The sequence below is a fragment of the Vitis vinifera genome, chromosome 5, assembly GCF_030704535.1.
Source record: "Vitis vinifera cultivar Pinot Noir 40024 chromosome 5, ASM3070453v1".
Taxonomy (NCBI): Eukaryota; Viridiplantae; Streptophyta; class Magnoliopsida; order Vitales; family Vitaceae; genus Vitis; species Vitis vinifera.
In genome coordinates, this window is record NC_081809.1 from 9,920,180 (window position 1) to 10,064,358 (window position 144,179).

Here is a 144,179-nt window from a genome sequence, read left to right on the forward strand (position 1 = left end):
TCGTGAATGTACAAGGTGGAAAAGTGAGGGTGGCAACTATAGGGTGTAAGAAATGAGTATGAAGGAGTCCTATGCCCGTGGGTATAGTGAGAGATGAACTGCAAATGATGGGCCCGATGTGGTGTGGGGTGGATTAGTGGGAAGGCAGTATGCAAAGAGAGCGTGGTATAGAGAGAGAATGCAAGATGATGAGTGCATGTGTAGTATGGGACATGGGTATGAAAGGCAGAGTAGAGAGAGAAAAGGTGGTGAAGGAATAATAAGCGAGAAATGTGGGGTTGGATACATGGTATACGGGTTGGATGGACATGAGGTGTGTCAGCCAAATAGGTTTAACATCCCCAACTCCTCATCTCTGGTTCATGTCTTTCAATTTCTTTGGGCTTAGAAACTTGAGCTTACACCAAGGGATTTCACTTCCAAACAAACTATCAATTCCGCCATTCTCAAGGAGCTATTCTGAGTGATTTTGAGATACACCAAAGAGTTCTTCATAGTTCCCTATGCTCAAGTCAACATTATTAGACGTAGAAGCCAACCACAAATTGACAGATGAATCTGTTCTTGCACTCGGAATCAGTCCATATTCTGGATTGCATTTCACAGTCCATGTCCAGTGTGTATGTCCAGGAAGCTCTTTGACTAGAACCTTTGGTATCCTAAGATCCCATATGCATATCCCAGATAAGTAATGCAGATTTCCAGCCGACTTCTTTTGATATTACCTGTGCAGCCTTCCTTGAAGAGTCTAAGCTCCACAAGAATAGATTTTCATCATCAATGCTGACCACTTATCATGCCTTCCAGATGGCCACCAGAGAATGCATTTTATCTTACAAGCGTGTGCATCAAGAACAACAATTCGCTCCAATTGAGGAGAATTTAACTGGTCATAAAGTTCAGGAAACTGCCAGACTGCTGCTATCTTGAGGGACTAGGGCTCGGCTGTGATGACTGAAGTTGGTGTGGATGATCAGAGTTTGGATGTTCAAAGCCAGAACTCTGGAAGGCCTGCTGGAGATGAGGTTAGATAGAGCCCCATTGATCCAGCTGGTTGTTGGTCATTGGGCCCTCTGAAAGCCCATGCAGATACCTGCTGTTATGCTTGCCAATATCTCTAGGAGACAAATTAAGTGCGTCTCTTAAACTGTCGGTGGCTGCACCAGTTCGTTCTGAGAAGCAAGTTCCTCAAGATTCCGGTGATGGCGGAGGCGTTTCGCCGCCGCCGGCGTCGTTCGAAGACAGCTTTGCTTGCTTTTACTTTGCCACAAACCTTACAGTCCCAAGATGTAATAATACATGCAGACATGATAAGCTTGAAAATGGTTTAGAATGAAACAACCTAGAGTTCCCAAACAACATTTTTCCTCGCCAAGGTAGAACCTCCATATGAGCCCAGTGATGCACAAGGGCTTGAGAGCCCGCATACCATCTGTGATTTTCCCTTGGGCAGCTGGCTCTTTAAACCAATCTTCCTCTTCCAAATATCTCCTCGAACCAGCATCTCTGAATGAAAACAACCTCCTCTTTCCAAAAGTGCATATTCGTATGTAGCAGCTGGAAAATGGCTTCTAAATTACTAGCCACCTTGGTTTGGAAAAACCAATCGGAGAACGCCTTCAACTGTTTCCCACATCATCCAGATTCTTCATTCATTCATCCTCTGCTTTGGCCTACGGAGCCTCACCAAATGCTCACACATGAATCTCACTCTCCTTAATGTCTCTCATGATCGTAACAGCAAAGTACTTCCCCTCCGGAGCACAAATAGTCACCGGGAACAGAGAGTAGATAGCAAGGGTGCAAGCATAAAAAAAAAACAGAGCATCAAAATAATGAGAGTCAAATGAGCCCAATATAAGCCTCATTTCATCTATCGGTCCATGAACTCAGATGTTGGGTGGATGAGATCAAATGAGCATCAAATAAGAGGTAAAACAGAGGTACAAGATGTCTCATGAGGAAATCATAACAAAGCAGACTAAACTTCAACAAAAACCCATTAGCAAAATATGAATATACTCACCCCAAGCAACAAATATCACCCAAAAATCAGCAGAAACTGAACAGAAAAGTATACCAGTAGAAGCTAATGGGAAACCACAATGAAAGTACCTGAAAATGCTTATCTTCAGCAACCAATCTCTAGAAAAATCTCTCCTCAAACGTCTCTCTGCCTCTAAAATACCTCCAGCCGAGCCTCAAAAAGCACCTCCTCTCTCAAGTATCTCTCCCTACCAAAAGCAGTCTGCCCTCGTTACTCCTGTTTGGTGTCTTCACTTAGCCAGAAAAACTTGCCCTTCAAGCTCTCTCTATCCCTCTCCCCGTCACCCTCTCTGTTCTCTCTTTTCTAAAATATCTCTAACGGCCTGCTCAGAGCTCCTGCCAGCAGCCCAGGTACCTCCACTCTCACTCTGCCAGACGACACCCCCCTACATAACAGAATACGCTCCCCATATATTTCTCTTCTAGAACCTTCCTCCACATGTCAAATTTCTATTGGTTCCTCAAATGCTCAGCTGATTCCCTAGCATCCATCCCTGAGCTGACACGTGGCCACCTAAGATGGTGACACCTGGCCAAATAATCTGCAGAAAATTCAAAGAGAAAATGTCTCCAAAATGGGGGTCAACAAATATGCCCCTCTTCGGTAGAGTTCACGAGTGTAAGGAATATGAACACTGAAGTGAATAGCAAGTGTGAATAGTGAGTGCAATGAAGTGAACTCTACCGAAGAACTAAGGAGACCCCCATGGGGACACTAGTGAGATACGAACTCACTCAGGCTAACGGATGAACAATGAGGCTCTAATCCTAAAAGGAAAGGAAGTCTAAAAAATGCCTCTGCAGCCACACTAAGGATCCAAGCTCCCTCTAAGACGTCTGCAAAAATGACTCGAAGATCGGTGTCAAAGATGAGTAACGGTCGAACCACCCTGGAGTACAAGAAGGAATGCCCAAAGGAAACTATCCTATGTGAACTACATGAGAAGACTAGGTGTAGGGTGCCCAATGACATGACAAAAATACGCGTCACGGAATCAAAGAACTAATGTCATGTGCAATGGAAGTGGAAGTCTAGAAGAGCAATGATGAATAGGCAATAAGCATCAAGTAACCAGGTGAGGAGAATGACTCTGAACGCCCGAAATGGAAATGTGACCCTGATTGTCATACTGAAGCAAAGGCCTGGACGCCGAACTGGCCTGATAGGAAGAATGAATGACCGATCTATATGGGTGCGGTCCCGACTCAAACTAAACACAAACTGATAAGGAAATGGCCGATCGATATAGGTGCGGCCCCGACTCGACTGACACGATGAATGACCGATCAATATAGGTGCGGTCCAAACTCGAACTGAACTGACAAGGAGATGACCGATCGATATAGGTGCGGTCCCAGAAACTGAACTGACATGACAGGAAGATGGCCGATCGATATAGGTGCGGCCCCGACTCAAATTGACACGATAATGACCGATCGTATAGGTGCGGTCCCATAAACTGAACTGACATGACAAAGATATGGCCGATCGTATAGGTGCGGCCTCGACTCAAACTGACACGATAATGACCGATCGTATAGGTGCGGTCCCAGAAACTGAACTGACATGACAAGAAGATGGTCGATCGTATAGGTGCGGCCCCGGACTCTAACAGACAAGACAATGACCGATCGTATAGGTGCGGTCCCAAAAACTGAACTGACATGACAGGAAGATGATCGATCGTATAGGTGCGGCCCCAACTCAAACTGATAAGATGATGACCAATCGTATAGGTGCGGTCCCGACTCAAACTGATAAGATGATGACCGATCGTATAGGTGCGGTCCTAGAAACTGAACTGACATGACAAAGAGATGGCCGATCGTATAGGTGCGGCCCCGACTCAAACTGACACGATAATGACCGATCGTATAGGTGCGGTCCCGGAAACTGAACTGTCATGACAAAGAGATGACCGATCGTATAGGTGCGGTCTCGACTCAAACTGACATAATAATGACCGATCGTATAGGTGCGGTCCCGAAAACTGAACTATCATGACAAAGAGATGGCCGATCGTATAGGTGCGGCCCCGACTCAAACTGACACGATAATGACCGATCGTATAGGTGCGGTCTCGGAAACTGATCTGACATGACAAGGAGATGGCCGATCGTATAGGTGCGGCCCCGACTCAAACTGACACGATAATGACCGATCGTATAGGTGCGGTCCTAGAAACTGAACTGTCATGACAAAGAGATGGCCGATCGTATAGGTGCGGCCCCGACTCAAACTGACACGATAATGACCGATCGTATAGGTGCGGTCCCGGAAACTGAACTGACATGACAAAGAGATGGCCGATCGTATAGGTGTGGCCCCGACTCAAACTGATACGATGATGACCGACCGTATAGGTGCGGTCCCAGAAACTGAACTGATATGACAAAGATATGGCCGATCGTATAGGTGCGGCCTCGACTCAAACTGATAAGATGATGACCGATCGTATAGGTACGGTCCCAGAAACTGAACTGTCACGATAATGACTGATCGAGTGACCCAGAACCAAAGGATGACCCAGATAATGATGCAAGTAAGCTCGGGAGGGGATATGCCCCAGTATGACAACTTATAAGGATCGACAACTAGGTCGAAAGATAATGAAGCCTGTGAAAGGTCCGATGATCTCGGAGAAGGAGGGTATGCCCCAGTATGCAACTCTCGGGGTCGACAACTAGATCAAAAGTGAATGAAACCTGTCGAAGGTCCAATGCTCTCGGAGATGGGGTATGCCCCAGTATGTAATGATGAACAGACAGAGATGCAAAATGCCTCAAAACTACTGTACTCTGAGATATGCTCATCCATCATGTAATGAAAATGTCCAACCTCAAATAAGTAATGCCAAACAGGACTATGTATCGTGATACCATGCTGACTAAACAGAAATGACTGACGAATAAAAACAATGATGACCAATGCCCGAAATGCGAAAAACAAGCAAATCAACACTCAACATGCCAACTGTCAAAATGAAAGCATCAACACTAATAAGTCAACCATCTGTTAGGCCCTGCCATCATGGAAGATGTTGAACCTAAAGTCCAAAAGATATATGAAAGCACAACCAAGGTGATCGAGGACTGATCTACATCTCCTCATAATCGAGAAAGGGGTGAGGTCATGTGTCACGGTGTGATGTGTAGGGTAAAAGAAGGTGATGGTCAGGCTCTGGTATGATAGAAGGCATGAACGTATCCATGGTGAAATGTCTGAGTACGAAATGAAAGGCATGTAAGTATCCGAGATTATCCAAGTATGCCGAGAAGACTAAACCCGAGGTGTCGATAACTCCATAACCCATCGTAAGCAGCAATCACAAACAGGAAGTCAAGCCTCAATGTCAAAACCTCCAACAAGGTGGCTATGTCCCAGTATGCAATGAGGACAACATGAAATAATCCAATGATCTCCCTATCACTCGTCAGGTGCTCCAATGTCAAGAACCAATCTGATCTCCCTCCAAAAGATGGACATGCCCCAGTGTAGAGGATCCAAATAGGGTGGCTATGCTCCAATGAAAAATGCTCTCCGTCCCGGCTATGCCCCAGTGTAAAGTAGTGTATCCGAGTCAGCAAATCAATCAACCTCTACTCCTGGTGCCAAAACGGAAACATCTCAACATAATCCATATGAATCAGAATCCCCGGGCTCCATGAATGTGAATGCGGTGGCTATGCCCCAGTATAAACCAACTGAAGTGACTATGCTCCAATGACCAATCAAAGTCCATCACCAATGAGAGGGCTACGCCTCAAATAAAATCGTCATCTCAAAAACCAACCATCGATGAGTAGAGTGTGTCCCAATGCAGAGTATCGAGTAGAGCGACTGTATCTCCAATAAAAACGCCCTTTGAAATGGCTATGCCCTAGTGTAGGGTCATCCCACAACTCCTAATCCATCGTAATCCAAGTGAAGAAGCGAACTCAGTGCAAGGCACCATCCCGAAAGAAAACGTCATCGATGAGCGAGGTATGCCCCAATGTAGATAATGTCGCCTCTGAAAATCCATCACTGATAAGAGGGGTATGACTCAGTGTAAATCATCATCTCAACTCCCCATCCATCATGCTCTGAGAAATAATCACCGACCAAGCTCGAGTATTGCCCATGTGTGAGCCGTCAAACACAATGTGAAGTAATGGCCTCAGGGTGGTCTTCAGACACGGGACGTAACGTAGGCCAAGGTAATAGGATGAAAGAAATGAAAGGAAACTAGGCTCAAAGATCCCAATGATATAATCCTCATACCTCTCGTGCATGAAATGCAATGCATAGAAAATGTCATGAGTCCCGGACCTAGAGGTCCCTACACGAAAAACGGTGATAAATGAACGGTCACATCGAATAAACAAGAATAACATGTGGATGCTGAACCCATGTCGAACATCGAGTAGGATGAGAAAATAATGAAATCCGATGAGGCAGGGTCAAACGGAGGAATAAAATAAGGATAGAAGAAGGCGCGAAGATAGGAAAATGAGTGATGGTCAACCTGCATCAAAGCATGGAAAGTAGTTACATCCGAAATAAATGGAATGATGGATAGAGCAATGATCCAGAGATACTAAAGAAAAGTCGCTCATCTCTCTCACAAAAATCGAATGGATGAATCATACTCTCACCCAAAATATACATCAAGATGAACCTCAAGAAATAGCTCCCATACGAGCTCTCTCTAACACATAAACTCAATGAAACAAACTAGCACGTCCATACACATGCCCAATGGAGAATAATAAAATGAACAATGCACTATCCTTTTCTTTTTTTTTTTTTTTTTTTTTTTTTTTTTTTTTTTTTTTTTTTTTTTTTTTTTTTGCGCATACTCTGATCAATAATGAATGAACTCCCATGAAAATACATACCCAAATGATCAAACCCTCTCCACATACGAATGTAACATGAATCCTCACTAACAAGACAACCTCTCAAAATAACATCTCTGAACCACTGCCCATGGGGTGAATGATAGGAAAGAATGTGACAATCTTCCATGCAGTGACGTGTGAAAAACCACCACTCAAGGTGAAACAAGGATAATGTCGAGTAATCAATGAGGAAAGGAAAAGATAGAGAACGAATATCACAAGTGGTGGTATGTGATATCGGAAAATAGTGATGAAATGATGTCCAAGCGGAAAATATCACAATGAAGAGTGAGAAATGATGCCTGAATATGTATGTCAGGTCCGAAACTCATGACGTATCCAAACATAGCATGCAAGCACTACAGGGTCCCCAACCCGGTGTAATAGGTAAATGAGGTGATGAAAGAAAAGGCTATGATGCTCGCGCGAGGCTCAAAGGGCTAGCAACGGGTAACTCTATATGTGAGGGTGATAAAGTAAATAGGCTCATGAAATGATGGCCACCCATCCTTTGACCACAACCTCGAACATCGTGCTTTCAAGATCTCACATGGCCAATACTAAAGACTGGCATCCATCCAACATAGTCATGTCAACTCCTCCGAAATCGCGTGAAAGCCCTCACTGATGCTCTGTGATAACCGTCAATATCCTCTGGCAATCAACTCACTCTATCATCATACGTCACTCACCAACGTCTCACAAAATCACCATGTCTAATCATCTCGGCTCCCTGAAGTCGTGTGTAATGACTCAAATCTGGATGCTCCCTGACGTCTCCTCTACCTCAACAACATCGTCAAACAATCAAGCCACTCTATCATCATGATCCATCTATCATCATGTAAAGCTCACCTCGGGTCTAACCATCTCGGACTCTACCTAGTCAGATCAAGGAAATGATGGAAAGGAAAGATAATGGTATTGTAGCATGATAAGGTGATCAAGGGTAGTAAAGTCGTGTAATGGTACCAAAGGGTGGTGTCATGTCAGGCTCAAAATGGGTAGGTCATCAAGTCTGAAAAGGCTAAGGTATGGATGTGGGTATGGTACCACTCTAATCAGAAGGTGAAATGGGTCACAGCCTCAAACGCCCTAGGTCGATCTCCTGATCCTAGGTCAATAGACTCAATATCCTCCATGATAGGTCAGGCCAAAGTGATCGTGATGTAAGTGAAAGATGTATCATATCGAAAGCATACCACGCATCAACACAAGATGTGTAAAACACACTCACGAGAAAAATGCCACAATACTCAGATAAAATATCATATCACTAAATGAACCAACGAGTACATCATGTGTGAAATGGTAAAGGACTACAAACAACTGGACTCTCAACATGAAACTAAAAACAATGACCCTAAACCGAAAACAGGATTCAACAAAACAAAAACAACTCTGATGAACTGAAAACTGGACTCAACAAAATGGAAATGAGTCTAATGATGACCATAATCAAAATGAGAAATGCCCTGAACTGAACTGCTACCAAGTGATGTATCCATGCCGACTGACCCAAGTCCTCATCCTGGACGGTCTCAGAACACCATACGCCATCAGTACCCTCAATATCCAAATCAATCTACTGAAGACCAAGAGGAGGAGGAACTGCATGTGTAGAATGTGTAGGCAAGGGATTGGTGGTCACACTTGGCCTAGCCAAGTCAACCACCCCTGAATCGATCAAATCCTGTATCGCATGATGTAGTGCTGAACAATGCTCAGTATCGTGCCCCGGAATCTGATGATACAAGCAGTGCTCATGTGAACGGAAATGAGGAGGAATAGGATGGGGCAAAGGCCTCGGTGCCAAAGGAACAATCACTCCGGCGTCTCTGAGCTTCTCAAAAGCTCTAGTCAAAGTCATGCCCAACGGAGTGAACTGTCTCGCGGGCCTCTGTGCATATGGCCTGGGTGGCTGGTGAGTAGCGGCTCTCGGATGCGAAGGTCGTGGCTGCATGCTAGTCTGAGTAATGTAAGGCTCCTGAACATAATCCGGCTGATACTGATACTGCGGATGAGGGAAATGAGCTCTGACTGTAGGAGGTCTATAAAGCGAGTGATGCGCAGGCCTCCGATGCTGATAACTAATAGCGCCAACCTCTCCAGATCTACCAAATGGCCCAATCAGCTTCTTCCCCTTACTGTCAGGGGAAGGAGTAGTATCTGTCCATAATCCTCGAGCAATAGCCTCCTCAACACTAAAAGCCGCCTGAACCAGACTCCTGAGATCCTGAAACGGGATGCCCACAAGACGTCTCGCGAATCTCGGCTGTAGGTTCCGAAGAACCATATCAATCTGATCTCGCTCCTTAGGCCGGTCTACCATACCAGCCACCTTTGCCCTCCAACGAGTGACAAATGAAGAAATAGACTCCTCTGACCTCTGTCTAGTGGCCTCCAACTCTCGTCTGGATACATCAATATCGGCACTGAAAGCGAACTGAGTCAGGAACTCACGAGCCACGTCCTCCCAGGTGCGAAGTCTCGAAGGCTCAACTGAAGCAAACCACCTCTGAGCTGCCCCACTAAGTGACATAGGAAAGAGGGTCACCAACTGCGCATCATCTATCCCATGTGCTCTCATGACCATGCTGTATAGCCTCAAGTGGATCTTGGGACAACCAATCCCACTGTAACGCTCAATGTCTGGCATGCGAAACTTGGCGGGCAAGCTAGCCGCCGGTATGCCATCTCTGTCATCCCAAGTCAAACCTCCGTCCTGCAATCTGATCTGTCTCATCATGGACTCAAGCCTCTCAACCTTGGCCTCCTGCTCGGCCAATCGAGTATCCTCAATAGTAGGAACCATGGGAGGCGGCACTGTGACAGTAGGTGGTGGAATGGTCTCATAATGATCTGTCAGATGGAATGGAGTACCAAGTGAAACCCCAGGTGGACGAGTCTGTGCTGTCTGAGATGCATGAGGAATCGTCTCGTCAGTGACCATGCCAGCCGGATGAGGATCCTGGCGAGAACTCTCTATCTGATCCAAGCGTCTACTGACTCCGGCCATGAACTCCTGAATGGAAGCAAGTGTGGAAGCTAGCTCGTCTGACATCTCAACTGAACTGTCTGAACTCGGATATGAATCTGCCCTGATCAATCGACCTCCAACTCTCCTCCAAGGATGTGACTCCAGACTCAACCGACTCCTAAACTGACTCCCTACAATGCAAACAAAATGGATGAAGGACACGAGATAAAACTCTAAAAGGTGACAATACAATCATGCAAGCACATGGTCCTGAGGTGGCAATCTGAAATCTGGATGTATGACGAAAACTCTAGAGTCATAAAGGTATCCACTGCGATATGGCTACAAATGTGACCAGAGAATCTCCATCAATAATCCGAGATAAAGAGAGGTGTGAAAAACACGCTATCACGAGATCAGTACTCCATCTATAAACATATATCCTTGAATCAACCTTCAACTCGAGCTCCATAAGAGAAAAATAATAAGGTGATCAAGGCGAATCTCTCGAAGAAAGTGTAGATGTGAAAATGCGCCTTTCACCTTTCCGTAATGAAAATATGAGCATCGGGTTGAAAATTGAATCAAGTATCTAATGAAGAAATGAGGTACTGAGCCCGTGATAGGTGTACAATGCAAAAACAAGATGATCATGATCGATGAACATATCCCGAAGCATCCAGTAAGTGACAGCAAAGTGAAAGGATGTGTCAAGCTAAGAAAGAAAGACAAAAGCCCTAGGGAGAAAACATGACAAACTCATCGAGTGAAAAGAACAAACTAAGGCGACATGAACAAGGTGATCCAACTGATACTCAAACTCGCACTGATCTCTGAGCACTCTCAACTGGAGACTAAAAAGAGGGAGTGTCAAATCCGAACTGTAACCACAGAGGCTCTGAAAGCCCTCAGATGCACCCACGTGTAGGGAGGGAGTCCTAATCGAAGGATCTACGGCTCAACCTACGAGGTCAAGGTGGCTCTAAATGGATATGGGTGGACTTTAAAAGATCCCTAGCAGAAGCGATCGTACCCTCCGGCGGTACGCAACCCTCTGCACGCCTCAGAAGAGACGGGGCGCTTCCATGCAAGGTGGACATTACATCCACACATGCACTACCTCGACATCCCAGGGGGTTTCCTATGGTAAATCCTCTCAAACTCTCAACGCTCAATAGTCAACTAGAGTGCGCAGTGAACAGTGTAGGTGCATCCGAAAACCCTAAGAAGCTAAAGCAGGAGATGAAACACTCTGGTCACACAAATATCCATGAAACCTAGCTCGGAGCTATACGGGTCTTCAATGATCGGACTCCAATTGACGTCCATGCCGCTCTCCTCCAGAATGCTCCCAAATATCGGTATAGCCCGTCACTAGACCCTACTCCTAACCTCTATCTCGGTCAGAGTACAACCACACACACAAGGCCTCACACTTGCAAAAGCGAGAACCAGAATGAAGGAAATGACCGAGACTAGAGAGTGGGAGATAAGGGGATAGATGTGCGACCCACACAGACAAGCGGCATGCAATCACGCAAAGGAGAGTAGTCATGCAACACACAATCAAACAAATCTCAGATATATCATCAATGTACACACACAAGATAAGCGAGAATACGACAATCAGATGGATAGTGATACAAAGACAACACGCTCAAGGATGATCAAAATAATATACCAACAAGTGGATCAGCATGTCAAGTCGAATGATGTACAGTAGTAAGTGTATGCATGTGAAGTGATCAGAACAATCATGACAAAATCAGGGTCAACATGCTAAGCAAAGCAATAAGATCAATCATCAATAATCCAGCATGTCAATATCTCAAAAGAATATATCAATGAAACATAGAAGAAATCATGGCATCAGAATCCTCAATCAATATAAATCAATCATCATAATCAGCATGTCAAATATCTCAAACAAATATATCAATGAAGCACAAAGAAAATCACTGTGTCAGAATCTCCAATCAAGAAATCAACCAATACAATCAATCATGTCAATGTCCCAAGTGAAAACTCGGGAACCCTCAATGTGCAATCAAGAAGTGAGTATCCATTGATCGACCTATCAATTGCCACGTTTGCTTCATTCTAAGTTCAAGCTTGACCCTCTAAAATATCCCCAGTGGAGTCGCCATTTTGTGGACCCCGCATTTCGGCTCGCTCGATGCGTTTCCCACTCGAATGGCGAGCTCGATTTTTATTTGAAAAAGTTGATTTTTATTGATTAAGAAAAATGACTTGGAGTCGCCACTTATTTTTGTTTTTTTATTTTTAAAAGGGTAAACAAAATAAGAAAGAAAAACCCTAAGTGTGACTCCTTATTTTGGAAAAGACGGTCTGCGAAAAACCGGATCGGGTTCGGGGGTCAGGTTACTTATCGGGAAGGTACGGTATGAACCGTAGCACCCCTCTAAGTCCCTAAAGTCGGGTCTCTACTAATAGACTGAAGCTGACGTGGCAATCAATGAGGAAATCAGCGGATACTCAAATCAAACTTGCACGTATGAAAATAAGAGCATGCATAGAGAATAATCAAAATGAGAATGAGTGCGTACCTGAACCTCCAGTGACAAATGCGCTATCATGAAGCAAGATCAGTGAACATTGAATATGTACATATACTTATACGTATGTCAAGGAACAGAATAAATCAAACACGCATGGAAAATAAATCAACCAAACGGTCAATCAGTCACGAGATCATATATGTGGGGCCCCCACCAAAGCCCGTTTATTTTGCATAAATTAATTCCATAAATTCCCTTGCTTGGAATTACGGAATTTTATTCTAGCTGATTTTAAAACATTTTGAAAATCTGAGTTGTGAAAATTGCTTGTCAGGGAGAAAAGTGACGGCAAATTTTTATTGAGAAAAATGATATTTAGGACCTAAGAAAAATACTAAAGATGGAGAAATTTGATGATTTGAAATTGTTTTGAAACAATCTGAAATGGAGAAATCATTTACAAAACTAGACTTAGGGACATGATTTATTTAAAAACAAAGGATGAGGGGGTAGTCAATGACACGTGGCCTCGAGAGTGATCATGCAAAATGTGTGGACTTTTATAGCTTTCGTTCCTTGGCAAATATGCCAGCCCCGTGATCCCTTGCGGCCATAATCACCTTTGCATAGCAATTAGGATCAAGATATTCGTGTTTGCCTGCACTATCCTTTAAGAATGCTCCCCAACCAGATACATCAGACCTCCCAAGCAGAAGCCTTTTGTTGCTGTTGGAGAAGAAGCTTCATATTTCTACATTCATAATTATCACCTCTTTGGCTTAGTACACCAAGAGTACCATCACCACAACTGATCCAGCAACTCCGACAAACATCTGGTTCACATTCCCTGTCTGCCGCAAAGCATGGACATTGACGACATTCGGCACTGACCTTTAGCACAATGGCAACCTCTAAATCAATTCTTGCAACCCTTAGGGCATCCACAGTATTTTCCACAGCATATCCCATTTAGAAGACAAGCACACTGTTTTCCACATGCAGATTGGCAACCACATGGGTTGTACTGCCGACAATAGCTTCCTAGATTTCAGAAACAGATGAGCCTTTCGGGAGTTTGGACATCAAATCTATGAGTTTCGGAGGATTGCCTTCTAGGCGAGGTGATCCATATGGACAGTCATCAGGTGGTCCCATTGGCTTATTGGCGAGCAGAACAGACTCCTTTAGAGTGCAGGGACAAGGTCGGAATGGAGGCTCAAATGTGTTTTCAGAAATTCAACACTGTCATGGGTGAGGTACCAGTGATAATGCATTCATGCAAAGATCTCTCTCGCGTGTCCTAGAAACATAATTCTCATGCCCGAACCACTTTGCTGTGGCTGCTAAATGAGTTCACCACTCTGGCTGCTCGACAGGGAAAGCTGCTGGCCTGAGCACTCTTCACTTTCTGTCAGATTGAAGGCTTACTTGATGAATGAGCTTCGTGAATGTACAAGGTGGAAAAGTGAGGGTGGCAACTATAGGGTGTAAGAAATGAGTATGAAGGAGTCCTATGCCCGTGGGTATAGTGAGAGATGAACTGCAAATGATGGGCCCGATGTGGTGTGGGGTGGATTAGTGGGAAGGCAGTATGCAAAGAGAGCGTGGTATAGAGAGAGAATGCAAGATGATGAGTGCATGTGTAGTATGGGACATGGGTATGAAAGGCAGAGTAGAGAGAGAAAAGGTGGTGAAGGAATAATAAGCGAGAAATGTGGGGTTGGATACATGGTATACGGGTTGGATGGACATGAGGTGTGTCAGCCAAATAGGTTTAACATCCCCAACTCCTCATCTCTGGTTCATGTCTTTCAATTTCTTTGGGCTTAGAAACTTGAGCTTACACCAAGGGATTTCACTTCCAAACAAACTATCAATTCCGCCATTCTCAAGGAGCTATTCTGAGTGATTTTGAGATACACCAAAGAGTTCTTCATAGTTCCCTATGCTCAAGTCAACATTATTAGACGTAGAAGCCAACCACAAATTGACAGATGAATCTGTTCTTGCACTCGGAATCAGTCCATATTCTGGATTGCATTTCACAGTCCATGTCCAGTGTGTATGTCCAGGAAGCTCTTTGACTAGAACCTTTGGTATCCTAAGATCCCATATGCATATCCCAGATAAGTAATGCAGATTTCCAGCCGACTTCTTTTGATATTACCTGTGCAGCCTTCCTTGAAGAGTCTAAGCTCCACAAGAATAGATTTTCATCATCAATGCTGACCACTTATCATGCCTTCCAGATGGCCACCAGAGAATGCATTTTATCTTACAAGCGTGTGCATCAAGAACAACAATTCGCTCCAATTGAGGAGAATTTAACTGGTCATAAAGTTCAGGAAACTGCCAGACTGCTGCTATCTTGAGGGACTAGGGCTCGGCTGTGATGACTGAAGTTGGTGTGGATGATCAGAGTTTGGATGTTCAAAGCCAGAACTCTGGAAGGCCTGCTGGAGATGAGGTTAGATAGAGCCCCATTGATCCAGCTGGTTGTTGGTCATTGGGCCCTCTGAAAGCCCATGCAGATACCTGCTGTTATGCTTGCCAATATCTCTAGGAGACAAATTAAGTGCGTCTCTTAAACTGTCGGTGGCTGCACCAGTTCGTTCTGAGAAGCAAGTTCCTCAAGATTCCGGTGATGGCGGAGGCGTTTCGCCGCCGCCGGCGTCGTTCGAAGACAGCTTTGCTTGCTTTTACTTTGCCACAAACCTTACAGTCCCAAGATGTAATAATACATGCAGACATGATAAGCTTGAAAATGGTTTAGAATGAAACAACCTAGAGTTCCCAAACAACATTTTTCCTCGCCAAGGTAGAACCTCCATATGAGCCCAGTGATGCACAAGGGCTTGAGAGCCCGCATACCATCTGTGATTTTCCCTTGGGCAGCTGGCTCTTTAAACCAATCTTCCTCTTCCAAATATCTCCTCGAACCAGCATCTCTGAATGAAAACAACCTCCTCTTTCCAAAAGTGCATATTCGTATGTAGCAGCTGGAAAATGGCTTCTAAATTACTAGCCACCTTGGTTTGGAAAAACCAATCGGAGAACGCCTTCAACTGTTTCCCACATCATCCAGATTCTTCATTCATTCATCCTCTGCTTTGGCCTACGGAGCCTCACCAAATGCTCACACATGAATCTCACTCTCCTTAATGTCTCTCATGATCGTAACAGCAAAGTACTTCCCCTCCGGAGCACAAATAGTCACCGGGAACAGAGAGTAGATAGCAAGGGTGCAAGCATAAAAAAAAAACAGAGCATCAAAATAATGAGAGTCAAATGAGCCCAATATAAGCCTCATTTCATCTATCGGTCCATGAACTCAGATGTTGGGTGGATGAGATCAAATGAGCATCAAATAAGAGGTAAAACAGAGGTACAAGATGTCTCATGAGGAAATCATAACAAAGCAGACTAAACTTCAACAAAAACCCATTAGCAAAATATGAATATACTCACCCCAAGCAACAAATATCACCCAAAAATCAGCAGAAACTGAACAGAAAAGTATACCAGTAGAAGCTAATGGGAAACCACAATGAAAGTACCTGAAAATGCTTATCTTCAGCAACCAATCTCTAGAAAAATCTCTCCTCAAACGTCTCTCTGCCTCTAAAATACCTCCAGCCGAGCCTCAAAAAGCACCTCCTCTCTCAAGTATCTCTCCCTACCAAAAGCAGTCTGCCCTCGTTACTCCTGTTTGGTGTCTTCACTTAGCCAGAAAAACTTGCCCTTCAAGCTCTCTCTATCCCTCTCCCCGTCACCCTCTCTGTTCTCTCTTTTCTAAAATATCTCTAACGGCCTGCTCAGAGCTCCTGCCAGCAGCCCAGGTACCTCCACTCTCACTCTGCCAGACGACACCCCCCTACATAACAGAATACGCTCCCCATATATTTCTCTTCTAGAACCTTCCTCCACATGTCAAATTTCTATTGGTTCCTCAAATGCTCAGCTGATTCCCTAGCATCCATCCCTGAGCTGACACGTGGCCACCTAAGATGGTGACACCTGGCCAAATAATCTGCAGAAAATTCAAAGAGAAAATGTCTCCAAAATGGGGGTCAACACTATGATTGCCATGTCATAAAAATTTTGCAAAAAATCCAAGAATATATTATATTATATTTAGAAATATATAAAAATAGCAATAATATTATTAAAAAAATTTAAATGTTATTTGTAAGTGGATATTAACTTGATCGCCAAAAGTTAATCTTAAAAAATTAAAATTATAATCCTATTCAAATGGAATTTCTCTTACAAAATATTTTATAAAATCTAAAATAAAAATAAAATTTTATATTTCGGAAAAAAAAAATCTTCATGAAATCTAAATAAATTGTTTATTTAAATTTAAAATCACAATGGTTATCTCCTTGTTCGTAACTTTGTATTTAAATAGATAAACCTTTCAAGGAAGCTTTAAATGTTATGATATGTTGTATTTTTATGGTTTGAAAATTTAATTTAAAAAATAAAAGGTTTGCTTGAAAATATCTTGAAAAATAATTTTTGAAAATTAGTATTTAAGCTTAATTCTTAAAAATAATTGAAATAAAATTTTGTTTAAATTTTAAATAAATAAAATTATTATTTTTTAACTTAATTATTTGAGAAGATATATAAGAATCTATTGTTACCAAAAGGATGATTAGATGGCAAACGATAACGGAAATTAAGGTGGAATTTGGTGTATGAAAAGGAAACTAAAAAAAAAAAAATCCTAAGAATTTGAAGATGAGGAAATAGAGGAATTGTTGATGATGTGAAATTCCTATTTTTATCATTTAATCCTCGTAGATCGTTTGGCTGTGGCGTTCCTCTCTCTAACACTGCATGTTAGGTGTTAGGGAAAATCACACACACCCAGAATGAAGATGAATCCAGTTTCAGTCCCTAATGACTTAGTTTTTGGTATACTCACCCACCTTCCCGTCAAATCCTTACTCCGATTCAGATGTGTTTGCAAGAGCTGGCGGTCTATGATCTCCGACCCATTGTTTGTTGAGGCCCATCAATCCCGTTCAGCCTCCGCCCTCCTCATCTCCTTCCCGGACATGCGCGACCCTGACAGGAAGCGTACTCTCTTCTGCATAAACGAGGGAGAAGCTCACCGTATCCCCGGATTCTCTCACTGGAATATTTCTCAATCGGTGAACGGTTTAATTTGTATCTATGGGCAATACTCTCCGAAACAATCCCATCGCGTGCGTGTCTGCAACCCTAGCACTCGAGAACACGTGACTCTTCCACCCCCATTCTTCTCAGATCCTGACTTATTTTTCCAGTGCAACTCTCTAGGGTTCGACCCTTCCACCAAGACCTACAAAATCCTGAGGGGATGGATGGCGGATTCCTGGGGCCCCAAGTATGAGATTTTCACTCTGGGTAGCGACGCATGGAGAATCATCAAAGATGCCCCAGAAGCTTTGTTGGACACAAGAGGGATTTGCCTCAACGGAACCATCTATTGGACTAAGGCTAGGGCTATTGAGATAGACTATTCTCGCGTGGTCATGCAAAACAGTATGATAGCATTCCACGTCGGAGAAGAGAAGTTCCGATGGGTCCCCCTCCCTCCTGCAGCCCCCGTATGGACGAGTGACACGTCGAGCATGATACAAATCGGTGGGCACATCGTCATTGTAGACTACCAAGAGGTGGCGAAAAGCATTAGTGATGTTATGATAATGTGGAAATTGGAGGATTCTTTAAATGGAGTTTGGAGCCAGAAGAGAATTATGCTGCCGGAATGTTGGATGCAAGGCTACCCAGGACTTGGTCCTTTTTGCGTTACTTCGATTGATGGTGGTGAGATTACCTTGATTCCTAACCACTTGTTTAGAGACTGGTACGTGGTTCACTGTAACTTAGAGGAAGAGAGTCCGAGGAGGGAGGTTTTATCTGGGCTGCCTCAGAATGATTGGAATGTTCCTTATCCATCTATTTATTGTAGTGAAGTCTCTGAGTACGCGGAAAGTCTTGTATCTTTGAAGGAAATTTGCAGGCATTAGTGTTTTGATTCTTGTCTTTTTGAGTTTCAGGTTTAGCAAGTAAGGATCATTGATTCACTGTTCAAAGTTTCCATCAGTTTTATTACCATAGCCACTCCTCGGTATTGGCTTGTTTTGGTGTTAATAGTTGCCAATTGCCATGCATATATATATATATATAGTGCTTTTAAGGGTTTTAGAGTCTTGTGCGAAGCCGGTTTCTTGAATTTGATAAGAATGAATTGATGTAGAGGACTGCTTCAATCTTTTTCTTAATTCTCAAGTGCATGCTTGGTGTTGGAGAAAATGAAAACTATTTTGGCGTTAATAGTTGCCAGTTGCCATGCATAATGATGTTTAAATGTTATTTGTAAATGGATACAACATGTTTTTTCACTTAATTTTAAATAAAACCTTAATACTTAATAGTATTAAATATTAGATTATTTGTTTTTATAGTATTTTATTTTTATTAAGTATTAAAAATTAAAAATTAAAATAATATATTATTTTTTTATTTTAAAAAAAACTGCATATTTTGATTCTTTTTATTTAATAAAAAATTTATAATAAGTCATGAAAAAAACAACCTAAATTCTAAAAACAAATTACTTTTAGTAAAACACCCAAAAAAACAAACATTATCTAAATTTTTGCAACCCTAACATCAACACTATATTGAGATCACCAAAAGGTAAATCAAATCCATCGACTCCTTTCCTTTTTCAAGAATCTTGCATTCATACAAGTGAAGTAAGCTCAAACCCATATGCATGCGCACCCATTTTGTGGAAAGTCAACATTGAATTAATTTGGAAGACAATTAGTCAATAGTCAATTACAAAAAAATACCCAAAATCGAAATTAGAAACTTCCTACATGATTCATGTACCGAAAAATATTGGAAATTAAATTCTAGGGTGCAAAACAATTTGAAAACACAAGTATATATCCTGCATTCATCTACCAGGATTAGGGATGATCCAAAATGGTGTGGGCTTCATCTTGCAGCACTGAGTGTCATGAAATGGCTTCACGATTCTCTCTCTCAAGTTGTAATACCCCATATCATGGCCCCCATATGAGTAATCTTCATCCACTCGTTCCCAATAAGAGTCTGTGAAGTAAATTGAATCCTTAACGCATCCTGGACAATCTCCAACCCTTAAAGACATTGAGTGGTTTCCACCCAAAAACACTACTTGATCCCCCAAGCTCTCCATCTCTTCCCATTTTTTCTGATGGCGGTCAAGCCTGTAAACATGGAACAACAACGTCTTGTAGGGACAAATCTTGGGTTGGATGTCCTCATCATCAAGGAGGTCTGCCTCTCGAACTGGTTTCCCATCCCCATCCACAAATTCTCCTATAAACCTCACCACAAACAGAAGCTCCCCGCATGATTCCACCAAATAAAAATGGCTCGAATAAAGATCTCTGAAACTTCTTCCAAAGTTCGCAGTTTTCAAGGGAAAGGAAGGCGTCATATCCATAACCTTAGTAGGAAAAGACCTACTAAAATCCCAAACTTCAACTGACCCTATATCCGATAATGCACAAACCACATTATCGTAGCATATGATATCATGGTAAGGCTGGTGAGCACCATCAAGGCCCATGAATCTGCCATCTCTATACCTACAGAAAGCTAGCTTCTTCCTGCTTCCGTATATCAGGGCAACTCCATCCTTGTCCTTGTTCTTCTTACTGTCGGACATCACAACAGCTTTAGGAACAAAGGCCCTGGGATCTTCCCTAACAGTGTATGCATCAACATCAGTAAACTCCAAACCTTCTCTCAATGAACCAACTTGAATTCGAGCACCCGAAAAGGGGTTAAAGAGACTCAGATTTGCTGTTTTGTCCAAAAGAACCAACCAGCCATGAGAGGACCCCACACAGCAACCTTCATAAACCTCCCTACACATGCAAACATCTCTGTACTCCCTTTTCTCATCCAGATTGAAGAAACAAAGACCACCTTCCCCTTCATCATCATCATCATCTTCCTTCTCTTCTGGCCCAGGAAGAAGGAGCCATGGTGTTTGGAAACAAAGACGGTAACATGAAGAAGACACATAGCTTTCTGCAACCGAAAACCACCAACTACATACCCTTTTAAAGCGAAGAATGTCGAGGAAGGACAATCTTCTCAAAATGCATTCCAATGTATCGATTTCGAGCTCCGACCAGGGTGCATCGCGCTTTCTTTTAATCCCCATTGAAGCTTTCAATTGATTTGAGAAATATGAAGATTTTATAGTTCCCTGGTCTTTCTAAAGAAGGATTTTATTTCAATGACTTTCCTTATTTCTTTTCAAAGAAGGATTCTATTTCAATGGGTTTTCTTATTTCGTTCCAATTTTTTTATTTGAATTAGTTTCCTTTGTGGTTCCAAAGTAGTATACTAGTATGACACCGTTTGATTTCTTTAATTTATTGTATTTATTTATTTATTTATTTATATTATGCCCATATTATACTAATATTTCATTTCCATTTTTTTAATTATAAAATCATAATTTCCATGTAACATGATAAATTTTGTACAAATAAATTTATTTTAATAAAAGAATATTCAACAAATTTATATTTTAAAAAAAATGTGGGTATACTTTTTTATAATAAAGAATATGTAATTCTCTTATTTTGGTGATTAAGTACAAAATTACAAAACTGCTACTCAGGCAAGTTAATCCAAATTTAATAATTTTGGTTTAGGTTGAGCTCGGGTTGGGTGCATCGAGTTGGAAGTCGAGTTGGGTCATACCTTGGGTTCATACATTCTCTTCATTACTGGTTTCTTACTCTTCCCTTTCTAACTTTCAATCTGATCTTCACTTTCTATCTATTGCTTTCAATTGTATTGGAATGTAATCAACCGATTGATTGCTTTTTCTGCTTTTATGTCAAAAAATTTACCAACGATTGGAGGTGGATCTTTGTCATGCAAAACATAAAATGGAAAACAAAATGAGTTTGGATCATCATATCGAGAAGTTGCTTGTTGGTGTACATGTGTGGATAAGACTAACAAGAGCTTGTTTTTTTTTTTTTTTTGTCTTTTTTGGCAAAAATAACTAAATTTTGCCCTAGACCTTATTGGAAAGGGTCACCATTTTAACATATACCTAACACCCACTCGAATCATAGTCATAATCATAATCAAGATAAGCAATAATATCTCATGGTAAATATAGAGTTGTGATAATTCTGTCAATATATCATATTATCCTATTTACTTGTTGACTACTGAAATCAAAAAATTAAATTGGGTTAGGTCAATAAATCCTACCATCCTCTTTAGCAATTAGATTCTTTAATAATGTTATTGGTACCAGGTTAACATCTTGCCAATTTTGAAATCCAGGTATTAAATGCAGACAAAGATAAGCTTATATCAATAGACGAGGTTAGGTCTCTTGTAAGCCTACGTGCATTAATTTTGGATGATATAACATGTATTAGTATTATCCTAGAAACTTCTTTGATTCCACACTTTATAAATTTAAATTATTATTAATTATTATTTAAATATAGAAGATCTAATTATCATTCTTATTAATTTAATTACCAACTATAAAATATCTAATTAATATCCTTCAAGATTTCTTCTAATTTGTTCCAATATTGATCGCAAAGAGCCCCACTAACGACAACTTGCTTACCTACGGCAGTAGACTTTGGAATTGTGAGTTTATATGACTTGTTGGGAATCAATACATGATACAATGTCTATTTAATCATCTAGTCCACCAAGGAGAAGATGCGACTTGATAGTCCCTGAAATATCTAGAATGTTAGTTATTCTTTGTATTACTTCTTGATAATGTAATTTAAATGTTAATTTGAATTTTATATGTTTTTGTTTTTATTTAAGTTTTTTAATTACTTATTTAAGGATTTTTGTGTGTTTTACTTCCTATAATTTTTTTAAATAAAATATAAAATATTATTATTTTTTAAATAAAATATAAAATAATTAATTTTAATTGCATGCATGGCACATCTTATTTTACTAGTAGTATAAAGAAAACTAATATTTGTCAAACAAAAATATTAATAGTTATAAAATTAATATTTCTCAAATATGTAAAATTGAAAATCTAAACTTATGAGTACATTTTTCTAATATATTCTTTATAAAAATATATATATATATATATGTTAAAAAAAAAACTCCAGTGGCTTAAGACATTGATTGGGTTAAGATAATTTCTATTTTATCAACAGAAGATGCGGCAATTGACTTTGTTGCGTAATAGCAAAAATTGTTGCATGCAAAAACCGAGCATAATTTATACTTGGAAAGAGTGATGATCTCTCTCTCTCTCTCTCTCTCTCTCTCTCTCTCTCTCTCTCTCTCTCTCTCTCTCTCTCTCTCTCTCTCTCTCTCTCTCTCTCTCTCTCTATATATATATATATATATATATATATATATATATATATATATATATATATTTTAATTTAAAACTTAGTTATTTTCTAATTTTAACATATGCCATAAAATTGGGATCTCCCTTTTTCTGTTTAGAAGATTATGATGGAAATATAATTTATTTTTATTTTAATTTGATAAGAGTTAGAAATCTTATTTGAATAGGATTATTATATTAGTTTTGTAAAAGTTTAGGAAATATTATGTTTAAGAAATCCTATTTAAATAAAATTAATATTTTTGTATTTCTTAAAATTTTAGGAAAAAAATTTATCGAAAAAAAATAATAATTACAGAATAAATATGTGTATAAGATTTTCATGCTACAATATTTTTTAAAAGATAGATGCTTAAAATTTTAAATATTTTATTTTATTTTATATTTTATTAAAATTATTTTTTTATAAATTTTATTAAATAATTAAAAAATTATATAATATTTAACTTTATTATGGGACAATTGTGTTTTGAGTCCAATTGGGTCCAAAAATTAAACTTTGATTCATATAACTTATATAATTGATGAAAACGATATAAGATATTAAGAGACCAATATACCCTTCAAATTTTCATATATTACCTTTACTTGATTTTAAGAATATAAAATAGTGATGGACTAAAATACCCATTAAATTTTTTGGATTTTTTTATTTTTTTTTATAAATAATTGAAAATCAGAATTATTTTCTATTTTAAATTATAAATAAATAAAAATTACTTTTAAAAACTATTTTAAAAAATGCTTTCTAAAAAAATGGTAATATGATTTATATTTTTTATATTTTCTTTTTGAAAAAAACATTTAATTAAAAAATTAAAACTATTTTTAAAAATAAAAATTGAAAATCTTGTTTAGTACTATTTTTTATATGAAAATAATAAAAAAATTAAATTTCATTCATTGATTATCCATTTTTATTTTTTTCCATTAGTTATTTTAATAACAAAATAAATAAATAAATAAATATATATATATATATATATATTGATATTGTATGTTTACAATTAAACAAAGGAATTGGGTCAATTATGTGTTTTTTGTGTGATTATCTTTTACATGAAAAATAATTAAATAACTAAATTATATATATTTATTAGTCTTTTTAATTTTATTTTCTTTATTTATTTTTTGTCTAATAAAAATTTTTAATATATCCATAATTAACAAAGTAATAGATTAACTGTGCACATTTTGATCTATTAAAATAAATTACTTTCTAATTTAAATAAATAAAATGAAATAAATAAATAAATTTGGGGTTATTTCTATTTTTTAACATATCTTATATTAATATTTTTTTTTACGGTTAAATAATTTTTTTATTGTTTTTTTCTTTAATTCCAAAAATAAAATGAAATAAATAAATAAATTTGGTATTTTCTAAATGAACTTATATTTATATTTCTTATGGTTAAATAAATTTTTTATTCTCTTTTCTTTCTTTCCGTCTTATTTTTAATCACATTTTGCATTGAAAATAAAATAAAAAAATGTTTTAATTATTTTAAATGTCAAACTATTGAGAACATAGTTTACACACTCATATGAACATAATTTATACATATGTATGAAATTTATATCATTATATAAGGCTATTACACTAATTGTACAAGGGGTGTTTGTGACTATACATTTTGAACAATTTTTTTTTTCTTGTCATCTATGGATTATACGCTCTCCTACCACAAATTCTTTCATTTCATGTACTTTATTTAACTCGTATATGACAATTCAAATACTTACCCTAATAATGATGTTTGAGGAAAAATTTTATTTTTACGTTTTATATCATATTCTAAATCAAACCATTGGAAACATGGTTCACACATCATATGTAAACACATAATGTATACATATGGATGAAATTTGTACCATTGTACAAGGATATTATATTAACTGTATAGGGTAAATGTTCAATTAGACAAGGCAAATGTTCTAACTATATAAGACAAATGTTCTAACTATACAAGGGATTTACAAGGCTATCCTTTATGAAAGATTTCAATCAATTTTGGACAACTCTTTTTTTTTGTCTTGTCATCTAAGGATTGCATACTTTCAAGGTACACATTCCTCTATCACACACTCATCTTATGAATTTTATTTAACTCACACATGACAATTCGAATACTTATCTCACTAATGATGTTTGATAGAAAATTTTGTTTTTCCATCTTCCGCTATTTTTTGAACCAAACCAATAAAAACATGGTTAACCTATATATGGTTTCACAATGAGTAGGGGGTATATGGAATTTGGGTCACTGTACAAAGTATTTACAATAAATATACATGACAAATATACTAACTATACAAGAATGTACAAGACTATCATTTGTGAATAATTTTAAGTGATTCTGAAAAACTTGTTTATTTATTTCCCCTAACCAAGGATGGATGACATTCCTTACACACATTGGTTTAGCATACATTCATCTCATGCACTTTATCTAACTTGTATATAATCATTTAAATAGGTACCTCACTTATGACAATTGTAGAACAAAATTATACAACAAATTTTCTTCTTTTTTAAAACCAAATCAATGCAAATATGGTTAACTAATCTATTGTCAAATATTCGTGAGACGGTGTATAAAATTTGAGTTATTGTACAAGGGTATTTGTGGACCCCGCATTTCTACACGCATGCGTTTCTCACTTGAATGACGCGACTCGCTTTTTATATTTTGAAAAATGATTTTTGAAAAGTTTTGGAGTCGTCACTTATTTTTGCTTTATTTTTAAAGGAAAAACAAAATAAAAAAGAAAACTCTAAGTGTGACTCCTTATTTGGAAAAAAAGGTTTATGAAAAACCAAATCTGGGCTTGGGGGTCAGGTTACTTATTGGGAAGGTACGGTAAAAATCGTAACAATCCTTTAAGCCCATAAAATGGGTCTCTACTAAATAAATTAAAGCGAGTATGACAATTGATTGATTAAACATGGATACCAAAAGAATATCAATCTAAACATAATTGAATGAACAAGAAAAACAGAGAGTGTACTTCAGTAATTAGCTGATTACTTCGTGGAAAACAAAGGTTAGTGAACGAACATAGAATAATCGCATGCATGTCATGGAGTGAGGCAAGTCAGTTAAGCATAACAATCAATGAGAAAATCACAAATGTTGGGTCCCACTAAAGCCCGATTTATTTTAACATGAATTAACTCCATAAATTTCATTACTTGAAATTATAGAATTATTCATGCTTATTAAAAAAACGTGAAGATCGGAAAAATTATTAAAGACCGAGGGGAATTTGTGAAATGCGCTTGTCGGAAAGAAAAATGGCAACAAACCGTTATTTCAACTGAATTTTATTTTCTAAGGATGAAGTTTAAAAAGACTCGGATTATTTTGATGGAAAGCAGATTTTAGAAACCCAATTTAAAATGGAAAAATCACAAGGAAATGGGAAATGCACCATAAGAAGGGAAAGTGGCCATATAAAATTCTAACACTTGGTAAAATAAACATCTGCAAGAATAACCCAAAAATGGGGGTCTATGGTACTACACTAACTGTACAAGACAAATTTACTAACTATATAAGGGTGTATAAGACTACTTTTTGTTAAGGATTTCAAGTGATTTTGAAAAACTTTCCTATTTTTTTTCCACTCAAGGATTTTTTCCCCACTCTAATTCTCTCACTCAAGAATTGTTTTGAATTTTATTTTTAAATTTCATCATCAAAATTTTGTAATTGCATATTTTGTTTTTGTAGTTTTAGCAATTTTCTTTCTTTCCACTATATATATATTTTTTGTGAAATTTTATCCAAATGAATCTATATTTAAAATTATAATCATGTTTATCAAAATTTTTACTAAGATTATATTTAATTCTTTTAATATATTTATACTCATTTATTTAAAAAATAAAAAAATAATTTTTTTTTTTGTAAACATGTTCTATTACTTTTCAAGTAAAAAATTAAATAATTTTGAAAGTCAACAAAAAAAATTAAATACCACTTTCAATAATTTTTAGATAAAATTTTATATAACATATTTTATTTGAAATTTAATTTCTAAAGTTTCACTAAAAAATTATATTGACAATCTTCTTATTGAGTCAAAATACTTTGCATTAGTTTATCTAGATAAGAAAAATTATTAATATAATATTAGAACTTCATATTTTAGTTATTTTTTCAATAAATTTATCTTTTTTAAAATAAAAACATTAAAAATTAAAAAGCTAAAAGGATATATATAATAAGAGTAAAGTGATTGTCAATTTTAAATTTTTTTTAAAATATGGTTAATGTGGAAAATATAAAAAATAAGAAAAAAATATAAATGAAAGGGTAATATAAATTTAAAATAAAAAATGAAAATTAAACTAAAATATAAATACAAAAAAATAACAAATATTTGGATGAAAAATCCCAAAAATTTTATCCTTACTTATAATAAGAGTAAAAAGATTCAATATCTTTAAAAATAAAAAATAAAAATATTATTGCTTTTTATTTGACATAAAATAGAAATATAGATTGGAAGAAAAAAAAAAACAAAAAGTTAGAAATGAGTAATACTAATAGAAAAGGAAAAAAACCACAAAAGAAAAAAAAAGAAAATTGAAATTTACCCCCACTATGTGCCTATGTGAGCTTTAAGGATATTTTAAGGATTAATGGACGATAATATTCTTTAACTTAACTTTTACACTTTATTTGGGTCTCGTGCTTAAATGTAAATGATATTGGTCAATTTTGAGGCCATCACACCTCAGATCATAATTCTCCTCTTTATTATTTCACCACTCGCATGCCTTGCACGTGGAAAAAACTAGTTCTGTGTATAATTTCGAGAGGTGTTAAGTTATTTTAATTTATTAACTTCTGCCGCTTAATATCCTTCCTTGCCCAAAACGCTGCGTTTAAATTATCTCACCAAAGTGTCTCATTTTCTCTTTCCTTTTCCTCCAGTTTCTGGCAGCCCAAACAGATCTCCGCTTTTACCTCAAAGTATCTGAAATGGACAAGGTCACAGAAGCCGTGGAGAAGGCGAAGAAGGATTGGGAAGAGACGTATGGAAAAACCCTAGATCACATAAAGGCAATTGAGGATTATGGAAAATCATCCGATCAGAAGAACTCACTTCCTAGATTGAATGGCCTTGCTCAAGACGGTTTGGCTTTGCTCTCATCGTTGCAGTTCAATCTTGATCTTCTCGCTCCACAGCTGCCCACTGATGAAGACATTCAATCTGCTAACACCACACTTCAATCTTGGAAGAATCAAATTCAAAGGTATGTGCTGAATCTCTCCATTTGGTTGCTGTGAAAATTGAGTGAATGAAAAGACAAAAAAAAAAGATTCTTTCCTTCCGATTGTGTTTATTTTTCGTTCTTTTTTTAGCTTTCCAAGGAATGAAAGTTTCCGACTCAACTGAGCGGAATATTTGGATCATTGGAATTCAATTTTCTTATATTATGTCCGAGAAAATGAATTTTCCGTACTGAAACTTTTTTTGTGCATTTCTCAGCAACCAAACACAGCTTTAAGTTTCCATTTTCGCCGGAATGTTTTTTTTTTAGATCAGTATTTTATGTTTCTTCGTAATGCTTCTTTTTGTGTTGATTTTAATTAGTTTGCGTTCGAGTTTGAGGAATGCGAATTTACAAGCAAAAGCAAACATGAGGAAAGCAGCTAAGGAAGAGGTAACCCCCTTACTTTGCCTAACTTTGTAATCACTTATTGAGTGTAAATTTTCCCTTCGCTTAACTTTGTATTAGCTTATTGAGTACGAATATTTGGGTTTGATGTTTAATTGATGTGCATGAAATCTGACTCATTGGTATCATTTTATTTTGACAAAAATTTGACGCAGAATATACTTGTATGAATGAAATTCAATTTAGGATGGTTTTATTTGATTGTAGAGGGAACTTCTTCTGGGGGCTGGAGGAGAGTCCACGATTCGCAGACGCAATTTACAGTATGTATTACATATATGCAATATTTCTGTTATGGGCAAGACTGTATGTATTCTACATGGTGTTATTGCATTCTATTTAGTCCCTGATGTCTTATTACGAAATTATTTACAAGTGCCCTTCAGGACAAAGACTGGAATGACATCTGCTGCTGAAAATATCACAGAGAGCCTTCGCCGAACTCGCCAGCTTATGGTTCAGGTTAGTAGTTGTTTAGTGTTTTGTGTTTTTCTTTCTTTTTTTTTTCACTTCTTACTTAACTCTTGCACCTTTTATGGGCTGTGCAATTCTTTTTTTTTTTTTTAATTGTTGTCATTTTATGTTTATAGGAGGTCGAAAGAAACACAACCATGCTCTTGACTAATGGTGGGTTCTTTCTATCCATAAGATGCTTAGATTTATTGTGGTAATTTTATAGACTTTGTGATGTTATATTTTGTGCATCTTATTCTTCATCATTTTGTTTGCTTAATATGATTTGCATTCACAAGTGTGTTAAAGTTCTCTGTTAGGTCCTAACTATTATTAACAGGATGAGTTAGCAAGGTATCAATTTATCAGGAGAGGCTATAAACTAATCAGTCTCTTTCAATAATGCAAAAATTAAGAAAAAAAAAGAAAGTAGATGAAATGAAAGTAGGGTAATTAACAAATTGTATATTTGGTATGATATGTTTGGGGGGGCAGCACCTAGGTTATTTTTTACCTCAAATGTTGTTAAACGTTTGTGGAATTTATGATTTGAAGGGATTGTGGGATCCTCTCTGTTTGTAAATGAAACACTGAGTTTAACTGAGGATATGGGTGTGCAGCTGTTGGGATCCTCTATGGTTGGTCCTATTTTGTGTGGGACCTGGATTATGTGGGTCATGGTGTGGATCACTTTGGTCTACAGTTGAATCTAATAATGGAGGTTTAACTTAGATAACAATGTTTTTTTTTTCTTTCTACCTTAGAATGTAGAATAAATATTATTACTTTCTAGATGGAAAATTATGTCTAACTGTTGGCAAGAGCATTTATATCAACTGCTCACAAAACTTCACAGCCTTAGAATTTTTTCCTAATAAAATTGAAGCTTATTTGGTCATTAGCATTTCCTTGTTTGCACTAAAACGTTTTTTTTCCTTGTTACTTGTTATAGTTACAAAAAAATTGTATATAAGTTATTGTATACCTTATTTTGCCTCCTTTCCAGACACCTAAAGTGTCTAAAATAATAAGGATTGCTCTGCTTCGTGATACTTTAAGATATCCCTGACACCACATCTACTATGGTTTTGTAAGAGTCTCTTTTGAGGATAAATTTGATTGCTCTGTTCCTTTGAGGAGGCAATTCAGGATGATTTGCTATCAGATGCATCTGTTGTTCTGGTATGCATCCTCCTAACTCTTCTCCACGTCTTAGGAAAAAAACTAATCATTTGTCTTGCTATCTGTTTCCGATAATAAGGAAAAGAAAAGAAGAAAATTATAGTTCTGTGTGTTCAACTTACAACCCCTTCAACCTTGTAAGGCCATACCTTCAAATTGACCCTCTGAAATGATTTGCTGAGTGTTCAAACAATTTCTCAATAAGCCTCTCTCTTTGATACCATCTTTGTGCATGTATCTCCACCATATATTCTTCACATAGATTCCACTTGATGTGTAGTGTATTCTGGTTGACAGATTAACATTACCAGTCCCTGTGCACATGGGTTGGACCCCCTTTTGTTTGGTGTTTTTAATAGACTTTTCTTGTTGCCTATAAAATAACTAAATAAAGAAATAAGAAGAAGAAGAAAAAAAGAAACAGAAAATCGTTTTTTCATGTAAACACTACATTTTATTGTAAGATATATTTATGGGTAAATTTCAAAAATCACCCTTGTACTTCGAATCTCAACTTAGTTGATGTTTGTTTTTTTAACTTTTTGCTAAAAGCAATTTGCTTTCAGATTTCAGACGATTTGTTTTTTAATTTTTTGTTGACTTATTACTTATTTCTTAAATTTTTTGATTGAATATAAAAAATTAAAATATTAGACTTTTTCTTAATATTAAAAGTAAATCACCATAACTAAAGTGAACCAATTTGGTTTTTCTTTTACTTCTTAATACTTAATAGAAATAAAATATTACAAAACAGATAACTTAATACTTAACACTATTAAGCATTATTTAATTTTAAATTATATTTAGAATTAAGTCAAAAAAACAAACACTACCTTAGTTCCCAATTTTATTTTTTTTTTTGTTTTTTTTTTTTTTTTTTTGAAGCAATGTCAGCCTTACATTGTGCCCAAATGTCAAATAGGTCATTTTGTTAAGATTTTCCATAAAAATTTGATGAAGAAACTTATGTAACAAGCATATAGAAAAACTGCACCCCCAAATATATCAGATTAAATTTTATGCAAATGTATATGTAATTATCATATGAGTTTTTCCATCAAATTCTAACAAAAAATCTTAATACAAGGAGGCCTATATAATATTTGGGCATAGTATTGCTTCAAGAAAAAGTTTGGGGGCCAAAACAAAGGTGATTTTTATAATTTATTCTATATTTATTTATCTTATTATCATAAAACTTTTAAGTTCAATGTTTTTTAGAAAGAAAAAGGGTAATGTAAAATGATAGTACTTATGGCTTTGTGAATTGTGAATATGGTGGATACTTCTCTTGCACAATGAATTTCTTACAAATAGGACAAAAGGTAAGTGATCTGCAATTTTTGTTTTTTTGTTTTGGTTTTTTTTTTTTATTATTATTATTATTATTATCAAAAACAAAATATATATTGATAATAGTAAAGTTCAAGGGAAGGATGAGAGGTCCTTCCCACAAAATACAAAACCTAATCAAATTAAGACTAGATTCCTCCACTATACAAGGAAAACTACAAATAAAGGCATGAACAAAATATCCCAGGAACCAAAATCAAAATGTCTCAACGATATTCACCCTTTTTAAATTACAAACCAAAATCCAACTAAGTTAAATAACATTAAGTGGCAGTACAAGAGGCCTAAAAGGAGGAGTAGAAGTGAAGAAGATCCCATAGCATTCGTTTTGTTTTGTATTTTTCCTCAAAAATCCTAACATTTCTCTCTTGCAACACAATCCATGGTATAGTGAGGCAAGCGATTTGCCAAAGAGTCTTGCCTCTGATTGAATTCCGTAATCCTCTAAATGAGATAATCATCATATCACCAATACTCTTAGGAGGAACCCAATCCAAATTAGCTACACTGAAGAGCTTATGCCAATCTCCCAATGTTATTAGGCAATGTAGAAAAAGATGGTCAATTGATTTTCTACTTTGCATAAAATGGCCACTGAGGAGTGAGGATTAAGAGATTTGTAGGTTCTTCTCATCTGTAGCATGTAATGGGTATTTACCTTCTTGTGTACCACTAAACAAGCAAAGGTCTTGACCTTTGAAGGGGCTTTTGATTTTCAAACAAAATTAGCTAGAAGGAACGAGATTAGATTTGAGGAATTGGACAAGATCATGAAAAAAAAAATTATTGAGAATAAACCAAAGGAAGATAAAGACTAAGCTCTTGAATCTGCGGTAGAAAGAGACAAGTGATTGTAGTAAGTGAAGATATGAATCTTTTAGGAAGTTTAATTTATGAATTAATGAGATTGAGTTGGAAGTTGAAATTCCAAGAAGATAGGTAGGAATTACCAAGGACGACCAAGAAGAAGAGATTTCTCACTAAAACAACTCTATACAGTCTAGAAAATTATGAACATAAAGGTTGACCTCCCCACCATAAATCTTCCTAGAATCGGATTCTCTCCCCATTTCCCACCACAATGTAGTTGTATGGGGAAAATTCTTGAAAGACTTGTGCGATAACCTTCCAAGGACATCTGTATAACCATCTAGCCATAATGTTGGCATCTCATCCATTAGAATGGGTCCCTTAAATGCTCAAAATTACCTGATGCTAAAGACCACAACTTTCCCTAGGGGATCTCCAAAGCCACTTACCTAAGAGAGCACAATTTCTCAGGGAAATCTTCCTAATCCCCTGACCTCCAAACTCCTTTGGCCTACATACCATGTCCCAATTAATAAGATGGTCTTTCTTCCCCTCCTCAGTCCCTAACCAAAGGAAATCTCTTTGCAATTTCTCAATCTTTAGGCTACTGATGGTGGGATCTTGAAAAGAGAGAGGAAATAGCTAAGGAAGTGAGACAAACATGACTAAATTAAGGTTATCTTCCCCCATCCCAAAAGACAAAAAAACCTTTTTCCACCTGTCCAACCTCCTCGAAATCCTATCAATCATTGGGTCTCAAAATCCTATTGTCTTTGGATTCCCTCCTAAAGGATCCTAAGGGAGGACCCAAATAAGACAGTGGTCACTTTAAAACTCTACAATCAAGTGTCGAGGTTAACCTAGATAACAACTTTTGGCTTTACATTAATATAAAAAAAAGTGCTCTTCTCTAGATTGATTTTCAACCCTGATAATTGCCCAAAAATCAAAAGGATCAGCTTAAGGTTTTGTAGAATTTTGGAGAGGCTTTAGAGAAGAAAATGGTGTCATCTGCAAATTGTAAAAGAGACACTCTAGTCCTATCTCTACCAACTATGAACCCCTCAAATAAGCCACTTTCCTCCGTTCTAGTCATCATCTTACTGAGGACATCCATAGCAATGGTAAAAAGAAAAGGAGAAAGAAGGTCTCATTGGCTTAAACCTTTAGTAGCCTTAACCCAACCTTTAGCATTTTTGTTTAACTAGGACTTCAAAACTTGTTGAAGACTAGCATCCCCTTAACTAAGATATCCATTTTGTGCTAAAACCTTTCCTTTCAAGCACGTGATCCAAAAAACCCCGATCCACATGGTCGTAGACCTTTTCAAAATCAATTTTGAAGACCACCCCTTCCTAACTCGACCTCCTTTTCTCATCCACCACTTCATACGTTGTCAAAACTGCATCCAGAATTTGTCTCCCCTCAATGAAGGCTCCTTGAGATAAATAAATTATTTCATTGAGCACTCTTCATAAGCGCCCTGATAAAACCTTAGCTATAATCTTATATAAACCTATAATCAAGCTAATAGGTTTGAAATTTGAAATTTTGGTTGTCTAACTTTTTTTTTGGCACAAGGGCAATGAAAGTGGCATTAATGCTTTGATTTATTATCCCATCACTATGGAACTCTAAAAGCACCCTTAAAAGGTCATCTTTTATCATATCCTAACACTCTTGATTCATCGTAATAGTAAAACCATCAAGGCCAAGGGCCTTCTTCTTGTTTAGTTGGAAAACAACAAGGTGCACCTCCTCTTTAGAAAATGGACGATCTAGCCAAGCAACACTCTCTCTGGATATGGGAGACCACTCTAAACCTTCCATCTTCCAAGAAACACCTGAGGGTTTGGAGTAGAGCTTTCCAAAACAATTCAGTATCTCCTCTGAAATATTGTCAAAGTTGTTTAGAATTACCTCCTCTTACAAAGTCTGGGTTTACAGAGTTGAAAAACCTTTTACTATCCTTTTGTTCTTCTTGGAGCCTAACCCTCTAATATTCCAACTTATCATCTTTATGTAAACCAATGAGAGCCCTCCTAATTATTGAATCTAATCTAATAATGGGCTCCAGAAAAAGGCTTATTCTTCCTTCTAAAATAAACCTTAACTGAAGGATGATTGTCCAATGAGAACCCCTTCTCACTGCCTTTGATAAGTTTGATTTTCATAGACTCCAATACTGAATATAACATTGACCATTTTACTGGGTGAGGGACCCTCTACATGGAAACCTTCCATTGAGGAAGATTCTAGATCTAGGGAAAACCACTAAGTAAGAAAAAAATGCTCACAAGGGCTGCAGAGTGATGTCCCAAAAAAAGAACAATCTTTTAGCTCTTGGTTATTGACCACTTCAGGGAACTCCACACCATCAACAATGGAACACCAACATTAGGGAGAGATGCTAACTAGGTTCATTCTTTTGGTTTACGGCTTGAATGACTAGGCTTGACTCTAAAGGATTCAACAACAAAGGTTGACACCGAACAGAGTGAGTAGTCAAAGCAAAAGAGAGGGGAATAAGATTTGAATAAAAAGCCCCAACTAAGGATTAGCCCTCGATGAAGGTTCTAGAGTTAGAAGGATATAGCTAACTTGGCAAACAATGGTGCAGGAGCCCCTCGCCTCCCATAGTCTATTCGGATGCTGAGAAGGGAATATGTACACCCTAGTTGAAGACCAAGAGTCTTCATCCATTTATTGGAATTGTTTAATATGAAATAACCATACTAGTACTACTCTTCGGTTCAGTGCACTTCCTCGAATCCAACCCTCCTCCACCCACTAAGGTCTCCTCCTTAATTGAAGACTTTTGGATGTTTGGATTGCTTTTTCTTGCCAGCGATGAAACTTTGAAACACAGAGGTCAACTCCTCGCTTAAATCCTTGCATTGCTTAGAGTTGCCCTTTTGAGTAGGCAACTCTTGTGCACCAGCAACAAGTAGAACCTCCACAGAGCAAAACTTTGTGCCCTAGAATTTTGGGGACGAAGGCTTAAAAAGGGCCTCCCTTTAAAAACTCACAATAGCCAATTACTATTGAGTCGGCTTTGCTAACTTATCTTGAAGAAGAAGGCCCAAAGCCACAATCTCTATCTAGGCTTCCTCCACGTCAGGCCTTAACAGAAGAAAGGGCTCTTAGACTGTTTGCTGAGGTATTAGTGGGCCTTGAGCTTCCTCCACAACTTGGGCTTCTTTCACGCAATTGGGCTGGCTTACCACGTAATATAACTTACTTACTAGAGCAGCCCAATTAATTTAAAGGCCCATTAAGTTGCATCCGAAAGTCCTGATCCTTTTTACCATTGTTACCAGATTTGAAATTTGAAAACTATCTGGCATGGAAAGGTTGGAGTTGGAGTTGGAGATGTCTACCATCTTTTCCCAACGACCCCCACGTGGCCTGAAACGTGGCAACATGTTAGCCCTATGATCTTCCTCAAGCCTCACTTGGCTAACACATCCACCAAAGACTGAAAACTCACTCTTCTTCATCTCCTTGCTACCTGCTTGAGTGTCGGTGACTTCTCTGATGACCATTATCGATGCTGAAAAGGTCTATTCTCCATTTGATACTCTCACATTCGCAGGGATCCCTACTCTTTCCTCCACCTCAACCTTAATCCAAATCTTCATCAAATCTACTAGCTTTGCAGTTCGCCTGTCGATTTCAAGAATCTTGCCCCAACCTTTTGCCAAGTGAAACAAGTGCTTCTTTGACCACAAATGAAAGGGCAACCCCTTCATCTCAATCCACCCCTTTTGAAACATCCCCGAAATAGTAGTATCTACATTCAAGGCTCCATCTGTATACCTTAATTTCTATTTTTTTCTCTCACCAGAATAAGCTTCTTCTCACGTAAATAATTTGCTATATCACTAGACTCCACAAAGAAGATCCCTTGGTTCTTAGAGAAAGGCGTGATGGTAATCACCCCTTCAATTCCCACAACTTTAGCTAACACTCTGTATATTGCAATTCTGCTCACACCTGCCACCGAGGATTCACAAACCATTGCCCCAGCCCACCTTCTCATAGATTCAATACCTTGTTTTCTTGACCCTTCCCCAACCACCACACTAGCGAAACTGCATTTTGGAGGGTTCAAAACTGGCTTAGCCTTCTCAAATTATGCTCTCTTAAAACTCCTGTTCCCCACAATTTGGGAAGGAAATAACATCACAACTGCTATTGCTTCTCCCACTGCCATCCAATCCCTGCTCTTCTGTCCTTATGGAATGACCACAAATGTTGTTTTCCAGCCTGTCATGAAGAGATTCGAAAACATCTTCTGCTAGGATTTACTAACACCTCCAACAAATGAGCTCTGGTTTGTCCTCTGTATTTTCGGTTAAAACCCAGTGACCTTTCCAAGTTTGAAGCCTTCCGTAAATGATCCAGCAACCATTCAATCTCTTCTTTCTCAAAACCCACCGAAAATGAAGCTCCTCGACTTCATTCAGACAAAACCAACCATAATCCTCCATTCTCCCCAATGAAATGCAGCTGAAAGGATTTCATTTCCACTAAACAAGTCCTGATACTCATGTTCAGACTGTTTAGCATAAATTAATTAGGGTAAATGCACTCAAATTGTGTACATCTTCCTAAGACAAGTTTGGATGGAGAGGAAAACAGATTCTTCAAAATTGTTGAGTAATCAATCTTGATGGTGAAAAATCAGTTTATGAAAAGTCTTTTCTTGTGATCAAAACCTGTATTGTTGTATGTGATCTGGAATTGCTTAGCTAATATGAACTATAGGAGCCTCGACTAATGCTATATTTGTTCGATTATACAGAGGAGTCAACAGGAGTATTAAAAAAGGCTGAAAGTGAATATAAGGGACACCGCTCACTGCTCATGCGAACCAGAAACCTACTAACAACAATGCAACGTCAAGATGTCCTTGACAGGTACAGAAGTAATAATTTATAACCAATTAAATCATCTCTATCTGGAGGACTTCATGCTGATTTTTATTTGGACAGGATCATCCTCATTGTTGGCTTTGTCTTCTTCTCTTGTGCTGTTCTCTACGTTGTTTCAAAGCGTATTGGCCTACTCAAGTTGCAAAGAACGGTTACTGCTGCAATAAAGGCTGGGATGGTGAGACAAGCAAACATTGGACAGGATGCTGCTGAAGATGGCATAAATCTTGCTCCTGTCCATGACAACGCAATTCGCAGAGTAGAGGTGCCATTGGAACAACATATGCACGATGAACTTTGAGGTTATTACAGCTTTGTTGCTTCACATTTTCCTTTTGTATATAGAGTAGCTTCCCAAACTCAAATTCCTTGGTTTTTTTTTGTGCCATTGATTTTCATGAGCCATGTTGTCAAGTTAAGAGATAATATCATGTCATTCATTTTGTCATGATGAATTTATCCTTTGTTATACTCTTTCTCTACGCCTAGAATAAACTTGAAATGAATTGTCTCAACGCCCATCACATGCTCCACCCTCAACTTTGCATACATCTATGGGTTTCTATACTCCCAGGGATCATTTCGAAAGATAGTTTATAATTTCAAGAGAATTCAATAAGTAGTTCTACCCAGAGGCTGTAGCCTACTCAACTTAAAAGAATATGAAAAGGCTGAAGCATGCCCGATCAATTTGGGATTATGTAAAGGAATTCCCAGCTCTCTTGCTGGAAATCCTGGTAGTGTCAGATGATGAGCTTCTCTTCAATTTGAAGGAAATGTTTCTTTTGTTGTAAATGGCCTACCAATTGGAGGGGAAGTTGAATTTTGGTGCTTTCTCATTCACATATGGGGGTTGACAAGGACAGGAGTCAACCATGTCCAAATACATACATATGATTAACTCCATAACCAAAAGATGAGAAACAAAGAAGAATCCTTGATTCACTCCATCACCCCAATGTGACTGCAGAAGGGAAGCTGATGGAGGGCACAGTGAAATCCAAAAGCAGACATGGCTACGCCAAGAGCCAAAAATTTCTTTGGGTTTTTGAATTGAGAAGATAGCCTGCGTTTTGGCCCTTTTTCTGAACTCCAACACAAGTACACTTGCTGTTCTCAATCAAATACTCTGCTGTATCTGTGGCCTTTGCCAATCTTGAAGGCCCTCCATTTCGCCTAGACCTGTCACTACCCATAAACAAGAATACAGAAAGGATGATGCAAAAAGGGAATTAGAAGATTTCATATTGCTTATCAAAGAAATGAAAAGAAACTGAGATGACATGAAACTCACCCTAATATTGTGGTGGAGAGACTCCGGCGCTGGCCAACAATAAGCAGATCCACTGAGAATAGCTTGCAGTAATGAAGAATGGTGGTAGCCTTATCACCCTTGCCTTCCATTGCCACCCTTTCAATATGAACACGTACTTTGGGTAAAGCAAACGCACATGCATGCTTCATTGCTTCAAGATGATCCCAGTCCCCTCCTCCCCTGCTGCGTTCAGTGGAAGAGGCTGCAACCGCCGCAGGTGGGGTTGGCCTTTTGAGGAAGGTGGAAAATGTGCTTCTCCAAGAGTTAGGATTTCCAACCTGGATGAGAATTAGCTCGTCCTTTTCCATCATAGCATGAGAGAGAGCATACTGGAGTGCAGCCGCTGATTCACGGGTTGGGTCTGCCACCACCATCACCTTCCTTTTTGGCACAGTTCCACCATTCATGGCCATGAACTGCAGCAGCAATTACTCGCATCTGCCACCAGATCTGCAACCAGTGGCACCGCTTCCACGCATGGAAGAGGGTTTTGGGATCCAAGGGCAGAACAGCAGGATATGAGGTTGACATTTTGTTTTTTAATCAAAAAGGATATCCATCAACAAATAGTTAGCTTTCGTTTTGTGATTCACAAGTTTGCTCGTCTTTATATGCTAAATTGAGGGTGTGTCTGTTTTTGGGAGCTTCATCCATAAGACCAGGTCAATGCAAAACAAAAACTGAATGATTTGTTTTGTAAAAGGGCAATTTCTTCTCAGCTTTAGTGACATGTCATCTAATTTTGTTCAAAATCAGAACATTTATGCATTGCATCTGTTCATGGTGGATAATATTAAAAGAATAACAAGTCATGCTCCATTGAATATTTCCATCTAAACAAACAAAATGGCCAAAGCTAAGAACATAATGCATTCTTAAAAAGTGAATAAATAGATATAATACAAAAGGGAATTACAGTTCAATGTTTAACTCACCCCACTGACTAACATGGGAAGATAATGAAACTCATAGGGGAATAAGTAAAATGGCAAGCTATTTACTTCCAGACAGTTCCATACTTTGCATGGCTTGGGTAAAACTACATGCTGCTGGAGAGTATTATGGGAATCCAGAAGAGGAAGCTCAAGACTCAGATCCAATTTACAGTCTGCTTCTACCCATGGTAATCAAAATACCCGTCACCACGAGGTCTCCAGACTGCTATCATTGGTGAAGTTAAGGGCAAGATATGTGTTTCTGTATAGACTCGAGAAAAATCAGATATTATGGAGTCTGATAAAAAGTTATCATGAATCTGCATGAGAAAACCAACAAGCAGATGCCCACCTGTGAATTATCAACTTTTGGCATTTAATTTCTCTAATAGAATCTTGTTCAAAAGCCCTGGATTTGCTTTTCCTTTTGATGCTTTCATTACCTGAGCATGTGGAAGAACCCTCAGAATAATCTCATTCGAGTACAGAAAGAAGAGTTTAAGCAATGTAACCAGAATAGCAAACTACCATTTAAAATTCACACAATCTGCATACCTGGCCAGCAAAGTAACCTTGTAGCTTAGTCTTGCCCCCACGATATTGTTCCAGCTGCTTTTGATTCTCAACAAGCACTTTATCTACCATTTTTTCAATCTCAGCAGGATCTACAATCTGTGATTTTTAAATCATGTGAGAACCCACCATCTAATTTTCTACTAAGGCTCCAGTGGTTCATGATCATTTTACAACTCATATTCCAGTTGTTAGCATCAACTGCATGAATAATCACCTAATGAAACTAGTTTGACACTCCCTTGGATTTCATTGCTTATGATATTGTTCTTCCAACTTCTAGGTTTGTATTATTAAGATTAGCTGCCATTTCAGCCTTAATATATTAAATCCCCAATTTGAACTCGTTTGATGTGAGGAAAGATCAGGAGAACAAATGTTGCATGGCATTGGATTAAGCTGCCCACCATTAATAATTAAATCGGTGAACTATATCATTGAGCTTTTTAAAAAATGCAAAATAAATGAGAACAACATTTTATAGTCTATTTCGTGGATAGCAGGATCCCCAAAACAATACAAGTACACAATTTTCTATCACATATTGAACAAGTTTAAGAATTGTTATCAACAGAATGCTTGTGCAGAAAACATAATCACACAACAATGATGAGGTTTTCTTCACACAATTTTCAGGATCTGCTTCCATATAAAACCAATGGTGACTTAAGTTCTGTTGCATAGGAACTCACTGGAGCATCCTATTCTAATGGCCATGCTCCACATTTGACATGACCCATCTTTCTGATACCGAATTCATGGAATCGTTGACCAGTGTTTTAAAAGGCTATTGAGGCTTACGCCTTGAAGCTCACCTCAAGGCGAGGCTATGCAAATTAGCCTTGAGGCTATAGCCTCCATAGAGACTAATTGAGGCTTAAGCCTCACCTAATTGAGGCTTCTAGCCTTGAGGTTATAGCCTCAATGCTATGAGGTTTAAGCCTCAAATATTCAAAACATTTTAATGAGTTTAGGGTCTCTATGGGCTTTTTGTATACATTTGTTAAGAGGTTTTAGCCTCAATATTCATTGGTTGTAACGCTTGTGCTTTTATGAGGTTTTGGTATGAATTTGTAAATTTTGTCTTGCATCCAAGATTAGGGTTAATCCTTTCAAAAAATAGGGCTTAGTTGACTATTAATTAAACCTTTAAATGGAAATGAAGGGAAGAGATTAGGAAGAAGAAATAAAAGAATTGTTAGTCATTGTAGTGACTGAACTTATATATAATCATTATCTTATTATTGATGGATAAATGAAAACATATCACTATAATTAATGGATAAAAAAGAAAAATGGATTGACATTAACATTGATAAAGAGGATAATAGAACAATTGGATATAATTATGATTCATTAGAGAATCCTACTAGCGATGGTGAGGGTAGTTTTAAAGATTATTTGACAAATGCATGAGAGATACAATAACATACAATTAATTTGATTATTATATATTGGATGGTTTTCTTACTATTTAATTTTCATGTAATTTTATTAGTATTTTTCTTCTTTTTTTTCTTCTTCTTATTATTATTTTAAGTAGAGGCTGACACCTTGTTCCACCTTGAGGCCTACACTTGTACTCATTTGGGCAAAACACCTCAAGACCACCTTTAACCTTTTAAAACATTGTTGTTCCCAGTTTTTTCTTTGCCTTCTTTTCTTTCAACTGAGGCAATAAAATCCGCACACTATTTATAAAGAATATTTTTCTTTCTTTCTTTTCAATTCTTTTTTCCTTCTTTATACGCAAACAGAAATTTCTATGAAGAATCTTGTAATATGAGTTGAATAAAGTTGGTATTCCCAGCCTACCTCCTACAATTTAGCAACCAATAAGAGGCAGAAAATTTCTAGAAATAAGTATAAATAAATAAAAGGAAGCTTCTTTCAATGAGCTTGATGTGTAGAATTCAGATCGATCAAATACCTATATCATTGTGCCTCAAGTATGTAACATTTATGAGGTTTTCCAAGCTGCCCCAAATGCCAAAAAGCCAATATTGTCATTTATTAACAATTGCTAAGATGAATAGAATACCTTAGGCACTCACCACTTCAGCAAACATCACTCCTTGTTCAACTCAAACCCCTCCAACCCTCAACCCCCCCAACCCAGTTCTTCTGAAGGAACCTAATGATAAGGTAGGGCCAAACTTTTAAACAAATGAATGCCAAAATAATTGTCATTTCTCCTTTTCAGTCTATAATCTATTCTTTTTCTGTTTTATTCTCCCAAAGTGTCTAATCTCTCAAGCATTAAAAAGGACTAGTTTACTATAAAATGCTAATTGTCTTAATCTTAGCTGGTTTTAGACACGAAGATACAAACCAAAAGAAATCCTAAAACCTGACATGAATGATTCTATATTTAGAGCTAAATTAGTTAAAGGGATGGTTCATAATTATTACAAAGAATCGCATGTGCCAATGACCCTTTATATATTTTTCCAATAGTAATTCTAGGTATTATTGCATGTAATGTAGGCTCAGCAGTTCTAGAACCATCAATGATTGGTGAACCAGCAGATCCATTTGCAACTCCTTTGGAAATATTACCTGGATGGTATTTCTCCCCCATATTTTTGCATAGCTACTTTCTCTTCTTTTTTCTCTTAAAAAAAAGAAAGTCATATATAGCTATTTTATGGCATATTTATTAGGAGGAAATAAATTTGAGATTTGCATTATGACATAGATTAATACCACACTGCCTTTCAAATGTCCAAATGCAGAGTTGAAGTTCATGAAAATTTAGAATTTAGCTTGTTGGACAAAGATTAATATAAATTTTGTTCAATATATATGCATTTGAAATAGCAATATGTAAATAAAGTAAAATAACTTGCCTGAACCAAATCCTTTTCTTCTATCAGTCCCTTGACTGTTCCCCCTTTGGCTATTAACTCAAAAAGTATCTGCAAATTTTAACAAGAAAAAAACAGAAGTCGTCTAAACAATAGGCCAAAAGAGAAACATCAACCAAAACTATAGTAAGATATAACTCATTAAAAATCGTCTAAAAAATACTTGTGTTATATTCTAGATCTTATGTGTTTCCACATCAATGTCTTATACTATACAAGACATTAAAAATCTCAGCAGGTGAAAAGTAAGAGTAATGTCAGCTAAGCAGTTTTTGCCAATAGAACAACATATTTTATGTGCCTAATCTGGAACAAACCTAATGCCAAAGTTTCATGTCTGCTAACCAATTCTTGAACAGCATGTAATTACATGCTTAATTCATAAACAGTTTTATGTCAACATTTATCTATTTCTTATTCCTAAGAAAATGCTAAAAGAGGCAAAACAAATTTGCAGACAGATTTTTGTGGCCTGGTCCAGAGCTGAACAAGAAATCAGACCTTGTGACTTGGAACAGAGTTTGCAAAGCTCATAAGAAAGGTGATTTGAGCCATAAGAGGCTAGAAGACTAGAATGTAGCAGTCATAATGAGATATCTTTGAGAAACCTATTCTTGTTTGTTGAGATTGAAAAGTTCATCTGAAGAGGATGCAGTTCGCATGCAAGCAGGATCTGGTGAAACCCATGTATTCTTCCCAGATAGCATTGGCGATGATCTGATAATTGAAGTCCAAGATTCTAAAGGACAGTATTATGGTCGTGTTGTAGCTCAATTGGCCACTATCACAGATGAGCCAGTAAGATTTGTCAAACCTACTTATTATCTGTGAAGATTAGTATAGCAGATAGTGATGCTCGAGGATTCAATATTTGGTTGAATGCAGAGTGACAAGCTCCGCTGGTGGTCTATATATCATGAGCCAGAGCATGAACTTGTGGGCAGAATACAACTATACATAAACTATTCAACTATAGTTTAGTTTATGTATAGTTTAAACTATTCAACTATAACAAAATTTAATAGAGAGAAGTATGGGAAGGACCTTGAAGGTCTCAGTGGAGAGGAAGACATTCTGGGTTAGCTTCGAGGGAGGAATTGGAGGAAGATGGTGTTCAATAACAGAGCACAGTAAAGGCTTTGCCTTCGTCCTTGGTTTTGAGAAGGAAGAGGTTAGCTGGTTGATAGAACAACTGACAAAGGCCATTGAGATGAAGGTTTTTATGGGTTTCAACAGAAAATTTAGAGGAAAGAACAGTGTTCATCTATTGGAGGTTGGCTTCAACGAGCATGGCAGGTATATAAGATTATCAGAATTTGCATCCAGAAGGAAGTCAACCTTTCTGGTTATACCTGAGGGGGACAATGGCAGGGGATGGGAACTTTTGAAGGAAGCGTTGTATTCAATGCTGGTGGTCCCCTCCTCGGGTTTTGACGAAAAAGGTAGGCAGAGCAGGGAAGGAAGGAATCTGCACAAATTCGCGGGTCCCTTGCAACGGTCCTTTGCAAGTGTAGTCAGTGAAGAAAGACCGAGGAGTGGCGGCCTTGTATCTGTAGGGAGATGGGCGAGGGCCGTGGTGTGTGAATGTCAAGATGATTCTGTTAACTGGGACGAGGTTGGTCGGGCTTTGGCGAGAAGGTTAGGGCACAAAGGCGTGGTGACAGTGGTTCCATTCGCCAGAGGAAAAGCATTGTTTTTTGTAGAAACCTTAGAGGAGGCTGTAACACTACACGAGTCAAGGTTCATCAAGATTAAAGGAGGAAATACAGTCTTGTTGAGAAAATGGTCGCCAAAGGAAAACTCTGAAATAGAGGGGAAATTCAAGGAAGGTTGGATTGAGTTAAGGGGTTTACCATTCCATTTATGGTCTGAGGTTCACTTGAAGAAAATCATGGAGCAATGGGGGACGGTGACAGAGATAGATTGGCGTACACTGAAAATTTTTTATCTAAGCAAAGCTAGGGTGAGAGTAGTTATGAAAGAAAGATCGGTGCTTCCCGCTTTGATTGAGGTGGTAGACGGGAGTTGGGACTTCACAGTCTCAGTTACAGTGGTAGGGAAAGAAGATGGCATGCAGGCTAGAAAAATGGGTGAGTTAACTCGGCATTTGGCTGAGGCTCACTCGGGGATAGCTGGCAGAAGGAGGGAAGTTGAAGATAGATCAACGGCTGGAAAGGTGTCCTTGGCTGAGGCAGCTGACAGACTGATGGAGTGGAGAGAGGGTCAAAAGGCTGGAAATGCTCCCGGGAGGACACGTGGAACAAAGTGGACAGAAGAGGGAAACAGTTGGCCTCCTGCGTCTTTTAATTCAAAATTTAAAAGTCTGGAGGCAGGTGGTGTTGGGCCAAAGCAGGAGGGCAAGGTCAAAGCCCAGTCAAATCTCATGGATGAGATCTGGGCCTCCAAACATTTGTCAAGGGCCCAATATTTTAGTAAGCCCAGGCCTAGGTCAGATAATGAGGTGGGCTGGAAGAGGGAAGCCCCTGGGAGAGGCCCGATCCAGCAGATGGGCCAAGAGTCGGGGGGTAAGCAAAACAGATCGAGGAAGGGCCCGACACACAGGGCTTCTCACGCTGCAAAGGGGAAGGCGAAGGTAGGTTACGATGACTCTGAACTTCAACGGAGGGAACCCACGGTGATGCGCGGTTCAAAGAAGCTGTGGAATGTCCTAATTCCGTCAAGCTCTGAAAGCCGACAAGGAGATCGAAGCCGAGAAAAGCCAGTTACGGCTGAGAGATCGCCGACAGGTAGCGATTCTCTTTCAGTGGAAGAAGGCGCCGAAATGGGATCTATTTTGTTTCAAGGGGGTTCCGAGGAAGGAATGACGCCGACGGAGGAAAGCGAGGAACAAAGGAATACTCCTAGGGTTCCTTTTATGTCAAAAGAGAAGGAGAGAATGCGCAATAACGCTATAGGAGAAGACGGAGAAGGTGTTAAGGGCTTTGTGGGTTATTCTCATAGTGGTTCTTCAGTCACGGATCATCCTTCTTATCACGAGAACAGAGAAAAAGGGCTTATCTTTGGGGGGGACTGCGGATTGACGAGAGTGGGAAATTTCCAGGTTTCTGTTCATCTTTCTCCTCAGCCTTCTCTGCCTTTACGGTATCCCTTTTCTGGTGTGGCTCCTCCACACCAGAGTCCTTTTGAACCCGATTCTTCCATTTCAGCCTTTCATTCCCAGTTTCCTATGAAAAACCGAGTGTTAACTGAAAATTGCTTAAAAAAAAGAGACGACGGGGATCATCGTCTTGGGTATGCTGGCAATCCTAATCATAATGGAGTGGTGTCCCAGATGGATGGAATGAATCTGATGTCAGAGAGCCTTAACTATGATATGACCAATTCCAGCTCGCCTCATGGGGTCCCTATTATGGGAGTAGTAAGCAAGGGAGTCTCAGATTTCTCCCAGACGAGTGGATTCCATATAGAAGGTCTTTCCCCTAGCAAGATGGCTAAAGTCTGTGAAGTCTTGAGTTCCTTGGATATTAAGGTGTACTCAAGAAGAAAGAACAGAATTGCCATAGGCAATTGAGATTTGGTGGTGATGGTCTGGTTTCAGGGGCAGTGAGGTGTTTTTATGAAGATCATAAGTTGGAATATAAGGGGGTTGGGTTCTAGGACAAAGAGGAGGGTGGTTAAGGATTTTCTGCGACTTCAGAATCCGGATGTAGTGATGTTTCAAGAAACAAAAAGAGAGGTGTGCGACAGAAGGTTTGTAGGTAGTGTCTGGTCGATCAGGAATAAGGAGTGGGCTATTCTTCTGGCGTGCGGGGCTTCAGGAGGGATTTTGATCATTTGGGACTCAAAAAAAATGAGAGGTGAGGAGGTGGTAATTGGTTCCTTTTCCGTCTCAGTCAAGTTCTTGTTGGATGGAAGCGGACCATTGTGGTTGTCCGCAGTCTATGGTCCAAATAATCCATCAATTAGGAAGGAGTTTTGGGTGGAGTTGTCAGACCTTTTTGGTCTTACTTATCCCTCATGGTGCGTAGGGGGAGACTTCAATGTGATTAGGAGAAGATCAGAAAAACTGGGGGGATCTAGAGTCACTTCCAGCATGAGGGATTTTGATGGTTTTATAAGAGAAAGCGAATTACATGATCCCCCATTAAGGAATGTCTCTTTTACTTGGTCAAACATGCAGGAGTCACCGGTGTGCAAGAGATTGGATCGGTTTCTCTATTCAAATGAGTGGGAGCTTTCCTTCCCTCAAAGCCTTCAAGAAGTTCTTCCTAGATGGACATCAGATCACTGGCCGATTGTCTTGGATACTAATCCGTTCAAGTGGGGACCAACACCTTTTAGGTTCGAGAATATGTGGTTGCAACATCATAATTTCAAAGAGAGCTTTAGCAGTTGGTGGAGAGAATTTGAAGGAAATGGTTGGGAAGGTCACAAGTTCATGAGGAAGTTACAATTCGTTAAGGCAAAATTGAAAGATTGGAATAAGAATACTTTTGGAATACTTAAGGAAAAGAAAAAATCCATTTCGGATGAAATAGCTAACATAGATGCCATTGAACAAGAAGGGGCTCTCTCTTCTGATCTTGCAGCTCAAAGAGCTATAAGAAAAGGGGAGTTAGAGGAGCTAATTTTAAGGGAAGAAATTCATTGGAAACAAAAAGCTAAGATAAAATGGGTTAAGGAAGGGGATTGTAACTCAAAGTTGTTTCATAAAGTGGCTAATGGGAGACGTAACAAGAATTTCATCAAAATCTTGGAGAATGAAAGAGGTTTGGTGTTGGATAGTTCCGAGAGCATCACAGAGGAGATATTACTATATTTCAAAAAGCTCTACTCGTGTCCTCCTAGGGATTCATGGAGAGTAGAAGGTATTGATTGGTCCCCTATTTCAGAAGAGAGTGCATCTAGGTTGGATTCCCCTTTTGCCGAAGCAGAGATCTTTAATGCCATCTTTCAGTTAGATAGGGATAAGGCGCCGGGGCCTGATGGTTTCACCATAGCAGTATTTCAGGACTGTTGGGATGTGATCAAGGAAGACTTAGTGAGGGTGTTTGCAGAGTTTCACAACAGTGGGATTATTAATCAAAACACTAATGCTTCCTTCATAGTCGTTTTGCCTAAAAAGAGTCAGTCAAAGAAGATTTCGGATTTTAGACCTATCAGTCTGATCACTTGTCTATATAAGATGATAGCAAAAGTTTTGTCAGGGCGTTTAAGAGGAGTTTTACAAGAGACCATCCACTCCACTCAAGGTGCCTTTGTACAAGGGAGACAAATTCTGGATGCAGTTCTTATAGCCAATGAGATTGTGGATGAGAAAAAGCGATCAGGGGAGGAGGGAGTTGTGTTCAAGATAGACTTTGAAAAGGCTTATGACCATGTGAATTGGGATTTCTTAGATCACGTGTTGGAGAAGAAGGGTTTTAGTCCTAGATGGAGGAGTTGGATGAGAGGTTGTCTGTCATCGGTTTCTTATGCTATTCTAGTGAACGGTAATGCTAAAGGATGGGTCAAGGCAGCTAGAGGTTTAAGACAAGGTGACCCGTTATCCCCTTTCCTATTCACTATTGTTGCAGATGTGTTGAGTAGAATGCTGTTGAAAGCTGAGGAAAGAAATTTGCTAGAGGGCTTTAGGGTAGGTAGAAATAGATGTAGGGTATCCCATCTGCAATTCGCAGATGATACTATCCTATTTGCTAGCCCTAGAGAGGAAGAAGTGCAAACTCTTAAGAGTTTATTGTTAGTGTTTGGTCAAATCTCTGGGCTTAAGGTCAATCTTGACAAGAGTAATCTTTTTGGCATCAACCTTGATCAAAATCATCTTTCTAGGTTAGCGTTGCTGCTTGATTGCAAGGCTTCAGATTGGCCTATTCTTTATCTGGGTCTTCCTTTGGGAGGGAACCCAACTGCTTGTGGATTTTGGGATCCAGTGATTGAAAGAATCTCTAGGAGATTAGACGGATGGCAAAAGGCTTACTTATCTTTTGGTGGTAGGATAACTCTCCTACACTCTTGCCTTTCCCATATCCCAAGCTACTTCCTTTCTTTGTTTAAGATTCCAGCTTCAGTGGCTGCAAAAATAGAGAGGTTACAAAGAGACTTTCTATGGTCAGGGGTTGGGGAAGGTAAAAGAGATCATCTTGTTAGGTGGGAAGCAGTATGCAAGCCGAGGATTATAGGAGGTTTGGGGATTGGGAAAATTCCTTTAAGGAATCGTGCTCTTCTAGGGAAATGGTTGTGGAGGTTCCCTAGGGAGAGTACATCTCTTTGGCATCAAGTCATTCTTAGCATTTACGGGACACACTCAAATGGTTGGGATGCCAATACTATAGTCAGATGGTCACACCGCTGTCCTTGGAAGGTCATAGCACAAGGCTTTCAGGATTTTCCAAGTATACTCGGTTTATCGTAGGAGATGGGGAAAGAATTCGCTTTTGGGAAGATTTGTGGTGGGGGGACCAAATTTTAAAAGACCAATATCCAAGACTATTTCGAGTAGTAATGGATAAAAATATTCCAATATCTTCAATCCTTGGTTCGTCTCGCCCTTTCTCATGGAACTTTAATTTCCGTCGTAATCTAACCGATTCTGAGATAGAAGATCTAGAGCGCCTCATGCACTCTCTAGATTGTATGAACTTATCCACTTCCGCTTCAGACGCGAGATCATGGTCCTTATGTTCTTCAGGTTTGTTCACAGTCAAATCTTTCTTTACAGCCCTGTCCCAAATGCCTGATTCATCTCCATTTTCCCTCACTAAGTTTGTTTGGAAATCTCAAGTCCCTTTCAAAGTTAAGGTCTTTATCTGGCTTGTGGCACATAAGAAGGTGAATACCAATGACTTGCTACAATTGAGGAGACCCCACAAAGCTATTAGCCCTGACATATGTAAGTTGTGTATGGAACAAGGAGAATCAGCAGATCATCTCTTCCTTCATTGCTCAGTTACGTTGGGGTTGTGGCACAAACTTTTTCAGCTAGCCAAGATGGATTGGGTTCCTCCGAAAAGCATTTCAGACATGATGTTCATCAATTACAAAGGATTTGGCAAGTCCAAGAGAGGGGTAATTCTATGACAAAACGCGAGTATAGCGTTAATCTGGGTTGTGTGGCATGAAAGAAACGCTAGGATATTTGAGGACAAGGCTAGGAATGCAGGGAATCTTTGGGATTCCATTCATTTCCTTGCGTCCCTTTGGGCGTTTTGTTCAGCGGGTTTTAAGGGCACCCCCCTTAACGTACTACAACTTGATTGGCTATCAGTGTGTTGTTCAAATAGTTCTATTGGGACGGTCTAGTGCTTTGTTATTTTTTCTTGTTGTCTAGTTTTCTTTTGGAGGGAGGATTTCTCATCCTCCTTTTGTACTTCTTATCTATCAATATATTCTAGTGTGGTTTCCTATCAAAAAAAAAAAAATAATAATGAGATATCTTTGGCTTTCAAATTTTCTGAAGTTGTCACTAGAGGCTAAATGAATGCATCTCATTCTTATAGAAGATTGGACATTTACAGCCTAAGCAGCTCATGGAGAAAGATCTTGAAGATCTGAGAGAAGCCTAGAGATAATTTTCTACATATCATTCAAATGGACAAAAAACTTCTATGATAATTGTTTGCCTCTGGTGCCATTGTTTCAAACCATGGTGCTAGCATTATTGATCACTATGATCTCCCCAGGAAAGCTTGGGTTGCTGACTTAATCAGGTGGAATCAATGGCATCCTTGATTATGGAATTGAATGCAGTTCAGGACCAATTATGGGGCATCAAATTGCCATCAACTGAAACTAATAATAAGGTTATCTTAAACCAGATGCCACAGGTCAGTTTTCTTTTTTGAGGGTGTAGGATTTAGTTTGTAATCACAGGCTTTCAGTTCCTTAGTATCCTTTTGGACAAAATGCAGATTCAAACATCCCTTCACCTTGTGGGTGGCTCTCAAGGGTAAACTCCAGACTCTGATTTTTCATGGAGAGAGATATTCTGCAACAATCTAAATGCATACCTGTGTGAAAATTGCTTCAGAAAATTTGGTTGTCGATTTTCCAGAGAGGTGTGGTTCACCATCCTTAAAACTTGCCAAATTTGTAGAGGGGCAAGCATTGGTTGCAGAAGGAAGAGAAAATCATATCTCACCACTTAGGTTATAGTATTATTAAAGAGGTGAAAAGATTGTGCCCATGAGACCTGGCTCAAGAGGTTAGAATGGGGATAGGAGAGGTCCCAGGTTTGATTCCAGGTTATGAGAAAGGTTACCTACTAGCCAATTAAAAAAAACAGAAAAAGGTTACCTCCAAAAATGGGTGAAAAATAATTGTTTACCTCTTATTCCATGGGATTCCTTTTTCTGCCATTTTTTATCACTTATAAGCTGAGTAAATGACTGAAGATTTGGGAATTTCTTCAGACCTGATAATGTATGTTAAAAAAATCATAGAGGATGCTAAGCTTAAAATTGGCAAGGAAAAAGCAATGGCTGCTGATCCTCCTGACAGAATTCTTTGGGTTTTGTAGTCTGCCATCAGATGCTATTGGGAAGGGCACTTGGTTAGTTAGCATGTACAGCTCTTCAATATGTTCTGTAGGAGGCTATGGTGGCACCATTAGGAATTATAAAAGCAATCTACTGTATTTATGCTACAACTTCTCCAGTATCTATTTTGCAACATGAAATTTAGGCTGAAAAAATTAGATTGAATATTGCCATCAAAAAGGGGCAAAATGCAATGATAGTCACCACTCAGTCTACAAATGCAAGATACATTCTGAAAGTTCTGATGGTTGCTCTATGCAAAGCTCAGAGACTAGATATAGATATCATTTGTTTACCTAATAAATTTGAGCTTTGGATTTGTAATCATGAGTAAAAGTTACTCTGTTGAAAATTTACTCTATAAATTAACTTCTCAGAGAGATGATTGGCATGATTGTAAATGTTCAAAACGGTTCACATAGATATTGTTTTCTTTTGACAAAATTGTTAAGTTGCCAAAAATGTATTAATCTGTTTTGTACTAAGGCTTTCACAATCAAGGATAATGGAAAAAGAGGAGCACTCAAAAGTTTAAGAAAAAAAATAGAAGATAAAAGAAAACAAAAGTTTCGTACTAGTGAGCTAGTTTGAAGCTGGAAATGTGAAATGCTTTATAGTCAAATAATCAGACAAAACCAAGAATTAAGCTTCCATTGATGAGCCAACCAAATCTGGAGACTAGAACATAAAGCTAAGGAAAGTTCTTGTACTGCATTTATCAAGCAGGATATCAGGATGCTACACAATTTGAATATGAAGCATAAGAGAAACATTATTATAAGAGGCAAGGATTTACCTCTTTCCCAATCTTCCCACTAATAGTCCCACCTTTTATGGAAGCTATCAGCTCTGCTAATTCCTGTGGCGTAAGTTTAATTTCATTTATAGACAATTTTTCATTTTTCATGTAGGCAGCAATATCACCCATTATCCAATTGGCAGCCAGCTTCACATCAGCACCCTTTCCAATAGTTGCATCAAAAAAACCTGCAACCTGAATCATTCATCCAGCAAGAGGAAAAATCAGTCTTTCAAGCATGAGAATTGTTTGAAGAAAATACTGAAGAACCAAAGGTAGGGTAAGGCAAGCATAGGATTCTAGAAGGCACCGGAGCCCCATCCTTGGAGGCTTTTTATTTCAAGTTAGATTCAAGGAAACTGCCATAGTTGCAGCCCTTATGTTCTCTTACCAATAATATATATATATATATATATATATATATCATGACCAATGCCTCAAAATATTAGGCACTCAAGAGGGGCCTCATATATTAAGGAAAAAATATGCTTTCTCATCAGAAAGAGTAAAAACCCTCTTTTATCTGCTGTACCAATTAAAATAGAGGCTCAATTATTCTATTTAATGAATTTATAGTTGTAAAAGAACATTGAAACAAAAATTTAAAGTAAGGATTGTTTTATTATGCTGAAAAGGTACAGAACCACAAATCTTTTCTTTTTCACATTTAAAAAAATGAAGTTTACCATGCATGATGGCTAAAGCTGAGTTTTTCTCTTGTATTTAGACTTGAACTAATTAATTCCACATGTCAATGCATTTAGGTACCAGCATATGGAACTATATTGAATGACACTTACATTAACATCATTGGCAAGGAAAAGAACATCCTGCATGCTTAGCCCCATTTTCTCATACCGACGGCGCTTCAATTCTGGAAGTTCTGGTAAAGAACTACGAATGCTACCAACATAATCCTCAGTAAGAATTACTTCTGGAAGATCAGGCTCAGGGAAATATCGATAATCGGAAAGACCTTCCTTCTTTCTCATTGTAACCGTTTTCTACACATTACAACAAAAGTTGCTAGAGCAAATAAGCATCCTTGAGGCAACTATGTGAATTTCATTTCTTATATTGATTCCACAAAAAAGAAAAAGAAAAAAAAAACAATAAAGGGAAAAACCAAGGATGTAGCTACAACCTGACCACCCTCTTCCCAGAGTCGAGTTTCCTGTACAATCTGATCACTCTGGCCTTGACTATGTAGAGAAACCTGCCTGGAAATTTCAAAATCAATGGCCCTGTTCATTGCTGAAAATGAGTTCAAATTCTTTATCTCGACCTGCCAACACAACAGGGAAAAACACATATCAGCTGCCAGATATCAAGATACTTATATACATTACATGGACATTTCAAAGACCACCTGAAAATGAAAGCATTTTATTTTATTTGTCAAAGCTTTTGAAGGCACAGCTCATTTTCAGAAAGGAGATGTTTGGAAAATGGGAAAAAGGATTCCTTACCAAACCATGATGACAAATGAAATGCTATTATCTATATACAAAAAACAGATAATATATGAGCAACAACGTAGACTCATTGGAAACTTTACGCAAAACAGAAATAAATAAATAATAAATAAAAGACTCAATTTTACAAAGTGAGGTAAAATATAATGAAGTTCTTTGTTCCATTTCCAATTTTTATCCCATACATTCCCTCCAAGAACCCAAAGTTAAATCCAGATGACATAACCAATGATGCCAACAGATGGAGAATGTGATTGTATTACAACATGTTAAGTGAAGCAGGATGTTAGAGGGCATTTATCAGCTTCATACTCAGCAGTCATCTGTTATACAGCTTAGCTCTGTCCAAAGTCCACTTCTCATTCCATCACCTATGCAGGCTTGATAGAAGTTAATAGATTGGCACATTCAAGATGAATTAGAATGAGAAAAGCAACTTCATGTCAGGATTCATTGAGTAGACTTCCAAACCGAAAATGCTGGTTCTTAACATATTTTGATTAGCATGCTTGAATATCAGTCTGCTCTGCATAGCAATCCCATTAGTTGTTTAGTTTAAGAATTATGTAGCCAAAATTGGCACAGAAAAATATGGTGATTTCTGCAGTTATTGATCTACAGGAAAATGAGCAATAAATCTATCTACATCCTGCCAAACATAGTACTTAACATGAAGAAGAAACAAAGAAATGATGACTAGTTCCACTTTGAAATTGCACTATCTCAAACTCTAGTTATATATGTTCCTTCAACAATGATGGCAGCGCTCAAAAGAATTGTGACAAAATTTTGTAATTTTTTTCCCAAAGAAGTGCCAAACTCATCCAACTTTTTCAGAGTATAATTTAGCCCTGTTTTATTGTAACATTCACAAAGTATTCAAAAGTATTCATACTTCCTTTTCATAATATCCGCCCATTTTCCGTCTCCTAAAATCCATGGTTGTTTAAGCATTACTCACTTCTCCACTGATCCTTTTTGAATTTTGAACTATTCCTGGAAACAAATCATTATGCCTGAAAATCGACACATACTTCACTCATATCACATTATATTCAAACTCTCTCTTTTGTAAAGATTGATATCTACCAAGATGGAGGGAAAAAAAATCAAACAAAACACTTAGATTGCAATTTCAAAGGGCAAAGTACCCCATGTTGACCAATTTTTATGTTAGACAATAGAGTGCACATTATTCATCATATATTTTTTTGAAAGTACAAAGATCAAGTAATTAGATTATAAACTACCTTTGTGCCAAACTCTAGCTGCCCAATTGGTCTAACTGAGACATTGACATCACAGCGAAGTGAACCTTCTTGCATATTACCATTACTCACCCCCAAATAACGAACCAACCTCTGTAATTCTGCTGCATACTCAGAAGCTTCGATACCACTTCTCATATCAGGTTCAGAAACAATTTCAAGCAAAGGCACTCCAGCTCTATTCAGATCAACCTGCAACAAAAGATCAACAGAATCAAGAAGCTTTTTAAAACACTTACATTATGTTTGGTTCCAAGAAAGTTCTAAGAAAAAAAAAATTAAGAAAAATGATTTTATCATGTTTGGTTGCACTTTGGAAAATATCAAAGAAAATCAAATATAATTATAATTAATAAGAAATTCATGCATTTTCAAACTGTGTAATCTTTATATAAAAAAGCTAAAATAAGTTTGAAGTAGCATATAGAGATAATTTATTGATTTTAAATCTTTTTTAAAATTTTCCTTCGCTTTTTATTTCCTTCTACTTTTCCTCCTGTTTTCTCTCACATTTTCTGGGAACCAATCATAACCATAGTAATTATCAACTAAAAACTGTTAACAATCCTTGAGGGAGGAGGGAAAAAAAAAAATCATACACCAATAATTTAAAATGGGAAAAAAAAAAAAAAAACACTTATCTTTTAAAGCCTACTTGGTTATCTATAAACCCAATATAAGTAAAACCAAAAACATATATCTCGCACGCAAACATGATTATACTACAGAAAAGAGCAACACCATGAACTGAAGAAATTGATTGAAGCCACAGCAAGAGAGAACAGTATTGAACAACACAGAGTACAGGGAAAAAGTAATTTCCTGTGAGTAACTCCCGTTTCCTGAATGAAGCAGCTTCCCAGCATCCTCTTCCATATGGACCCTGGTAATGCCAAACCTCCTGTGCCCACCACCAAACTCAACTGGAAGATCCAAATCAACATATCCACCGCTAGCGATTGGAATGTCAAACTGAGATATTTGGTACCCCTTTGGAAGGTCCGGATAGAAGTACTGTTTCCTATCAAACTTGGAGTTCAAAGACAACTTACTATTGAGTGCAAGACCCACTTTCACTGCGAACTCAATGACCTTTGAGTTCAAAACCGGCAATGTGCCGGGCAGACCCATGCAGATGGGGCAAATACAGGTGTTTGGTTGAGACCCATAATTGTAAGGGCAACTACAAAAAGCCTTGGTCAGTGTGGAGAGCTGAACATGGGTTTCTATACCAATGATTGCTTCATAATCTTGTGAGATTTTATCAAGTACCTTGGCCTTGGTTTGTGGTGATACTTTCAGTTGAGGTTGTTTGTTTTCAGGTGCCGCAGTATGGGTTTGTGTGCCTTTAATCGTACAATACAAAACACCACTTTTTCTTCCGAACAATGCAGATGGGTAGAGCAAGAAAGGGCGGGCTTGAACCCCTCTAAACAATATGGAAGCCATCTCACTGATTACTCAATCCGATTTGAATATCAAACTACACCGAAGCTGTCTCTGCAAACCATTGACAAAAAATTAAAGGCAAAAATCAAAATTATTGAATACCCAGAAAACAAGTTCATGCTTAAAGCTTGGAAATGAATGAGAATCGTACAAATGACATATCATGAGGCATGCCCAGAAATTTGATCAAAAGTGCGAGTGAGAATCACTGAGAAACTTAAAAACAGCTGATTTTGAAAGTGAACCCTAGGAATAGAGTGAAGATATGCACATGAGAGAGAAGCAATCGACTGACCAAAAGGCAGGATTGGGAGGATGTGTTTTCCCTCTGATTTTGCCTTTCAAATGTTTGATTGGTCGGACGGTTGGAAGAATAGTGGCCAAAGTAGCCGATGGATAAGAGGGTGAGGAGAGAAGACACAAAAAGACAAAAAGAATAAATATATTTTTGTTGAAGGAAATTGGCCAATGTGGGCGTGCCGGAGTGGTTATCGGGCATGACTAGAAATCATGTGGGCTCTGCCCGCGCAGGTTCGAATCCTGCCGCTCACGCTTTTACTTTTTGCCTAAAAAAATAATGTCCTAAATGAGAGAATTGATTTTGTCACTCCAAAACATCATGATATTTTTTATGGAATTTGACGGATTCCAATCATTTTTTTTTATTTATTTTAGGAATATTTATGTATTTTGAAAATTTAAAAAGATTTAAACTGATTTTATGAATATTTATGCATTTTGAAATTTTAAAAAAGACTTATCTTTACCCATCTAAAGAAGGTTAATAACATATACCCTTTACTAATAACTAAAATCATTTTAATAAATTAAATGGTGACATTTACAGTCATATCACAATGCAAAAGTTATATGACATTCCTAAGTTATTTTATGATTCGAGGAGCAAATTAGAATATATTTTAAAAAATATTATTTGATGAATTTAAACATTTTGATATTTTTAATATTAGATGAAAAATGAATAGAGAATTATAAAATGACTCGTTGTAATATTAACTCTTACCTTGCAGAAGTCACTCAAATTCTCAAAAAAACTCCATCCATATTTTTAAATCATAAAAATGAAATAAATATTAAAACATTATTCTTTTTAACTTTTCTTGAAATCAAAGTTTTTTCGATGTTTTTTTTTCTCTCTCTTTTGGTTTTTAAGATTCTCATAAGATGGAGAAAATATGATAAGAAAAAAATAGTTGACAAGATAGCTAGCAATTAAAGGACAAAAAAAGTTTCTTAAACATTGATAAAATCAAGGTGAGTCTTTTTAAATTAAAAACAAAACAAAACTATCTCTAAATTTAGTTAAGTAGTTTTTAAAAAAATTTCAAAATATATAAACAATTATAGATCTTTTTTACTACTCACGAAGTTTAAGGATCGGGGAGTCAAAAGCAATTGCATTTTTGTTTGTTTGTTTTTTTTTTCAATAATTGAAAATTTTAAAATAAATTTAGAAATTATGTTTAGTCTTTATTTTTAAATATTGATAAAAAAAATTTTAAATTATCAATAATTAAAAATATAAAAATATCTATTTTTTATTCTCAAATTTAGAAAATTGAAATGGGCAAGTACATTCACCCACCCTTTATTCTTCTTTATGGAATCAATAACATTAATGCCCAGACCTTAAAAATGATCAAAATATTTTAGCCTGTTTGGTTGCTATTTTTTAAAACAGTTTTAAAAAATAATTTCAGAATAATAGTTTTTAAGAACAGTTTTTTATGTTTTTAGGAAAAAAAAAATTGTGTTTGGAAACTAAATTCTACAAAATAGTTTTTATTATAAAAAAAACATATTTGGTTGAATTAATAAAATAGTTTTTTAGAATAAGTAAAATAAAAAACATATTTGAAAGTTTTTTTTTAATTAATAAAGTGTTTTTTTTCATTAACTTGATATTATACATATATAAATAATTTTCATATGCATAATTTATATTAAATTTAAAAAAATATATATATTATTTTAAAATTTTTACAACATATATAATTTTCTTAAACAAATGATGACTTTGTCATCATGTGTAAGTATATTAATTTCAATAATTTAAGGAAGAAGAAAGAGTTTACGGATGAGGATGCGGTGACCGGGTGGAGCTTACCTTTATGGAAATACAAAAAATAACTAAGAAAATACAAAAAGAAGGAAGATAAAATATGAAAAACAATATATTATTTGAATAGTGAAAAACAATGAAAATATATTTTTATTGTTATAAAAAAAATGGTTTTTGAAAACACAAAAAACAAAAACACACTCCCTTCCACAAATATGGTTTTTTTTTGTGTTTTTTATTTTCAATAACAGAAAATAATTATTGAAAACAAAAACCAAATATGCCCTTTTTGTTTTGGATTTAAAATAATAAAAAAAAATCATCAAACATTCATGATATTTACAAAAATAAACAGACAGACATAAAAATAAAATTTATTTTAATATAATTTTAGATAAAAATATCAGAAGCAAATCACATCTTAATTGATGATTATAAAATTGCTATTCCAAATAAATCTATCACATAAAAAGCTACTATATTAATATCATTGTTACAGTTGATATTATTATTAATGGTTTTTTCTTTGTGTGGTCACTGGGGTGGAATCCGGGAAGACAACGTCCGGTTGTTGACTTGATCTGAACTGTAAACTGAATATCTTTTTTTAATGGATAAATCCAGGGGTGGATAATCTATCATCATACAGCCTTGGGTCTTCACTCTTCTAGGTCTTCTCTTGTATCCTGGCAGAGGAAGAGAAGAATAGAAGAGTTCAAGAAAGGTGGAGATACAGCAGCCGAGGAGGTCACTGAGATTCTTATTCAGAAGTGCAACAATTTCCTCAATCTGATGGCCGCTCTCCTCTTGCTTCAGGGCCTTCCCTCTTCTGCTTCAACCCCCGAATTCTCCACTCCTCGTCCCGATGCAGGCATGCCCCGTCTTTCTGTATATAATTTTTTCAATTTACCGTTACAGGTTTTTTCGAATGAGCTACAATGAATCATGTGTTTCCTGTAAGTGTAACAAGCCAATCGTGCGGGGTTTTTCTTTAATTTTATTTTTTGGGTAGTTCAATCCAAGGAGAATGGTGGGTGTCTGTTAAATTAGACAGTTTTTTTTTTTTTTTAATTATTTGTATGTTTGGTAATTGAATCAAGGATGAATGAAAGGTGTTTCTTGAATGAAGCAAATCGGTATTTTACTGAGTAGTTGGGTTGGGGGGTTGGTGTTTATGTATGCTAGAGAGGGTTTTGGTGAATTGGGTGGAAACCTGTTATTTTTGGTGATTTGGAGTTGTAGGGGTTTGGGTGAGGAGAATAGTATTTATATCATGGTTGAGGAGTTTATTATTGAGGGGTTGAAAGTAACATTTTAGGATTCCTTGCACACCATTTGATCCTTTTCAGTTCTTATTACTGTGCTTCCTAGGACATAAATTGGAGATTAATTGCTTGACTCTTGGATTTGTGTTTTCTTCAATTGGATCATTTTTTAGCCTGTGGGAGTTCACAATCACAGTTGTTTTGAAGAATCCTTGTCCCAACTTGTATATTGGAATTAAGACTATTGTTGTAGACTTAGGTGGTGTTTGTTTTTTTGGCTTTTTGCTGAAAGTAATTTAGTTTTAGAATTTAGATTGTTTGTTTTTTTACTTTTTCATGACTTATTATAAACTTTTTACTAAATAGAAAAAGTCAAAATATGTAGCTTTTTCTAAATAGAAAAAATAACATATTGGTTTTTTTTACTTTTTAATACTTAATAGAAATAAAATACTATAAAAACAAACAACCTAATATTTAATACTATTAAGCATTAAGGTTCTATTTAGAATTAAGTAAAAAAACAAACACCACCTTAGAGTGTGTTTAGCAGTGATTTTAAGAAGTGTTTCTTGTCTTTCTAACACTAATTTTTTTCTTTCAAGTATTAGAAAGGCTAGAAACACTTCCTAGTATCCTGCCAAATGTATTCTTATAAGCAATGTTATTTGAGGCTACAGGGACATTCTTTAATGTTTTTATCTCTTTCTGATTCCGGATAATTAAGTTAAATCAAGGGACCTTTTTTACTGTCCGTTTTTTCATGGGGCTATTTATTAGTTGCTTACTTTCTTCTTGAGTAGGTTAAATTTTTAAATTTTCACCATTTTCCCCATCTTTTCCAAGCTGATGTCATTTGCCAGTTTCTTTTACTTTGAACTAAATTTGTGGAAATGGAACTCTTGTTGGGCAATGTTCATATTTGAAACTTAATATAACAAAACTGAAATGGAATACAATTACAAGCCTATCGTGCAAATGCATCATATTTACTTTTTTACTCCATTTTCGTCTATGAATGATATATAGCTGGTTTCACAAACTGTTGCAATTACCCTGCCAAGAGGGAGAAATCATAGGTACAATTAGGCTTAATAAACAAAAATGAGAAACAAAATTCAGTTGCAGGACCTTCTGGAATCAAATGTTTGGAAACGATCCTCACTTTTTCTTCTTCCTCATTTTTTTGGCTTGTTCTAGTTAATGCATATGTTTACCATTTTGTGATGGGGAATTGTTGGAGATAATGAGTAGTAGGCACCAATTCATTGCTGGTGCAATGGTTACTTTCAAGATTGTCACATGTGAACACGTGGTTCCAAGCTAGGTAGGGCACTGGAATGAGAAGTCTTGCTTACATTCAGAAATTCACTGTTTGATCATTTTTCATTTGAAAATGATGGTGTCAATTTCTCAATTCCCTGGACATAATTAAAAATAATGGGGTGTGGAGGACTGAGGAGCAAGAGGTGAGGGAGGGGATTGTGAACGCTTTTCAGCAACTGCTCTCTGAAGAGCCAGGCTGGAAAGCTGATATTGAGGGGTTGCACCTCCAAAGTCTAAATTCGAGTGAAGCTGAAGGCTTGGAGCTACCTTTCACTGAGGAAGAAATCCACTTTGCCATGTTGGAAATGAATGGTGACAAAACTCCTAGAGCCGATGGGTTTACAGTGGCCTTTTGGCAATTTTGTTGGGACTTTGTGAAGGAGAAGATTGTGGATTTGTTTAAGGAGTTTTATGAACAAAGATCTTTTGCCAAAAGCCTCTACACCACTTTCCTGATCCTTATTCCAAAGAAAAGGGGGGCTAAGGACCTTGGGGACTTTCGGCCTATTAGCCTACTAGGGGGGCTGTACAAGCTTTTGGCCAAGGTGCTGGCGAATAGGCTAAAGAAGGTCTTAGGAAAGGTGGTTTCTGTGGACCAGAATGCCTTTGTGAGGGGCAGACAGATTTTGGATGCCTCGCTCATAGCTAATGAGGTGATCGACTTCTGGCATAAGCATAAGGAGAAAGGGTTGATTTGCAAACTGGACATTGAAAAAGCTTACGATAGCATCAATTGGAATTTTCTCATGAAGGTTTTGCACAAGATGGGCTTTGGGTCTCGGTGGATGGAGTGGATTTGGTGGTGCATTTCAACTGCCAAATTTTATGTGCTGGTCAATGGGGTGCCAACAGGCTTATTCTCGAATTCCAAGGGGCTACGTCAAGGAGATCCTCTGTCTCCTTACCTCTTTGTCCTAGGTATGGGAGTGCTAAGTGCACTCATAAGAAGTGTTGTTGTTGGGGGTTTCATTTCAGGTTGCAGCCTTCAGGGAAGAGGGAGGTTGGAGATGGATGTCTCTCACCTACTCTTTGCTGATGACACAATCATCTTTTGTGAAGTAAGGAAAGAGTATCTAACCTCTTTAAGCTGGATTTTGGCTTGGTTTGAGGCGGCTTCTGTGCTAAGAATAAACCTAGCTAAAAGCGAATTAATTCCTGTTGAGGAGGTAGAAGAAGTTGAGGAAATGGCAGTGGAGCTTGGGTGCAAAGTGGGGACTCTTCCTTCAGTTTATCTGGGGCTGCCCCTCGGAGCCCACCACAAGGCCATATCTATGTGGGATGGGGTGGAAGAAAGAATGAGGAGAAGATTAGCCCTTTGGAAAAGACAATATATTTCTAAGGGCGAGAGAATTACCCTCATCAAGAGCACTCTGGTCAGCATTCCTATTTACCAATTGTCCCTTTTTTGAATGCCCAAGATAGTGGCAAGAAGACTTGAAAAATTACAAAGAGACTTTCTTTGGGGAGGGGGAAGAATGGAAAGGAAAATCCACTTAATTAATTGGGAGGTGGTGTGTACTCAAAAGGAGAAAAGGGGTCTAGGTATACGGAAGATTGATCTCCTTAACAAGGCCTTGTTGGGTACGTGGATTTGGAGGTCTGCCTTTGAAAAGGATATCCTTTGGAAGAAAGTGATCGGGGTGAAGTATGGCCAAGAGGGCTTTGGTTGGAGGACTAATGAAGCTCGCGGGGCGTTTGGAGTGGGGGTGTGGAAGGAGATTTTGAAGGAGGCAAATTGGTGCTGAGATAACATGATGTTTAAGGTGGGTAAGGGGACTAAGGTCAAGTTCTGGACTGATCACTGGTGTGGTAACGCGGCGCTGTCCCGAATTTTCCTTCAGTTATTTGCCTTGGCGGTCCATAGGAATGCAACGGTTAATGAGGTGTGGGACTCTAGTCTCGGTCAAGGGGGTTGGAATCTCAGATTTGCTAGAGATTCTAATGATTGGGAGCTGGATCTAATAGGAGCTATGTTTAATATGCTGAGGGACTTCAAGATCTCCCAAGAAGAGGACTCAGTGTTATGGAAAGGTGAGGGTCAAGGCACTTTTGGAGTTAGGGATGCTTACAATTTGCTGGTTGCTCCCAATGCCCTCGCCTTCCCGGTTAAGTGCATTTGGGTGGATAAGGTCCTAACTAAAACTTCTTTTTTTGCTTGGGAGGCTATGTGGACGAAGATCCTCACCTTGGATAGGCTTAAAAAATGAGGGTGGTGGCTTCCTAATTGCTGTTTTTTGTGTGGCTGTGAAAAGGAAAATGTAAATCACATTCTTTTACACTGTAGAGTGGTCAGGGTCCTCTGAGAAATTGTCCTTGCCTTGTTTGGGGTTTATTGGGTGTTCCCAGAGACAGTCAAAGAGGTGTTATTTAGTTGGAGGGACCCTTTTGTGGGGAGAAAGAGGAAAAAAATCTGGTGTTCCATCCCGTTATGTATTTTTTGGACGGTATGGAAGGAAAGAAATAGATTAGCTTTTAGGGGGGGTTCTTTAGATATATAGAAACTCAAAAATTCTTTTGTTTGTAATTTGTGGAGTTGGGCTAGAGTGTACATGGGAGAGGAGTCCTTTTCGCTTTTAGTCTTTTTGGAGTGGCTAGTGGCTACTTAAGGGCTGGTGAGGCTGCTTGTTCTTTTGTTTTTGGGTTAGGCTGCGTTGTATACTCCCTGTATGCTTTGTGGCTTTTTGCCCTTTAATATATTTTGTGCTCATTTATCAAAAAAAATAAAAATTCTCAATTCCCTTATCTCATTATACCATATATTTATAATTCTATCCCAATGGGTGCATCTTGATTAACCCGAAACTTTTAAAATTTAACTTCACCATTTTAAAATTTACATTACTTGTTTTAAGTCTTGATGAAGAGGAGGTTTTTATCAGTTCTTAGATGTTTAAATTGAATTTATAGATATAACTTGTGTACATGTCCTTTTTTGACTTTAAAAATTAATTCTAAATGTTAAGAAAGTCTGAATCAAGGGCATTCCTTGAAGTATCAAGGAATCACAACCCTTGAATAAGGGCCATTGACTTACATTTTTTTTTTCATAGGCAAAATTAATTAAAAATAAAGAATTTGGCGTTGGCCTGACTCGAACCAGAGACCTTCAATGTGTTAGACTGACGTGATAACCAACTACACCACGACACCATGTTAAAGGAATATTGAATTACATCTCAACAACATAAACCTATTGTTGGTGTTTTTGTTACCAAAGAGGATGAAATGTTCTAGGATTAGAAGTGCCCAATGTGCTGAAAGTATTGTTATTGCTTACATAGAAAACATTTTTTTTAAAAAACTTATTATATATTGTTGATTTTTTGGATTTCTTTTCTTTATTTGCAATGTATATCAATCACTTAGCACTGGAAATGATAGTGAACTAGGGCATGTTTAATATTTTGGACTGCAGTTCAGCTCAGTTACATTAAGGAATCTGAAGAGATGTGTCGTGCTATGGAACCTTTGGAATTGATAAAAAGAGTAAGTATAAGAGTGACGTTATAATTCTAATCATTTTACTATAAATCTGGTTAAATTTCCTATTAAGTAAACACGGATGATCTGGTTTCGCATGTAAAAGTTTGAGGGCTTGAGATATTCTTTTAATTGAGTGGAATTTTCCCTTGCATTTTGTATTTAATGTTAAACTAAATTGAAGAATTTCTTAATTCCTTTATTGATTTTTTCGGTACACACCATACACATATATATACACAAATGACTGAATAAGAAAATATCAATCTGGCTTGATTCTCTCCTAAAAATAGGAAACTGAATCCTAAAGAAATATCCTAAATGATCTCTCCTTTTTTATTCCTAAAATACTTTCCTAAATTAAAATCCTAACTTTGAATGCCAACTTTCAACACTCCCCCTCAAGCTGGAGAATATATATCATATAATCCCAGCTTGCAAGTTAAGTCTTTGAAGTTAGGCCTAGGTAAAGCTTTGGTGAGGATGTCTGCGGTTTGGTGCTTGGTAGGAACGTAGTTCAATTTAACCGTCTCACTAGTCACCTTCTCTGTGATGAAGTGTCTGTCAATCTCAACGTACTTGGTCCTGTCATGATGCACGGGGTTTTTTGCTATGCTTATAGCTGCCTGATTATCACACATCATCAGAATCGGAGATGAACTCGTTTGTCCCAGTTCACTAAGAACCCTTTTTATCCAAATCCCTTCACAGATTCCCTGTGCTAGAGCTCTGTACTCAGCTTCTGCACTACTTCTGGCTACAACTGATTACTTCTTACTCCTCCAGGTAACAAGATTTCCCCAGACAAAAGAACAGTATCCAGAAGTGGACCGCCTGTCAATGATGTTTCCTGCCCAATCCGCATCTGAGTATACTTCAGTGTCACGATTCTCTGTCTTTCTGAAGAATAAACCTTTCCCTGGTGTCATTTTTAAATATCTAAGAATCCTGTAGACCACTTCCATGTGTTCCTCAATGGGGTTGTGCATGAATTGACTTACAACACTCACTGCAAAGCCAATATCTGGCTGAGTGTGTGAGAGATAAATCAAGCGCCCGACGAGTCGCTGATATCTCCCCCTGTCTACCGGTGTACTCTCTTTCTCGATACCAAGTTTCTTCTGACTATCCATAGAAGTATCAATTGGTTTGCATCCAAGCATACCGGTCTCCTTAAGAAGATCGAGTATGTATTTTCTTTGAGAGACTACAATTCCCTTCCTTGATCTAGCCACTTCCATACCAAGGAAATATTTCAAATTTCCAAGGTCTTTAACTTCAAACTCTTCTGACAAATACTTCTTCAAATTCTGTAATTCCTCCATATCATTCCCAGATAGAATAATATCATCGACATAGATTATCAATATGGTCATTTTCCCGGCATGAGACTTCTTGACAAATAGAGTATGATCAGCCTGACCTTGTTTGTAGCTCAGCTTCAAGACTGCCTTTGTGAATCTATCAAACCAGGCTCGGGGAGATTGTTTAAGGCCGTACAAGGATTTTTGGAGTTTGCAAACCTGATTCTTTGCCATACTTCCTTCGAAACCAGGTGGTATTTCCATGTAGACTTCCTCTTCTAGGTCACCATTTAGAAACGCATTTTTTATGTCCAGTTGTTGCAAGCACCAATCTTGATTGACAGCCAATGAGAGAAGAATCCTGATAGTGTTCAGTTTTGCAACAGAAGCAAAAGTCTCCTAATAGTCTATCCCATAGGATTGTGTAAACCCTTTAGCTACCAAACGAGCCTTGAATCTCTCGACTGATCCATCTGCTTTGTATTTTATGGTGAAAATCCACTTGCACCCCACGGGCCTCTTCCCAACCGGCAAATCTGTGATAGTCCATGTCCCATTCTTCTCAAGTGCATCAATCTCATCTTGTACTGCCTTCTTCCATTCTGAAATTTTGAATGCCTCTTGTATTGTGTTGGGAACCTGAGTATCATCAAGAGAAGTAGCAAATGCTCTGTAAGATGGTGATAGCCCTTCATACGTAACATAATTCCCAATTGGATGATCTGTACATCTCCTAACACCCTTCCTCAATGCAATCGGCAGAGTAGAATCATCAATGCTGGGAATTAACACCTCTCCAGCCCTATCCTCACCTATGTTCTCTTCAGGTAGACTTGAAATGGAGTCAATATATTGGCCACATGTTGGCTGTGATCCGTGCTCTAATTCCTGTCTTTTCCTCCTTCTGATGTAAATTTGTAAGTTCTCATTAGCAAGTTGTGGGGCTATAGGTTGAATAGGCATGGGAGATTGGATGGTCACGGGAGAAGGAACATTTGTGGGCTGGGCTAGCTGGACTGATGACGGCATGGGTGTGGACAACTCAGTGGGCGCGAATTGGGAAGGATTTGGTGACTCTGAGTGAGAAAAAGGTACAGCCTCAAGAAGAGACTCCCAAACTTGATGTTCATTCATGCTCTCCCCCTGAACATGAGATTTGGGATAGAAGAAGACATGTTCAAAGAAAGAGACGTCTATGGTGGTGTAAAATCTTTTGTTGGTTGGAGAATAGCATTTGTACCCTTTTTGGGTTGGAGAATACCCTAGGAAAATGCACTTATTGGCTCGAGGAGCAAATTTGCTACGATTTTGAGGATACACATAAACGAATGCCGTGCAACCAAATACTTTGAGTGGTAAATCAGAAGAGGCTACACGGGTGTGAGGGAATTTTTTTAAGAGAAGTTGACGTGGGGATTGAAAGGTAAGCACTCTGGATGGCATACGGTTAATCAAATAGGTAGCTGTGAGAATGGCTTCCCTCCAGAAATAGTTTGGAACATTAGAGGAAAACATAAGGCACCGGACAACCTCCAAGAGATGTCTATTCTTGCGTTCAGCCACCCCATTTTGTTGTGGGGTGTCAATGCAAGAACTTATGTGGATAATGCCGTGATTTTGAAGATAAGTACTGAGACTACTGGTAAAGTATTCCTTTGCATTATCTGACTTAAGGACTTGAATTTTGGAATTGAATTGATTTTGAACCATAAGATTGAAGGTTTGAAAAATGTGCCCGACCTCTGACTTTTCTTTCATAAGGAAAACCCATGTTACCCGTGTATGATCATCAACGAATGTCACAAACCATCGAGTGTCAGAAATATTTTTTATCCGTGAGGGACCCCACACATCACTATGTACTAAAGAGAAAAGAGTCGAAGGTTTGTATGGGATTTGAGGATATACTGTTCGAGTATGCTTTGCAAACTAACAAATTTCACAGTGATAAGATGCTGGATTTTTATTGATAAATAATTTGGGAAACAATTTTGCAAGGTAAACAAAGCTAGGATGACCAAGGCGATAGTGTAACATTATAATCTCACTATCTTTATTGACCTTAGAATTTGACACAGAATTGAAAGACTCTAACATACTCTGAGACTGTACGCAGCTTGCTTGAGAGACTTGGTTTGAGAATTGGCCACATGGGAGGAGGTAGAGCCCGGAACACAGTTCAGCACTGCCAATCATCTTCCCAAATTTCAAGTCCTAAAAAACACACGAGTTTGGATAAAATTTAGTAACACATTGGAGATCACGGGCCAATTTGCTAATGGACAAAAGATTACAATCCAAGTTTGGAACATGGAGAACAGAGTCAAGAAACAAGTCTTTAGTAAGTTTTATGGAACCTGTCTCGACAATTTTTGACTTTGAACCATCAGTAATATGGACGGATGAATGACCATTACTTGGCTTGTAATTTTGAAGAATGGCAGCATCTCCTGTCATGTGATCAGAAGCACCTGTGTCCACTATCCACGGCTTCATTCCTCCTCAATTAGCAGTGAAGGCTATCCCTGTAGTACTGCCACTGCCAACTTGGCTTAATAGTTTCTATAGCATCTTCATCTGCTCTTTGTTGAATGGACTCGGATCGGGAACAGATGTGCTCTCAGAGTTGGCAGCCACGTGTGCTCTGCCATCTCTGTCAAACCGTGGCTTTGGTTTCCAATCAGCCGGTTTGCCATGAAGCTTCCAGCAAGCCTCCTTATAATGGCCTAGTTTCTTACAATAATCACACCAAGGCCTATCCCGTTTCTGACGATCTCCACCACTACTATTAAATGACCGAGCAGCAAGGCCAGAGGCATCCAATGTTGGGGATCCCATCATCACTTTCTTTCTACTTTCTTCACGCCTAACCTCTGAAAAAGCCTCCCTGAGACTTGGCAGGGGTTTAATGCCCATGATTCGGCCTCTAACATCATCTAATTCCCTATTTAGTCCTAGGAAAAACTTGAACAGTCTCTTTTGTTCCACAATTTGCCTGTATGTTGCTGCATCATCCGAACATTTCCATGAGTGAGTCTCGAATAAGTCAAGTTACTGCCAATACCTTGTGAGTGTGTTGTAATACTGAGTAACTGACTGCTCTCCTTGGCAGAAGTCATGTAGGGCTGATTCAACCTGAAAAAGTTCTGAAGTATTTTCAGAACTTGAGTAAGTTTCTTTGGCTGCATCCCATATGTCCTTTGCAGTCCCAAACAGTAAGAAATTTTCACCTATGTCATTGTTCATGGAATTGATAAGCCATGACATGATCATGCTGTTTTTAATCTTCCACTTCCTGAAACCCGGTTCTGTAGTTTCTGGCATGGCTGCTTCTCCAGTGAGGTACTCATCCTTTCCTTTACCGCAAATGAACAGCAACACAGATTGTGACCACTGTAAATAGTTATGGCCATTTAATTTGTGTCCTGTGATGAGAATAGGAGAGGAATCACTGCCACCAAGGTTTGGAATTTCAGAACTGCCCCCTGATTCTGGTGCCGTGACGCTGGATACTTGTGATGATGCCATTTCGTATTTTGTCATGGAGATTTGGAAGACAGCTGAATATGGTTGCTGGAAATTGGGAAGAGAGAAAAACAGAGATACCGGCCTAATGGAAAAGAAAAACAACTGTGGCACCACCGGAAAGGTAGAAGAACACTTCCCAAGGCACGTGCAGGGATTAGGGTTGAGAAAAAATAGCCGGAGGACGCCGGAAAAACTGTTTGGAGGGCCCGCGGAGGCAAAAGAACCCCAAAAAAGGCATGTGCAGGGCTCGAATGGCAGAAACAGGTATGAAGGGTGGCTAGTCGGCGTCAGGTGAGGCTGGAGGAGGAAGTGCGTCGCCGGAAAGTGGCTCACGTGCCCTCACGCGCCGGCGAGTGAGATGCAGTCGCCGGCCGGAAAAACGCTCGTGGCCGGCGCATGGGTGGTTTTCTGGCTCCGGTGCTTTGGGAAAAATTGGAGATCTCCTCCAGGCGCTCCTTGCGGTGTGGAAAAAAGACGTCGCCGGCGGTGAATGTTTTCTGACGACGATTCAACCGACCGGAAAGTCGTTTCCCGGAATTGATGACCGGAAGTGATGACCGGAATGAGAGATGGTCGGATTGAGAGATGGCCAGAGAGACTTGGCCGGAATGAATGATGGCCTGAATAAGAGGCGGCCAAAAGGGATTAGGGTTTCAGAAAACTGGCTCTGATACCATGAAGAATTTCTGAATTCCTTTATTGATTTTTTCGGTACACACCATACACATATATATACACAAATGACTGAATAAGAAAATATCAATTTGGCTTGATTCTCTCCTAAAAATAGGAAACTGATTCCTAAGGAAATATCCTAAATGATCTCTCCTTTTTTATTCCTAAAATACTTTCCTAAATTAAAATCCTAACTTTGAATGCCAAATTTCAACATAAATAAAGAGAAGTGTTGTGGTGAAATTCACACAATATTAGTGCTGAATTCTCTTCTAAATTTAGGTGAGGGAAATTACTCAAGAAGCTTATAATATAGTCCAACCGAAAGATACAAAGCAAAGGGCTGCAGAAGATCTATCCCAAAGGTTAAAGGACTCACACTCCTTTAGTGATTCTGCTAGCCAAAAAGGTAACTAACTAGGTTTTGTGCAGAAATCCATTGCTCTGTCTCTCTCTCACATACACACACATATGCACAAAGCATTGGATAATGGTAATTTACTATAAAGAACTATCCCTGATCAATGAGCGAAGGCTGTTATGGTGCTTGATATAGAAATTCTTCATGATTTATCTAAACTAAAAACTAATTTTACTGAAGTAAACACATTGGCCTTCAAGCTGGATGTGAATCCTGGTGATCTTTTCATTGAAACAGTTGCACCCAGAAACTGGACCTATGAGCAGCCACGTCGATGAAGTATAAATTTATCATCTGACATAGATATGTGAGTTATTCAAGTGTTAAATCTTGGTGATCACAGTACATGCATATTAAACATTTTGAAGAATCATCTATAATATTGCAATCCTTTCATTAAAATGTTTGACTACTTTCCTGTAGTAGCATCCCTGCATGCTTCTATACCCATAACAATGCCTAGAATGTGAAATGCTCATCTTTCTCTTGTTTGAAATAGGACATCATGTAGAGGGGGTGCGGAAGCTCCTATTTTTGTTTTTGTTTTTATTTTTGTTTTCTTGAAGTATATATAGTGGTGGATAGGCTTCACTGCAACTATTCATCTTCAAAATCAGTGTCCTTGTAGTACCTCCTAGCTTCCATCATGGTTTCTATATTTGTATTTTCCATCACCCCAAATAACAGAATTTGATGTTCCTTCTAATTCTTTTTTTCTATTCCCTCATTGTTTCTTTGATCTCTAGCCTCGGGCTTAGGTGAATTTTTATGCTGCATGGTAGGACCTAAATACTGATGTTGTCTTCAATTTAAGCCTTTATGAATATGATAAATTCCTTAAGACATACAATCATTTGTTCAAGACATTCTCCATACCACGAATACCTGTCATTTTTTTTATTAATCTTCCATATAATTGGCACATTTGTGAAGTAGTGCTGCAAATAGGTAGTTGGTTATACATGTGGAAAAGTTGTTTGGGTCAGGGGTGGGCGTGCCGGAGTGGTTATCGGGCATGACTAGAAATCATGTGGGCTCTGCCCGTGCAGGTTCGAATCCTGCCGCTCATGCTTTTAGTTTTTGCTTATATATACATCTTTGAATTATATAAAATTATTCTTATAATATGCTCATGTTTCATAGACTTATTATTAGGCTGGAAGGTTAATTCACTTTAATGCACTTGTAAATATGTCCTTGATAAACAAATATTTTGAAAGAAGCACTCACTGAACTAGTAGTCTAAGAAAACATTTAGAAAGGTTTCTAAAACAATAATTTTAAACATAGGATTTTAATATAATTTATATGTGATTTTACTCAATGATATATTATTGTCCTGAATAATATATGATTTCATTTGGACTTATTTAGCAAGGCTTTTAGAAAAAACTCTCACATAAGAAGTGTATTTAGAGAAAAATAGGGTGTTTAATAGAATTTATAAAGTATTTTTTAAAAATTTGAAAATTCATTTATAGTGTTTTTAAAAAAGAACACTTGATATACAATTCTTTTAAAAGCATTTTTATAGAAAGTATTTCCATGTATTTCATTAAAAACTGTGTCAAACACAAAATGTGTAATAACAAATAAATATTTATTATTAGAAAAATAATATTTTCCCATTATTTCATCTTTCAATTACTAGTCTTTTCATTCTTTGTTTTTAATATTGTCCCCCTTTTTCTTTTCTTTCTTATCCAAAGTCACAAACCATAAACTTGACTCAAATTTTAGGGTGAAAAAAAAAAAAAAAAAGTCCTAAATGAAATTGTTCTTAAACTTGGAGAATTGATTTTGATGCTGTAGACCCTCATTTTGGGTCCAGGGGCAGACTTCTTTTTGGTCACCTCTTTTTTGCCACCTGCTAGAGGCTTCTAGAAGCCAATTGGAGAGTGTGAGCTGTCAAGAGAGTGAGTGGGAGTAGTGGTGGTTTTTAGGGAGCAGCAGAGATATTCTATGCAAGGGAGACATGTAGCAAGTTGGTTAGAGGTTGTTTTTTGCAGAGAGAACTTTTCCTGGAGGGGAGCGGTAAAAAGGAAAAAACAGAGAGAGTGAGCTGTTTTGGGAGAGAGGGTAGAGTCTTGAGAGACAAGAAAACCAGGGGAGGCTTGGGGGAAAACGGGGAGGGTGAGCTGATCTGCGAGATAAAGCAGAGAGAAGAGGGGAGCATTTTAGCTGGTGAGGTTTGTCTAGAGAGAGGCTTGGAGAAGGCAAGAAAAGAAAGGAGCAAGAAGAGAGAGTAGGGCTGCAGGAGACGTCTACAGAGGGGGTGAGCTGCAAGGGGGGTATCCATTGATGTAAGCCAGGTTAGAGATAAAGAGCTGAACAGAGAGGGGGAAAAAGAAAGAAAAACTTGAGGAAGAAAAATCATGCATCTTTCTGTTAGGAATACTTTGGCTCTGTTTCATCTGTGTTTGATGCCTGAAAATCATGCCATTGCTTTCTGTTAATTCCACCTGTCCTTAGCCCATGGATGTCACCTGAAATGAGGCTTTGTACATTCGTTATCTGTTTGATTTCCTTCTGCTATTTCTTCAGTTCTTGCTCTGCTCCTATCTCTGTTTTTTTTTATTCCTCTGTTTCTGGTAAGTTTGGGGTGTTTCTGGGAGTTGCAACCCCAATACTATGTCCTGTGGATCCCTAGCTGCAGACCCTGATGTTTGAGCATGAAGAAGGTCCAGTTGTCAAAGAGATGGATTTTCTGAAGTGTTGGATTATGGTACTGTATATGGTTCTGGTTCCAGTGAAGTTGAACTTGCTGCTGCAAGGCAGATGGTTATTGACCTTGCGGAGCAGGGAAATGAACTCTCCAATTTTCCATGCATAGAAACAGTACTGGTGATTCATAGGATAATGCTAATGTTTGTGACTAAGGTTTGATGTCGACTGAAGAGTTGGCACAAGCAGTGTCTACCAAGATGAGCTTCAAGAACTGGAAATCTGAAGAAGCAAAGGTTGAACCCATAAGAAAGTTGGAAAACCTAGACAGCTTCTTTCTGGCCTTCTTAGTGAGTTTACCTATTTTGAAGAACCATAAAAAGTCTGTCAATACTATTCCGTGGTCACCGACCCATGCCCATCGTCTTGCTTCTGCTAGAATGGATCATATCATCTGCATATGGAATGTATGGAATAGAGATCAGAAGGAAGCATGTGAATTCAGCTATCATAATGCAGCAGTGAAGGATGTCAGGTGGAGGAAGCAGGAACAGAGCAGCGACAGCCTCAAGGAATTTCGCCAAGTGAAGGGAATCATGATGCAAATCAGGATCAATCAGTGAAGCAAGAAATGAGAATAGAAGTGGAAGAGGCTAGACTGTCGACCCACCTATGGAGCTTGGGATGGATTTCATGCGTGAAGAAAGGGGTAAGGGCGGAGTTTTTGCTCAACACAGATCAAATTGAGTCGATTTATCATGTAGAGAATAGGGCAGGCCTGAGTTCTAAGCAGGGCCCTAATCATGGACCTGCACAAACTTTTCTGGTGGTCCAAAGAGCAGCTTCTGTGGTGCTAAACGTGTCTTGAGTAGGAGCAGATTGTGGTAAAGAGGGAAAAGTACTATAAACCAATAGATACAGAGCAGTTCCTCATAGAATGAGGATCATTTGATAATTGGGACAGTGACATGGTTGATGGTGGGGAGCAATACAAGGGTTCAGATGACAGGTGCAACCCTTGCTCCCCATATTGAAGTCTTTGCCTGATAGACTTCATTGCACAGTTTCTTATCTGCTCAGCTTTACTATGGGAGGTCCAACGAACATGATCCAAGCCATGCACTTGACCTGATACGTGGCAAGGATTTTCTGATGTTAATGGACTCTTGTTTGAAGGGCCATTTCTCAAATGATGATGAACCTGATAATGCCGAAGCCTTCCAGATTATCCCTGAAGATCCACTTCCAGTCTCTGATCCACCAAAAGATCTCTCTCTCAAATCTGAATCTGACAATGATTCTACAGGGATTACCAGAGCGACCACAAGTTTGCTGTTACTACTTACACATCCTCTGGAGCCGCCATTGCTTCATCAGGAGACTCAAGAAGGGTGCAGGAGGTGATATGAGACGCCTGTTTTACTGGGTTGCTGTCCATATGAACAATGAAGTGATGTGGGAGAAGTGGCTTCCTAACATGAATGTCGTTCTTTATATCGGGACCTGTGCTAGTCGAGAAGTTTGTCGGTTGCTATCAAAGAAGATGCCTGAACTTACATGAAGCTATGCAGTCATAGAAGTTGAAGACAACACAAAAGATATTCCGATTTCAAAGGATATCCTAATGCGGGCCACAGTGCAAAATCTTCATACAGAATCCACTCCAGTGGAGAAGGTCGTGACTCCAAATCCAGAATGTTTAACAATTGATACACCCATTTTTAATGCCCTGCATACCATGCATGATGGAAAACTTTTACACCTTCCTGTCATTGATGGAGATGGTGGTGTAGTTGCTGTTGTCGATGTAATGCATATCACTCATGCCACTGTGGCTACACTAAGTCAAGTGGGAACCAACGCTGGATTCAATAATGAAGCTGCAAGTGGTATGATGCAAAAGTCCTGGGACTTAGCCATGGGCATACCTGAAACCAGACCCACAAGCGCAAACATCTGTCCCTGCCCAGCTGACCCAAGTGCTCCTCGATTGATTATGGCAAGGAAGGAGAAGGAAAGGAAAGGGATAAGATGGCAAGCATGGATATAATACTAGCAGTGACGTGGAAAGACTTGGAGAAGGCATCAGGAGACCACCAGAGCTGTGCTAGGACCCTCAATGGCCCATGGTTGCTGTTTGTGTCTAAGAGTGGATTGGAAAAGCAGGATCCATTTGAGCAACCCTCAACATTTGATCAAACATGATGAGAATGAATGATGGGCCATGCTTGCACCCTGCCAGTAGAAACTCAAGCTTGAAACATGACAGCCTGCTACAGTGATAACTATGGTGGTGTATTATGTCGCCTCCTTCTGGCAGGAGTGCAGGTATAGAAAACCAAGGTGGACTGGAGTGACACATCAATCTCATGGACATCCTTTGTTATCCATTCGATGAGCCCCTCAGTTCCATATGAAGTTTTTTGCATCTTCAATGCTGAAGCTCACAAAGAGCCTCAATCAGTATGTGCGGAGACATCAAAAGCTAAGGATCACCTTGTATCCGCCTTCATGAAATACATGCAGACTGCTGGCCTTGCAAGGAAAGAAGATACTATCTCTTCTGTGCAATTAGGACAATTTAAACATGATGGTACAAAGGAGGCCAGATTTCAAGGAGCACTTGAAGAGAAGAAGGAAAAGGTGTTATCTATTTTGAGTATGGCTGTAAGCTCTCTGTACGATAAGGATAAGCATAGAGTTCTGGGCATTTTTAGTGATTTGGCTGAAAGAAGCAGTGCAGATAACAGGTTGCAGTGTGATTCTATTTTCTGAAAATTTGAAGAGCAAGTAGAGAAATGCTTACTTGTAGCAGGATTTGCTAATGAATTGCGGCAAGTCATCAATGGGGACATGCCTACTGTTCGTATAGATATAGAACATTCAAGATATTATTCAGAAAAGAACTGGGTCCCATTTTAAAACAAGTTTACTTTCCCATAAGAGCTTGGTTGGGAGAATGAATGAGGACATTTTACCAGAAGTAATTAAATTCATTGTTTCATTTAACTTGGGTAATGGATGCATTTGGATCCCTCTTGCAAATCCAGGGGTCTATTGATATGGCGCTAAAATAGCTCGTTGAGGTTGAAATCGAAAGAGCTTCTTTAGTGGAACTGGAGCTGTTGAGCAGAGTTCTAGTATCTCTCCTGGCAGATTTTCAGAATGATAGGCCAATGCTTTTTTTTTAATGCTGATGACATGACCCAGATCGTGTACACCATGATTGGAATAACTGAATACACAGTAGCAGACATATATGATTATATACAGAAACATGAGGAAAGAGCATTTGTTTTTAAGTTCTCTGGAATGGAAATCTACAATGAAGCTGTCAAAGGCCTCCTTAGCACAGGCTTTGGAGATATACCAAAGAGAGGGGAATAGGCAGCCAAGAAGCTGTTGGAAATAAAGCCTGAAGATCCAGGGGACTATGTGATGATTGTTAACATGTATGCTGCTGCTGGATGTTGGGACAAGCTTGCAAAGGTGAGAATCTTTGTGAGGAGGCTGAAAGTGTGGTGTTTTTGAAAGTTCTGAAGCTGCCAAACAGTTCTTGAAAGAATGGGAGCAAGACTCAAAGAGGAAGTCCTCCTTCTAGGTGCCTTGTCACCATCCTACCCCACACGTGTGAAACATTACTTTGCATGGCCACCTCTGGCACACCACGCTGACATGACCACCTCCACCCAAGTGGAAAGATCTGTCTTGTACAATGAACACAGGCCAAGGAGGCCTCCACTGGACTTGCCTAATCCCATTGGTGCCAGCTGTCACAGAGCTCGTCATTGCAGAACTAATGTACCTGCAGAGGATGGGTCCCAAGGAACCAGTATATAAGTTGCACTGGAATCACTCGTGATGGTGGTGAAAGGTATTTTTGAGCTTGTCAGAGATAAAAGGAAGGCTGGATCATGTTTATGGATCCTTGAATATCATTTAATTTCTTCCCTTTTTGTGGTATCTTAAGCTTAGGCTGAATCCAGAATTTATAGACATAACTTGTGTGCATAAAGTCCCTTTTGGACTTCACAAATTAATTCTAAATGTTAAGAAAGTCTGAATCAGAGGCATTCCCTGAAGTATCAAAGGAATCACAGCCCTTGAATAAGGGCCATTGAATTACATTTTTTTTATAGGCAAAATTAATTAAAAAGTAAAGAATTTGGCGTCGCCCGGACTTGAACCGGAGACCTTCAGTGTGTTAGACTGACGTGATAACCAACTACACCACGACACCATATTACAAAAAAGCATTGAATTACATCTCAACAAGATAAACCTATTGTTTGGTGTTTTTGTTACCAAAAAGGATGGGATTAGAAGTAACCAATGTGTTGAACATATTGTTATTGCTTACATAGAAAACAGTCTTTTTTTTTAAAAACTTATTATATATTGTTGATTCTGTGGATTTGTTTTCTTTATTTGCAATGCATATCAATCACTTAGCACTGGACAGGATAGTGAACTTAGGACATGTTTAATATTTTGGTTTGCAGTTCAGCTCAATTACTTTAAGGAATCTGAAGAGACGTGTCGTGCTATGGAACCTTCGGAACTGATAAAAAGAGTAGGTATAAGAGTGACTTTATAATTTTAATCATTTTAGTATAAATCTGGTTAAATTTCCTATTAAGTAAACATAGATGGTCTGGTTTTGCATGTATAAGTTTTTGAGGGCTTGAGATATTCTTTTAATTGATTGGAATTTTCTCTTGCATTTTGTATTTAGTGTTAAACTAAATAAACAAAAGTGCTGTGGTGAAATTCACACAATATTATGGCTGAAATCTTTTCTAAATTTAGGTGAGGGAAATTACTCAAGAAGCTTATGTGGAAGCAGAGATAGTCCAACTGAAAGATACAAAGCAGACAGCTGCAGAAGATCTATCCAAAAGGTTAAAGGACTCATGCTCCTTTAGTGATGCTGCTGGCCAAAAAGGTAACTAACTTGGTTTTGCCTAGAAATCCATTGCTCTCTCTCTTTCACATACACACACATATGCACAAGGTGATGGATAATGGTAATTTACTATAAAGAACTACACCTAATTAACGAGCAAAGTCTGCTATGGTGCTGCTTGATATAGAAATTCTTCATGATTTTGTTAAACTGAAACTAATTTTACTGAAGTAAACACATTGGCTTTTAAGCTGTATGTGAATCCTGGGGATCTTTTCATTGAAACAGTTGCACCCAGAAACTGGACCTATGAGCAGCCATGTCGATGAAGTATAAATTTATCATCTGACATAGATATGTGAGTTATTCAAGTGTTAAATCTTGGTGATCGCAGCACATGCATATTAAACATTTTGAAGAATCAACTATAATATTGCAATCCTTTTGTTAAAATGTTTGACTACTTTCCTGTAGTAGTATCCCTACATGCTTCTGTACCCATAACAATGCCTAGAATGTGAAATGCTCATTGTTTCTCCAATCTCTAGCCTCAAGCTTAGGTGAATTTTTATGCTGCTTGGCAGGACCTAAATACGAATGCTGTCTGCAATTTAAGCCCTTATGAATATGATAAATTCCTTAAGGCATACAGGTGAATCTAATACTTACTGATTCTTAGTCATTTGTTCAAGACAATCTCCATGCCACTAATACCTGTCGTTTTTTTTATTAATCTTCCATATAATTGGCACATTTGTAGCGAAGTAGTCCTGCAAATGGGTAGTTGGTTATACATGTGGAAAAGTTGTTTGGGTCAGGGGTGAGCGTGCCGGAGTGGTTATCGGGCATGACTAGAAATCATGTGGGCTCTGCCCGCGCAGGTTCGAATCCTGCCGCTCACGCTTTTACTTTTTGCTTATATATTCATCTTTGAAAAGACACAAAAAAAAAAAAAAAAAGGGTGTAATAATAAATATTTTTTTTTTTTTTGAATTGAAAATTTTAAAATAATTTTAGAAATTACGTGGAGTCTTTATTTTTAAATACTGATAAAAAATTTAAAGATTATGGTGCTTTTATGGTGCTTGATATATAAAGTCTTCATGATTTTGTTAAACTGAAACTAATTTTACTGAAGTAAGAAGTAAGCACATTGGCTTTTAAGCTGGATGTGAATCCTGGTGATCTTTTCATTGAAACAGTTGCACCCAGAAACTGGACCTATGAGCAGCCATGTCCATAAAGTATAAATTCATTTGTGTTTAATTACTAGAAATCAAGTGATAATCAAATTTTAATTACTGAAAAAAAACTTTTTTTTCTTTTTTCGTGTTTAACAAAATTTAAAAAACAGTTTTAAAAATTTGAAATTTCATTTGTATTGTTTCTTGTAAAAGCACTTGATAGATGGTTATCTCAAAAATATTATTGGAGAAATCATGCTATAATAAATATATTGTCTAAAATAATAAATCAATATTTATTATTAGAAAAGCAATATTTTTTTTTGTTGCTTTAACTTTGAATTATTAATCTTTTCATTATAAGTTTTTAATTTTCTCTTCCATTTTGTTTCCTTTATTATGTGTCCAATGTCACATACCATGAACTTGGCTCAAATTTGAGAAAAAAAATAATAATAATTGTGGACCCCGCATTTCGGCTCATGCATTTCCCACTCGATGGCGAGCTCGATTTTTATTTCGAAAAATGATTTTATTGATTAGGAAAATGACTAGGAGTCGCCACTTATTTTTATTTTATTTTTAAAAGGGTAAACAAAATAAGAAAGAAAAACCCTAAGTGTGACTCTTTATTTTGGAAAAGACGGTCTGCGAAAAACCGGATTGGGTTCGGGGGTTAGGTTACTTATCGGGAAGGTACGATAAAGACCGTAGCACCCCTTTAAGTCCCTAAAGTCGGGTCTCTACTAATAAAATGAAGCTGACGTGGCAATTGACGGGTAAATCAATGAATATCCTGAATGATCATGCACACATAAAAGTCGAGACATGCATAGACAATGATTAGAGGAAAATGGGTACATACCTGGGCAACGAGCCACCATGCGCTATCAATAGAGAGGGTTAGCGCACAATTTAGGAATAATCGCATGTATGTTAGAGAGTAAAGTAAATCAATCATGAATGATAATCAAAGCAAACAAACAATCAATCAATCATAAAGTCACATATGTCGGGCTCCCACCAAAACCCATTTATTTTGCATGAATTAATATCACAGATTTCATTATTCCGGAATTATGAAAAGGAAGTTGAATCGCCCTCCTCTCCCATCCGGCGTCAGGCGTCGAATGTGAAATATCCGGAGAAGGTGGAACGTCGGCCAGACAAAATTTTGGATGTGAGATATCGGGAAAAGGTTGAACGTCGGCCGGACAGAATTCCGGATGTGAGATATCCGGAGAAGGCTGAACGTCAGCCGAACAAAATTCTTCCTCGGGTGGAATGAGCTATGCCGCGCGTCGCAAGGGGGACCGTCTGCGTTTGCAAGGGAGAGAGAGCCACGTGGCATTTTTAGGGAGGATCCCACAAGTAGGTGAAAGTTTAGAGAGAGAAGCGGGGTTTGGTGGGTTGTATGGATATGGAGGCTTGGGTGAGTGGTTTTAATGGGTATGTGAAGGAGTGAAGGATAGCATGCACCCGTGAGACTCCATGTAAGTGAGGGAGTGGGATGGAGAATGAATGAGAGGAAAATGGGTGTGGTGGAGGATGCTTGATTCCTACAAGCTTGAGTGAGGAAATGGGTATGGCTGACGCGAACAGTGAAGAAGGCGTAGGCATGTGGTAACCGTGTTATTTATCATGAGAACATGAAGCCTTTGCTTGGACAAGTTAAACTGGATCGAACTAACAAGCTCTTTCCCTACTCTCCGCGACTCCGCCTGGGCCTCTCCTCACAGCTTTAGCTTGCTTCTTCAAACCTCTAATGTCTCCACTCTTTTCTCTGTAGCATTGCCGTCCAAGAAAGGATCTCCTCTTTTCAAATATCTCCAGCCAAACACCAGGAAAACTGGAATGCTCTCCTCCCCTCACTCTGCAAAATATACCCAGGCAGTTTGCTACTTTGCTTCACCCTCAAGCTAACGAATCTCTTCTCCAAAAAATGCCAAGAATAGAGGGGAAAAGCGAAGAAAAAAAAAGAAAAAGAACAAAAAAAAAAAGAAGAACAGAGCAATGTATAAGGGGAGATAATACCATTAAAACCAAGCTCTGCGTCACGAAGACCAAAAGAGCTTTCAAAAGAGCCTGGTGGGAGGATCTCAATGAACTTAACACACAAACACAAAATATATCCAACATGCAGCTCATACGGGAGAAGACAAAGATCAAATAAACAAAAGTCAGAAATAGGTTTGCCTCCTTAGATAATCAAAGCAATCATCTGGATATCAGCAAGAAACGTAAGGTGATCCTAAAAAATAAGATAAGATAAAGTAAAAGATAATCCAACCTGACTGATTCATCTCCTACCTCTCTTAAAAAAATGCTTTCCCCCTTACTCCCTCTGTCCTCTCGTCCAGCCGTTCCTCTCCTCCTTTCTTTCTTGGTGTCCTCTCTTGCAAACCACTCTTCTGCCCTCCTATTCACCGATCAGCAAGCATGGCTTGCCCAACCACTCTCCCTGCTGCTGCACGCCTGCTGCAACCGGCATCAAGCCCTCAACTTCATGGGTGCCCGTCCCATCTGGCCGGGATTCATGGTAAGAGAGGGGGGGTCCCCCTCACACTTCAAAAGAATAACCAAACCCCACTCTAACAGCCCAAAAACTCTTCTGAATATCCTCCAACAGGTGTCTCCACCCCATTGCATTTCCAACCCACTACTTGATTCACTGACCACCCAACCAGGAAGCAGCATCTGGCTCTTTAAGAGCCATCCACTTGGCAAGAAGTGTGACCTGCAACAAATGAAAAAAAACAAGCCCCATATGGGGGTCTACATAATGCTCTAAATGCAATTGTTCTTAAATTTGAAGAATTGATTTTGACGTTTTTATTTAATATAGCACTCAAGCTTTGGTGAAATTATTTTTGGTTTGGTTATTAAAATCCGCACAAAGTCAATATAAGATAATAAGAAGAAAAGTAGGTTTTGACTCATTAATTTAAAAAATTCTAAAAAAAAATTAATTTTTATAAATCAGTTTAATTTTTTATCTATTTAAAAATATTTTAAAATATATACACTTTTTATAAATCAAATAATGATTTTCTAAAATACCCTTTTATTTGATAATATTCAATAAAATTATCCAAAACTAATTTATCATTTTAATTTGATAAAAATGTTTTACAACTAAATATATTATAAATTCTTTATTATATATATAACATAAATAATAATATTTTACATTGATATTAGGGATGACTCACTTTAGTTACATTTTTGTCTTTCAAAATAATTTTAAAATTATGTTTAGTTTTTATTTTAAAAATTCCAAAAAAATCTATAACATAAAAAACTACATCATAATTAAACGTTACACATGATAAAAAAGAAAATATTAATAGCATTAGTACGGTTAATATTATTGTTAATGGTTTTTTTCTTTTTGGGGACGGGACCCACTGAAAATGGCGGACAACTTCCGGTTGTTGACTTGATTGGAATTTGGAACTATGAACTGAATATTTCTTTTTTAATGGATGAATCAAGGGCGGATATCTATCGTCATAGAGTGGTGGGTCTACACTCGGGTGACTCTTTGAGTCTTCTCTTGTAACTTATATTCTAACAGCGGGGGAAGGATGGAAGAACAGAAGAATAGGAGAGAGATGGAGACACAGCAGCCGTGGAGGTCGCTGAGATTCTCATTCAGAAATGCAACAATCATAGTCTGTTTCCTCAATCTCATAGCTGCTCTTCTCTTGCTTCAGGGTTTTCTCTCTTCTGCTTCCACCCGCAAATTCTCCACTCCTCGTCCCGATACAGGCATGCCCCTGTCTTGCTCTCTTTATTATTTTTTTCTTCAATCATACTGTTATGGGTTTTTTCAAATGAGGTACAATGAATCTAGCGTTTCGCGTAACCTAGCTAATCGTGCTGGTTTTATCTTTTAATTTTATTTTTTGGGTGGTTCAATCCAAGAAGAATGGCGGGTTTCTGTTAAATTAGGTAGTTTTGCGTTCTTATTTGTATGTTGGGTAATTGAATCAAGGAAGAATGAAGGGTGTTTCTTGAATGAAACAAATCGGTATTTGACCTAATGGTTTCGGTTGGGGGTTTGGTGTTCATGTATGCTAGAGAGGGTTTTGGTGAATTGGATGGAAATCTGTTGTTTTTGGTGATTTGGAGGTGTAGGGGTTTGGTCAAGAGACTAGTATTATATCATGGTTGAAGGGTTCATTATTGAGGGATTGAAAAACATTTTAGGATTCTTTGCACACCATTTTATCTTTTTCAGTTCTTATTACTGTGCTTCCTAGGAAATAAATTGGAGAATGGTGATTAATTGCTTGACTCTTGGATTCGTGTTTTCTTCAATTCGATCATCTTTTAGTTTTTTGGGAATTCATAATCACAGTTGTTTTGAATAATCCATGTAACAACTTGTATATTGGAATTAAAAGTAGTGTTGTAAACTTAGTAGCTATGTTATTTTGAGGTTACAGAGACATTGTAATGTTTTAGCCTCTCTTTTCAAATTCCGGATAATTAAATTAAATTGATGGAGATTTTTTACTGTTTGTTTATTTATGGAGCTGTTTATTAATTGCATACTTTCTTGTTGAGTAGGCTAAATTTTGTAACTTTCCCCGTTTTTTCCAAGCTGATGTCGTTTGTCAGTCTTTTACTTTGAATTAAATTTGTGGAAATGGAACTCTTGTTGGGTGATGTTAATATTTTGATCTTAATATCACAAAACTGAAATGGGATACAATCAAAAGCATATCACGCAAATACATCAAATTTAATTTATTACTCCATTATCGGCTATGGATGATATAGTTGGTTTTGCAAGCCATTGCCTTTAGCCTGCCAAGAAGGAAAATAATAGGTATTTTCAGGCTCAATAAACAAAGACGACAAACATAATTCAGTTGCTGGACCTACTGGAATCAAGCTTTTGAAATGACCCTCACCTTTTCTTCTTCATTTCTCTTTTTTTTTTCTTTTTTCCAAATTTTTTGGCTTGTTCTAGTTTTAGCATATGTTTACCATTTTGGGATGAGGGAGCATTGGAGAGAATGAGCAGTGGGCACTAATCCATTGCTTGGTGCAACAGTTACTTTCCAGACTGTCATGTGTGAACACATGGGTCCAAGCTATGGTTAGGTCTATCACAGGCTACACTACACTTACCAGAACACCTGAGATGGGTCCTTGCACTATGTAGGGCCTCGGGATGAGAAGTCTTTCCTGCATTTAAGGAATTATCATTGTCTGATTATTTTTCATTTGAACAAGATGGTGTCAATTTCTCAATTGCCTTATCTCATCATATCCTCTGTATTATAATTATATTCCAATTGGTGCATCCTGATTAACCTGAAACTTTTCTTACTGGAAAATGTTTAGAAACAAGAATAAGAATTAGGTATTGTAGCTAGATGATTGAGATATTGAGTTTACATATGACTTTTCACTTTCTTATGGGTACTTCTTCTAGACTTGTTGGATTGTTTAAAAGTTCAGAGTCATGTTTTCCTGTAGTGATTATTGATTCTCTGCAGAACTAATAAATTCCACAATAATTAATGCTGCAGACCGCAATTTTAAACACCAAAATACAATGTGGATTAAAATTGGGTGTGGTTTCCTGGATACACTGGCAAATATTATATTTTTCAATCAAAGGCTGCTAGAGTGCACTTCTTGGCATCATTCATCTTCGTGGTCACTTGTGGCATGGCTTACTCTAGACACTAACACTGTGAAAATATATTTTCCTGGCCCATTTAAATTTGACTTCACCATTTTGAAATTTACATTACAGGTTTTTATTCTTGATGAGGAGGTTTTTTCCGGCTCTAAGATGTTTAAATTGAATTTCCTTGAATATCATTTAATTGCTTCCCTTTTATGGTATCCTAAGTTTCAGATGAATCCAGAATTTATACCTATAACTTGTGCACGTGTTGTTGCCTTAGCTTTGGACTTTACAAATTGATTCTAAATATTGAGTAAAAAAGTTTGAATCAGAGGCATCCCTTTAAGTATGATTTCATGATTGAATATCATTCCATTAAGTATGATTTTGTGATTGAAAACAGAGCCCTTGAATGAACCAAGGGACATTGAATTACATTTTTTTATAAGCACAATTAATTAAAAATAAATAATTTGGCGTTGCCCAGACTCGAACCGGAGACCTTAAGTGTGTTAGACTGACATGATAACCAACTACACCACGACACCATGTTAAAGGAACATTGAATTACATCTCATCAACATAAACCTATTGTTAGTGTTTTTGTTACCAAATAGGATGAAGGTTCTGGGGTTAGATGTGACCAATGTGCTGAAAGTATTGTTGTTGTTTACATATAAAACATTCTTAATATAAAAAACCTTATCATATATCCTTGATTCTGTGGTTTTCTTTTCTTTATTTGTGATGCTTATCAATCATTTAGCAGTGGACATGATAGTGAACTAGTACATGTTTAATATTTTGGACTGCAGTTCAGCTCAATTACATTAAGGAATCTGAAGAGATGCGTCGTGCTATGGAACCATTGGAACTGATAAAAAGAGTAAGTATAAGAGTGACTTTATAATTTTAATCATTTTACTATAAATTTGGTTAAATTTTCTATTAAGTAAACACAAATGATCTGTTTTTACATGTAAAAGCTTGAGGGCTTGAGATATTCTTTTAATTGATTGGAATTTTCCCCTTCACTTTCTATTTAATGTTAAACTAAATAAACAAAAGTGCTGTGATGAAATTCACACAATATTATGGCTGAAATCCTTTCTAAATTTAGGTGAGGGAAATTACTCAAGAAGCTTATGTGGAAGCAGAGATAGTCCAACCGAAAGATACAAAGCAGACCGCTGCAGAAGATCTATCCAAAAGGTTAAAGGACTCACGCTCCTTTAGTGATGCTGCCAGCCAAAAAGGTAACTAACTGGGTTTTGCCCTATAACAAACTATCCTCAAGCAAAGAGTGAAGTCTATTGTGGTGCTTGATATAGAAATTCTTCATGATTTTGGTCAACTATAACTAATTTTACTGAAGCAAACATATTGGCCTTTAGGCTTGATGTGAATCCTGGTGATCTTTCCATTGAAACAGTTGCACCCAGAAACTGGACCTATGAGCAGGCACATCAATAAAGTAGAAATATATTTTCTGACATAGAATATGAGTTATTCAAATGTTAAATCTTGGTGATCACAACACATGCACAATAAACATTTTGAAGAATAATCGATAGTATGCAATCATTTGAATAACAGTGCCTAGAATGTGAAATGCATGCCTTTGTCTTGTTTGAAATTGGACATCTGGAGAGGGGGTGCAAACATAGTTTTAAAAGGCGCACCTAAGGTGCAAAAATCTCCTATAGCTTTTGGCCTTAGGCACGTTAAGTGGCCTTAGGCAAGCTCCTATTTTTGTTTTTGTTTTCTTGAAGTATAGTGGTGGATATCTCCACTGCAACTATTCATCCTCAACATTAGTGTCATTGTAGTGCCTCCTAACTTTCATCATATTTTCTCTCTCTGTATTTTCCATCACACTGAATAGCAGAAGTCAGTGTTCCTTCTAATTCATTTTTCCTATTCCTGCATTGTCTCTTCAATCTTTAGCCTCAGGCTTAGGTGAATTTTTATGCCACATGGTAGCACCTAAACACCAATGCCATCTGCAATTTAAGCCTTTATCAACATGATAAATTCCTTAGGACAAACACATGAATCAAGCACTGATTCTTAGTCAATTTGTTCAAGACATTCACCATGCCACCAAGACCTATCATTTTTTTTTTCTTAATCTTCCATATAATTGACACATTTGTTGAGAATCGGTGCTGCAAATAGGTAAACATGCAAGGGTAAAAGCTGTACAAGTCATGGTTTTTGTGAATTCTGATTGCCCCATGTAATGAATATCTGCTATATGTTCTTATTAAGCTTTTTTTTTCTAATACGTCTGTGTACAGCCCTGGAGGAATGGCGTAAACGGAAGATGGAAAGAGCCCGACAGCGGCAACTGGAAAAAAATTGAACAGCATCCATGACTCAAGCTTGACATTCTTCCTCCTCCAAATTGATTTTGATATGTTATACTAAACACCCTCTTCAACACTTCAATATTATCTGCCTTTATGCCATGTTTACTTTCAGGAAAGGGAATGAAAGGAATGTGAATGATTTCCTTTCCTTCAGACTTCTCTGTTTACTTCAATATAGGAATCATAAAGGGTGGTGATCCCACAACTTTCAAGAAAACCCAAGAGGAATGTGATTCCTGGAATGGAATCATTATAAATTGTCCATTTTGCCCCTATATTAAAAACAGTTATTAAATATTTATAATTAAAAGTAAATAATTTTACATTTGAATATGATAGATAAGAGTTATAATTGTAAAATATATTTTCATTAAAAGAGATTTGGGATAAAGAATAACTTAGCTATTCTGAATTAATATTTAAAATTATTTTTAATATATTAAATTATTTTATTAAATATATTTAATTTATTCAATAACTTAAATTAAATCATTAAGTTATATTAATTTATTTATCAAATGCCTTTTAAGTTATTACTTTAAAACTTATGCCTTGATTTTTACATTAAATATTAGGATTATTATTTAATAAGCTAATTTAAAATTTATTCTAATTCATTGAATCCATAAATTTATCCTCATTAATTCTAACTAACATTCATCCTTCTTAATTGTAAGTTTGTAACTAATAAAACTAATAAATAAAGAGTAATATAATCAACTTGAAAATAATCAACGTTATTCTAAGAATTTCTAAGTTGATCCACACTCAAATTGGCATCCCTCATCAGCCATGAAAATTGATAAAGCATTTTCTTTGTTCAAAATTTTCTCTTTTGTTTTTGCTTTCTCCTATTAAACTAAGAATGTGTTTAACAATAATTTTAAGAAATGTTTTTCTTTTCAAGTATTAAAGATGATAGAAACACTTTTTAAAATTACTACAAACACTCTAATAGTCCCTCACTCATTTATTATACTATTTTGAAGTTGGTGTTATAAGTCAACATATGGTTCTCATCAATATAAATTTGAATGAATAAGGATTCTTGTATGATTTAATTATCAATATTATCGTTTAATAAATAAATAAATAAAAATTAAAATACACCATCTAAAATACAAAAGCAAAAACAACACAAAAAAAAAGTAAAAAATACAAGAATCTTAATGGGTGAAAATATTTTAAGTTCTTTACAGGATTGATAAAAGATAATATCCATACTTCAACTACTTACTGAAAATTTATATGCTTCTTTATTATTATTATTATTCTTTGCTTATGTGGCATTTTGATCTTATAAAATAAATTTTTTATTATTTAATAAAACATCATAAATATCATTTTTAGTGACCAATCTCTCTTTATGTTAAATAAAATATAATTTCATCCTTTTATATCCAAAAACTAAAATAGGCTATATATGATCACATCTTTTAGTTAATCACATGCCCAACCAAACATGAGCTTAATGTTTTTGCTCTGACAACAATGATGCAGTGAGCGAGGCAGCGCGACTAGCACATCCCCAACCGCATCCTTATTCATACCTCTCATTTTATTTGAAGGCAACAAAAGTCAATAAGAAAAAGTACTAACAAAGATGCCTAGTTCAAGAGTTGCACGATAAAAGCCTTTAAAACATCCACATCCGTCCTCCCTCCAACTCACCCCCACTCTGCTTAATCTTAGATCTTGCATCACTTACAATCGCATAAAAAATTCAACAAAAGAAAGGCATTGAAAGAACAGAAGAAAAGCATCAAAAGAACCGGATCATATCCATCCATCAATATGCACATGCACTGATACAACTTCTGTACAAGTTTTTATCCGATTAGAACATATATACAGGCTCAAACTACAGAAGATCATATAGTTATTTGTACAAGATTATGGATTTTGTGGCACATATCTCAGCAGCAGAACAGCATGAGGATTCCTTCAATAATCCAGTTAAAGACTATATTGTCGAAAAATGTTACCAGAATCACTGAAGTGGTATCCCTACCTTAGTAGATTGCACCTCGTTCTAGTAATTGATTTCCCTTTCCATTCACCACCTAGGCGTCATTGTGACGTGAAGGCCAGAAAATAGAAAGATAAAGCCATATCAGTGTAAAGGCTGGGTCACAGCTTTTCTATAATCTCATACCAAGGTCCAGATTTACAGCATTCCATCTTCAGGGAAGAAGTGAGGACCAAAAACTTTCAAAACCAGGCAACAAAACTGTTGTCAATGTGTAATTCGACGCCCATCTGCATATAATATTTGGAGTGCAAATAATCACTGAATGAACGAACAGGGATGCAACAATAAATTTTAAATTCTTGTTCAGTTGTGTGCATGATCCTATTGTTTAATATAAAATGAAGATGATATGACAAGTATCAAGTACTATATAATCAAGTCACTTCCCAGTTGCCTACCAGGACCTTAAAATGTTAAAGCCAAGCTACTCAGGATTGTTTATCAGGATGATAAACAAGGTCTTTATCATCATTCAGTTCTATCCAGTACATATCCTCCAATAACTGACACGGCATCATCACTAACTAAGCATCCGGCTAGTTTCAGAAACTGTGCAAGCATATAAAAACAAGGATGAGAAAATTATATATCCTCCTACTCAAGATAATTAAACCAATGTGCCTAGAAAATGCATATGGTATAAATACATTCCAGCTTCTAGGATCCAGAAGATCCAGAGAAACTTATTGTGGCCTGGAACAGAAGAGGGCAGCTGAACATCTTGTGAGATGAGAGGTTATGAGTAGATCAAGGCGCAAGGAAACTGGCTCTTAGGGATTACAGTGCGCAATAAGGCCTTCATTAGTAAATGGTTATGGATGTTTCATAAAGAATATAGCTCTCTGGCATTCTATTATCAGAAAGAAAATATGGTCAATGTCCCAAATGATGGGATGCTAACCTTGACACCAGAGTTCCACACTGCTTTCCATGAAAAGCCATCTCTAAGGATGTCTGGGACTTCTCTCAGTATGATGGATTTTCTGAAGATCCATACCGGGGAGATTAAAGTTTCTGCTCCACTTCCTCCATGGCTGTAACATCTTTCAAGGACTCCCCCCATCTTATTCTATCTCCAACAATCCACGACCCCTAAATTCTTACTTCCATGGATATCAAGAAATTAAGGGTTCCATATCCTTTCTCCTACAAAATATTTACTATCCTGTTTCACATTGATCAGAGGTACTGTCAGAATTTTTAGATTCCTTCCCATCAACATACTGCTTTACTTTCCTTAAAAAGAGGGGTTCTCAGACTTGCTTTCTCCCAGCGATATTGTTCTGGAAGACTAAAATCTGTGCAAAGTCAAAACTTTTACATTGCTAATGGCTCATGAAAAGTGAATACTAACAATCTCTTTCAGATCAAGACAACTTATAAAGCCTCCAATGAAAACAGAAGCACCTAATGTAGAGAGAATAATAGGACAGCTAATCATCTCTCCTGAGCCCTTCCACATGTGTTATGGCATTGATTGTTCCTTAAGACAGAGACCTATTCAGTAATGCAAGAGATCTCACAAAGACTGAGAATTTCCTTCCAGTGCCTTGGTCCACAACCAAGGAGTAGAGATTTGTTGCATTATTTTCTGTTGGCTGCCGTGTGGGTTATTTGGTTGGAGAGGAACAGGGCAATAAACCCAATCTCTGAATTCGAGTATTGCTTCTATGGCCTTCTATGATAAAAGAGTTCCTGGACATGCCCTTTAGCTTGCTATCCAATGATGGAAAGCGACAAGTGATTATTCTTTGAGGAGATGAACTAGCATCTGTTAATGGTACCTTCATCCATTTGGTTGTATCAAAACTTCTTGTAACCCAAGTTGTTTCAGCACTAGAGCCTCCTTAAGAGAGCTCACAGGTAAGTTACCGATTGGGCTTTCTCTGAGCCAGCCGACTGTGGTTGGAACAGTGAGACTGAGATTAGCACTATCAAAAGACTGGCAAGAGGCTAGGAAGTTAGGTTTGAGGAACACCTTGGTCCACAGGAATTCTTCACTTGTTCTTGCTTGGTCTTCTAAAAACAGGGGATCATAGATAATTATTGGATAAGGCAAATCTAGAACATGTCAGGAAATAATACACCTACCTTCAGTTGGAGATATAAATCAGTGAATCAACAAAGTGAACATGTAAACCAAGAAAGGCACTTGTTCCCAAAAGGAATTTGGGACTTCTTGCCTGTATATAGTGGCAATGATCAGAATCCTCTTTTTTTTTTTTTTTTCTGCCATAGAAGTCAACTCATAAATTGTTATAGGTTTTTTTAAAATCTCTATGCATCAGTGCCTTTCTTTTTTCTTTTTTTTTTAAGGACATTGAAAGGTAAATAACATGGGTACACATGAAACACATATATCACAAAATAAACTAGAGAAATAGATTACCAATGTCATGAAAGAGATAATGGAGTTAAAAGAAGTAAACATAGAGTACATGTCATATGTACATAAAAATTAAGAAGAGTCTAATAAAATAAACTTAACATGACAAGAAGACAAATAAATTCATCATAAAATCCACAAATTAAAACTTTTGAACTTTTTTTTTTTTTTTTTGTAAACTGAGAATGCACCTAACAGCAAAGCTTTTATCCCCAACTGTCGATGCAGCAAACTCCAAGTGATGTGGGACTGCCCATCTAGCCCACCTTGCTTAAATACCTAGGAAGCTTGAACTAGAGACCTCTTGTTTATTGTCAGAGGGCACTACTGTCAAGCTACAACACCAGGGGTGAGTCCACTAATAAATATTGCTATGCCAAAATTTTCAAATTCTTATGCATCCCCAACTAATATACCAGAAGGAAAACTATGATCAACTACAAGCACAACTATATTTCTTTGTGATCAATTGACATAAATGTGTTAATATATGCTCAAAGTTTTACCTTTTCAAGGTTGTCATCATCCAGTTTAAAGGGGCAAAAACTCGCCCCAGGGCTTAGGGTAATGACTTTTGGCAATGAACTGAAGGGTCTGAAGATCGAGCTTCCCGAGTATTTGAGTAGTGTAAGGTAGAGGGATGGGTTTGAGCTTATATAACCTAGGTTTTGCTTCATTGACAATCAGGATAAATATCTAACCGTTAGCATTAATTCCTCATCATTACAATAAAAAGAAAACGGAGGGGAGGCAGGGAACTCAAAAACAAAAGACCAATCCATTAAGAAGAAGTTTTCAAGTCTCACTCAACATCCAAACCATCTAAAAAACATATCTTTCATTTGAATACTACTTCCATATTTAGTATAACAATAATTAAACTCAATTTTCGACAACACATGTACATGTTTCCTTAAATGTAACATTATCCCTATACTCTATTGAGACCTTTTGGATGAAATAGGCTTTTTTTCCTCAAAATCTTTATCTTCCTTTTCAAGAAGGATAACCAAGCTTTTTTCTACTAGAAAAAAGTTATTTAAAACTCTAAAGCCTTATCAAAGTAAAAGCCTTCACATGGCTAGGGTGCATAAGAGAGTGAAAATTCACATGGAATACCTTAGAGTCATTAAATTGAACACGTATTCTTTGCAAACTAAGTGAGGAATCTTCTTATCAATTGTTCCTCCATTTCTCCTTTGCTAATGACTTACAACAATACTGTAGACCCTCAATTTTGTCCCTCGACACTGGCATTTATCCTTCGGGTGTCACATCCACCCATCGTTCGCATATGGCACCACTAGGGCCCCTTTTGGGCTTAGTCGGTGTCCGAGCCTCATGTGGGTTTGTCTGTGGTCCATTGTGGTGCATATGTGGTTCATTTTGGAGGGTCACCATGGCCATTTTCCTAGTTGTTCACATCACGCTATAGGAAGGAAGTGGGGTCATCCCGATGTTTTAGCTTAGTTGGAGTTTATAGGGGCATGTTGAGGTTCAGAGCACTCGGGCTTTTTTTGATCGTATCTCCCTCATCCAAACTCGGAATCAAGAACCGTTTCTTTTTATGGATTCCTTATTCTTCCAAGAACATTCTGTAAAATTTTCAAAATTTTTTGCAACCGGTCGGTTGGTTGGCAGCCGGTTCAACCGGTTCAGCCGATTCATCGAGTCAGCCGGTGTAGAACACTGATTTTTGGTAATTGTTTTGATCATACCTCCCTCTTCCGAACTTGGAATCACGCACCGTTTTTTTTAATGGATTCCTTACTCTACTAGGAACATTCTGTCAAATTTTCAAAATTTTTTTCCATCGGTTCGACCAGTTGGCATCCGGTTCGGCCGGTTCAACCGGTTCATTGAGTCAGTTGAGGTAAAACACTAATTCTAGTAATTTTGAGGCCCAAATCCTACATGGCTCAGGCCCGTAAGCTCCAGATCGGTTTTGGGCAATGTTGTGGGTCCATTTTGGGCCTTGGTTTGGGTTCCTTGCAGCCCACCACAAATCCATATGGATTCTTGGTGGTGAAGCAAGCTGAAAACTGAAGGAGTGAGTTGGCCTCGTAAGTTTAAGAGAAGTAATGAGGGGTGTGGTTCCCATGCTGATGAAGGGGATTTCGGTGCTGAAGGGGAAGGAATCCAGGAGGCTCAAATGCTAAGAGGGGTATGAGTATAAAATGTGAGAGGATAGGAGAGCAAAGGGGAGGAGGGGACATTTTGGAGAGGGGAAATTTTGCTGGTGAAAAAAACAAAAGGTCAGTAGCATCTTCTGAGTTGAGAGCGTGGGGGAAAGCTTCAGCACTGTGGTTTTTTTGAAGAGGAGAGTGACAGCATCTCAGTTTTGGAAGTCATCATCTGCATACACGGATCATATTTGGTGGAGATTCTGAGGTAAGCATGTTGAATTTTCTTTACTTACAATTTATCTTCCTCGTCTTCATATGCTTTTTCTCCTTCCTCATCATCTTTTCTTCCCTTTGATATGAAGATTGTATTGCTTGGGTGTGGATAATAAAGGCTACACATGATTGTTGTTGATTGGTTATTAATTATTTAGGAACTTTCTGACCGAATTTGGGATTTTTTATCAACCAACTGGTTCAACCGGTTCAGCACCATAGCTGGCAGCATCTGTCAGCCATGAGGAACACTTGTCTTTCTTTGTCTGGTTCTCACTCATCCGGGCTCGGAATTGAGAACCGTTTCTTTTGTTTGCTTCCTTAATCACTTAGGAACTTTCTGATCGAATTTGGGATTTTTTACCAACCGGTTCAACCGGTTCAGCACCATAGCTGGCAGCCTCTGTCAGCCATGAGGAACACTTGCCTTTCTTTGTCTGGTTCTCACTCATCCGGGCTCGGAATTGAAAACCGTTTCTTTTGTTTGCTTCCTTAATCACTTAGGAACTTTCTGACCGAATTTGAGATTTTTTATCAACCGACTGAACCGGTTGGGAACCGGTTCAACCGGTTCAGCACCATAGCTGGCAATCTCTGTCAGCCATGAGGAACACTTGTCTTTCTTTGTCTGGTTCTCACCCATCCGGGCTCGGAATTGAGAACCGTTTCTTTTGTTTGCTTCCTTAATCACTTAGGAACTTTCTGACCGAATTTAGGATTTTTTATCAACCGGCTGAACCGGTTTGGAACCGGTTGAACCGGTTCAGCACCATAGCTGGCAGCCTTTGTCAGCCATGAGGAACACTTGCCTTTCTTTGTCTGGTTCTCACTCATCCGGGCTCGGAATTGAGAACCGTTTCTTTTTTTTGCTTCCTTAATCACTTAGGAACTTTCTGACCGAATTTGGGATTTTTTATCAATCGGCTGAACTGGTTGGGAACCGGTTCAACCGGTTCAACACCATAGCTAGCTGCCTCTGTCAGCCATGAGGAGCACCTGCCTTTCTTTGTCTGGTTCTCACTCATCCGGGCTCGGGATTGAGTGTCGTTTCTTTTGTTTGAATCCTCACTCATTTAGGAGTTTTCTAGAAAAATTTGGGAATTCTTCTCAATAGGTTGTACTAGTTGAGAACTAGTTCAACTTGTTCTGCTGGAGGACTTTAGGTAGCCCTCGATTTTGGCATTTTTCGAGCCCTTATCCATGGGGGCTCAAACCCATTTGCTATAGGGCACTTGTGAGCCATCTTGAAGGTTTAAGTCAGTATTTGATTTCAGTTAGTATGGACAATTTTGAAGTTATGGGTGGTGTGGTCTAGATGAGTCTAGTTCGATTTGTATGACATTTGGGGAGTCCCTTACCTCATTTCAACCAGCTATCTTCCTTTTTGGCACAAGCTTTGATGCTTGATTTTGAATACATGTTGTGTGACTGACTCACCCTCTGCTGCAGCGCTTGGCTAGGGACCACAGGTACGCATCATTGGCTTTGGTTGTTGAATTCATATGCATGCATGGTGCTTAATCTTGAATGTTTGTTATGTGTTTATCTATGTTTGGCTGACCTTTTATGCAGCGCTTGGCTAGGGACCACAGGTACGCACCCATTGTTTTGTTTGGTTGAATTCATATGCATGCCAAATACCAATTAGGATTGTGTGATTCATGACATCTATTTAGCCTAGGGTTTCATTTGACCTTTGACCCATATGCTCCCACATACCCAATTCATTAGTAGAGACCTAGAGGGGTGCTACCTCGCATGAGGTACCTTCCCAACGGGTAACCTGATCCCCGGACCCAGAATCTAGTTTTCGTAAACCGCTTTTTCCATACTGGGTTTATTAGGGGTTTTTGTTCTTACTTAATTTTCCCCATTTTAAAAACAAAAATAAAAAGTAAGTGGCGACTCCAAACAACATCGTTCCTCACCGGGGGCGGGTTTTTCAAAACTGGAAAACACCAACTTTTTTTCATTTCTTTCTTTTCTTTTAAAAGCGAGTCGCGTCGGTCCGGTGGATCGGGTGAGGGTCCACAAATACATTTTCTCTTTAGTGGGCATTATGTCAATGATCCCAAGAGATTCCAAATCAGTTATTGCATTTCAGGGATTTGGGAAGGACACTAATAGTAGAATTATTTGGTACTATACTATATGGAAGGCGCAAGAGAAATGCTAAGATTTAAGGATAGACAAAGAACTCAAGCAAATTTGAAGGATTAGATTCATTTTTAAATATCTTAGTGGCAAGTTTTGTAGATTGGATTCATCATTTAATGTCTCTTTAGACATCTATTACCAAGGAGTTTATAGGCATTCCTATAGTTTAATCCCACTGGATTATTAAGGTTTCGTCACTCTTCCTCTTAAAGGAGTAGATATTTTCATATGGATATTCAAATAGAGCATATGTGCCCATGTCCACATAACAAAAAAGCCTAAAACTTATAGAATATTAGTTACATTTTCTGCAAACCATATTTAAAGCCCATAAGTCAAAGAAATTATTGACTTTTTTATGAAAGCCATATTTGAAAAACTTAGTAAAGAAATAGTTTTTCTTTTTCTTTTTTCTTTCAAAACTTCATTAGGTAAACCTCAAAATTGGAAGCTAGATATATTTTGTCTTATATGATAGAAAATTTGAATTCAAAAAAGGACACAAGTTGTTGTGAGTTTGTCTTTCTTAATAAGAAAACAATTTCTTACAAAGAATACAAAGAAAACAAAGGCCTGAGGAGATCTAGAGGAGTGAGGGTAGGGTATGGGGTGGGAGTGTGGAAGGTGATAAGTAGGTGGGAAGGCTTTAAAAATAGAATGGTCTTTAGGATAGGAAATAGACAAAGGATTAAGTCCTGGGAAAATGGATGGTGTGGGGATGAGCCCTTAGGTGAGGCTTTCCCCGCACTATTCTCAATAGCATCCACCAAAGATGCATGGATAGCTGAGGGATAAGGGAGCAGATTGCGGAGGGTGGCAGTTGGAACCCCATATTCATGAGACAAATCTATGACTAGGAACGAAATGAGGAGGAGGCCCTTTCTAGGAAATTACATGCTCAGTAGATTTGCAGTGGTATAGAGGGTAAGATGATTTGGCAAAGATGTGAAAATTTCTCATATAAGTCTCTTTATTCCTCTTTTTCCATTGAAAGCTTAGAAGCGTTTCCTTCGAGCATGATTTGGAATCCTTGGGTTCTGGTGAAGGTGGGGTTAAAAGCATGGGAAGCTACATGTGGGAGGATCTTCACATTGGACTAGCTTAAAATGAGGGGATGTAGAATACCGAATAGATGATATTTAGACAAAGGAGATACAGAAACAGTCGATCATACCATTTTTCATTGATTTAAAGCAGCCATGTTGTAGCATCTTGTTTATGCTCTTTTTGGGATAGAATGGGTGATGCATTCCATTGTAAGAGAGACACTCTTAAGCTAGCATGGACACTTTGTCAGAAAGAAAGCTTACAGAAACTGCTCTCTTGTGTATATTTTGGACCATTTGGAAAGAAAAAAATAGGAAATTTTTTAAAACATTGAAACCGGGGCTCAAGCAACCAAGAAAACTTTCATGTATATCTTTTGGAAGTGTGGTAGAATGTACACAGATGTTAGCTCTCTGTCCATGTTGGACTCCATTGATTGGTTGAGCTTTAAGTGAGACAGGGGAGTTGTTTTTTGTGTTATCCCTTAGCTTGGTTTGGCCTTTTGGCGCCTTTGTATACAATGTGCATACCTTTGTGCACCCTTTTGTTAGGCATTGTTAATATATTCTAACTTTGCCTATCAAACTAATAAGGGAAAAAAAAACATCAAAAACATGAGGCCAGAAATATCCAAAAGCAATGGTTAATGAAAATCCAATTGAAAATTAAATGCATACGACAAGAAGGAAATAAGAGGAAATCTGACATGTTCAAACCATTACAACCAAAATAGACTACATTTCAAAGACCCATAAAACTGATTAAAAAAAGAAAGGAGAAAAAAAGATTCTTAAATCCTTTAAAAAACATAATTTTGCATAACCAGCAATTGTATGAAACTAAAACATCCCCTGTCTCACACTCTAGGTTCCATCCTCCAGTACCACCTACAAATAGATGACACAGTTGAAATTGAACTAGAGCAAGAGCAAAGCTGAGAAAGGACATCAATCGAATAAATCATCTTTAAAGATGGGGAAAATAGTGCAAGTTAATATGATTCTAAAACACAGAAAGAAACTGCTAATGGTTACAGAAGAGTAAGTTGAGTTTACCTTAGTGCATCATATCCTCAAAACTCTGCTGCACCACCACATTTCAAAAATGAATCAATGTTTTAGTACTATTCAGTTACAGATAGGAAGCTTCCCAGTCCATTCATCAGCCACGCCATAATCTAAGCTAAGCTCTCTCAGAGGAGGGATGTTTTCCATGGCAAATAGCATAAGGCGAGGGAACAATAAATTATGGTGATCATATAGCACAAACTGCACAAGCACATTAGGACATGAACTGTGGCTCATATAACAAGCAAGATTCCTCATTCTTGATACATCCATTGCAAAATCTAATGGAGGAATTGAGGGATGCATCGGTCGTACATAATCCGAGTACACTTTGGAAAAGTCACCCCATTCTGCCCATCTATCAGTAAATCGATTGGGATAAATCAAAGTATCACCATTCATACTAAACAGTGCTGCCTGCTCCCTTGTGAGAACAACCCCAGCATACTCACATATAAAAGCTCCAGCCTGTATCAAGTCTAAGGACCTAACTCCCCAACCAGTTTCCCTCGATCTAAACACTTCAAACCTATTCCGCAATCCTTTCTGAGTCAGGCGATTCCTGCAAGTTGGTGGGCAGCGGCAGAAGCTCCCGCATTCAAATATCACTGGCTTCCCTCTCAAGAGAAACCCATTTTGATCGTAAGCAAACTCACCCCCATTTCTCTGCGCACAAACGCAATCATCAGTACAACCTGCAACGCAGTCACACCCACTTCCATTTCCCCCAAGATTATAAGCATGGAGCGGAAACACAGTCCTCGGAAGATACTCATAATACATTGGTTCATTATCACCATCAATATCATTGAACAGAAAAACAGGGATATTCTCTTTCTTCGTTGAAAGATCATCACAAAGGTAACCCACCGGTCGAACAGTCAAGGGGCTAACCCTAAGATTCTCAGCAAACCTTAAAATGGCACTACCCATTTCAGCTTGTCCTTCATTTCTCAGAAGCTTATACTTATAGACCCCAAAACCAGACTTGCCCACATCAAACCAGGAATCATGAATTTTATATAACCCATCATAAACGTAAACTTTACCTGTCACGCTACCCTCATACTTAATTCCTCGAATGACTCTCACCTCAATTCCGTAATGCATGCTTCGCTCCAGTGCAAGATTGCCACCTTCTAGTTTCTGGTGATCGCATTGCCTTGAAAATTTATCTTGCCCTCCATGACCAGTATAGATTAGCACATCACCCTCGTCTTGGTCGTCTTCGTAGCCACCAGAGACAATAATGCTGGTCGCAATTGGTTCCCCGTTCGAGCTCCTGCTCCCCGGCAAGTAGTCAATTCCGGCTTGAGCTTGACCATGCAATCCAACCACACACAATTCCATTCTGAAAAGAAACAAATCTCCAATGTTAATCCCCGGAATCGACCCAACGATCCGCTTATCGCGATTCAGCCACAAGCCTCGGTCTTTCATCAACTTCGCCGCTCTCAAATCCCCTCTGCTGCGCCTGGTAATAAGGCCCACTTCTCGGCGTTTCTCCTCCTCCATCATTGAGAAGATTCGGAGCGCGTCGTATAACATTCTCGTTCGTCTCACGAGGTCGCGGAAGTACCTCACGTGATCAATTGTAAGATCCGTAACTCTCACCAGCTCCGACGACCGCTGGTCCCGGCGACGCGATACAACCACGTTGGAAATCCTAGTTTCCTCCGGCACCGGCACAATTGCCCGTGAATCCGGATCCAAGACTTCGATATTCCCTAAGTTCTCCATCCTCTTGGAGAAAGCCGTCCTGAATAACTCAGAAATCCGGTAGTATTCAGAGTAAACATTGTTCTCTTCTGGAGAACCCTCGGGAGTCTGAGAAAAAACTGTATCATTAGGGTTCGAACCGGGTCCAACAAACGGCAGTTGTCCGGAGTTTACAAAGAAATTAGGGCTAGGGTTCTGGGGAAAAGACTGTAGCGGTAGAGTTGGAGCATCAAAGGGTTCGAGCTTGGGCTCGATTTTGGGGAAAATGAGGGCGGGAGTAATGGCAGTGGCAGCGGTGGAGGGGGAGGTGGCTGGGTCAGGAAGAAGATTGAGGTCTTGGAATGGGATGAGAGAACCCATTCTTGGAAAAATGTGCCGAGAGCGGTGGTGTCGATTTGATCATCAAGGGGAAGGGACCGAAGGGCTTAAGGGTGTAAAGGTTTAAAGCACAGTGAAAAGAGAGGTTTTTGAAGGCATTTTCATGGCGGATTTGAAAGGAAAATGAGGAGAGAGAGAGCGAGAAAGAGGAGAGAAAGTGAGAGGAGAAAAAGTACAATCCCAAAAACTTAAATCAGGACACCAACTCATCCTGTCAGAAGTGAAAATGAAACGCAAACATTTACACTTTGATGACCATTTTGCCCTTTCCCCCTTCCATTTTTGAAATTCATAAATTTTCCTGGACCACTGGGCCCCATTATTTTCCATAAACAGAAATATATTTAATGCTTCTGCAGGTTTTTTTTTCTTTTTCCAATATTATTTAATTTACTCAATCCTGTTGAAACAAATGCATTGAATTAGAATTACAGTGATGGATTCTTCCTCCTTTTTTTTTTTTCTCTCAATTTTTATTTAAATCATTTAATTTTGATAAAAATAAATATGAACACTAATACTTGGACGTAGATCTTTTCATACATTTATTGAAGAAGATTTTAATTTGATATAAAAATTTTATTTCTTTATTAATATTTTTTTAATTAATAAATAAAAAGAGCTGAAGTTAGGGCTGCCATGTATATCTCCATATATGTACATATAAAAAGATTCCATTAATGAGGTAGAATTGTGTACTTGTGTCGTATCTGACTTGTCGGGACAACTGACAAGACGTTGGACAGGATGGCAAAAGACTAACATAAAATGTTCAAAATTTTAATATAAATCCCAATTTGTTAATTATTTCCATTAAAAAATAATAGAAAAAATAATATAAAAAAACCTTCTTCCTTTTAAAAAATAATAATATAAAAATGAAAGTGAAATTAAAAAATAATAATTTCTGATAAGTTATTCAGGTATATTTTTTAAACTTTTGTTTAAATTGTGGGGATAATAGAATGAGTAGATGAAAAAAGAATTGTGAAATGGTATTTTTGGATTTTATTTTTATTTTTATTCATCAATAAAAATATCAGAAAATTATACAAATGTTATGATTAAGGATTTATGTAAAAAAAAATTAAGGAAAAAGATGAATTTAGGGAGAGAATAATGAGAAGGGTGTTTTGGGTATTTTCTAAAATTTAAGGTGGATGTATTAATAACTTTTCAAATTTTAAGTGGATACATAAAATGCAAAAAGAGTTCAAAAAGATATATTTATAATTTCACATTTTTTATAAAATACATATATGTCATATTAAAATAAATTAAAATTTAAATATGATGGTTTTCGGAACCATAGCTTTACTTTAATTATTTTTTTTAAATATAAAATTATTTTTATTTTAATATTGTATTTTAAAGATATATTTCTCAAATATAAAATCAATCATCTATTAAAGCTAATTATTTTGCTTTTACTTTATTTTAAAATATAAAAACAAAAATGATAATACATAAGAGTGAATAATCAAATAAGACTCCTGATTTCATAATTTTTTTTAAAAAATATTAAATATATTTATTTCTTCTTCAAAATATTAATAAAATAGCAAATAAGGTTGATTTTAGAAATAATAATATTTGGTATAAATGTGTGGGTTTACATAAAGGTTAAAATTATTAAGTACAATTGTGTTTATGGACCAGGTGTACTCAAAAATTAAACTTTGGTTCATAAAAGTCTCATAATAAATGTGGATGATATAAAATATGAAGAGACCAATATACCCTTTAAAACTATTTTCTATCGTAATGTTTGATAAACTTTTTGATGTTAAATATTTTTTTTAATAATTATCCTGAAAATTTATTATTGTTAAAAAACTAATTTTTTTTAAAAATATATTCTAAAAAATAAATTTGACACTTTTTTATAAAATACATATATGTCATATTAAAATAAATTAAAATTTAAATATGATGGTTTTCGGAACCATAGCTTTACTTTAATTATTTTTTTTAAATATAAAATTATTTTTATTTTAATATTGTATTTTAAAGATATATTTCTCAAATATAAAATCAATCATCTATTAAAGCTAATTATTTTGCTTTTACTTTATTTTAAAATATAAAAACAAAAATGATAATACATAAGAGTGAATAATCAAATAAGACTCCTGATTTCATAATTTTTTTTAAAAAATATTAAATATATTTATTTCTTCTTCAAAATATTAATAAAATAGCAAATAAGGTTGATTTTAGAAATAATAATATTTGGTATAAATGTGTGGGTTTACATAAAGGTTAAAATTATTAAGTACAATTGTGTTTATGGACCAGGTGTACTCAAAAATTAAACTTTGGTTCATAAAAGTCTCATAATAAATGTGGAGGATATAAAATATGAAGAGACCAATATACCCTTTAAAACTATTTTCTATCGTAATGTTTGATAAACTTTTTGATGTTAAATATTTTTTTTAATAATTATCCTGAAAATTTATTATTGTTAAAAAACTAATTTTTTTAAAAAATATATTCTAAAAAAATAAATTTGACACTTTTTTTATAAAATACATATATGTCATATTAAAATAAATTAAAATTTAAATATGATGGTTTTCGGAACCATAGCTTTACTTTAATTATTTTTTTTAAATATAAAATTATTTTTATTTTAATATTGTATTTTAAAGATATATTTCTCAAATATAAAATCAATCATCTATTAAAGCTAATTATTTTGCTTTTACTTTATTTTAAAATATAAAAACAAAAATGATAATACATAAGAGTGAATAATCAAATAAGACTCCTGATTTCATAATTTTTTTTAAAAAATATTAAATATATTTATTTCTTCTTCAAAATATTAATAAAATAGCAAATAAGGTTGATTTTAGAAATAATAATATTTGGTATAAATGTATGGGTTTACATAAAGGTTAAAATTATTAAGTACAATTGTGTTTATGGACCATGTGTACTCAAAAATTAAACTTTGGTTCATAAAAGTCTCATAATAAATGTGGAGGATATAAAATATGAAGAGACCAATATACCCTTTAAAACTATTTTCTATCGTAATGTTTGATAAACTTTTTGATGTTAAATATTTTTTTTAATAATTATCCTGAAAATTTATTATTGTTAAAAAACTAATTTTTTTAAAAATATATTCTAAAAAATAAATTTGACACTTTTTTATAAAATACATATATGTCATATTAAAATAAATTAAAATTTAAATATGATGGTTTTCGGAACCATAGCTTTACTTTAATTATTTTTTTTAAATATAAAATTATTTTTATTTTAATATTGTATTTTAAAGATATATTTCTCAAATATAAAATCAATCATCTATTAAAGCTAATTATTTTGCTTTTACTTTATTTTAAAATATAAAAACAAAAATGATAATACATAAGAGTGAATAATCAAATAAGACTCCTGATTTCATAATTTTTTAAGAAAAATATTAAATATATTTATTTCTTCTTCAAAATATTAATAAAATAGCCAATAAGGTTGATTTTAGAAATAATAATATTTGGTATAAATGTATGGGTTTACATAAAGGTTAAAATTATTAAGTACAATTGTATTTATGGACCAGGTGTACTCAAAAATTAAACTTTGGTTCATAAAAGTCTCATAATAAATGTGGAGGATATAAAATATGAAGAGACCAATATACCCTTTAAAACTATTTTCTATCGTAATGTTTGATAAACTTTTTGATGTTAAATATTTTTTTTAATAATTATCCTGAAAATTTATTATTGTTAAAAAACTAATTTTTTTAAAAATATATTCTAAAAAATAAATTTGACACTTTTTTATAAAATACATATATGTCATATTAAAATAAATTAAAATTTAAATATGATGGTTTTCGGAACCATAGCTTTACTTTAATTATTTTTTTTAAATATAAAATTATTTTTATTTTAATATTGTATTTTAAAGATATATTTCTCAAATATAAAATCAATCATCTATTAAAGCTAATTATTTTGCTTTTACTTTATTTTAAAATATAAAAACAAAAATGATAATACATAAGAGTGAATAATCAAATAAGACTCCTGATTTCATAATTTTTTAAGAAAAATATTAAATATATTTATTTCTTCTTCAAAATATTAATAAAATAGCAAATAAGGTTGATTTTAGAAATAATAATATTTGGTATAAATGTATGGGTTTACATAAAGGTTAAAATTATTAAGTACAATTGTGTTTATGGACCAGGTGTACTCAAAAATTAAACTTTGGTTCATAAAAGTCTCATAATAAATGTGGAGGATATAAAATATGAAGAGACCAATATACCCTTTAAAACTATTTTCTATCGTAATGTTTGATAAACTTTTTGATGTTAAATATTTTTTTTAATAATTATCCTGAAAATTTATTATTGTTAAAAAACTAATTTTTTTAAAAATATATTCTAAAAAATAAATTTGACACTTTTTTATAAAATACATATATGTCATATTAAAATAAATTAAAATTTAAATATGATGGTTTTCGGAACCATAGCTTTACTTTAATTATTTTTTTTAAATATAAAATTATTTTTATTTTAATATTGTATTTTAAAGATATATTTCTCAAATATAAAATCAATCATCTATTAAAGCTAATTATTTTGCTTTTACTTTATTTTAAAATATAAAAACAAAAATGATAATACATAAGAGTGAATAATCAAATAAGACTCCTGATTTCATAATTTTTTTTAAAAAATATTAAATATATTTATTTCTTCTTCAAAATATTAATAAAATAGCAAATAAGGTTGATTTTAGAAATAATAATATTTGGTATAAATGTATGGGTTTACATAAAGGTTAAAATTATTAAGTACAATTGTGTTTATGGACCAGGTGTACTCAAAAATTAAACTTTGGTTCATAAAAGTCTCATAATAAATGTGGAGGATATAAAATATGAAGAGACCAATATACCCTTTAAAACTATTTTCTATCGTAATGTTTGATAAACTTTTTGATGTTAAATATTTTTTTTAATAATTATCCTGAAAATTTATTATTGTTAAAAAACTAATTTTTTTTAAAAATATATTCTAAAAAATAAATTTGACACTTTTTTATAAAATACATATATGTCATATTAAAATAAATTAAAATTTAAATATGATGGTTTTCGGAACCATAGCTTTACTTTAATTATTTTTTTTAAATATAAAATTATTTTTATTTTAATATTGTATTTTAAAGATATATTTCTCAAATATAAAATCAATCATCTATTAAAGCTAATTATTTTGCTTTTACTTTATTTTAAAATATAAAAACAAAAATGATAATACATAAGAGTGAATAATCAAATAAGACTCCTGATTTCATAATTTTTTTTAAAAAATATTAAATATATTTATTTCTTCTTCAAAATATTAATAAAATAGCAAATAAGGTTGATTTTAGAAATAATAATATTTGGTATAAATGTGTGGGTTTACATAAAGGTTAAAATTATTAAGTACAATTGTGTTTATGGACCAGGTGTACTCAAAAATTAAACTTTGGTTCATAAAAGTCTCATAATAAATGTGGAGGATATAAAATATGAAGAGACCAATATACCCTTTAAAACTATTTTCTATCGTAATGTTTGATAAACTTTTTGATGTTAAATATTTTTTTTAATAATTATCCTGAAAATTTATTATTGTTAAAAAACTAATTTTTTTTTAAAATATATTCTAAAAAAATAAATTTGACACTTTTTATATACATAATTTTAAATATATATATTTTTCAAGATATTCGATTTTTAAATAATAATAATAATAATTTATTTTTATTTTTTTAAAATGGGTATATTTTTTTATAAATCACTAAATTATATTAAATTTTATTGAGATTTATAAAAAAAAAATAAAATTTAAATTAATATTTTTTTACTTTTTTTTTTCATAATAAACAAAGGTTATTTTATGAAAGATAAAAAGTTCATATCCTTATTCTTAATTTTTATATTTATTTATATGGATCAGATATTAATTTTTAGGACAATTTTCCCACATTACTATTGTTTACTTTGAAAATAAATTATTTTTATTAATTTTATAAATTAATATATTGAATGAGTGGAACTAATTTGGAAAGAGACAAATTTATGGAATTTACAACGAATTGATAACAGTTGGATGGCACGCGTGGGAGCGAGGGCCCACCCAGCATCTGCGTTGTCTGTTTTAATGGAGACAATGGCAATTTTGATATTTTTCTTCCCGTGAACTTTCGCGGAGAATAATGGCAGTTTTGTCATTTCCTTCCCTGAAGTTACTACTCTGACTCGCAATTCATTCATTCTTTAAAAACTTACGCTATCCTGAGGGCATTTTGGTCTTTTTCAGTACCACACTCCAATCCTATCTGAATTTTAGATATTTATGCCCTATCTAAGATTTTATAAGCTCTACAAGGAAATTAAGGTCCTGACCGTAGGATGAGAAGATTATGCAGTACATTGGAGGTGAAAGTACGCTCGTCCTCAGGGGATAATCAGATTTAGAGAGAGGGGTCACGTGCAATCCGTTATGGTTTCTACATACGGTGCACTTTGTTGTCACGTGGGAGAGGACTAAACAGTTAAACCCCTGTGATGAACACACTGACAAAATAAATTAAGTTTAATATATGGAGAATATTTTTATACCAAATAATTATTTTCATTTATTCTCACATAAACAATGGTAAAATAAAAAAATAATAAAAAACGAGGGAAATGAAAAAAAATATAAAAAATATATGACAAGAATACTAAAAATGATGATGATGGCTAATATAATCAAATTACAAATAATGTAAATTAAAAATAAAAAATTATCTTTTAATTTTATTTTTTTATATTGCTCTAATTTTTTAAATTAGTATTTTGATAATGTTTGATAATGATTTTAAGAAGTGTTTTTAGCCTTTTTAATACTCAATATATATATATATTTTAAATATTAGAAAGACGGAAAACACTTCCTAAAATGACTGTCAAACATACTCTTTATTTGATTTAAAAAATAATTCATAATATAAGTATATTATGGAGTATAGTATGATTATATAAAACTATTACTTTTGTAAAAATAAAAATTAAAAAATTTCTCAATTAGGTTTTATTATAATATAAGCATATTTATATTATAACTATAATATATTTTTATGGTACTCGAATTTTATAATAAAAGTAATAGTAGATATTTTTTTATACCTTATTGATATTTAACATATTTAACATCCCCTACCCTCCTCAATACATTGAAAAAAAAAATATGTACAAAAATTAAGAAAAAAAAGTATATAAAGAAAAAATATAGAAAAATCATATACTTTTAAAAATAATTTATTATAAAAAGTAAAAATAATTAAACATTTTTCATGATTTTCTTATTCTTTTTAGACTATCCAAATGAAAAATTAAACATTCTATCTTGCTTGAACTTAGTACAAAAATATGATTTATCAATTTAAAATTAAAAAATATATATGAAAAATTCATCATTCTTTTTACATGATTATAATAATTAAAAATTAGAATAAAAATAGAAATATGTAAGAAAAAAACATTAGATGTTATTTTAAAATATTTCTTAGAAGTATTTTGATTTTAAATAATAAATTATATTATCATTACATATAATAATTAAAACCCAAAATTTTGATTTAAAAATTAGATGTCAATAATTACAACTAATGTGGAGCCCATATATATTATGACAAAAAAAAAAAGTAAAGTGCTTTAAATGCTCTGAATTTCAAAAACATTTAGTTGAAGGGTATTTATGGTATTTCATTTTATTATTATGCGATATGGATTTGGAACTCTTATGGGACAGGTATGAGTACCGTTTGGAACAAATTTGAGTGGAGTTTTGAAAACCCACATCGGGTTTGGAGTGGGTTTGATTGTACAACCTACCAATCCTGCCTACTTTAAAAGGATATTACATTTTTATCCTTTATCTATTTTTACATCTCTCTTAAAAGCCCTATATCAGAAACCCTGGACTTTCTCTCTCTTCCTTATATATACATATATGTATGGTTTGGTATGGTTAGACTACACTGCCCCAACATCTTAACAGCTCTGACTTCTCTGCCAAGAACATTAACTGAATGGATTCAGATCTCCATTTATTGCACTGAATTTATTTTGGGATTCTGATACCTTCATTTTTGAAATTTAAAAATCTCAGTAATTAGTGTGATTATTGATTAAAACCGGAGATGTAATGAATTTGTTGATTACTGTGCATATTAATTAAATAATGAATTTGTTGATTTTATTTTACCCTATGATTTTAAAACTTACAAAGGTAAGCCTATAGTGACTCGAAGAAGATCCAGAATCTAAATATTTAACATTATTGTTTTATTTATAGAAAAATAAATAGAATAATAAATTGTTTAACTAAAAAATGTATTTGTAATTTTGAATCAATAATTTGATGGTCTAATTTTCTTAAAAATATTATAAAGTTTAGTTTTGAAGATTATTATAATCAATTTTTTAATTGAATTTGTAGATATTTTGATTTGTAGTCTCCTTTCACAACAAAAAAAAAAAAAAAAAAAAAACCTAGTTTTGGCATAACTTCTTTAAAAAAAAGAAAAATTCTATTGCACATTCACATGAAATAAATTAAGTACTATTTGATAACTATTTTTTAAAATAATTTTTTTTCCTCAGAAAAACACTTTTGACATCCAATAAACAAAAAATATTTTTATATTCCTCAAAATAGAAAACATGTATCTTTTTTAAGTTCTAAAACTTGTTTTAAAAAAATAATTATACAAATATAATAATTGACTAAATAAAACACTATATATAAAAGTTATTTTTAAAACATATTTAAAAATATATAAAATAAGTTTCACAAATGATTAAAGAAGAATTTTTAAAAATTGTTTTCAAAAACTGTTTTTTATAATTATTTTTATTTTCAAACATAAAGTAAGATATTAGCTCAAACTATTCCTAAAAATAGTTTTAAATTAAAAGCATGTTTCACAAACTTCAAATAAAAAATGTTTTTAAAAAAATATTTTCTGAAAACATATTATTTTTTAAAACAAAATTTAAATATTTTAATTAACTTTATATAGTATTTTGAGCAATACTTGAAAATATAAAAAATATTTAAAATTTTTTATGGAACATAATTATTAGAACCTTTCGTAACAAATAAATAAAAAATATTTTTCATATTTGAGTTCTCAAGTAAAATTTTATTTTAAAAAGCATTTTTAAAAACTATTCCTAAAAAAAAATTCAAATTATACTCAATTCACACCTCATTTCCCAATTTTTTTTTCTTTCAAATTTATATATATATATATTCATACTACTTAAAAACCATGATGCTCTTTTTTTTTTTTTTTTTTTCCTTTTTTTCTCTATTGGCCCCACCCATGGCCATGGCCATACAACCCCTTTATATTATTTATTTATTTTTCTATTTCAATTTTAAAATTAGAAAAAGCTTTTTTTTTTTCAATTAAAAAACTATTCCATTTTCTATTATTTTAAAGAATAAGAATTACATTCCATCTTCTCAAGCATTCCATTCCATTATTTTTTGTGCCTTTTCCTTCAATCAAATGGCCTTTTTGAGTCAAGTCAAATTGTGCTACTTTTGTTATATTCTTTCTTCTCATAGTTGCCATTAAAATATGTAATGATAACAATGTGGAAAAAAAGAGGACACCCATAAATAAAACTATAAAAGTGAAACATCATATCAAGAATTAGCAAACCAAATATAAAAATATATAAACAAACGATGAGTTGGCCAAATCAATGGAAAGATATGGTCTAGGTCGAAAGTGGGAAATAATGTCTCACATATTGAATTTTGAAAAAAATGTAAAGTGGCCTCCTTTTTTTCAATGCAACCTACCAAAGAGGCCATTTTTTTTTAGGAAATTATATTCACCAACCAAATTAGTTTGGGCCACCAATTTTTTATTTTTATTTTTTTCTTAAATTAAAAATAAAGGTAAAAGTATCAAAATACCCTCATCTTCCTCTCATTTGGCCCACCTAGATCCTAACTAAATGGTCCATATTCTTTCCCCTTTCTCTTTTCTTTTTTCCCGCTAACTTTCTTTCTTAAAGCAGCAATGGAACGAAAAAAAAAGGGAAAAGAGGAGAGAAGATGAAGACATTTGGAACATTTAATATTTATTTTTGTAATAAATTGCCATCAATTGTGTAGAGATTGTACGTTATAAGGCCAAGGGTATAACTTTAAAATACGTTTATAATATTAAAAAGAGCTGATACATATATAATGCTATGAATTTTTACCATTATCTGATATAAAATATTACAGTCACACCTTTACTCTTCTCCCTATGCACACGTTGTGTCTCATAAGGATACGATGCAAAATAGGTAGACGTCTCTTACAAGACTAAACAAATCCCTATATCAAAGTTGGGGATTGATTTGACATAATTTGTAACCACTTGCTTCTAATTATGTATATATTATTTGTTTTGAGTCTAATGAACTCTCACCACTTTAAAATGTGTTTACATATTTAAGAGGTTCATACTCATATAGTGTTAAATTTTTTTTCCCTTATTTGATGTGGATATTACATATATGTTTAAAGTTGAGGGGATCCATTAGGTTTAGAACATATAATATTTACACAAATGAGAGCAATTCCTTACAAGTTACAAATAGTATTAGAACTAATTTTTGACTTTGGTAGGAGAGTTTGTTTGACCCTACGAGAGATGTTTGTTTATTTGACTCCTTAATTTTGTAGGACACAATAAGGATGTTGTATTTGAATGGAGGGTAATCGTGATATCCTACATTGATTGAGCAAACAATATCTATACGATTAGAAGAGAGTTGTTACAATTTTTTTAATTAAAAGAAAATTTAGATAGATAAAAAAAGTAACTATAATTTTATATAAATATAAGAATATAAACCACAACTAAAGGATATATTTCTTATTATTTTTTTCATCACAGTTAAAATACTTTTAACCCAAAACAACCCTTTTTTTTTTTTTGTAGAAATAGATTATGGTATAAAATATTTACAAATTTTATTAAAATATAATATCTAGTAATCTTCAAATCCAAGCTTTATAACATATTAAGGGAAATTTGACTTCCAAATCATAGACCAACATTGTAAATATCTTTTTTAGCTGAACAATCTACATTTTTAGTTACTTTCCTAGATGATATTTGCAAATGTTTAACTCTTTCAAATATTCTCCATTAATATCTTGATAGAACTAGAAATGTTATCTTTTTATTACAAAAATCCATCACTATTTTTAAGTTGTCTTTAATCTTTTGATTAAGGAATCCATTGTTCCTAGGTGACTAGTTTGTCATCTCTTAAAGCCATACATTCTTCATTAAGTATTGATGTATTACCTAAATGCCTATTTGCACTTATTTTTATAATTCCATTAGAGTTTTTGATCATCCATCTTAAAACACTTTTATGCCCTTTCTTTGATCCATCAAAGTTTAGTTTAAAATTGCATTGATTGGAGGAACCATCAAATCTATTTTTCAATCACTTGAGTAACACTATGCCCTTCATTTTACATAAAAGGATCAGTCAAACAATCTTGAAGATTTTGGTAATTACTGGTAGTTTTTTTAATGAGCAATTGATTGAGAGGGTTCTTACTAAACATTACCTAATTTCTATGATACCATATATTCCACATGATAATGACAATTCTTTCCATAGGCTGGTTAAAATTTTTATAATTTTTCTACACAATTTTAAGCCAATATAAACATTCAACTTCATATGATAGAAGGGTAATGCAATTGAATTTATTGTGATCCTAAATTCCTTGAATAAAATGACATTTTCTAAAAATATAGTTAATATTTTGAGTGCTCTCGTTGTGTAGATGACAAGTATTTGTAATCTTAATTCTTTACTGATTATACTCACAAGTAGGGAGGCTTGTGATAAATGGCCATAAGAAAAATTATATTTTTGGCATAAGATTTAATTTCCAAATCCAATACAGAACTTTGACTCTAGGATGCATAGAAGGCGGCTTATGTTGTTGATTTGAGAAAGAAATTACGCCATCTTGGAATAATCCCTAAAAATTCTTATCAAAGGTGGGATAGGAGGAGATAGAAATTCTTCTAATATCTCTTAGAATATTTAGAGGGAGAATTAAAGAAATGGATTAGAGATTTCACTTACTAGAATCCTAATTTATAAAATCGTAGACTTTGGCATCCCAATTAAAGCAATTTAAATGATTCTCATCTACAAATGAAGCAAGAAGCATTATATAAACCCAAAAGTCTATCCAAAAATTGACTTTCATACTATCTTTGATACACCATTATAGCTGAGTTCCACTATATTTTCTATAGTTTATTATTTCCTTTCAAACAATAGAATCCCCTTATTTCTTAGGAATCTTGAAAAAGTCATTGTTTTAAATATAGTTTTCCCTTATGATAAGATGATATATATCATTATCCGTGAGAATTCTCCATTCTAGCTTATTAATTGAAGCTTTATTAACACCTTCATTCATTCTAATTTCCAAACCTCTTTCATATTTAGGTCTACGAAAATCTTCCCAAGTTACCGAAATCTCCTTAAATTCATTGGATCCCATATTAGGCAACCATAAAAATTCTTGTTGATCATACCTAAATCCAATTATGATTTTTTTTATATGTTTAAAATAATTCATTAGATGTAGAGGAGAACTAGTTAAATTAGCCTTGATTAAAACTATTTTGCTAGCTCTTTATAGGAAGTGAACTTTCCATGAGCCTAGTTATTGATTCTCAAAGTTGCTTTACTAAAGAGTTTTACTTTTCTTACCTTTTCTAATTTATACTATCCAAATTATAAATGACAACCAAATGATTTTATTATATTTTAATAATGTAAAAAGTATTAAGGTTTCACCCATATCCTCCCTTAATTTTTTTTTCCTTTCCTTTCTATATGATGCATGCTAGCATCTCCACTACTCCAATGTGGAGTTCAAGTGATCCTGCAATTGAGCTAAGGGAGTAGGAACTTTCAAGGAACTCCTAGAGATATTCACTTATCTTCACACATGGATTGAATAAGGTCATGTGAAGAATTTTAAAGAATTCTAGAAAATTATTGTATAAATCTTGTATATAACATTTGTGTAGGGAATTCTAGGTAGTTTCAAACTCATGGGAATTGTAGGGGCTCTAGGTGTTTTCATTAGTATCTATAAATAGGTGGTGACCTCATTTGGCTAAGACACCAAACATAAGCATTCTAGTGCAATAAAATTTAATTCTCCCTAATTCTTCAAGTGTGTTTTTTTATTTGTTCCTTGGTTCTTAGTATTGTAGTATCGCTTAGCCTAACAAACTAAGTACACAGGTAATGTTGATTTAGCAACTTAAGTGATTTGAGTTGTCTAAGTGCAACGGAAATGCTTAGGAAACACCTAAGTGACGAGTATTGTAACAAATGAAAGAGCATGTTGAGCTCAAATATTGCGGAGATGACTACTAAGAAAACCTGATAAATGGTATCAAAGATGAGACAAGTGTTGTAATAAGTAAGGAAACATGTTGAGCTCCAACAAGATGACTAGTTAGTTAACCTTTGGAAGGGGCACTCTACCACAAGTGGTGGGAAAAAGGAAGACACTATGACAAAGTGTGACGATGTTATTGCCTCCATGGATGAAATACTAACCAAAGTGGAGCTAGTCATAGCGAACACTCTTGAGGGCATGGACTTGATTGAGCAAAGCAAAGAGAGAAGCTTGAAGGATTTAAGGGAACAAATTCAAGATCTCAAAGAGGGGTGCCAGCATGACAAGTTCAATAAACAAGGAGTGTAACATGAAAAAGAGACAAAGGTTCTACAACCAAAAATCATAAATTGCAAACCTTTTTGAAGCAAAGTATGTCTACGGACGACAGTTTTCTCATACTGCATTCCAATTGAGATGATGAGATACCATGTGTTTATATGCATTTATGCATACTTTATTGTTTATACTCATATAGACTTTGGTTGAGACCTAAGATCCATGCTGAGATATTGAGATGATGAGATAAAGCATGTTTATATGCATTTATGCCTACCTTATTGTTTATACTCATATACTTTGGTTGAAACCTAAGACATATGTTGAGATACTTTTTGAGATACATGCCAAGAAAATTGGGATTTATTAATCTCAAAATATCTATTTTTCTCCTTATAAAAACTAGTTAAAAAAATCATGTGCACGACATGTAAGCTAGTAAGGTATAATTTTTTTTAAGAAATATTTTACTAATAAAAAAATTAAACAAAAGTTTACATTAAAATAGTTACTTTTTATGTTAATATATATTTTATAATAAATTAATTAATAATAAATTTATATTCATTTATTTATGAATGGATTTTTTTTAGATATTAAAGGTTTAAAAAAGATAAGATCTATTTTAAATTTATGATGCTTTGATATTGATACTTACCATCTTAATATATTCAATTATTATTTAAAAAAAAAATTTATATTCTCTTATTTGCTTATATAATATTAATACTTAATTTTATTATATTCATATATCTGTGATAATAAATAATTATATATAATCTTTAATTTATTTAGATAATATTAATATTTAATGAATCATTGAATGGATTAAATATATGTTTTATTTTAACTTTGTGGCTCTTATTTGATTAAATAATATTAATATGAGATTAATAAAGTAAAAATAAATTCATATTCATGTTCTTTGATAATAAATAAATTAGTAGTAAATTGATATTTAAAATATATATATTTTAAATATTTTATTTAAAAATTGAAATAAAAAAGTTTGTGGTAAATGTGTAACTCTTTAAATTATAATAAATTCATATTCATGTATTTTTCAACAAATAGATTCTTAATAAATTTAAATTCATGTATTTTTATAATTATAAAATTAATGATAAATTTTTTTATATATATATATTTATACTAAATCAATCAAAATACAATAAATTCATACTCATGCATGTTTGAACAATAAATTTCTTTTGGAGCCATGAGAGGCACTACTACTTCGATAGCTTTTTCATATTATTTTATATTAATGTTAAAATTCCCTTATGTAATACCCAAACTTAAGTTTGTAAACTTCCTAATTTGATTATTTAAGAAAATAAAATTTTGGGCTATTTAAATATCATGGAGCTTTAATTTTTGGATTTGGTCTTGAGTTGTACAAATTGATTTTGAGATGATGAAGAATTATAATAAATAAATAAATAAAGATGGGAGAAATTGTCTTTTCTCCATTAGAAACTCTAAATTCAAATATATATCATTATCTCTTAATATTTAATATAGATGTTAGATCGTAGAAAATTAAGGTTATTCTTCGGATCAATTTATTAACTTGAGGTAAGCACATCTAACCTTGATTCAATACTTTGGATTGATTTCTTTTAGATTATTTGAAACAAATAATTTTCAATGATTTATTTATCGAAAATCTAAATTTAGGTTAAGTGTTTGTTGTTTTGAATATATTTGACATAGTTCTTAGCTAGCTATACATTGGATTTGTTAGCTAAGGTCATTCATCTATTAGACTCTCGGGTTTGACATGTAAATTGATCTTAAGGTCCTTAGCCTCCAGGTTCGAGATGTCAATCAAATTTGAGCTTAGGCAAAATGTAAAACTTCAACTATAACTAACTTTAGTTTTAGACCAAAAATAAAACAAGAGTGATATATTTTATAGCTTTGGCAGCAAGAATACCATTTGTATAATAATTGTGTCAACGAAACCAATCCATTTATTAATGGCTAACATGATACAACTAATTTTAAATGTTTAATAAATGAGTTGGATTGATTTTATATGAATTAACACATATAACTTGTTAATATGAATCTCACTTGTTAAAATGGTTAGCATGGTTCTAACCTATTGAACTGACAAACTTTATTATAATTCATTTAATCTATTTTAAGATTTTAAATTTATAGAAATATTATTTTTAAAATATTTTTAATTATGTCTAATTTTTAAGTTCATCTTTTTAAAATCTTAATTAACTTAAATAATGTAACAAAGAAGACAAATTTAAATTTAAATTTAAATTTTATAATTGTTTAAGTTTATTTAATATTTTAATTATAAAACATTTTTACTCTTTATAATGAAGTATATATAAAGTTTAAATCTATTTTTTTATTTTAACTTTTTTTTTAAAAAAATAAAATAAAATTTCTCACTATTTTCTTTTCCCCACATTTTTCTCTTAAATTTCTTAGAACTATAAGCTTAGTCATCTCATAGAGAATGCTAATGGAAATACAATCTTATTTAATAGTTTAAAAAAAATTATTTTTACTACAACCTCATTCTTAAAGTATAATTAAATAAGAAAAATTAATAACCTAAAAATAGCTTAAAGTTATTTCAAATCATTAACGTTATATTTGATAATAAGAAAGAAAGTATTAGGGAAAGGATTTAAAATATTTAAATGAAAATACTTTTTTATATTTAATTTACTATGTAAAATATAAAATAAAAGAAAATATAATTAAAATTAATTCAAGTTTAAGCATTTTGAATTATTTAATCTGAACATTTAAAAAAAAAAAATCAGTGAAATGAGTTTGAGTAAATATATCAATATAATTTATTAATTTTAAACATTTCTTTTTTTAAAAAAACTTTTTCTTTCATCTTTATTTTCATTCTTGTTATTTTCCTTCAAAATTTTTGAGAAACTAAAGATAACCTGAAAAAATATAATGTTAAGTGATTACCCTCCTTATTTGAAATAAAATCTTTTTGGATTAAAGAAGTGAAAAACAAGCTGCATTTAAAAAAATATATATATATTTTCATCCTTTATTCCACATTTCCCTAAATATATTTTTTAAACATAAAAAACACCAACAACAATAAGAAAAAAAAAAAAAAAAATCTTTTATGATGATTTTTTAGTGTTTATGTAGAGTCCTTCTTATTAGTATAAATTGATTGACGGTTATTATCGGATTTGTATTGATACGCACATAGTCCACCAGTTAATTCCACTTTTGCTTTTTTATTGGACCTATGTCTTTAAAAAAACGTCTCAATAATGTGTTATGAAAATCCTTCATTTATGACTCTTTCGTATCTATCTTTAGTGCGATACGGGACATTACGGTAATTTTTAAAACTTCTGTCAAATATCAAATTTAATACAAAAGGGAGAAAATGCAAATAAGTAACGATAAAAAGTGTATAAATATTTAATGTGGTTCAATGTGGCATCATCTAAATCCTCGTCCTCAAGTTTACTAAGCTTTTGAGGTCGCAATCCTTAAAAGTACAACCGGTTTTAAGGTACAATACATACACTGTACTCTAAGTGAAAACCCACAGTTAAAAAAACTTTCTCACTCGAAGACTCCTTGTCACAAGGTACAACTGACCAGAGATTTTACAATGAGAACATAGCTAGATTATAAGGTACAATAAATGAAGTATACGAATTTAAGAACTTCCACTCAACCAATCAATTTACTTCTCCATCACTTAGCCACCATTTGACAAATACTAGTTACAAGGTAAAACAAATAAGCTGATCAATCATTCATTCTTGGGCTTGGTCAAACCAGTTCCTCGTCCGTTAGCCATCGCCAATGATTCAATTTTGGAGAAAGCCATCAATGCCTAACTGGTTGACCACCCTCTTAAGTTAACCTCTTGTGCTGTCCTTCTCCAATGGGAACAACCTTTGGTGGCACAACCAACTTTTGTACCTTTTTGAAAAACTTGGTAGGTTTTCCAAGGTCCAAAATGGCCTAGGGTTTTCCTTTTAATAAAGTTGACTATTTTAAAAAATGATTTCATAAAGCAAGATAAATGTCAATCATTCGAAGTTTCTTTGTTAAGAGTGCTTTTAAAAAATAATTGAATTGGTGTAAAGTCCACTTTGATTGCACTCATACCCACCTTCACAAAAAAAAAAAAAAAAAAATTACTTTTAAGTGTATGGTCTTCATTTTTAAGCTCCTCATTTCTTTATGTTCAAATAAAGTTTAAAAAATTTTACGATGAAAAAAAGACTACTTTACCCTTATTCCTAATTATAACAAATAAATATAGTTATGTTTGTTGTACCTACACCTTTAAATATAGATTAGTTTAGGTGTCATTTGAAAATAATTTTTGATTTTTGATTTTTATTTTTAAAAAATATGAGAAAATGATTTTATTTTTACTTCCTTAAAATTTAAAAATGTTTTCATGTATATGAAGTATTTAACTTCTTTTTGTATAAATATTTCTATATTTTATATAATATTTTTATTTTATTTTTTAAAAAATAAATCCAAACATCCATCTAATATTTTGTTTTACAATTAAAGAGTATAAAAAATAAGTATGAATGAAGACACCCAACCATGAGTTTTTTCAAATCATGAGTGAATGGTTGAAAAGAAAAAGGTTAAGAAGGACATCAAGACTCCGAAGTAGAAAAGATGATGAAATCAGTGTCTTCTAAGAATGTATGACTTTTGTCCTATCTACTAAAAATTTATTTATAATTTTTTTTTAAATATCTCTTAATTAATTGCATGTCATTTTCATGGGTTTAGGTGAAACAAACAATCCATGTACTCAACTACTTTTCAGTCAAATCATAAGTATGATCATGACTCATATCATCCATATGAAAGAAAATCAACATGCCAAGACCTAAGGTTAAAACCGGAGCCCAAACTTGAGTTGTGAATGATGCTAAGGCCCAAGCTATGCCAAGGCCCAACTCAAAGTCCAAGCCAAAGCCCAAATCCAAGTCCAAATCAGACCAAGGCCTAAACCTAAGTCAAGACTCAACCCAAGTTGGTGGCTTAAGCCATCCTTAAGCCCAAGCAAGTTTTTTTGGACCCTCTAGCAACTTCTTTGAAAAGGAAGAATCAAAGGATAGCGTAAGATTGTACTCATATTTCTACAAATCAATAAAAATTTCAATTGGCTTATAAATTTTATATCTAAGAAAAATTCATCGAAGTTTTTTTTTAAAAAATTATATAGAGTAGCATTACATTGGGTTTTATTTATCTTTTTTGGCCTAATTTTGACAAAAATGCCATCATTTTTTTCTTGTAAAAATAATCATTTTTTATAAAACATATATGTAAATACTTAAAATAGTTAAGGGCATTTATGTAAAAAATGGGTTACCCTTCAAACAAAAATATGAAAGGGGTTAAATTTACAAAAATGAGGATTATTTCATCATTTTTAACCAATTAATTTTTTATATAATGGAAGAAAACATGATATTATATCAAATTAAGACTCTTTAATTCATTTAAGATTAAATATCACCCAATCAACCATTGAATTTTTTTAGTAAAAAGAACTTGATTAACCACCTATCGAAAACACAATAAGTGAATTTTGAAATTTTATAACTTTTTTATTCTATATTTATTGTTTTTGTAAAATAAATATTTTTATTGTCCAATAATTTTATACTAAAATGTATCTTCTTTTGTTTGAGTCAAAATTTTAATTATTAATTAAGATTGTTTTTAGTTTGAAATTTAGTTTTCATTTTTAAAATTTTACTTTTTGAAAAATGCCTTTGATAAAGAGAAGTGTCTTTGAAAGTGAAGTGATGGGTTGTTTTGCTTGTGATGAGACTGATGGACAAAAATAATCTAAACATGCTATAACAATCATTAAATAGCAATTAGATCATAAGCGGAATTATAAACAGATCGAAAACGTACCTCCCGCCATTGCCATTCTACGGGTTAAAATGTGTTTTTCAATTTTCAAGTTTCAGGTGCTTTTAAACTTTTCTCAACCTCCACTTAGATGGTGTTTTTGAAAAAATGAAAGAGATTGCAGGCTTAGGGAACCTTACCCATTAGTGTTCTGCCCCTTTTTTAAAGACTCTCTCCATCACCGAGTCTACTTGGAGCGTGCACAGAACATGGGATAGTGATGCAAATGTGGTTTCGAGCATGAATCCTCGTTCCTAAATTGATGGAATGATGTGGACCACATTCCGAATCATGTCTTCATTTTATTACCGAAGATGTATGAGAAATAAAATCCCAACATTCTCCCACTTGGTCTATATATTCCATCATTCATCATAGCAAGAAACAAACACATGAATCATGGCGATAGGTCCTCTAAAATCGAGTATTATCTTCCATGTATCACAATGCATCATGTCTCTTAAACACTAGCCCATATAGCTTAATGAATAAACCCTATGTTTATTCTAGGTCCAAACATTAATGATATTTCTTCATAAATGAATAAAAGTATACACAAAGAAAATCAAATATGAGAAAACATCACAAATAGAGTTCCATTGAAAATAACATTTGTTCTTACAACAAAAATCACACAAAAGAACCAAGTCCCAATCTATCTACATGATCCTTAAATTTTAACGGTGGCATGCCTTTAGTCAAAGGATCAACAATCATCAATTCAGTGCTAACGTGTTCAATAACCACTCTTTTCTCTTTAACATGTTCTCTTATGGCTAAATACTTGATGTCGATGTGCTTGTTTTGACTGTTACTTTTGTTGTTCTTAGCCATAAAAACTGCAGCTGAATTATCACAATATATCTTAAATGGCCTAGAAATTGAATCCACAATTCTAAGCCCATAAATGAAACTCTTTAACCATACACCATGCAAGGTAGCCTCAAAACAAGATATGAACTTACCCTCCATAGTGGAAGTTGCAGTCAAAGTTTGCTTTGCGTTTCTCCAAGAAACAACTCCACCGGCTAACATAAAGACATATCCTGAAGTTGATTTTTGTGAATCAATACAACCAACGTAGTCTGAATCAAAGTAGCCAATCACTTCCAAATTATCAGTCCGTCTATACATAAACATGTAATCTTTGGTCCCCTGAAGGTACCTCATCACCTTCTTTGCAACTTTCCAATGGTCTATAGTTGGATTACTCTGATACCTTCCTAACATCCCAACAACAAATGCAATGTCAGGTCTTGTGCAGACTTGACCATACATCAAACTTCCAACAACAGAAACATAAGAAATGTTCTTCATTTGTTCCTGCTCAAGATCATTCTTCGGGCATTGGTCCAAATTGAGCCTATTGCCTTTCACAATGGGAGCTATACTTGGTGAACAATCTTTAATCCGAAATCTCTCTAAAACTTTGTTGATATAAGTCTCTTGAGACAAACCTAAAAGGCCTCAAAATTTGTCTCTATGTATCTTAATGCCAATGACATAAGTAGCATCACCCATATCCTTCATGTCAAAGTTTTTAGATAGAAACTGTTTCACCTCATGTAGCAAACCCTTATCATTGGTTGCAAGTAAAATGTTATCCACATACAAAACAAGGAAGCAAATCTTACTCCCATTGACTTTCTGATATATACATTCATCCATAATGTTCTCCACGAAACCAAATGAAGAGATAACATCATAAAACTTTAAATACCACTGACGGGATGCTTGTTTCAATCCATATATGGATTTCTTAAGCTTGCAAACCAATTGCTCACTATCACTATACGGGAATCCTTCAGGTTGTTTCATGTAAACCTTTTTCTCCAGATTTCCATTAAGAAATGCCGTTTTCACATCCATTTGTTGCAACTGTAAGTCAAAATGTGCAACTAATGTCATAATGATACGAAGAGAATATTTCTTAAATACAGGAGAAAAAGTCTCCTTGTAGTCAATTCCTTCCTTTAGAGTGAATCCTTTAGCAATGAGTCTTGCTTTATATATTTCAATCTTACCCAATGAATCCTTTTTTGTCTTAAAGACCGATTTACATCCAATGACTTTTGCACCATCAGACAACTCAACAAGATTCCAGACTCCATTAGATGCCATAGAATTCATCTCATCTTTCATAGCATCATACTATAAATTTCACTCTTTACAACTTATGGCTTGTGAAAACATTTCAGGATCATTTTTGGCTCCAATGTCATAGTCTGGTTCTTGTAGATACACAACATAATCACTAGGTATTGTTGTTTTTCTTGCTCTGGTAGATATCTTTAATGTTGTATCAACATTTTCCTGAGGATCACGTTGCTCAACTGGTTGTTCAATAATTTTTGGTGAACCTTGAACAACTTGATCTATTGGATTGTCATTAGCAATTTATGGAACTTCAATGATTGGTTGTCTATCACCCATTTGAACTTGAGGGGCGTTGTGAATGACAATCAATCTATCACTTAAAGTGGATGGTTGAACATCAATATGATATTTTTCAGAAACAATGTCCTGAAATCGATTGCTCCCACTAATCTAGTCATTTTAAAGAAACTTAGCATTTCTTGACTCTACAATTCTAGTGTTGTGAGATGGACAATAAAATCTATACCCTTTAGACCTTTTGGCATACCAATGAAATACGCACTAATGGTCCTTGGGTCTAGTTTCTTCTCTTGTGGGTTGTAAACTCTTACTTCAGACCGGCATCCCCAAACGTGTATATGTTGCAAACTCGATTTCCAACCTTTCCAAAATTCAAATGGTGTCTTGGGGACAACCTTTGTTGGAATTCAGTTCAATATATACACTATTGTTTTAAGAGCTTCAGTCCACAAGGATTTAGGAAGCTTGGAGTTGCTACGCATACTCCTAACCATGTCCATTAATGTTTGGTTTCTTCTTTTAGCTACACCATTCTAGTCTGGGGAACCAGCCATGATGTATTGAGCAACTATCCCATGCTCTTAAAGAAACTTCGCAAATGGACTAGGTGTTTATCCATCCTCGGTTTATCTACCATAATATTATCCACCTCTATCCGTTCTCACAATCTTTATTTGCTTTCCGCATTGTTTATCTACTTTAGCCTTAAAAAATTTAAAGGCACCTAATGTTTCATTCTTGTTATGAAGCAAGTAGATATACATGTATCGTGAGTAATCATCTATGAAGGAGATGAAGTATTTCGGACCATACGCGTCCATGTTTGGACAAAAAATATCTGAATGTATGATCTCTAATATGTCTTTGCTTCTCTTGGCAGCCTAAGAGAAGGCACCCTTCTTAGGCTTGTTGGTCTGCTTTCCCTTAATGCAGTCTACACAAGCGTGAAAATCAGGAAAATCTAAAGTACTAAGTACTCTATCATTTACTAATCCCTTAATTCTCTGTATGGAGATATGTCCTAATCTCCAGTGCCATAACATAGAGGAATCTTCATTCATAACACATCGTTTTGTACCAGTGTGAACATGCATAGTGTTATTAGTGGTATCGTTTTGCAAATTGATAGAGAAAAGCCCATTAGACAATGTACCATTTCCAACAAGATTGGATTTATAAAACAAACTAAAAGATGTCTTAGAAAAACTAAAGGAATAACCCAAAGGACAACTCTTGAAACTGAAATCAAATTCCTAGAGAAACTTGGAACATAAAATGTATTTTCTAAATTTAAAATAAAACCACTACTTAAAACTAAACTGCATGTTCCAATAGCCTCCACATGTGAATACATCTTGTTTTTGAATAAATGCATTGCTCACTTGGCATTGGCTTCCTTAGGTTTCGCATACCCAACAAGGTATTCGAAACATGGATTGTAAAACCAGAATCAATCCACCATGTGTTATAAATAACATCAACCATATTAGATTCATAACAAACAAATGAGATTGGTTTACCTTTCTTTTCAAGCCATTTATGGAATTTGGTGCAACCATTTTTCATGTGCCCCTTCTTCTTGCAAAAAAAGCACCTATTGACCTTTTTGATTCCACCTTGGGGCAGTATTTTACCTTTCGCTTTCTTTTTAGCCTGATTTTGATAATTTCCTTTCATTTCCATTAATGCACTCTCACCCAATTCCATTTTCAACCTTCACTCCTCTTGAACACACATGGTTAGAAGCTCATTAATTGACCACTTATCCTTGTGTGTGTTGTAGGAGATTTTGAAGGGTCTATATTGTTGTGGAAGAGTGTTCAAAATAAAGTACACAAGGAATGAGTCAGACATTTCAACCTCAAGTGTCTTCAATTGTGCCGCAATATCCCTTATTTGCATTATGTGCTCTCGCACACCACTCACATCGGTGAGCCTTAAGAATGAAAATTTCATTATCAGGGTGTTGACAAGTGCCTTATTTGAAGTCACAAATTGCTCATCGATACCCTTCAGTAATGTCTTGACATTGTCATGCTGATCGACAGAACCACGAATACCATCAGAGACTTTGGTCTTTATGAACATTAGACTAAGATGATTTGATCGCTCCCATTGTTCATAAAGAGCATTTTTTGCTGTAGTGCTGGTGTTAGTAATGGTTGGTTTGTCTTTCCTGATAGCATAATCAATGTCCATGCACTCCAAATGAAGGATAATTCTCTCATTCCAAACCTTATAGTTATCACTTTTCAATTCGGGAATGTCGCACTTTATATTAGAGAAATTCGCAAGTTGCATGACTGCACAAAAATTAAACATACATGCTTATAATTCAAAATTGAAACTAATAACCAAATATCATGTTTTACTAATGTAACTCATATTCCAAAATTATGAATCTAGTGACATAAAACTTGCCTGTGGGCTAAAGTTCTAATTCAATTAGATCCATGTAAAACCTTATGATAAAACTATCAAATTATGTTCCATTTCCTAATTCCTGTGGGTAATTAAGAAATATAATTTGATATTTCATTCTAATTAATTATACAAATATAATAAAAAATTCACGTGGCATAAAATTTTATTATATCAAATATAATTAATTACCCATAATATCATTTTCCTATATGTGATCCCAAAACACTTAATATATAATTTTGTATAATTAAGATGCTGTGGCTACTTCTTAATTAATTAAAATTATATGAATCACTTGACATTTAATTAATTTACAAGAAAAACTTATATAAATTGCATGAAACCATAAGCAATATGTACACAAAACTCAATATCAATGTGCAAAATTTCTAAAATTGTATAAATTGTAAGCACATAAATATCTAAAATTAAATCCATAAAAAGCCTTTACGAATAAATTTAATACACAAAATTATTTAATGTTGTATGCACAATAAACCATAAAAAAATATGCATTCAACTAACAAAAATAAATAATCCAGCACATAAAATATCCATAAATTAACATATCTTAAAACACTAAATTTTATGAATTAAAAAAAAAAAAAGAATTTATAGGTTGCTGCTAAGAGGAGTTGAACTTGTGTAGTGGATGAAAAAAGACAAGGTTGTGACCAATTGGGCTACTGTCCATTTTCTTATTTTTGGTTGACTTATTTATTTGTTATTTATAGTCAAAACGATAAGCCTATGTCATCTTCTACCTTCAACCGGGTCTATTTGCATCTCGAAATGAAACCCAACGGTTTCCAGGTATTCTAGGACACCAAATTGACGATTTAAAACACTAAAATGTTAGAAATCTCATCTCCTAATGATTTCTAACCATATTTTTCATAAAAAACTTTTAAAACCAAAAACTCCAAAATACCAAAACTCACTGTATTTTTTTGATTGAAAAACCCAAATTGTAAAAAGAACAATGCAGAGACATAAAGACTCTAATACCAACTGATGGACAAAAATAATCTAAACATGCTATAACAATCATTAAATAACAATTAGATCATAAGCGGAATTATAAACAGATTGAAAACGTACCTCCCGTCATTGCCATTCTACAGGTTAAAATGTGTTTTTCAATTTTCAGGTTTCAGGTGCTTCTAAACCTTTCTCAACCTTCACTTAGATGGTGTTTTTGAAAAACTAAAAGAGATTGCAAGCTCAGGGAACCTTACCTATTAGTGTTTTGCCCCTTTTTTAAATACTCTCTCCATCATCGAGTCTGCTTGGAGCGTGCACAAAATATGGGGTAGTGATGCGAACGTGGTTCCAAGCATGAATCCTTGTTCCTAAATTGATGGAATGATGTGGACCACATTTCGAATCACGCCTTCGTTTTATTACCGAAGATCTAGGAGAAATAAAATCCCAATAGAGACAAAATTGCAGCCTCATGATATTCTTGAACTTGTTGGCTTGTCGTTGCTTTGGTACCCAAGGGACGCCCATCAAAATACTTTAAAGCTTCCAGATGTCACACAAACTCACGACATCATGCTTCGACTCCATATAAAGCAACATAGAGAGAAATTGAGAATTGGCAATAATCACAGACACTCTTTGCGAGTATACAGAAACAGAGCCATTGCATACCTTTGGAATAGCAGTAGTACCATCAAGGGTTGTTGCATTGCATCTGCTTCAATGGCTTTGTATTCATTCATCTTCATTGTGAGAAATCAAAAGACTTTCTCCTTTACTGATGTTGAAAATAAAATTAATTTAATAAAAATTCTAAAAACATCAAAATTATTCTTATTCTTATTCCTATGTTTTCTATAAAATCATTTTAAAATGCAACTTCTTTAACAATAATATTATTCTACGTGTAGTTCACGTAAAAGGCAAAACGTCAAGGTTCATGTTTTATTTTACGGGAAAACTTTAACAATATTTCTATTTGAAGTGTTTTTAATGGAATTGTTTTATTTAAAAGTGTTTTTTTAAAAATTGTCTATTGAGAGTCTGCTTGAGACTCATTTTAGAAAACATTTTTAACTTAAAAAGTTTTTTTTTAAATTAAATGTTTGGTAATTTTTATAAAATATTTTTAAAATTTTAAAAAATCACTTGTAGTGTTGAAAAATCACTTCAAGTGGTTTTTATAGAAACACTTGATATGTGTGTGGACCCCATATTTTGCTTGATGCGTTCCCACTCGATGGCGTGACTTATTTTTTTTATTTTTATTTTTAGTGAAAATTTGATTTTTTGAAAAAAACTTGGAGTCACCACTTATTTTTGTTTTATTTTTAAAGGGAAAACAAAATAAGAAAGAAAAACCCTAAGTGTGACTCTTTATTTAGAAAAAAAGGTCTGTGAAAAATCGAGTTTGGGTCCGAAGGTCAGGTTACCTATTGGGAAGGTACGGTAAAAAGACCGTAGTACCCATCTAAGTCTCTAAAAACGGGTCTCTACTAAATAAGGTGAAACAAATGTGGCAATTGATAAGGAAATAAATGGATATCAGTGCAATGATCAAATAATAAAACAAATCACGTATAAGAATAAACAAAGTGAGAGTGAAGGCGTACTTTGGCGGCAGGTAATAAAGCGCTATCATGAAACAAGGTTAGTGCACAATAATAAATACAAAATATATCACATGCATATCAAATAGCAAGACAAAGATCAAACGATATTCATTAAGCATAACAGTTGGCAATTAGAAGAGAAAACTCATATGTAGGGTCTCTACCAAAGCCCAATTTATCTTGCATGAATTAGTCCCACAAATTTCATTATTTTGAAATTATGAAAATTGCATGTTCATGCTTATTTAAGAAGTCAAGGAAAACAAAAGATTATTTGAAAATCAAAGAAAATTTTTTGAATTAAAAATATTTGAAACATGGAGTAGAATTAAAACTATTTGAAAGAAAACCGGAGTTTTGAAATTTATTTGAAAATTGAAGTCTAAAAAATTATTGGAAAATTGGAGTTTTAAAAATTAAATTTAGGAATTGGAGTTTTAGAAATTAAATTTGAAGATGACATTTAAAAAATAAAATAAAATTTTGAAAATTGAAATTTTGGAAATTTTATTTTGAGAATGGAATTTTAAAAATTATATTTGGAAATTGGAATTTTTGGAAAATTTATTTGAAGATGGCATTTTTAAAAATTAAATTTGGAAATTGGAATTTTTGGAAAACTTATTTGAAGATGACATTTTAAAAATTAAATTTGGAATTTTGGGATTGTGGAAAATTTGAAAAATGGTAGTTTTGGAAAATTATTTGAAAAATGGAATTTCGGAAAATTAAATTTAAGAATTGGAACTTTGGAAAATTACTTTTAGAAAGAAATTTCGGAAAATTTAAAAATTGAAACTTTGGAAAATTATTTCGAGATTGAAATTTTGGAAAATCTAAAAAATTGGAGTTTTGGAAAATTAAATTAAAAATTGGAGTTTTGGAAATTGATTTGAAAACGGAAGTTTGAAAAAAATTATTTGAAAATTGAAGTTTTGAAAATTAAATTTAAAATTTGGGATTTTGAAAATAAAATTTGAAAGAAATTAGAGTTTTGAAAATTATTTTAAAAAAATTGGAATTTTGAAAAATTATTTGGGAATTGGGATTTTGGAAATTAGATTTAAAAACCTAAGTTTTGAAAATTAATATTTGAAAACATGAATTGGGAATTAAGAAAGAGATGAGGGCATTTAAAAAAAGAAAAAAGAAAACAAGCCCACCAAATGTTAATAGTGTATGTAGAGACTTCATATATTTTATTATAGGTTGTATACAATCAAATTGTACTTTGTTGACTTTTTTTCTCTTTTGCTTGCTTTAGCCCTTTGTTTGAAACCTCACTCATTGGAATATGCAACACTAGTGGCTATTAACATTATTTCTAGCCGTGCATAGTGTTGTCATCAGAAATGGTACCAGCAAGGCATCCAACAGCATTTGATCTTGTGGAGACTTAGCAACAAGTTGGAAGTCTAGAAGGTAATTGGTCACATACGCTGCTCCTCTAGATGCACCGAAACCTGTAGAGATCCATGCAAGTCACCAAAGGATGGTGATTTCCCACTACAGACTTGCTTTTCCAGCTACACCGAAACCTATAGAATTGGTAATGGAGCTTTCAAGGCTCGAAAATGGAGCTTTCAAAACTCGAAATGCAAGTTTTGAACCAAACTTCTCTCAAACGCAGCCCAAGCCATTTCGAAGAGACATTAGCTTGGAGTTCTCATCAATGACGTCGTCAATCACTTCGTGAGAAAGGTAAAATAAGATAGTGTGCTAGTTATCGCTGACAGTGTAAAGAGAAGCGCTTGGGATTAAAACAACATCTCCGAACCTGAAGACAACTCTGACAAGGTACATGAGGAAGAAGATTGTTGCTTGGCTTGGGTCGTCCTTCTCCATTTTCTATATTTCGCTTTTGGCACGGCCTAGACGTCCACTAGTTGTAGCTGAATGCTAGAAAATGATGGGTGGAGGTGCAAAGCTCGGTTAAGAGAGTGGCAACGATGGAAAGAGAAATGGGTTGATGGGAAATGGTAGCTTTGTTACTGCCATGTGAAGTGGGAAGAAAGCCAAAATGGAGTTCAAAAGGGTTCCAAATGGAAAACTTGCCAGCATTTCATACAGGATCTCGAAACAGGGCCGCAGAAACAAATTAGAAATCAAGCATGAAAATGCATGCAAACAAACTCAAATCCCACAAGAATATGCAAAAGTTTCCAATGCTCCTATATCGGCACCAAAATAGAATCCTCATATGCGCAAAATATAATAGAACTATGTGAAAAAAAAAGAAAAAAGAATTGGCAGGTTGTAGAAAACTTACCTGTGCTGCTACCCCATTCCAGACTCCTCTCCTTTGTTTTTCTCTTTTTTCTGTTAACCTTTGCCTCCTTTCTTGCAGCTCTTAAAATCCAGACCCCTCTCTCTGTTTTCCTGCTCTCTCTCTTATCCTCTTGTTTTTTCAGCTGCTCCCTATCTTTTCTCTGTTTCTCCTATTCTGCAAGCCTCCACCTGCTCCCTGTTACCGCCATGGCAAGTCACGTCTTTGCCACACGTCCATGCAGCTTGAAGAAACCGGCCCCCCACTCCTGGAAATGAAATGCTCAGTTGACTCCAGGTGTGAGAAAAAAAAAACTCTGGCTCCCAGAGGGGTCTACAATGTGATTTTTCAAAATTTTAAAAGTGTTTAATAAATTTTGTTAAACATCTATTTTTTTAAAACACTTTCTAAAATTAATACTAAACAGATTGTTAATCTTTATTATTAGATATAAAAGTTTTCTGCCATTGCTAAATAACATATGTTAAATGCTTTTATTATTTTTAAGACATAATTTTTGAACCAAAAAAAAAAAAAAATCAGTTACATTAAATCATGTTAGTAATTAATGCTTTGTAATTTATCATTATTAAATACAAAATTTTTCTTCTATTCATTAAATGCTCTTCTTTTCTTAAGAGGATATTGAAAACACTATCATAAAAAAATGTTAAAGCAAAAGAAAAATCCTAACAAAAAAAAAATTCAAATTGTTCTAAAAATGAGAGCAAGAAATAACCCTACCTATTTTTATTATTTTTATTTTTTTTAAGAAGGCACTTTTAAGAAAACTTATAATTATTTTTCCTTTTAACATTTTGATAAGCCAATCATAGGGTTCTTCTTTAAAAAATATCAATAAAGACAGATTCAAAATTCAAAATTCAAAATTCAAAATTAAAATTATCTTTTCTTAAAACAACTCTAATTTAAAAATAATTTCGAACCTATAATATTTGTAAAAATCATTTTTAAAATTATAATATTTCTATCAAAATCCCCAAAATATTGTCCATGATAGGGCAGGCAGGACAGGCCTTCGAATGCACAATAGTTAAATTAAAAATTATTAAACACTTTGATTTTTCAATTATTTAATAAAAAAATTGTAATAATTGAATTTAAAAGGATTATTTTAGGTTAAGAAGCCACTTAAATCAAATTACATCTCAAATATGAAGCAATCCTCTTCATTTGAATGCTACTTGTCCCCCTTCCTCGTTCTCTGATTATAAGCACCAACATACGGAAGGTCACAAACAAAATGGTGACGGCCATAACCTCTTCAAACCGCTGGAAAACCACTCTCCGCAGCCGTAAACCATGGGCTATGTCTCTAGAACAACATGGATGGTTCAAGAAAAAGGGTTGAGAGCATAACATCGATCATCACTGTCCACGTATCATATCATCAACACCACCACAACCTCACCGAGCCCTTGACGAATGTGGGTGTGGGTTCCCACTTCATGTAAAAGGAAGGAAGAATCCAAGATGGAGGGCATGATGGGAAACCCAATATACAGACCGACATGTGTCCTGCCACATGTACTTAAACCGACATGCAGGGCTCAAGCGGGTTGACACGTATCTTATGCCGTCTGCCGTACCTCCCCTATATAGGATCGCTGCCCACCTCATTTCTCTTCCCAACTACTTCTTTCTATCTCCTTGGAAACGGAAACGTTGCTTTGCTTGAGTAATTGATTGAGAATTTGAAAGGGATATACGGAAGCTACAGGAATGGCTACAGTGGGAAGAAACATGGCAGCTCCTCTACTCTTCCTCAACTTGATATTGTATATTCTTGTGGTGGGTTTTGGTAGTTGGTGCCTCAACAGGTTGATCAATGGCCAGACCAACAACCCTGGTTAGTAGCTCACAAATCCTCCCTCTCAACTCTCCAACTTCCATATTTTTTTTCCCTCTTTGTCTCTGGGCTAAGGAGCGAGGAGCATCAAAAGTCTAAAGAAACAGAAGCATATATATATATATACTTTTTGTGTTTTTTCTTTCTTTGCAGGGTTTGGAGGGAACGGTGCAACTTTGTTCTTCCTGGTATTCGCCATACTGGCGGGTGTGGTGGGCGTGGTATCAAAGTTTTCCGGCGGTAACCACATCAGAGCATGGAGGAACGACAGTCTAGCAGCAGCAGGATCATCAGCACTGGTTGCATGGGCCATCACTGCACTAGCCTTCGGGTAAAAATCACTAAAAAAAACTCATGATCCTCACTGCATGAATGTAATCATTAACTCCCCAACCTTTTCGACTACTGTACAGATTAGCTTGTAAGGAGATCCACATAGGAGGGCACAGGGGCTGGAGACTGAGGGTGCTAGAGGCACTGATAATAATATTAACATTCACCCAACTGCTCTACCTCATGCTGCTCCATGCTGGGGTTTTCAGCAGCAAGTATGGTCCGGGTTACAGGGACACTGAGTATGGCACCGGAGCTCCCGCCGTCGATCCGGGACATAAAGGTGGTGTTGCTGGAACTAGGGTTTAAATTAAGGACGAAGTAGCTAGTATATACCACTGTTTTATTCTTAGACTTGTAGGGTTTCTGTGTTTGGACATCTTGTATGTTCCCCTCCCCCCTCTTTTTTTTTTTTTTTCTCTTCTTTTAATTTGTGGTTATGTAAATAATGGTGGTGTTTGTGTTGTGTGTTGTATTGTGGAGATCAGTTGAACAGCTTTTAACTGTTTGATCTCAATACTATGGGTGGTTTTCCCTGGTTTTGGTTTGAGCAACAGCAGAGACGCTTTTTGGTTTTTGTTTGTTTGTGTGATTAAAGCAATTATGACTTTGGATTTGGGCAAAATCTCTCTTATCTTATAATAAAAAAATAAAAAAATCTTGAAAGGATGCTGAAAGGATTAACAAGAGACCTAAAAAATATTAGGAATGTAGAATGTAGATGATGGATTACAGAATTGATGTGGACGGTTCATTAGGTAATTATAATATTTTATTAGGTTGATAGAATAGGTAATTTGCCTTTTTTATTTTAGGATAGTATTGAGAAGAAGGGTATTTTTTGGGAAATTAGAAATAATTTATTTGGATGTATTAATAAGATTCATATGTAAATATAAATTTTTATTTATTTAGGATTTGGGAAAAAAACTAGAGCAGATATAGGAGGAATTTATCAATCAAGGGAAAGATACAAGTTGTTTGGGGTGAAGCAAATCCCTAAGATCAAACTCCTCTACACTACACCATATTTTCAATAAAAATAGAAAAAAAATTAAAATTAAAATTAAAAATAGACAAAAATTATAATAGAAATAAATAAATGAAGAAAGAGAATTTATGATATACATTAGAGGGCAATACATTGTGTAATTTGTTGTAGGTTTTATTTGACTCATATCTAACGTTTTATAACATATACACTAAAACAACATTAATTTCAAATTTCATCATAATAAATTTTATAAAAAAAAAAAAAAAATTGATGTTAATAGATGAAATTTAAAATAAATCATAGTTAAATATAGAGATTTTAAAAAACGTTTTTAATTTATTTTAAAAAAAATTAGATGCTAGGTAAAATTTTGGAAATACTTTTTAATTTGTAGTGTTTTAAGAAACCGAAAACACTTCTATATAAATGAAATAAACCATTGTTATATAGAGGTGGAACAGCATATTTCATTTCTTTGGTGGTTAAACATTTCATAAACCTCTAAATCATCCATCAGAACCTTTAAAGCCATTATCATCAACAGAAAAATAAGACATACTTTGACTTTTTCTATTAACCTAAAAATAACCATTGACATCAACTAATATAATTAAATTAAACTTATTGATAACAAATTCACTTGGTTAATATTAATAAGATATTTTTAGTTTAATTATTTTACCTTTTTCTATTAAGCAAAAAAACTAACACCACTTTAAAAACGAGTTCTAGAGGTTCTCCAAACCCAAAGTTCAAAGATATCCCCAAGGCCAACAACCCTGCCAAGGGAACATCGAAATGGGACCGCCCCAAAAGCAAAAATCAATAAAGAGGTTTGGAAGACGCTGGGTTCCTGATAACTCTGAATCTCCACAGTTAAAAGTGCATAAAAAAAAAAAAAATTAAATGCTACCCCAAGATGCAAAGAATAAACTAATATACAAATAAATGGTATCAAAATATAAAACAAATTGATGAAAAATAATGAGGGCTAAATACAAATATATCAGACATGTTTAGTTGCACTTTTTGATAGTAGCAAGTAAAGGTTAAAGAAAAGTTAGAATCCATCCAATCTTAGTAGTTTTTTTTTGTACTCTATGAATAGAACCCTCATCTTACATGATTAATCCAACAGTCTTAAGCTTAACCACAAAAAGAACCAACCAACTATATACATTTGATATACAAGCATTTGTGACATGATTGATGTTTTAAAATTTTTGAAAGTACAGGTATAGACAAAAGGGTTTGACAAATTATATGTCTTACATTGATTTAGATAGTACGGTAGGAAAGAAAGGAATGAATTTTTTGAGGATGAGAAGTTTAGAGATGATTTAAACTTAATCTACTTTGATTCCTCTTTTAAGGTTCAACAACTTCAGTTTTCAAGGGTCCTCTCACTATTATTCAGCTCAAATGGAACTTCGCCTGTAATTCAATGGTTAAAAAAGCAAATCTCAGAGCAAAGTTTCTGCCTTTCTTTATCAATGTACTAAAGAAAGTAAAATCACATTTCCTTTGTATAGTGTTGGGCGGTAAATGGGGGATATTGTAAGGATTTCTCATCCTTCTCATATATATACTCCTGACAACAAAAACTCTTTAGAATATATGCACCCAAGCTTCCTAAAAAAAGGCCAAGAATGAGAATTTCTATTCAATAAAAACATTAATGGGTTATTGGCAAATTAAGATATAAGATCAAGGTTCCCTCCTACAAGTCCGATTGCAATTTTAACAATATTGGATTCTTGGGTATTTCCTGAATGAGTTTTATTCTCCAAATAATGACTCCCTGCATTTCATGTCTTCGTAATACCAAATCCTAGTTTAAAAAGCAAAGCATCCCAGCCCTCCGAGTATGATCTATTGCAACAGTCCCTTCAATAGGTGAAGTTAGATCTGCTAAAAGAAGAGACTCCAAAGAAAACTATGTTAAGTTTGTCATCGCTAATGTTGAATACAAGCTGCAATGTACACGCTTTGTAGTCCAAAGAAAATATCTAAATTTTCATTCTCGTAGAAAATGAAAGTCCAAAGCATTCTAGCTTGCTGAAACCAAAACAGGGCAAGCCCATATGTGGAGAGAGTCTTTGAAACACAGGCATTTGGTGTAATACAGACACTTATATAGTTCTCCAAACTGTATTTTGGGTCTCTTCAACCGGATCAACAAAGGCGAGATCAGCTCACTTCCCCACTGACTCAATCAATCTACGGAAAGTCAATCCTAAACTTAACTTCGGAGTGGCAAGCAGCAGACACAAATAGGCTCAGTTCTTCGAGTTCAGTTGAAAAGTGGGAAGCTACATTTCTCCAGACTGCATCAGCAGGCTTTTTCCTAATGCAAGTCCATTAGGATAAGTGTCCAGGATATTAAGGGAATTTGTTCACCAGAAGGGCACTGGTAGCTTTTAACTAGAATGATAAGCAGCTTTGTAGGGTTTCTATCTGAATCTTAAAACACAATAAAACGATTCTTGACATCCAATGGTTTGTTGGGCTTCCTTTCATGGTTTCCCCCTAAGTTTTGGAAGTGATGTATTGAGATAACAAGATATATTAGCTTCATCAGCAACATTAAAAATCATACAACAAAGAAGATTATGTTAAGATTCAGACTTTGTAATATATCATCCAAGCCATAATCAAAACCATATAGTACTTAAAGAAGAAAAGGTGGGGGTGCTCTTTGAAAGCATAATTCCTAAAACTGGAGCAGGTGACCTCTAATATTTTGCTTTCTGCCAATCTATTGAAAGAAAAGGACAAACACGGCTAAATTTCAAAGAAGGCACCTTAAGCTTTATCTTTGGTAATAAAACCTTCTTTGCGACCTTCAAACCCTGGTCGCATGAGCTTTTTCTCCCTCTTTGCGATCCGCCGCATCTTCTTCTGGTGAATCCTCTCACCTATATTTTCTGATCTTGTCTGCTGCTTCTGTGCTCTCATTTTATCTCTAGTTTCAACTCTTTCTTTCCACTTCTCAACATTCTTTTGGTGCCTCTTCTTCCCCTTATGTATGCTTTGTTTCAACAATTTCGGATCATCGTGGACCTTGATTCCTGCAGCTCTACTTGTTGCTGCTTGCCATGAATGCTTCTTCGAAATAATCTTGCCTTTCTCTGGGTCTTTCTTCTCCTCCTCCAATTTCTTTGCCTTCTCAAGCTCCTTCAACTTTGAGAGCTTCCTCTTTTTCTTCTTTCCAAGCTCTTCTTTGTTCCCAATCTTCACATGACCAAATGTGAGTTCTTTTGAAGCCTCTGATGCATCCTCAGTCAATTTAGCTGCTGAATCACTGATCTTAAGTTGATCATCTTCTTCGGATCCAGGGTCTCTCTTGCGCTTCCTTTCCTGAAAATTTCCTCCTGTTTCTTTCTTCTTTCTCTCATCTCTCTTCTCAGCCTTCTTTGCTTCATCTAAATCCCCACTATTTTTCTTTCGACCTGACTGTAACTCCTCAATTCGGCGATGAAGTCTTTGCCGTAGTTCTTCATAAGTCACTGATCGTTCATCATTTTCTAGACCAGAAATCATTGGTTTAATATCTGCTTCACCATCACTCTCACTGTCCAATTCCTCATTTCGTAAGCTTTGGTTTAACAAATCTAGTGTCGTAGATGATTTCTCTGGATCTAACCGATCTCTTCGAGCTTTCTTAATATTTTCTTTTGATTGTTTCTTTGCTGAAGCTTTTGCAGCCTTGCTTAGGCCCTGAAACCATGGCTTATCTGTATTGTCACTGGGGAGATAAAATCTTGCGGGGATTAGCTCAATTAACTTGTCAAAAAACAAGGAATGCTGATGAATAACAGATTTCAGATCAGAATCAGGATCCGATTGACTGATGGGTTTTTGTTTCTTCTTCATCTGCAAGGTGATTGAGGTTCAGTTAGCAATGAAATCAAAAGATGCTAAGATTTCTCAGATTCCTCACATTTAGATTTTACAAAGAGACTCGGACATAAAATGGAAACAAAATTAAATAAGAAACTGTACAAAGTATGGCCCCTTCAATAGTGTGAATTTCATTCTAAAACCCATTCAACTCAGAAGGATGTTGAAACTGTATCAAGTTCGCCCTCTTTTTACAATTGAACGGTTTGAAATAAATTAAATTTCAAATAACATATCCAACCGCATAAAGTACTATCATCAAGAACAGAACCACACAATGCAACAACTCTGTCACATGATTATTTTGTTACTTGGATTGCTTGGGTACTCCTCTGAAGACAAATGCATGAGGATATTTAAAGCCGATCCTGTCAGCTTCAAAATAGGAGATCAATTGAGGGGTTAAAACCATGAGGTTGAAACGCTTTGAAGCTGGCTAATACAGCATAAAAAACGACTGGTACCCAATTTGTATCACAAAAACGCTACCAAATTAGTGAACTCAGTACCCCAAACAATTTCAAAGAAAGAACTCCCCGAAATCTGACCAACTGTAAAAACCATTTGCCTTGAAAAAGGAAACCATAGAACCTACAACATCTAAAGCATTCAAAAAACCAATCTTTTAAAATAAAAACTACCCACGGAATGTGTTGACCCTGTGTCAGAGTCGTGGAAAAAATCAAGCCCAGCAATGATTTCAGAGACTCAAAAGAAGCCAATACAGATAAGATTGAAGATACACTAGACCGAGTCGAATGTTCCGCTCAACCATCTCATTCTTAGATATCACTTAGTATATTTAGCTCAACAAACCTAAAAAATTCATAGATCTGACGATTCGAATAGATTACCTCCCGAAGTTTAGACTACGATGAAGAAAGAAGATGAACGGAGGTGGCGGCAAGAGGTGGCGTCGGAGAGATGGTGGCCGTAGATGATTTCGAGAGGCGCCACGACCGACCTCTGCAACTTTTTAAACCTACTCTTCCCCTCTTTCCCTAGAAACCCTAGTTCAGAAACCCTAACATCTTTATTCATGAATATTTTAAATATTTATCTGAAATATAAAAATTAAAAATTATGCCACCCAGGGTCTCTAATGGGCGGGCCGGGCCGGGCCGTAAATAGGAGGCCCACGGCCCGCGCGGGTTTTTTGAATTAAGCCAAAATGGCTTTCAAAAAAGCCAAGGGAAGAGAGAGGGGGATTCGAACCCCTCTCCTCATGTTTAAACTTTAAGCTTCTAACCAGCTAAACTATATTCTTTTTATGTTTATTAATTGAATTAGTTATATATATATAAAAATAAAGTATATTATTTTAAAAAAAAAAATTAAAGGCTCCAGCCCATGTGACCGTTGGAGCTAAGCCTCCAACGGTCACATGACCAATTATTTTGAATTTTGAATTTTTTTTTTAATCTTCCTATAAATACATTTTCTTACTTTTCATTTTTTTCATCAAATTCTCTCTATTTCTCTCACATTCTACAATATTTCAAATTTTTTTATTTTTCCCTCAAATTATACAATATTGTTAGTGGTGCAAAACAAGCATTGGTGGCTCCAAGAGTTCAAATTTGCTAGGAATTTCTGCATCGGTTCTCTAATTGAGTAACATACTTCACCCCTACTACTTTATTTTTTTGTTACATTTTTTTTTTATATTTATTACTTTATTATTTTTGGCATAATATTTTATCAATAATTATAATATGGCAAGTGCTTCTTCATCTAGTCCATGTGATGAAATATCATCAAACAAAAAATTTACTTCAAATATATGAAATTTTTTTGATAGAATAGAAATAATTTTAGAAAATAATAAAAAAGAAATAAAAGCAAAATGTAAAATTTGTAATAAATTTCTTACTGGTGGCTCAAATGCAGGCACAAGTCATTTAAAAAGACATCATGAAAATTGTAAAACTAAAAATAATGTAGATATTAGAAATTATATGCAATTAGGTAAAAATGAAAGTGGAAATTTAAAAACATTTTCTTATGATGAATCTAACTGTCGTGAAGAAACGATTGATTATATAATAAGAGCAGAACAACCTTTCAACATGATGGAAACTCATGATTTTGCAGGAACAATTCAACGAGGTATTAATTCTCAATTTAAAGGTTGGTCTAGAAATACAGTTAAAAGAGATATTATGAAAAAATTTTATACACAAAAAGAAATTAAAATTTTTTTTTTTGCAAATTTTGAAGGAAATATTTGTTTAACATCTGATATTTCGACATCTTTAACTTACACTGGTTTTTTTATGTATAACTGCTCACTACATTGGTAATGAATGAAAATTAAATAAAAGAATAATTTCATTTAAATTAATAAATGCTCCACATAGTGGTAAAAATATAGCATCTTTAATAAATGATGAAATTATAGATTTAGGCATTCATGATAAAATATTGACAATAACATTAGATAATGCTGCTAATAATGATGCATAGACTAAAACGATATTGGCAAGTAAAAGAAGATCATGCTAAAATATTTCATGTGCGTTGTTGCGCACATATTTTAAATTTAATTGTAGAGGATGGATTAAAAAATGTTGATAGTACATTGGAAAAAATTAGAGGCATTGCATATAGTATTAATAGTTCTCAAGCAAAACATGAATTATTTTTTGATTGTTGCAAAATGTTAAATATAAAAAGAAAAAATATAAATTTGGATATGGCCATTAGATGGAATTCCACATATAAACTTTTACAAAATATTACAAAATATAGAAAAGTAGTTGAATTATATGAAATACAATTAATTAACAATGATTGTGAAACAGATATTTATGCATTAAATGATTATGATTGGCATATTGTGGATCTTTTAAGAGATCTTTTTAAAATTTTTGATACTTCAACAAACATTTTTTGTGGTGTATATTATCCAACTTCAAATCGAGTTATTATGCAAATAACTAATATTTTTATTGTACTTAAAAAATATTTAAGTTTTGAAATATTTAATGATACAATATTTGCAATGATAGAAAAATTAGACAATATTGGGGAGAAATACCTTTAATTTTTTATATTGTTTTAATTGTGGACCCTAGATTGAAATTTGAAGCTTTGGATGAATGGTTAACAATGATTTATTTTAATGACCAAATAAAAATTGAAGAAATTAAAAATGAAATAAATTCATTATTATATAATTTATATAACTATTATAAAGAAAAATATGGTAATGATATTAATACTATTAAATTACCATCTACATCTACAAACTCCTCATCTTTTTATAAAGGAGCTCTAGAAATGTTGAAAAGTCGAAAAAAAACAACAAATAGTTCTCCAAATAATACATCTGATTTAGATAAATATCTTAATATTGATATAATTTCATTTGAAGATCAAGAAGATTTTGATATTTTAATATGGTGGAAATCACATCAACACAAATATCCTGTGCTTTCTATAATTGCTCGTGATGTACTAACAGTTCCTGTGAGTACAGTTGCATCAGAAGCTGCTTTTAGTGCAGGTGGAAGAGTAATTAGTAAAAAACGATGCAACTTAGCGCCAGATGTTATTGAAGTAGGGATATGTGTGAAAGATTGGGAAATAGCAGATAAAAGGATGTATGATTCCATTCGAGAAACAGAGATGCTTGCCGATATGGAATCTTTAAAATTATCAAGATCTTCATAGATGCATGATAGTTCGCCATCACCGCCAGAAAATAATGACTAAATGTATATTATATTTTTATTTTTATTTTTTGTGGTTGAAAAATACAGATGATTGACAAATAAATAGGTGCCAACCTAGTTGAGATGTATTTATTTTGTAGTGATGTAAACTTTTCCCACATTTTCAAATGTAATTATACATTCAATGAATAAAATTTTGAAATGAATATTTTTTTTAATACTTTTTATTTTTGTAGTTTTTTTTTAAAGGGGCGGGCCTAAGGGCGGGCCTACGGGCCGGGCTCAGGCCCGTCGGGCTTGGGTTGGGCTTTAGCTCGTCGGGCCAGGCCGGGCCTAAAGCGGGCCGCGGGCTTTTTGGAGACCCTTGTGCTACCCCAACGTGTAAATAAATAAGTATTTCTCTTAAAATATAACATTATACTCTTAATATATAAAATTTAAAAATTATGTCACGCTTGAAATTGAGTATCTTTATTGACTAGAGAATATTTGAAGAGAAAATTAATAAATTAATGTTAATAATGTTTTAAATATATTTTTATTTTTTATTTTTTAATTACACATCAAATCAATTTTCTTATTAAATTTATGATTTTAATAAAATATAATTAAATAAGTATTTTCACATGGATATATTTCCCATTTTTGTTTTATAAAAAAATAAATTAGTAGTAACTCTTATAATAATTCTTCTACACAAAGTTTAGGTTTATTTTATACTCTTAAAAGTTGTTTTGGGAATTTTTAATATTTGAAGTAGTAATTTTTTAAATAATATTTAAAAATTATTAATCTTTTAATGTAAATCTTTAAATCTTCTTATATTTTATATAAAAATTATTTTTTTATTTTAAAAAAATATGAATTAGAAAATGTATTTAAATGATTCCCAAACCAAATTATGGGGTGAGAAGAGAGAGCAGCCCTTTTTTTTTTTTATCCCTAGATATATGGGCATAACATGTCGTGACTTTTATTAAATTTATTTTTAATATAAAATATAAAATTAATATCTAATAATTGAAGTATTCATTTACATTGTTTTTAGAACAATTTTTTTGTTCTCTAGAATAAAAAAATACAGAAAAATATATTTGATAATAAAAAAATTGTTTTCTATTTTTTGTTCTTAAAAATAGAAAATATGGTATTTTGAAAGATATCATTTAGTTCTTTTAAGTTGTTTTTACCTATTTTCTAAAAATTGTTCTAAAAAAATAATTATAATGTAAAATGATTAAAAATAAAGTACAAGACAAAAAAATATTTTTAAAATACTTTTCAAAAATATTTAAAATATGTTAAAAATATTTCAAGTTTTCAAATAAACTTTTATTTTATAAAATAGTTTTCAAAAACTATTCTAAAAAACTGTTTTTCAGAATTATTTTTGAAAATAGTTACCAAATAGGGTTATAACCTTTCTAATTACCACCACCTATAACTACAACTATAAATGAAAACTTTACATGACATTTCATTAATTATCTTTCTTTCATTTTTAAATTAATCCCAAGTATAATATTCCATTTTAACCAAATGTAGTATTTCATTTTCAAGTGTAAAATTTTATTTCAAGATAAGTGCGAGTTACAAATGTGCATTCAGGTTTTCATAGAAAGTACAAAATATTATTTGATTTGTTATTTATTCTAATTTAAAGTACTATATTATAAGAAAGTGATCATATATTACGAGATAAATGTTATTAAATTATAAGCACATTAGCACAACAAATTTATTGTAATCAATATTATTTGTGTGTTTTGATTTTTATTTGTTTTTGTGGACCCCGCATTTCGGCTCATGCGTTTCTCACTCGATGGCGAGCTCGATTTTTGTTTTCGAAAAATGATCTTTATTGATTAAGAAAAATGACTTGAAGTCGCCACTTATTTTTGTTTTATTTTTAAAGGGTAAATAAAATAAGAAAGAAAACCCTAAGTGTGACTCCTTATTTTGGAAAAGGTGGTTTGCGAAAAACAGGATCGGGTTCGAGGGTCAGGTTACTTATCTGGAAGGTACGGTACAGACCGTAGCACTCCTTTAAGTCCCTAAAGTCGGGTCTCTACTAATAAAATGAAGCAATCATGGTAATTGATGAGGGAATCAATGAATACTCAGAGTGATCATGCACATGTGAGAATCGGGATATGCATATACAGCGATTAGAGGGAAAATGGGTACATACCTGGGCAACGAGCCATCATGCATTATCAATAGAGAGGGTTAGTGCGCAATTTAGGAATAATCGCATGTATGTTAGAGAGTAGGGTAAATCAAACATGTATGATAATCAAAGCAAACAATCAATCAATCAATCATAAAGTCACATATGTCGGGCTCCCACCAAAACCCATTTATTTTACATGAATTAATATCACAGATTCCATTATTCCTGAATTATGAAAAAAAAACATTCATGCCTATTAAAATCAATAGGAGCAGAAGATTGTGGGCGGAAATGGATCCGACGAATCGCGAGTGGCTGACGAGCCAAGCTGTCCGGGGAATCTGAATTGTCGGCTGCGGATGCTCTCCGGGTAAGCGCTATCAGAGGATCCGGACATATCTGACCGGGGAAGTTGAATCGCCCTCCTCTCCCATCTGGAGTCAGGCGCCGGATGTGAGATATCTGGAGAAGGTTGAACGTCGGCCGGATAGGATTCCGGATGTGAGATATCCGGAGAAGGTTGAACGTCGGCCGGACAGAATTCCGGATATGAGATATCCGGAGAAGGTGGAACGTCGACCGGACAGAATTTCGGATGTGAGATATCCGGAGAAGGTTGAACGTCGGCCGGACAAAATTCCGGATGTGAGATATCCGGAAAAGGTGGGACGTCGGCCGGACAGAATTCCGGATGTGAGATATCCGGAGAAGGTTGAACGTCGGTCGGACAGAATTCCGGGTGTGAGATATCTGGAGAAGATTGGACGTCGGCCGGACAAAATTCTTCCCCGGGTGGAATGAGCTATGCCGCGCATCGCAAGGGGGATCGTCTGTGTATGCAAGGGAGAGAGAGCCACGTGGCATTTTTTGGGGAGGATCCTACAGGTAGGTGAAAGTTTAGAGAGAGAAACGAGTTTGGTGGTATGGTTAAATGGGTGTACGCATGGGTATGGTAGAACATGGTTATGAGTAGCATGAAGGATGGGTATGGGTGGTATGGATATGGAGGCTTGGGTGAGTGGTTTTAATGGGTATGTGAAGGAGTGAAGGATAGCATGCACCCGTGAGACTCCATGTAAGTGAGGGAGTGGAGTGGGATGGATAATGAATGAGAGGAAAATGGGTGTGGTGGAGGATGCTTGATTCCTGCAAGCTTAAGTGAGGAAATGGGTATGACGACCTAGAGAGAGAGGTGGATAGATGAACAATGGGTATGGTGGATAAGGGAAAAAAAACATGGGGATGAGATGACGACACGCTTGCATGAGAATGG

At 35.2% G+C, this 144,179-nt stretch overlaps 11 protein-coding genes, 1 long non-coding RNA gene and 4 other non-coding genes across 23 annotated transcripts; 8 read left to right on the forward strand and 8 right to left on the reverse strand.

The window, feature by feature from the left end:
• Positions 1-8,515: 8,515 nt before the first annotated feature.
• LOC104879315 (uncharacterized) lies at positions 8,516-13,398 on the reverse strand. The gene is made up of 2 exons (XM_059737063.1): positions 13,227-13,398; positions 8,516-10,101 (listed from the first exon to the last, which is right to left on the reverse strand). The coding sequence occupies exons 1-2, from the start codon at positions 13,396-13,398 to the stop codon at positions 8,516-8,518; spliced, it is 1,758 nt and encodes a 585-aa protein (XP_059593046.1).
• Positions 13,399-17,276: 3,878 nt separating this feature from the next.
• LOC104879316 (F-box protein DOR-like) lies at positions 17,277-18,545 on the forward strand. The gene has a single exon (XM_010651892.3). It carries the CDS (start codon positions 17,310-17,312, stop codon positions 18,450-18,452), a length of 1,143 nt encoding a protein of 380 aa, XP_010650194.2. The 5' UTR covers positions 17,277-17,309; the 3' UTR covers positions 18,453-18,545.
• An 845-nt stretch (positions 18,546-19,390) lies between these two features.
• LOC104879317 (F-box protein At2g05970-like) lies at positions 19,391-20,653 on the reverse strand. The gene has a single exon (XM_010651893.1). It carries the CDS (start codon positions 20,651-20,653, stop codon positions 19,391-19,393), a length of 1,263 nt encoding a protein of 420 aa, XP_010650195.1.
• Positions 20,654-27,723: 7,070 nt separating this feature from the next.
• LOC100245990 (uncharacterized) lies at positions 27,724-37,755 on the forward strand. The gene is made up of 7 exons (XM_003631962.4): positions 27,724-28,136; positions 28,478-28,547; positions 28,770-28,825; positions 28,949-29,024; positions 29,153-29,189; positions 37,171-37,285; positions 37,361-37,755. Exons 1-7 carry the CDS (start codon positions 27,862-27,864, stop codon positions 37,599-37,601), a joined length of 870 nt encoding a protein of 289 aa, XP_003632010.1. The 5' UTR covers positions 27,724-27,861; the 3' UTR covers positions 37,602-37,755.
• Positions 37,756-37,880: 125 nt separating this feature from the next.
• On the reverse strand, positions 37,881-39,311 carry LOC100247798 (uncharacterized). Of its 2 annotated transcripts, none has more exons than XM_002282298.4 (2): positions 38,595-39,311; positions 37,881-38,482 (listed from the first exon to the last, which is right to left on the reverse strand). In XM_002282298.4, the coding sequence occupies exons 1-2, from the start codon at positions 39,026-39,028 to the stop codon at positions 38,317-38,319; spliced, it is 600 nt and encodes a 199-aa protein (XP_002282334.2). In that variant the 5' UTR covers positions 39,029-39,311; the 3' UTR covers positions 37,881-38,316. The 2 variants fall into 2 exon arrangements, with proteins under 2 accessions (XP_002282334.2, XP_010650171.1); XM_010651869.3 differs by having other exon boundaries at positions 37,881-38,488.
• Positions 39,312-39,408: 97 nt separating this feature from the next.
• LOC100242665 (glutamyl-tRNA(Gln) amidotransferase subunit B, chloroplastic/mitochondrial) lies at positions 39,409-56,871 on the reverse strand. Its single transcript, XM_059736940.1, has 10 exons — positions 56,628-56,871; positions 55,849-56,527; positions 55,010-55,218; positions 53,429-53,569; positions 53,085-53,288; positions 52,282-52,479; positions 42,973-43,041; positions 40,106-40,222; positions 39,903-39,993; positions 39,409-39,812 (listed from the first exon to the last, which is right to left on the reverse strand). The coding sequence occupies exons 2-9, from the start codon at positions 56,474-56,476 to the stop codon at positions 39,913-39,915; spliced, it is 1,647 nt and encodes a 548-aa protein (XP_059592923.1). The 5' UTR covers positions 56,477-56,527; positions 56,628-56,871; the 3' UTR covers positions 39,409-39,812; positions 39,903-39,912.
• Positions 56,872-56,946: 75 nt separating this feature from the next.
• TRNAS-AGA (transfer RNA serine (anticodon AGA)) lies at positions 56,947-57,028 on the forward strand. Its single transcript has one exon. It is a non-coding gene; the product is annotated as a tRNA-Ser (tRNA).
• Positions 57,029-63,845: 6,817 nt separating this feature from the next.
• On the forward strand, positions 63,846-79,038 carry LOC104879306 (uncharacterized). Of its 3 annotated transcripts, XR_009465683.1 has the most exons (4): positions 64,217-64,636; positions 78,032-78,167; positions 78,713-78,780; positions 78,889-79,038. It is a non-coding gene; the product is annotated as an uncharacterized LOC104879306 (long non-coding RNA). The 3 variants fall into 3 exon arrangements; XR_009465684.1 differs by lacking the exons at positions 78,713-78,780; positions 78,889-79,038 and adding an exon at positions 78,417-78,540 and having other exon boundaries at positions 64,224-64,636; XR_009465685.1 differs by lacking the exons at positions 78,713-78,780; positions 78,889-79,038 and having other exon boundaries at positions 63,846-64,636; positions 78,032-78,378.
• On the forward strand, positions 71,547-71,628 carry TRNAS-AGA (transfer RNA serine (anticodon AGA)). Its single transcript has one exon. It is a non-coding gene; the product is annotated as a tRNA-Ser (tRNA).
• On the reverse strand, positions 77,389-77,462 carry TRNAV-AAC (transfer RNA valine (anticodon AAC)). The gene has a single exon. It is a non-coding gene; the product is annotated as a tRNA-Val (tRNA).
• On the forward strand, positions 78,949-79,030 carry TRNAS-AGA (transfer RNA serine (anticodon AGA)). The gene has a single exon. It is a non-coding gene; the product is annotated as a tRNA-Ser (tRNA).
• A 3,663-nt stretch (positions 79,039-82,701) lies between the features above and the next one.
• On the forward strand, positions 82,702-87,551 carry LOC100266501 (uncharacterized). Its single transcript, XM_002282342.5, has 4 exons — positions 82,702-83,083; positions 85,778-85,848; positions 86,083-86,218; positions 87,263-87,551. The coding sequence occupies exons 1-4, from the start codon at positions 82,900-82,902 to the stop codon at positions 87,325-87,327; spliced, it is 456 nt and encodes a 151-aa protein (XP_002282378.3). The 5' UTR covers positions 82,702-82,899; the 3' UTR covers positions 87,328-87,551.
• Positions 87,552-89,096: 1,545 nt separating this feature from the next.
• Positions 89,097-100,725, reverse strand: LOC100261297 (histone-lysine N-methyltransferase family member SUVH9). 5 transcript variants are annotated; one of them, XM_010651872.3, is made up of 3 exons: positions 98,411-100,719; positions 91,944-92,087; positions 89,097-89,593 (listed from the first exon to the last, which is right to left on the reverse strand). In XM_010651872.3, exon 1 carries the CDS (start codon positions 100,499-100,501, stop codon positions 98,483-98,485), a length of 2,019 nt encoding a protein of 672 aa, XP_010650174.1. In that variant the 5' UTR covers positions 100,502-100,719; the 3' UTR covers positions 89,097-89,593; positions 91,944-92,087; positions 98,411-98,482. The 5 variants fall into 5 exon arrangements, with proteins under 5 accessions (XP_010650174.1, XP_002282386.1, XP_059592924.1 ...); XM_002282350.5 differs by lacking the exon at positions 91,944-92,087 and having other exon boundaries at positions 98,411-100,725; XM_059736941.1 differs by lacking the exons at positions 89,097-89,593; positions 91,944-92,087 and adding an exon at positions 89,600-89,915.
• Positions 100,726-124,385: 23,660 nt separating this feature from the next.
• On the reverse strand, positions 124,386-126,204 carry LOC104879318 (uncharacterized). The gene is made up of 2 exons (XM_010651894.1): positions 126,195-126,204; positions 124,386-124,972 (listed from the first exon to the last, which is right to left on the reverse strand). The coding sequence occupies exons 1-2, from the start codon at positions 126,202-126,204 to the stop codon at positions 124,386-124,388; spliced, it is 597 nt and encodes a 198-aa protein (XP_010650196.1).
• A 4,934-nt stretch (positions 126,205-131,138) lies between these two features.
• LOC100240897 (membrane protein PM19L) lies at positions 131,139-132,713 on the forward strand. Its single transcript, XM_002285481.4, has 3 exons — positions 131,139-131,826; positions 131,980-132,157; positions 132,240-132,713. The coding sequence occupies exons 1-3, from the start codon at positions 131,700-131,702 to the stop codon at positions 132,466-132,468; spliced, it is 534 nt and encodes a 177-aa protein (XP_002285517.1). The 5' UTR covers positions 131,139-131,699; the 3' UTR covers positions 132,469-132,713.
• A 2,990-nt stretch (positions 132,714-135,703) lies between these two features.
• On the reverse strand, positions 135,704-138,143 carry LOC100263152 (uncharacterized). The gene is made up of 2 exons (XM_002285488.5): positions 137,911-138,143; positions 135,704-137,029 (listed from the first exon to the last, which is right to left on the reverse strand). Exon 2 carries the CDS (start codon positions 137,027-137,029, stop codon positions 135,959-135,961), a length of 1,071 nt encoding a protein of 356 aa, XP_002285524.1. The 5' UTR covers positions 137,911-138,143; the 3' UTR covers positions 135,704-135,958.
• Positions 138,144-144,179: the final 6,036 nt, after the last annotated feature.

Excerpts from the sequence above, each read along its gene's own strand:
- LOC104879315 (XM_059737063.1), bottom strand. The coding sequence starts at position 13,398 with ATGGGATATGCTGTGGAAAATACTGTGGATGCCCTAAGGGTTGCAAGA. Across the intron at positions 10,102-13,226 it reads CTGGATCAGTTGTGGTGATG|GGAGTCAGTTTAGGAGTCGG; the intron begins GTACTCTTGGTG and ends TTTGCATTGTAG.
- LOC104879316 (XM_010651892.3), top strand. The coding sequence starts at position 17,310 with ATGAAGATGAATCCAGTTTCAGTCCCTAATGACTTAGTTTTTGGTATA.
- LOC104879317 (XM_010651893.1), bottom strand. The coding sequence starts at position 20,653 with ATGGGGATTAAAAGAAAGCGCGATGCACCCTGGTCGGAGCTCGAAATC.
- LOC100245990 (XM_003631962.4), top strand. The coding sequence starts at position 27,862 with ATGGACAAGGTCACAGAAGCCGTGGAGAAGGCGAAGAAGGATTGGGAA. Across the intron at positions 29,025-29,152 it reads CTCGCCAGCTTATGGTTCAG|GAGGTCGAAAGAAACACAAC; the intron begins GTTAGTAGTTGT and ends TTATGTTTATAG. Across the intron at positions 37,286-37,360 it reads CGTCAAGATGTCCTTGACAG|GATCATCCTCATTGTTGGCT; the intron begins GTACAGAAGTAA and ends TTATTTGGACAG.
- LOC100247798 (XM_010651869.3), bottom strand. The coding sequence starts at position 39,028 with ATGGCCATGAATGGTGGAACTGTGCCAAAAAGGAAGGTGATGGTGGTG. Across the intron at positions 38,489-38,594 it reads CTCTCCACCACAATATTAGG|TGACAGGTCTAGGCGAAATG; the intron begins GTGAGTTTCATG and ends GTTTATGGGTAG.
- LOC100242665 (XM_059736940.1), bottom strand. The coding sequence starts at position 56,476 with ATGGCTTCCATATTGTTTAGAGGGGTTCAAGCCCGCCCTTTCTTGCTC. Across the intron at positions 53,570-55,009 it reads AGCTAGAGTTTGGCACAAAG|GTCGAGATAAAGAATTTGAA; the intron begins GTAGTTTATAAT and ends TTGTGTTGGCAG. Across the intron at positions 52,480-53,084 it reads TCCTTGCCAATGATGTTAAT|GTTGCAGGTTTTTTTGATGC; the intron begins GTAAGTGTCATT and ends TGAATGATTCAG.
- LOC100266501 (XM_002282342.5), top strand. The coding sequence starts at position 82,900 with ATGGAAGAACAGAAGAATAGGAGAGAGATGGAGACACAGCAGCCGTGG. Across the intron at positions 85,849-86,082 it reads CATTGGAACTGATAAAAAGA|GTGAGGGAAATTACTCAAGA; the intron begins GTAAGTATAAGA and ends TTCTAAATTTAG. Across the intron at positions 86,219-87,262 it reads TGATGCTGCCAGCCAAAAAG|CCCTGGAGGAATGGCGTAAA; the intron begins GTAACTAACTGG and ends GTCTGTGTACAG.
- LOC100261297 (XM_002282350.5), bottom strand. The coding sequence starts at position 100,501 with ATGGGTTCTCTCATCCCATTCCAAGACCTCAATCTTCTTCCTGACCCA.
- LOC100240897 (XM_002285481.4), top strand. The coding sequence starts at position 131,700 with ATGGCTACAGTGGGAAGAAACATGGCAGCTCCTCTACTCTTCCTCAAC. Across the intron at positions 131,827-131,979 it reads TGGCCAGACCAACAACCCTG|GGTTTGGAGGGAACGGTGCA; the intron begins GTTAGTAGCTCA and ends CTTTCTTTGCAG. Across the intron at positions 132,158-132,239 it reads ATCACTGCACTAGCCTTCGG|ATTAGCTTGTAAGGAGATCC; the intron begins GTAAAAATCACT and ends ACTACTGTACAG.
- LOC100263152 (XM_002285488.5), bottom strand. The coding sequence starts at position 137,029 with ATGAAGAAGAAACAAAAACCCATCAGTCAATCGGATCCTGATTCTGAT.